The sequence below is a fragment of the Bufo bufo genome, chromosome 11 (genome assembly GCF_905171765.1).
Source record: "Bufo bufo chromosome 11, aBufBuf1.1, whole genome shotgun sequence".
Lineage (NCBI taxonomy): Eukaryota > Metazoa > Chordata > Amphibia > Anura > Bufonidae > Bufo > Bufo bufo.
The window spans coordinates 14,928,784-15,072,962 of NC_053399.1; the positions used below are offsets into that span (position 1 = coordinate 14,928,784).

General features: G+C 44.2%; 1 protein-coding gene across 1 annotated transcript; it reads left to right on the forward strand.

The window, feature by feature from the left end:
• The first annotated feature begins 67,941 nt into the window (after nt 1-67,941).
• Nucleotides 67,942-118,185, forward strand: EXOC3L4 (exocyst complex component 3 like 4). Its single transcript, XM_040412266.1, has 12 exons — nt 67,942-68,069; nt 80,032-80,587; nt 85,068-85,719; nt 90,790-90,907; nt 92,029-92,157; nt 97,564-97,664; nt 98,597-98,692; nt 108,626-108,740; nt 109,887-110,009; nt 115,859-116,011; nt 116,185-116,306; nt 117,742-118,185. The coding sequence occupies exons 2-12, from the start codon at nt 80,059-80,061 to the stop codon at nt 117,920-117,922; spliced, it is 2,319 nt and encodes a 772-aa protein (XP_040268200.1). The 5' UTR covers nt 67,942-68,069; nt 80,032-80,058; the 3' UTR covers nt 117,923-118,185.
• The last annotated feature ends 25,994 nt before the right edge of the window (nt 118,186-144,179 follow it).

Consider the following 144,179-nt stretch of genomic DNA (forward strand, 5'->3'; position numbering starts at 1 on the left):
GCGTATAAAGAAATCCAAAAGTCAAATCTGAAAGGCACAGAGCTGAAACAGCAGGGGCTCACAGCAGCACAGAGTATTTCAGAAGATGAAGGCGCTAGATCTGATTTTGCTGGAGGGGTCAGTTTTATTATGTGAGGAGGAGACACAGATGAGGCTCAGTATAAGCAGTAGGGGGTCCAAGCAGTGCAGAGTATTTCAGGAGATCTTTCTAGAGATATATGGAAACAAGTGTAAGGGGTCAGCGATGTAACTAAGTAAGATGGGCCTTAGTGCAAGGTGCAGGAGCCCACAGCAGCACAGAGTATTTCTGGAGGTCACAGATGAGACTTAGGGCTCATGCATACGACCGTTGTTTTTGTTCGCATCCGATCCACAATGGGGCCGCAAAAGATGGGGACAGCACACTGCGTGTCGTCCACATCCGTATGTCTGTTTTGCGGCCCCGCAAAAAATAGAACATGTCGTGTTCCTGTCCGTGTGACGGACAAGGATAATACAGTTCTACAGGGGCCAGGACGTTCCGTTACGCAAAATGCGGAATACACAAGGCCGGTATCCGTGTTTTACGGATCCGCAGTTTGTGGACCACAAGAATGGCTACGCCATGTGCATGAACCCTTAGTGGGTGGTGTACTGGCTCTCAGCAGCACAGAGTATTTCAGGAGCTCTGTGTGTTTCATGATGTGAGGAGGGGAATGGAGTGTTGGAACAAGCAAGTCCCAGCTAGAGCTGCAGGTGCCTGGGAAGGATGTCACTTGGGGGCCCGCGGTTCACGTGACTCTCCCCTGTCTTCTTCTCGGGCTCATCTGGAACACATTACAGTCACATCACATTATTTTTAGTCCATTTGCTCAATCCTCAGCGGAGGCCAGCTCAGCACCTTGTCAATCTTCTGGAAGGAGAGCGGCACGCACCAGACCAAACCTCTGTCCTGGTCCCTGTCATGGATGACTGTGGGGCAGAGTCCTTGTTTCAGGGCACTGATGAAGAATTTGCTTCGGCTGTCAGTAAATAGTAATGCAATGTAAGGCCCTCCAGCAGTGACACATAGACCAGTGCTCCCCAACCAGTGACATACTGCCCCCTAGCTGCTGGTAGCTGCCCTTACTACTGCGCACCAGTGGCACTAGGCATAGCATCAGTCAGACATATGACAGGCAATAGCAGCCCTTCCACTACCTGCATACAGACATACAAGGGGCCTCTATAGGAGAGTGAGCCACGGTGCCCCCATAATAATGACAGCCACAGTGCCCTCATAACAGTAACAACCTCATTGACCCCATTATAATAACAGCCTCAGTGTCTCCATAACAAACAAAGCCTCAGTGCCCCCATTATAGTAACAGCCTCAGTGTCCCCATAGTAATGATAGCCACAGTGCCCCATAACAATGATAGCCACAGTGCCCTTATAACAGTAACAACCTCATTGACCCCATTATAGTAACAGCCTCAGTGTCTCCATAACAAACAAAGCCTCAGTGCCATATTATAGTAACAGCCTCAGTGCCCTTATAACAGTAACAACCTCATTGACCCAATTATAGTAACAGCCTCAGTCCCCCCATCATAGTGACAGCCACAGTGTCTCCATAACAAACAAAGCCTCAGTGCCCCCATAGTAATGATAGCCACAGTGCCCCATCATAGTGACAGCCACAGTGCCCTCATAACAGTAACAACCTCATTGACCCCATTATAGTAACAGCCTCAGTGCCCCATAATAATGACAGCCACAGTGCCCTTATAACAGTAACAACCTCATTGACCCCATTATAGTAACAGCCTCAGGGCCCCCATCATAGTGACAGCCACAGTGTCTCCATAACAAACAAAGCCTTAGTGCCCCCATAGTAATGATAGCCACAGTGCCCCATAATAATGACAGCCACAGTGCCCCATAATAATGACAGCCACAGTGCCCCCATAACAGTAACAACCTCATTGACCCCATTATAGTAACAGCCTCAGTGTCCCTATAGTAATGACAGCCATAGTGCCCCCATAACAATAATAGCCTCAGTGCCCCCATAATAGTAACAGCCTGTGTCCCCATAATAATGATACCCATAGAGCCCCCATATCATTAACAGCCTCAGTGTCCTCATTACATTAACTACCTCAGTGCCCCCAAAATAGTGACAGCCTCAGTGCTCCCATCATAGTGTTAGCCACAGTGTTTCCATAACAAAAACAGCCTCAGTGCCTCCACAATTGTGACAGCCACAGTGCCCCCATAACAATAATAGCCATAGTGCCCCCATAACAATAATAGCCTCAGTGCCCCCATAATAATGATACCTATAATGCTCCCATAACAATAACAGCCTCAGTGTCCCCATAATAGGGATAGCCACACTACTAAACTGACAATGACAAGATCTACAACTTTCTAATGGTTCGTGTTTTAATTTTTCGCCATTTTCAAGATCCCTGCTTGCTGTCAGTGAACGGGAACATTCTTTATTATATTCACCCTGCAGCCTGTTACAGTTAAAGGCGATCCTATATGATCTAAACACCATCAGCACAAACGTCTCTTCTAGACCCCAGACTGTTCGCTTTTCCCTATGACGATACACTGTAACAAACTACTGCTGTGCGAGCAGGATCAAATTTTCAGCCCCTGGTTAAAACCCGCCACTATGTTTCCGTTAAAAAGCAACGCTGACTACACCGCGGATCGCCATGTCTCACATGTTTTGTCACAGTTTGTATGTTCTCCCGATGTTTGCGTGGGTTTCCTCCGGGTTCTCTGCCTCCCTCCCACACGGTACAGACAGACTAATGGCGAGCTTAGATTGTGAGCCCCACAGGAGACAGCGAGCGATGATAATGCCTGTACAGCGCTGTGCAATATGTCACCGCTATAGAAGGGAGAAAAATAAATCAAGTAGATAAAAAAATAAATCAATAAATTCTACCCCCTGAATGTAAGGACTGTCACCTCCCAGTATAGTATACTGGTGGGCTTTCGTGTTTCCAGCTTGCGTCTTCCTTCGTTCTGGATGTCACTTTGTGTTACCTTTCTAATTGCGCTATAATTACAGTTTTAATTTATGCTATTATTAGGTTGGACGCCGCAATCGGCGCTCTGCTCCTTGACGAGATGATTAAAGATTTGCTATTTGAAGACTTTGCTGCATTTCTCAGCATTGTATACATTGTGTCCCTGCCGACTGCTAATTTATTTATTCCTCTGATACAGGAACCTATACGCCGCAGTGATATGTGTTCACCGCCCTCCAGATGCCCCTTATTATTGCCTAGCTGTCTGAAGTGGTGTGTTTTAGTCTTTATACATAATGCAATATTAGACAAAAGGGATGGAATAGTCCAAAACGTTCATACGTCACCTTTTGCTAAAGTAACTGTCCCTTTAAATTTGAAGGGGGACTCCAGTTTTCTGTAAATACACTTTAAAACATCACTGAGCTTTCAACAAACTTTGCACAAATCAGTTTTAGACCACATGCACACAACCGTATATGTGTTTTGAGGTCCGCAAAAAAAACAGATGACGTTCCGTATGGCATCCTTTTTCTTGCGGATCCGTTTTTTTTTGCGGATCCATTGCAATAAGGCTCCATTCGCACGTCCGCAAATGGGTCCGCATCCGTTCCGCATTCATTCTCTATGGGGACGGAATGGATGCGGACAGCACACAGTGTGCTGTCCGCATTTGCGGAGCGTGGCCCCCGATCTTCGGGTCCGCAGCTCCGCAAAAGATAGAACATGTCCTATTCTTGTCCGCAGCTTGCGGACAAGAATAGGCATTTATATAGGGGTGCCGGGCGGGTGTGTTTTGCAGATCCGCAATTTGCGGGTCCGCATCACACCACGGATGTGTGAATGGAGCCTAATGCCTGTCCTTGTCCGCAAACTAGAAAAAAATAGGACATGCACTATTTTTTTGGCGGGTCAACGGAACGGACATACTGATGCGGACAGCACACGGTGTGCTGTCTGCGTTTTTTTGCGGACCCATTGAAATGAATGGGTCCGCATCTTATCCGCAAAAAAAACGGAACGGACACGGAAACAAAAATACGTTTGTGTGCATGTAGCCTTACAGTGTGAATAACACAATTTCTGTCACGGAACCATGAACCAGACGTACAACAAGAGATAAGTGAAAATAGGAAGGCTTTATTGAAAATAAAGCTGTAAAGCAAAAGTCCAAACGGATGGTGAAACCGAGCAGAGTCTTTGCGAAGCCAGAGGTCAGGAACCAGAAGGGTAGTCAGACGAAGCCAGGATCAGGAACCAGCAGGGTAGTCAGACGAAGCCAGGATCAGGAACCAGCAGGGTAGTCAGACGAAGCCAGGATCAGGAACCAGAAGCAGCAGCAGTCTTAGAAGCATGTGAACACAAGAGGACCAAGCAAGGAACTGAAGCCACAGACCTCCTATATATATGAGCTAGGCATCCAGCTCCTCCCAGGGGAAGGAGGAGCCGCAGGGTGGAAGGCTACAAGAAACCCAGAAACCAAGATGGCCGCCAGCACATGTCAAACGAAGGAGAGCAGCAAGCAGGTAAGACCATGACAGTACCTCCCCCTCAAGGGCCCCTCCTCAGCGGAGCACAAAACGGTTTCTGAGGGAAGCGTGCGTGGAAGGCTCGGAGCAAGGCAGGAGCATGGACATCTGCGGAGGGAACCCAGGAACGCTCCTCTGGACCATAACCACGCCAATGGACCAAAAACTGCAACCGACCGCGGACCAGGCGTGAGTCCAGGATATTGCTCACCTCATATTCCTCACGATTGCCCACTTGGACCGGACGAGGCCGAGGAACCGAGGAAGTGAAACGATTACACACCAGTGGCTTCAACAGGGAGACATGAAACACGTTGGAGATCCGCATGCCAGGAGGAAGCGCAAGGGCATAGGCTACCGGGTTTACCCTGCGAAGCACTCGGAAGGGACCAACAAAGCGAGGCGCCAGCTTGGGAGTGGGCACTCGAAGGTTGAGGTTGCGGGTGTACAACCATACACGGTCTCCGACCTGGTAGGAAGGAGCAGGCGCTCGTCTGCGATCAGCCTGGAGTCTCTGGCGCTGCGCAGAGACCTCAAGGGACTTCTGGATCTGTACCCAAGAAGCACGTAGGACGGAAAGGTGATCCTCCACAGCCGGAATATCCTGGGGAGAGAATACCTCCGGTAACACGGCAGGTTGGAACCCATAATTGGCCATGAAGGGAGACGTCCCAGAGGAAGAGTTCACCGCCGTGTTCCTGGCAAACTCAGCCCAAGGCAGGAGGTCAACCCAATTGTCTTGGTGATCGGAGACATAGCAACGAAGGAATTGCTCCAAGGCCTGATTGGATCGTTCTGTGGCCCCATTGGACTGAGGGTGGTAGGCCGAGGAGAAGGAGAGATGAATCCCCAACTGGGAGCAAAAGGCGCGCCAGAACCTGGACACAAACTGACTCCCCCGATCCGACACAATCTCCTTAGGCAAACCGTGCAACCGGAAGACCTCCCTGGCAAAAATCGTGGCCAACTCTTGTGCAGAGGGTAACTTCTTGAGGGGAACACAGTGGCACATTTTGGAAAACCGATCCACAATCATGAGAATGACCGTATGGCCTCGGGATGCAGGGAGGTCCACAATGAAATCCATCCCCAGGTGTGACCATGGGCGCTCCCCGGTGGCTATGGGTTGCAGAAGGCCCAACGGAAGGTGCCGAGGGGACTTACTCTGGGCACAAACGGAGCATGCCGCTACATATGCGGCGATGTCGGAACGTAGGGAAGGCCACCAGAACAGACGTGAAACAGCCCAGGACAGCTGATTCTTTCCAGGATGCCCCGCGGTCTTGGAGTTATGGTAGGTTCGCAACAACAGAGTGCGCAACTCCTCAGGCACAAAACATCTGCCGTTGGGTCTCCCAGAGGGAGCACCAGATTGAGCCGCCAAAATCTGCTCACCCAGGGGAGAGGTCAGGCTGGTGCGAATGGCGGCCAAGATCTGATTTGGAGGTATGACCGAAGTCGGAATCGACTCCTCCCTGGACAGCTCGGAGTACTGCCGTGATAAGGCATCCGCCCTGATGTTCTTGGAACCGGGTAGGTAGGAGACCACGTAATTAAAACGAGACAAGAACAGAGCCCATCTGGCCTGACATGGTGTCAATCTCTTGGCCTCAGAAAGGTAGGTCAGATTCTTGTGGTCCGTCAGGATGAGAACCGGAACCACCGAACCCTCGAGCAAGTGCCTCCATTCTTTAAGGGCCTGCACGATGGCCAATAACTCCCTGTCACCAATCTGATAGTTGCACTCCGCGGAAGACAGTTTCCGGGAGTAAAACCCACAAGGAAGCAGAGGACCCTCTGGTGTTCTACGCTGAGACAGAAGGGCGCCTACTCCCGTCTCAGACGCGTCCACCTCGAGGACAAAGGGCAACCCAGGGTTGGGATGCGACAGAATCGGAGCCGACACAAAGGCGGACTTTAGGGCCTCAAAAGCTCGGATGGCCTCGAGCGGCCAGACCTGGGAATTACTGCCCTTCCTGGTCAGATCCGTGAGAGGCTTGGCCAGCATGGAAAAGTCCCTGATGAACTTCCGATAATAATTGGCGAAGCCCAAAAAGCGCTGCAGGGAACGAAGACCACTGGGCTGGGGCCACTGTAAGACAGCCGAAACCTTCTCAGGATCCATGGAGAACCCCTCAGCGGAAATGATGTAACCTAAGAAGGTTACCTGGGATCGGTGAAATTCGCATTTCCAAGCTTACCGAACAGCTTGTTCTCTCGTAACCGTTGCAACACTCGTCTGACATCCAGAATGTGGGCCTCCATGGATTCAGAATATACCAAGATGTCATCCAAATAGACTACCACACACTGCTGCAACAGGTCACGGAAAACATCGTTGATGAATTCCTGAAAGACTGCGGGCGCATTGCACAACCCAAAGGGCATAACCAAGGATTCGTAATGACCGGTCCTGGTGTTAAACGCGGTCTTCCACTCATCGCCCGCCTTGATCCTTACCAGGTTATATGCCGCCCTCAGGTCGAGTTTGGTAAAGACCGTGGCCCCTTTAAGGCGATCGAACAGCTCAGAAATCAAGGGTATCGGGTAAGCGTTCTTGATCGTGATGCGATTGAGACCCCTGTAATCGATGCAAGGCCTCAACTCACCGCCCTTCTTTTTCACAAAGAAAAATCCAGCCCCTGCCGGGGACGAAGATTTGCGAATGTGTCCGCGTGAAAGCGCCTCCCTCACGTACTCCTCCATGGCCTCATTCTCCGCTACCGACAGTGGATAGACTTTGCCACGAGGAGGAACGGCACCAGATTGTAACTCTATGGCACAATCGTATGGGCGGTGCGGAGGTAGGGCAACCGCGCGCACCTTATCGAATACATCCCGGTACTCCTCGTATTCAGGAGGCAACAGAGAGTCCGAGGAAGTACACAGCAACTTGACAGACCCATGGATGCAACTAGCCCCACACTGCGGTGACCACGAGAGGATCTCGACCGATCTCCAATCGAAAGTCGGATTATGCTTCTGGAGCCAGGGGTAACCCAAGACCACCGAGTAGTGTGGAGACGAAATAACCTGGAGGCAGACCGACTCTCTGTGAACGGCACCAATGGCTATCCCCACTGGAAGGGTCTCATGAGTCACGTGTGGCGGCAGAAGGGGTCTGCCGTCTATCGCCTCAAGAGCCAGTGGGGAACCTCGAGCCTGCAGAGGAATGGAATTGGCGGCAGCGAACACACTATCAATGAACAAACCACCAGCACCAGAGTCCACCAACGCCTGGGTCGTCACCGAGCCCCCGACCCAGGAGAGGACAACAGTGATCAGTGGTTTGTCAACACGGGAAACCGGGGACGAGGAGACTCCACCCAAGATCTGCCCCCGACAGGATCTCAGGGTACGAGCGTTTCCCGGACGGTTCGGACATGCCAACCGAAAATGCCCACCGAGACCACAGTACATGCATCGGCCCTCACGTCTCCGGAGTGCCCTCTCCCCCTCGGACAGGCGAGCAAACCCCAGCTGCATGGGTTCACCCCCAGACAAGTCATCCCCAGGAGGCGTGGGAGGAGAGGGAGGCACGGGTGGGACAGCAAACGTAGGCACCAATCTGTTAGAAGACCTCCGCAGGTTCTCCTTAAAGGAAGGTCTCTCCCTGAGTCTGGTGTCAATCAAAATCAGGAAAGAAATAAGAGACTCGAGCTCAACTGGTAGGTCCTTAGCTGCAACCTCATCCTTCAAGGCATCCGAGAGACCATAAGAGAAAGCAGCGACCAGAGCCTCATTATTCCAGCCCACCTCTGCTGCCAGGGTACGAAACTCAATGGCGTATTCAGCTACGGATCGTGAACCCTGTCTGATGGACATAAGGAGCTTCGCAGCAGAGGCAGCACGAGCCGGCACATCGAATACCTTCCGAAGAGAAGCAACAAAACCGGAAAACTCGGCAACCACCGGATTGTTGTTCTCCCATAAAGGGCTGGCCCAGGCCAAGGCCTTGTCCGAGAGCAGCGAGATCAAGAAGCCCACCTTTGATCTCTCAGTAGGAAAGGCATGTGGCAGCAACTCGAAATAAATGCCCACCTGGTTAAGGAAACCTCGGCACTGAGTTGGCTCTCCCCCAAAGCGCTGTGGAAGAGGGGCAGAAACGGTCATACCCCGAAACACCGCAGGCGCAACAACAGGTGTCGGGGTAGACTCTGGCGCAACAACCGGAGCGGCAGTAGGAGCAAGCCCAGGAGCGACAACCGACCCATCGGCAACGGGAGCGAAATGAGCCGTGCGTTCAAGCAGGGTTTGCAACGCCACAGCGAACCGACCCAACAGGTGATCCTGCTGATCAAGTCTGGCAACCAGCGTGGGTAGCGAGGATGGCCCTGTACCGTCAGAATTCATGGCTTGGTCCTAATGTCACGGAACCATGAACCAGACGTACAACAAGAGATAAGTGAAAATAAGAAGGCTTTATTGAAAATAAAGCTGTAAAGCAAAAGTCCAAACGGATGGTGAAACCGAGCAGAGTCTTTGCGAAGCCAGAGGTCAGGAACCAGAAGGGTAGTCAGACGAAGCCAGGATCAGGAACCAGCAGGGTAGTCAGACGAAGCCAGGATCAGGAACCAGCAGGGTAGTCAGACGAAGCCAGGATCAGGAACCAGAAGCAGCAGCAGTCTTAGAAGCATGTGAACACAAGAGGACCAAGCAAGGAACTGAAGCCACAGACCTCCTATATATATGAGCTAGGCATCCAGCTCCTCCCAGGGGAAGGAGGAGCCGCAGGGTGGAAGGCTACAAGAAACCCAGAAACCAAGATGGCCGCCAGCACATGTCAAACGAAGGAGAGCAGCAAGCAGGTAAGACCATGACAATTTCACGTCATTATATCACTTGTATGCACCATTTTTTCGCAGTTTTCCTCTGTGCTTGCTGAATCTCTAGTTTGCGGTACTCTCAGACATGGTGTAAGGAGGCTAGCTTCCTCCCACTGCAAACACACAGAAAGTAGAGGAGAATCTCCTTCCTAACGGTCTTACAGTCACTCAGAAGCAGCCCCAGGATAACGGAGGACATTACAGAGAAGTACCGACCTGTATGCTTGTGAATAAAGCACTTGTGGTGAGCTATAACCTTCCTATATAGCTGTGCAGTCTGCTTGTCTGTGTATGTCTCCTGCTCACTCCTCCCCCTCCCCTCTCCATAGACTTGCATTGACATGTGCTTTGACGTATTACAGAGTTTCTTGTGGTCGCTTCTACTTGGTCGCTTGTACTCGCACAGTTGTGTGAAACGTTAGTGACCATTTAAAGTAGAGAGCAACGGATACTGGAGCAGTGTCGGATTGGAAGTTGCAGGATGGGGGGTAATATGGATTGGTGAGGGTGAGTATGCCATCTTTTTTTATTTTAGCCCCCGGTGAGCCATATGGAAAAAAAATTAACACCGCTCGACAACCCTTTTATTCTCCGTACAAGGAAAAGTTCTTCAGCTAGCTAATATTTTTCATGTACATTTTCAAGATCTCTGCTTGCTGTGAGTAAATTAAAAAAAATACGTAAACTACAAATCCCAGCATGCTCCATTCTCTTCTATGGGAGTTCTGAGAACAACCAAGCAAGTGCGCATGCTGGGAGGAGTCATAGTTTCACTACAGCTGGAGCGCCGATGGTCGCTGATCCCTGGTCTAGGCAATCCTCTGTGGGCTCCAGACTGATACATTTTAGCTGCACTGATACATTGTAGCAAACTATCAGGACAAGAGAGAGGTTTGTGCTGCTTATGTTTAGTTTATAAAAGACTCTCTAGATTAGATACAACTGTAACAAACCCTCCGCTGCGAGAAGTATAAGGGAGGAAATGTTCACAAAGCTGAATTTTGGCGCAGATTGTAGCGCGTATTCTGCACCAAAATCCATGTGAAATCCACATCCCAGGCACGTGAATGGCGTTTCTGCATCACTGTTCACATGCATAGGAAAATTTCCTGGCGTGGAAATAAGTGCCACTTATTTTGGGTGGGAAATGCAAGAATTCGGATACAATCACACAAACATGAAAAATGGTCATGGGAAGGACTTTTTGTAACAGCAGTAACACAGACATTTTAAGAACCAATTGAAGTCTATGGGGCTATTCACATGTCCGTTTTTTAAGGGCTATGTGAATAGTGGCCACCGCGTGTAAGTGAATGTCGGCACTAGTGGGGATGGGGGGAAGGCGGGGCATTATATATAGGGCCAGAACTGGAGGCCATGATAACTAGTGGGGGAACCAGGGGCGTTGCTATGTTAAAACATTCGGGGCCTGGGCCCCTGATGTTTTGTCCCAGCCCCCGAATGTCCTGCCTGCCAGATTGATCCAACTGTATTTCCATCCTCAGGACGGCAATACAATTGAATCTAATGCCTTGCAAGAGCTGAAGGACCTGTGATGACATCACAGTCCATGTGATCAGTTCTAAATGCAGTAGCTACAAAAGGACCTGCGATGATGTCACCATCATGTGACCAGTGCAGCAGAGGACGGCTCAGCAGTGAAGAGAAGTCCTGGGAAAAAACTGTGGTGAGGTCTGCTACATGAGGAAAGGTAAGTGAAGGGGTAGATTACTCAGTGTGAGAGGCAGGGCAATGTTGGGAATTGTAGTTATTTAACTGGGACTGTATGTTAGGGCTGAAGTTATTTACGTGGAACAGTGGGGTGGAGTGATGTTATTTACATGGGACTGAATATTGACGGGTGGTGTTATTTACATGGGACTGTATGTTGAAGGTGTCTGGGGAGAGGGTGATGTTATTTACGTCGGACTGTATTTTGGAGGGGGCTGTAGATAGAGAAGGATGTTATTTACATAGGACTGTATATTGGAGGGGACTGGAGAGATGGTGTGATGGTATTTACATGGGAGTCTATGGCAGAGAAGAGAAATAATATTATTTACATGGGACTGTATGGTGGAGGGGCTGAGGAATTATAATTTCTGAGGACAGTAAACGGAGGAATATAACTACAGGGGGCACTGCAGGGGGCATTATAAATACTGGGGGCGCTTCAAGGCTAGCATTATAACAGTAGGGGGCGATATAAATACTGGGGGCACTTCAGGGTGAGCATTATAACAGTAGGGGGCGATATAAATACTGGGGGCACTTCAGGGTGAGCATTATAACAGTAGGGGGTATTATAAATACTGGGGGCACTGTGGGGACATTTTAAATCCAGGGGACATTAAGCATTCTTATTACTACTGGAGGCTCTATAAGAGGGACTTATAGATCTGCATTATTTCTATTAAGAGCATTATGGGGGCTTTATTACTACTGAGGGGTCTGTAGAGAGCTTTATTACCACTGGGGGAACAATAGGGGGCCTTATTTCTACTAGGAGCTCTGTAAGGACATTATTAATACTGGATGGCTTTTCTACTAACGGGGGCACTGTTGGGGAGCGTTATCACGGTTGGGGGCACTGTTACTAATGAGGGCATTCTAGAAGGGAATTACTATTGGTGGGACTATGAGGAATACTATTACTATGGGGGGCCCTCATTTTTCTTCAGGATAGTATTTTGGGGTAGAGAAAAGTGAGGAAGCTAAGATGTCTGTGTTTCACACTCTGCAGAGACGAGGCGCGGCTATGAGAAGTTGTCCAGACTGAATGGAGAAGATGATGACAGAAGATCTACATCAGAGGAGACGTCACCTGGAGGTGCTGGATGTGAGAGGTACGTGCTGCTGTATAGCAAGTAATGCAAAATGTCTTCAGTGCTAGTGTTTGCAGGGGGAGAGGTTGGGGGGGCTTATTGGTTGACTTAGAGAATTGGGCAATATTCATTGGGGCTTGGGCCCCGGATCTTTTCAGACCCTAGCAACGCCCCTGGGGGGACCAAATGGGTGCAAATATATACTGAGGGCACTGCAGGGTTTGCGGTTTTCACTTAAAAACCCAATGAAATTAATCCGTATTTGATGCCGTTTTTAATGGAAGTTGAAAGTGGGTGCAAAACGGATGCAAAATGGCTGTTAAAAATGGACAGACAGAAAATTGGTTGAGAAAAATTGGCCATGAAAAACTGACAGTGTGTCAGTTTTTAACGCCCATTTTTTTCCCCACTGTTATGTGCATGTAGCATGAGTCCCAATAAAGGGGATGTTCAACCCTGAGGACCTTTTCAGCAGATCTCCAGCGTGGCTGGACTTGCGGTGGGAATCATACTTACCTGATCCCTGCTGCTGCTGCTGCTGGATTTGGGCTCCATCGCTTCCCCTCAGACATTGCAGGTCTTGGGTTTCCCCATATCAACATCTGGATTGATGTGGGTCCGGTGGCCTCTGCAGCCAATGGCTGTCCGCGGCAGTGACATGTGACCCATGCATCACGTGACCCAGTGACATGACACATGGGTGACACATCACTGCTGCGGACAGTCACGTGAACCCCGCCAAACCAGATGTTAACGTGGTGAGACCCAAAACCTATGGTACCCGAGCCGGATCCCAGCACGGGGATTGGGTAAGTACCATTCCCACCTCAGGTCTACAGAAAAAGGTCCCCATGGGTGAACAACCCCTTTTTAAGGCCAATCGTCCTGCGAATCCGCGGCAGTGCAAACCGCCGCACATCTGCACAGAAATCCCAGGGTCAGCCTTGGATCAACATCGTCAACATACCGTCACTTTCTGGATGTAAACAAGAGGTTACTATTCACTGACAGCAAGCAGAGATCTTGAACCAAATATCTTGAAGTTGCTGGAATCCCCCTTTAAAGACAACTATAATGACTGTTGGATTCCATAGATGAACAAGACGCATTTCAGGTGCGCGACCTCTTTGTGTTCTGTGTGCGCAGGCCGCTTTGATTCCATTCACAGACAGACATCTTGTATTATTTTTTCATGACGCTTCTTCCTTACTGATCCGTGCTGTGTAATGATCATCGCCGAGCAGCAGCCGTTCTGTATGACTCATGTGACTGCGAGGCGCCGGGGATGCATAGGTTCTCCACCTGCCGCGCTATAAAGTCAATTTGTCATCTTCTTTGCTACAATCAGACTATAAATCCAGCAATTAGTGGGTGGAATTATATTTCGGGCTCCTCTGGCTGGGGGCGCACGCTGGGCCCCAAAACTGCACGAATCTGGTTACAAACCAGCGGGGTTTTGCAGCTATAAGGCTACATTCACATGCTGCAGATTATGCAGGTTTTTTTCTGCGCTGATTCTCACGCAGGAAGACCGCAGTCAGAACCGACACGGTGTATGAGTTTCATGTGCGATTCGCTTTTTTTTTCGTTCTGTGGGAAATTGAACAGCCGCAAGGATTTTGAAATCCTCAGCATGTCATTCTCTGTGCGGCTTCCACCCTTTGCAATGCAAGGGGTGAGATCTGCGACAAAACGACAGCGAAAAACCGCAAGTAACACATGTGGCCTTTGGTGCGAATTTGGTGCGGAAACGCAAAGAAGTCCACATGGACTCGGCAGGACGCTATCACACGTGATGAGCTTGGATACATGGACTCAGCAGGACGCTATGACACACGATGAGCTTGGATACATGGACTCAGCAGGACGCTATCACACGTTATGAGCTTGGATACATGGACTCAGCAGGACGCTATGACACACGATGAGCTTGGATACATGGAGTCAGCAGGACGCTATCACACGTTATGAGCTTGGATACATGGACTCAGCAGGACGCTATCACACGTTATGAGCTTGGATACATGGACTCAGCAGGACGATATCACACGTTATGAGCTTGGATACATGGACTCAGCAGGACGCTATCACACGTTATGAGCTTGGATACATGGACTCAGCAGGACGCTATGACACACGATGAGCTTGGATACATGGACTCAGCAGGACGATATCACACGTTATGAGCTTGGATACATGGACTCAGCAGGACGCTATGACACATGATGAGCTTGGATACATGGAGTCAGCAGGACGCTATCACACGTTATGAGCTTGGATACATGGACTCAGCAGGACGCTATCACACGTTATGAGCTTGGATACATGGAGTCAGCAGGATGTTATTACACATGATAAGCTTGGATACATGGAGTCAGCAGGACGCTATCACACGTTATGAGCTTGGATACATGGACTCAGCAGGACGCTATCACACGTTATGAGCTTGGATACATGGAGTCAGCAGGACGCTATCACACGTTATGAGCTTGGATACATGGACTCAGCAGGACGCTATCACACGTTATGAGCTTGGATACATGGAGTCAGCAGGATGTTATTACACATGATAAGCTTGGATACATGGAGTCAGCAGGACGCTATCACACGTTATGAGCTTGGATACATGGACTCAGCAGGACGCTATCACACGTTATGAGCTTGGATACATGGAGTCAGCAGGACGCTATCACATGTTATGAGCTTGGATACATGGAGTCAGCTGGACGCTATCGCGCATGAATGATGAGCTTGGATACATGGAGTCAGCAGGACGCTATCACACATGGCAGGATTAGGTAACTGGCTGAGCAGACAATCTCACATGATAAGCTTAGATACACTGGCTAATTTGATAGTATCACGCATGACAAGTTAAGAAACAGTAGTTCAGCAGACAGTACCACATGATAGGCTTAGGTACAGCAGCTTAACAGACAGTATCACACATGATAGGCTTAGATACACAACTCAGAAGACAATATCTCACATGACAGTCTTAGATACACCACTTGAAAGGCAGTATCGCACATGAGAGGCTTAGATAGCAGCTCAGAAGACAGTGTTGCAAATGATTGTCACTGGCTAAGTTGACAGTATCACACATGACAAGATTAGATACAGCAGCTCAGCAGACAGTACCACACATGATAGGCTTAGATCAGGGATAGGCAAACTGCGGCTCTCCAGCTGTTGTAAAACCACAACTCCCAGTATGCCCAGTCTGCCTACAGCTATAAGCCTACAGCAGGGCATGATGGGATTTGTAGTTTTACAACAGCTGGAGAGCCGCAGTTTGCCCATCACTGGCTTAGATACATAGTTCAGTCCACAGTATCACAGATGACAGGCATAGATACAGCGGCTCAACAGACAGTAATGCATAATAGGCTGAGATACATTAACTCTGTCCCTCGACATGATCTACATTGTGACTTACGTCAGTCATCGATCTCCGTAAACCTAAGGACGGATCAGAACCAATGGGAGAATTCTGCATTTTCTGGAGTTATTATAATCTCTGTTATTAATCTACGGGTAAATGGATTCGCTGCTCGTATTAAGCATGAAGGCTCCATGCCCTGCTTCTCCCCAATGAAGAGGGTGGAAAATGAGGTGACCCCCTCCAGCAAAGAAGGGCTCCATCCTTCCAGTCAGGCCCAGCTGCTATGGGTTGACCCTGCTGCTGTGGTGGCTCCATCTGGGTGCACTGTTGGACTGTTACCTGACTGATCATAGTCCTGTAAGTGCTTGCTATTTACATCTTGCATTATATGTCCTTGCACTTACATGTGCCATGTACCTGCATTAAAAGGGTCGTGCCACTAATAACATATTCCCTATCCACAGGATAGGGCCTAAGTGTTTGATCACTAGGGGGCCAACCACTGGGCCCCCAGCAATCATAAGAATGGAGGTCCACAAGTGCCTCTGAACTGCCCCATGAGCACAGAGTGGTGGTGCATGCGCGTCCCATAGAAGTTAAAGGAGGGGTGGTCATGTATGAGCCCCAATGTGGCTGGAACCCCAGTATTCAAACACTTAGGCCTATTGCACATGACCCTATGGCTTTTTCAGTATTTTGCGGATTACGTCCGTGTGCATTCCGTTTTTTGCAGAACGGAACAGCTGGCCCTTGATAGAACAGTCCTATCCTTGTCTGTTATGCGGACAATAATAGGACATGTTCTATCTTTGAACGGAAAAACGGAAATACGGAAACGGAAGGCATACGGAGTACCTTCTGTTTTTTTTGCGGATCCATTGAAATGAATGGTTCCGTATACGGAACGCAAAAAACGGAAGATAAACGGAAAAAGAAAACGTTCACGTGCATGAGGCCTTAGAGGGTCATTTATTAAGACCACCATTTTAGATGCCGATCTAAATAAAGCCCCATCACTGGCAGTAGATCGCCGAAGTTATGAAGAGGCGCCGACCTGAATGTGAGATAGCTTCCTCGCTGTCTCACATTTAGACCTTTTTTCTAGGCCTAAAATAGGCATAGAAATGATGAATGAGACAAGTTTGCCTGCCCGTCCCCTTCTCCCCCCACGCCGCGCGGGAAAAATTTGCAGATTGCTGCGCAACTGACCTTTGCGCCACAATCTGCGCTTGAAATACACCAAATATAGGAATATTTCAGGTTGATAACTGACCCCCTTATTCTCTACTTTGTAGATTGGAGATAAATATAGTTAGCGGCACAACCCCTTTAATGTATGATACGCCATGTTTTATCTGTAATGGGAAGTTCTGCATATGTGCTGTGTGGGTCTAGCTGGGAAACTCCAAATAGGGTCAAATGTCTAGAGATGGTGCAGACCGTCTGTGATGGCATGTTGCCAATCTGGGGGAGTCATATACCTTGCACAGGGGACAGGGGGTAACGCCCTGTGGACATACTGCACTGTGATATGAAGCACTAGGATATACTGCACCGTGATATGAAGCACTAGAATATACTGCACCGTGATATGAAGCACTAGGATATACTGCACTGTGATATGAAGCACTAGGATATACTGCACCGTGATATGAAGCACTAGAATATACTGCACCGTGATATGAAGCACTAGAATATACTGCACCGTGATATGAAGCACTAGGATATACTGCACTGTGATATGAAGCACTAGAATATACTGCACCGTGATATGAAGCACTAGGACATACTGCACTGTGATATGAAGCACTAGGATATACTGCACCGTGATATGAAGCACTAGAATATACTGCACCGTGATATGAAGCACTAGGATATACTGCACTGTGATATGAAGCACTAGGATATACTGCACTGTGATATGAAGCACTAGGATATACTGCACTGTGATATGAAGCAGTAGGATATACTGCACTGTGATATACTGCACTGTGATATGAAGCACTAGGATATACTGCACTGTGATATGAAGCAGTAGGATATACTGCACTGTGATATACTGCACTGTGATATGAAGCACTAGGATATACTGCACTGTGATATGAAGCACTAGGATATACTGCACTGTGATATGAAGCACTAGGATATACTGCACTGTGATATGAAGCACTAGGATATACTGCACTGTGATATGAAGCACTAGGATATACTGCACTGTGATATGAAGCACTAGGATATACTGCACTGTGATATGAAGCACTAGGATATCCTGCACTGTGATATGAAGCACTAGAATATACTGCACTGTGATATGAAGCACTAGGATATACTGCACTGTGATATGAAGCACTAGGATATACTGCACTGTGATATGAAGCACTAGGACATACTGCACTGTGATATGAAGCACTAGGATATACTGCACTGTGATATGAAGCACTAGGATATACTGCACTGTGATATGAAGCACTAGGATATACTGCACTGTGATATGAAGCACTAGGATATGCTGCACTGTGATATGAAGCACTAGGATATACTGCACTGTGATATACTGCACTGTGATATGAAGCACTAGGATATACTGCACTGTGATATGAAGCACTAGGATATACTTCACTGTGATATGAAGCACTAGGATATACTGCACTGTGATATGAAGCACTAGGATATACTGCACTGTGATATGAAGCACTAGGATATACTGCACTGTGATATACTGCACTGTGATATGAAGCACTAGGATATACTGCACTGTGATATGAAGCACTAGGATATACTGCACTGTGATATGAAGCACTAGGATATACTTCACTGTGATATGAAGCACTAGGACATACTGCACTGTGATATGAAGCACTAGGATATACTGCACTGTGATATGAAGCACTAGGATATACTGCACTGTGATATGAAGCACTAGGATATACTGCACTGTGATATGAAGCACTAGGATATACTGCACTGTGATATGAAGCACTAGGATATACTGCACTGTGATATGAAGCACTAGGATATACAGCACTGTGATATGAAGCACTAGGATATACTGCACTGTGATATGAAGCACTAGGATATACTGCACTGTGATATGAAGCACTAGGACATACTGCACTGTGATATGAAGCACTAGGACATACTGCACTGTGATATGAAGCACTAGGATATACTGCACTGTGATATGAAGCACTAGGATATACTGCACTGTGATATGAAGCACTAGGATATACTGCACTGTGATATGAAGCACTAGGATATACTGCACTGTGATATGAAGCACTAGGATATACTGCACTGTGATATAAAGCACTAGGATATACTGCACTGTGATATGAAGCACTAGGATATACTGCACTGTGATATGAAGCACTAGGATATACTGCACTGTGATATGAAGCACTAGGATATACTTCACTGTGATATGAAGCACTAGGATATACAGCACTGTGATATGAAGCACTAGGATATACTGCACTGTGATATAAAGCACTAGGACATACTGCACTGTGATATGAAGCACTAGGATATACTGCACTGTGATATGAGGCACTAGGATATACTGCACTGTGATATGAAGCACTAGGATATACTGCACTGTGATATGAAGCACTAGGATATACTGCACTGTGATATGAAGCACTAGGATATACTGCACTGTGATATGAAGCACTAGGACATACTGCACTGTGATATGAAGCACTAGGATATACAGCACTGTGATATGAAGCACTAGGACATACTGCACTGTGATATGAAGCACTAGGACATACTGCACTGTGATATAAAGCACTAGGACATACTGCACTGTGATATGAAGCACTAGGATATACTGCACTGTGATATGAGGCACTAGGATATACTGCACTGTGATATGAAGCACTAGGATATACTGCACTGTGATATGAAGCACTAGGATATACTGCACTGTGATATGAAGCACTAGGATATACTGCACTGTGATATGAAGCACTAGGATATACTGCACTGTGATATGAAGCACTAGGACATACTGCACTGTGATATGAAGCACTAGGATATACAGCACTGTGATATGAAGCACTAGGACATACTGCACTGTGATATGAAGCACTAGGATATACAGCACTGTGATATGAAGCACTAGGATATACTGCACTGTGATATTAAGCACTAGGATATACTGCACTGTGATATGAAGCACTAGGATATACAGCACTGTGATATGAAGCACTAGGATATACAGCACTGTGATATGAAGCACTAGGACATACTGCACTGTGATATGAAGCACTAGGACATACTGCACTGTGATATGAAGCACTAGGATATACTGCACTGTGATATGAAGCACTAGGATATACTGCACTGTGATATGAAGCACTAGGACATACTGCACTGTGATATGAAGCACTAGGATATACTGCACTGTGATATGAAGCACTAGGATATACTGCACTGTGATATGAAGCACTAGGACATACTGCACTGTGATATGAAGCACTAGGATATACTGCACTGTGATATGAAGCACTAGGATATACTGCACTGTGATATGAAGCACTAGGATATATTGCACTGTGATATGAAGCACTAGGATATACTGCACTGTGATATGAAGCACTAGGATATACTGCACTGTGATATGAAGCACTAGGATATACTGCACTGTGATATGAAGCACTAGGATATACTGCACTGTGATATGAAGCACTAGGATATACTGCACTGTGATATGAAGCACTAGGATATACTGCACTGTGATATGAAGCACTAGGATATACTTCACTGTGATATGAAGCACTAGGATATACAGCACTGTGATATGAAGCACTAGGATATACTGCACTGTGATATAAAGCACTAGGACATACTGCACTGTGATATGAAGCACTAGGATATACAGCACTGTGATATGAAGCACTAGGATATACAGCACTGTGATATGAAGCACTAGGATATACTGCACTGTGATATGAGGCACTAGGATATACTGCACTGTGATATGAAGCACTAGGATATACTGCACTGTGATATGAAGCACTAGGATATACTGCACTGTGATATGAAGCACTAGGATATACTGCACTGTGATATGAAGCACTAGGACATACTGCACTGTGATATGAAGCACTAGGATATACAGCACTGTGATATGAAGCACTAGGACATACTGCACTGTGATATGAAGCACTAGGATATACAGCACTGTGATATGAAGCACTAGGATATACTGCACTGTGATATTAAGCACTAGGATATACTGCACTGTGATATGAAGCACTAGGATATACAGCACTGTGATATGAAGCACTAGGATATACAGCACTGTGATATGAAGCACTAGGACATACTGCACTGTGATATGAAGCACTAGGACATACTGCACTGTGATATGAAGCACTAGGATATACTGCACTGTGATATGAAGCACTAGGATATACTGCACTGTGATATGAAGCACTAGGACATACTGCACTGTGATATGAAGCACTAGGATATACTGCACTGTGATATGAAGCACTAGGATATACTGCACTGTGATATGAAGCACTAGGACATACTGCACTGTGATATACTGCACTGTGATATGAAGCACTAGGATATACTGCACTGTGATATGAAGCACTAGGATATACTGCACTGTGATATGAAGCACTAGGATATATTGCACTGTGATATGAAGCACTAGGATATACTGCACTGTGATATGAAGCACTAGGATATACTGCACTGTGATATGAAGCACTAGGATATACTGCACTGTGATATGAAGCACTAGGATATACTGCACTGTGATATGAAGCACTAGGATATACTGCACTGTGATATGAAGCACTAGGATATACTGCACTGTGATATGAAGCACTAGGATATACTTCACTGTGATATGAAGCACTAGGATATACTGCACTGTGATATGAAGCACTAGGATATGCTGCACTGTGATATGAAGCACTAGGATATACTGCACTGTGATATGAAGCACTAGGATATACTGCACTGTGATATGAAGCACTAGGACATACAGCACTGTGATATGAAGCACTAGGATATACTGCACTGTGATATGAAGCACTAGGATATACTGCACTGTGATATGAAGCACTAGGACATGCTGCACTGTGATATGAAGCACTAGGATATACTGCACTGTGATATGAAGCACTAGGATATACTGCACTGTGATATGAAGCACTAGGATATACTGCACTGTGATATGAAGCACTAGGATATACTGCACGGTGATATGAAGCACTAGGATATACTGCACTGTGATATGAAGCACTAGGATATACTGCACTGTGATATGAAGCACTAGGATATACTGCACTGTGATATGAAGCACTAGGATATACTGCACTGTGATATGAAGCACTAGGATATACTGCACTGTGATATGAAGCACTAGGACATGCTGCACTGTGATATGAAGCACTAGGATATACTGCACTGTGATATGAAGCACTAGGATATACTGCACTGTGATATGAAGCACTAGGATATACTGCACTGTGATATGAAGCACTAGGACATGCTGCACTGTGATATGAAGCACTAGGATATGCTGCACTGTGATATGAAGCACTAGGATATACTGCGCTGTGATATGAAGCACTAGGACATACTGCACTGTGATATGAAGCACTAGGATATACTGCACTGTGATATGAAGCACTAGGATATACTGCACTGTGATATGAAGCACTAGGACATACTGCACTGTGATATGAAGCACTAGGATATACTGCACTGTGATATGAAGCACTAGGATATACTGCACTGTGATATGAAGCACTAGGATATACTGCGCTGGTATATAACTCAAAAAAGAAAGAAAGTAGCAGCACTTACGAATCTATAGCAAAAAGTCTCTTTGGTGGTGGTGCCCGCAGTGTTGGATACCAGTCTGCAGTATCCCCAAATCATCCAGAATAAATAAAAAATTAGCAAATTTTCAATATATCGCAATTTTTGGTGAATAAACCAGCATGAATTGAAGACCGGCGAGTGCTGCAGTTCGCACTGGTATATAATATATTGCACTGCATGGTATGCGGCATTGTAAAAGTGTGTTCTGGAAGAATCACTACGGGTATACTGCCACCTACTAATCAAATGCATCATCACTGTTCGATATTGTGTGGTTGCAAAAGGACCTTTGGGACGCGTAAGGGCAGGCTACTTTCACACTTGCGGCAGAGTGATCCGGCAAAACGTATGCCAACTGATGGCATTAGTAAGACTGATCAGGATCCTGATCCGTCATACAAATGCATTGAAATGCCGGATCCGTCTTTCCGGTGTCATCCCTTTAACTATGCGGACCAAACAGTGCGGTCTCATTAGATTAACAAGAGCCAGCTGCAGCAATGACCGCGACAGAACCGCGACGTGTGGTCGCACCCGTCCTGTTATCCTGCAGTCACTGTCAGCTGAACATTAGAAAGTTTTTTTGGGGATATAGGTAGAAACCTAAAGGACGAGTATAACACAAAAACTAGACGTTGCCTTGCTCACTCTTGACCCTATGACCCTTGGCTTATCAGACATCAGTGTATATTCCCATTGCTTTTTTTTTACAAAATGAACAGAAATTAAATCAAAGAGGCATGAAAAGCACTAAAACGCGTTCCTACAGTATTCAGTTAGTTATTCCAATCATCTAAGCAAAGATTGGATTTGTCTGTGTTGGAGAGCCCTTGATTCACATTTGAATTGCAGGAGAATGAATGAGGACAGCTATGTCCACACTCTCGACGTGCCCAGTGATGAATGCAGAGGAGATGGCGGGTGATAGGTGCTCTTGTTCTTTTTTAATTGGAGTCAACACGTGGCGCAAACAATAATTCTTTGCCAAATAGTCTCATACCCTGCTCCATTGTTCACAGTTTGCTGTTCCTGTGAAGCAAGTTAGTATCTGGAGGTCATGAAGAAAGATTTCAGAGTTGGCAGTCACTTTGGGATATGGCTCTCGGTAGGTGGACGGAACAACTGGGGTAAATACCGATGTTCTCCTCCCCTCAGACTTGTAATACTCCAATGAAGGTTACAGCAAGTTTTTTAGGATTGTGCCACCTAGTGGGCAACTAAAAAATTTTGGGAAGTAAAGTTCTGGGGCAAAAGGAAATGGAGCAGGATCAAACATCAATGCTTGGGACCAAGTCACCTTGATTGGTAGCACAAGCATAGAGGGTGGTCTGGACAGGGGGTACCAAGTAAAGCCACCCAAATGGACGAGCAGCTCCTAGATTTGAGGAGGCCCTGGAGGTTGGACTGATCAGTGCTAAAGTCCTAGAAGAACTCCAGAGGTTGATTGCAGTCTAGTTATTAAATATCTAATGCTGCTAAGGGTGGAGTAGATAGAGGTTCTACTGTGACTCTTTCGCGCCAAAGGTTCCCATATATTTGGGTCTGCTTTGGGTGTCCCAGGGGTCAGAAACTCATCATTTAGCATTCCAGATATATGCAATAAGAAACTATGGTTAAAAAAAGACCTTAAGACGTTGCTCACATCATGCTTCGTTAGGGTTGAAATGCCAGGCTCCCTGATGGACCTTATTATACTCAGTGATGGCCAGTTCGCAGTGTTCGCCAACGAACACATGCGGGCTGCCATCTTAACTCACAAGCCCTTACCTGTGCCTGTTCCGCCAGCCGGTCTGAAATCAAATGCGGTCACCGGGAGCAGGCAGTTCCGAGAACAGCCGCCGGGGGCCTTCATCGGGCTGTTCTCGGAACTGCCTGCTCCCGGTGACCGCATTTGTTTTAGACTGGCTCCCGGCACAGGCACAGGTAAGGGCTTACCTGTGCATTGCCGGACTTGTGAGTCAAGATGGCAGCCCGCATGTGTTCATTGGCGAACACTGCGAACTGGCCATCACTGATACTTAATGGGGAACAATGAGCATTGTTGGTCTCCATCATATACATTTTTCGTTTCCTAACGCAGAATAGAAAAATTAAAAGAATGACTCCACTGTGAATGTACAGGATATTAAAAAAATGCAATGTTTGGTATTGTATTGTATCCCAACTCTACTCAACTGCATTAGACAGAGCATTTCCAGAAACAGACGAAAGTGACACTATTTCTTGAGAAAAAGCCCATAAATCCCTTTAAAGAGCACCTCTGACGAGGACCCACCCTATTAAACTTGGCATACTGCATAGTAGGGTCGATCCTTCTGATTAAAATGATACCTGTCTTGTGAAAATCGGTTGTGGCGTTCCCGAGAAAAAATACATTTATTCCTTATGCACATGAGGGCTCCAGTGCCCTGAGGGGCGGGGCCAGCACTAGAAAGCTGAGGAGCACTGAGGGGATAGGCCCCGCCCCTATGTGCGCTAAATCTGTCATTTGCATAAAAAGTATAAGTCTTTTTTTCTTGGGGATGCCTCATTCGATTTTCACAAGACAGGTATCATTTTAATCAGCAGGATCAACTCTATCGGGCAGTATGTATTGTTGAATAGGGTTATCCTGACGAAGGTGTCCTTTAAGCCTCGTTTAATGCACAAAACAGCTTTTAGACCCTATAAATACATGTGATAGCCTTAACCCTCTGCTCCTTCTTTGTATACATTCCATTGCATAGGCTGAAAGGAGACAAATTAACCCCTCGTTCGTTACATCTGTGATGATGCCTTGTTATCCAGCCGCCAACTTTTGCTTGAAACGTCAGTTCCCCTTTCAATGAATGATCTTTTTAGCACAAAGCGCGACATTCATCTCACACAATACAACCGAGGGAGCTCTCTCTTCTTTTTATTTTTTCCCTCCGCATCATTCAAAACCACGAACACGTCAAAATCCTTTTTACAGCTAATGTGGGAAATGGATGATATTATAGCAAGTGGGAAAGCTAAAAGACGAACCAAGCCGAGGGGGAGGGGGCGATTGGCTCGTTCAGATTCATTAGTCATGCAAATAAAAATGAATAGAAAAGATAATGAGACAGAGGTGGGTAACCTTGGATTTCCATCGCTCTCAAGGCTGATCACGATGGGGCTTGTCGTTTCCTAGCAGGTAGTCCTGCATGGCCGTACTTCACCTTTGTCTATATGCTAGGCTATGGCAGAACATGCTGGGACGTGTAGTGCTATAATGGCATGGCTACCAGTGAGCAGTGCCAACCCCTACTTAAACATCCAAGTACTCCTATGATCCTAGAGACATAGCATGTACAGCCTAGACCTTATACCCGGGATCAGCAACCTCTAGCACTCCAGCTGAAACTACAACTCCCAGAATCCTCCTTTCACTTCTATGGGAGTTACGAGAACAGCCAAGAAAGTGTGCATGCTGGGAGTTGTAGTTTGACAGCAGCTGGTGTACTGAGGGTTTCTGATCCTTGCTCTATACCCTATAGCTGCCACATAACATATGTATACGTATCCTTAGACAACACTTTAAGGCTACATGCACACGTTTTTTGTTTTTTTTTGCGGATCCATTGTAAAAATGCCTAAAACGGACAAGAATAGGAGATGTTATATTTTTTTTGCAGGGCTACGGAACGGACATACGGATGCGGATAGCACACGGTGTGCTGTCTGCATTTTTTGCGGACCCATTGAAATTATTATTAATTATATTATATTATATATTATTATTATTATTTATTATTAAAGCGCCATTCATTCCATAGCGCTGTACACATGATTAAAATGAATAGGCCTGCATCCTATTCGCAAAAAAAAAAAAACGGAACGGACACGAAAACGGATACTAACAGAAAAATAACCAAAATGGGACATTTACTAAGCATGTTGCATCAGAATTATGGCGTAAAATGCGCCAAAAAGAATGGAGTTTTGATTTGCACCAAATATATCAAATGTTTTCTCCAGAAATTAGTTATAAATATCAAAGTGGGCGGGGCTATCAAATGGATGCATATTACGCCTCATTTATCGTCCTCTTATCGGCAGAAATGGCTCCAATTGTTGCGGACAATTAAGCCCGCTTGTGTGGTGGTGTTCTGTGTAAAAAGTCGCATTAGGCCTCATGCACACGACCGTTGTTGTGTTCCGTTCCGCAAAACGGGGTTCCGTTGTTCCGTGATCCATTTCCGTTTCCGTGTGTCTTCTCTTATTTTTGGAGGATCACCAGACATGAAGGAAAGTAAAAAACAATCTAAGACAAGTTTGCCATGCAAATGATAGGAAAAAAACGGACGCGGACGCGGATGACAATCTTGTGTGCCTCCGTGTTTTTTAGCTGTCCCATTGACTTGAATGGGTCCGCAAACCGTTTTCCGCGAAAATAATAGGACAGGTTATATTTATTGGACGGACTGGAACCACGGATCACGGACGCGGATGACAAATGGTGCACTAGCCGAGTTTTCAACGGACCCATTGAAAGTCAATGGGTCTGCAGAAAATCACGAAAAACGGCACAACGGACACGGAACAAAACAACGGTCGTGTGCATGAGGCCTTAATTGCATAAAGATGCGACTTTTTTGTCAAAAAGTCGCATTTATTAAAAGAAAAAAAAAAAACTCGTTGTGGGAACAAGTGATAGGTAAGTAATAAAACCGGATGGATTTTGTCAGTAAATTGACATTCAACAAAAACGTATCGAGTCTGAGACAAAAGTCGCAATTTACCACTGTAAATGTAGAAAATAGGCTTTAAAAAGTTGCAAATACGTTTTAAAAGTCGCAAGTGTGGTCTGGCAGGGGGGTTGGTTAAAATGATGCAGTCCGGTTTGAAAAAGTTGCATTTTAGCGCTATTGGCGTTAAAATGTCGCAAATTGAGAGAAATAGGCGGACAATTAAGCTTATATAAAAAAAAAGTCACATTTTAAAAGTGTTGTGCGCCTTTTGATATATGAGGTGAAGCAAATCACCACTTTTGATTTGCATCGTTAGTATTTTTTTGGCGCATATTACACCATTATTGATAAATGTCGCCCGCGGTGTGTGCCCTTCCCCTTCCAGAACTGGAGCATAAAACAGGAAGTCTGTAAAGAGGGGGTGGAGCTTATACCGCTTATCCTATCGGGCTGGGAGGTAGTTCGCGGCAGCAGCAATCTCCTCTCATTGCTTTGCTTGCTCTCAAAGGCATAGTTAGGGGTTCAGCATGGGGGTGGTGAAACACATCTGAGGAGCGAGAGGGGCCCCAAAGCAGGTACGGCTACTTTCACACTAGCGTTTTTTGCGGATCTGTCATGGATCTGCAAAAACGCTTCCGTTACAATCATACAACCGCATGCATCCGTCATGAACGGATCCGGCTGTATTACGTCTTCTATAGCCATGACGGATCCGTCATGAACACCATTGAAAGTCAATGGGGGTCCTCATTGACGTACATTGTGTGTCAGGACGGACAAATCTTGCTCCGCACCACATCGCGGACAGAAAACTGCTGCTTGCAGCATTTTTCTGTCCGTGATGGGGACGCAACCAAACGGAATGGAATGCATTCTGGTGCGTTCCGTTTCGTTCAGTTCAGTTTTGTCCCCATTGACAATGACTGGGGACAAAACTGAAGCGTTTTCTTCCGCTATTGAGATCCTATGACGGATTTCTATAGCGGAATTGAAAACTCTAGTGTGAAAGTAGCCTAACACATGTTTACAACTGTGCTAATAAGCTCCATAGTGTAATATGCAGAGACCCCCTAATTAGGCGATGTGGGGAAAGTTCCTCTTTAGTCTGGCTGTGGGGTTAGTAAGGGCAGGGGACAATAATGGGGTGGGAACCTAGAAGCAGCGCCAGTAATACCCCTGGACTGACTACGTCGCTGACCATCATCATGGGTGGTGGTTCCAGTGACCCTAAAACCTCCAGCTATTTCTCCGGTATATAGTGTATGGTAATGTGGCCCTTGAGGCTGCTATGGAGCCCATGAGAAGTGGATTTGTCTTAGCCTTGACCTGTTGTCACTTTCTCTTGAATATTATAAACGGTTCATTCCACCATAATGAAAGGAATATGGGGGATACTGGGATAGTGGGCAACGTGGGCATAAAGACATAATGCCAACAGTTCCAATGGGCAACTGTCAGCAGCATGGAGAACTTATGACACCATCTGAAGTGTGATGTGAACATCGAACACCTCGGGAAGAGCCTGGAACGTGAAAGGAGGGGCAGGAAGATGCAATATATATAGAATTCATCATATGTGTATGTGTTCGCTTTTACCAGGCACACGACCGGCAGCCTATTACCCCTGAAATTCATTTTTAATGTCAATGTAGCCAAGAAGATGCTGAAATTATAAGCTCCTCTGTCACAGCGGATGAAGCTCCACTGCAACGGATTTGATTTGGGGCTACACCTGGGAGGGGGGTCTAAGGGATTCTCTGTGTTCACCCTTTAACCCATGCACAGAGATCTGGACCTCTCTCCAGGGAGGTCACAACCTCCATTATTAACAGCTGATATGATGCCATCTTTTGATGCCAGGACACAGAATAATCTGTAGGCAGAAGTCAAGACAAGCAAGCAGACTTGAAACAAGTAAGCAGGCATAAGGTCAGAACAGGTAGCAGGCACTAGGAAACCAGGGATACAATATAGCAGGATATCTTAGTAGGATACAGAAACCAAAATGAGCCTATTGGTCAGGTAAAAGATGATGGGAGGGCTCTTAAGAGGTCTAGGACAGCTGGCCATTGGCTGACTAATTTGACCTTGGCTTGTGCTAGCCCAGTAGGCAGACATCGTAGTCAAGCAAGCAGAGTTGGTGAAACAAGGTAAGCAGACATAAGGTCAGAACAGGTAGCAGGCACCAAACAAACTGGATCAGAAACCAGGAGTACAATATAGCGGGATACCTTAGTAGGATAAAAAATTCGCCATTAGTAGGCTGAAATAAATTCGCCATTAAAAGTGTCCTGTCTGACCCAGGAAGAAGTACAACAGCGACTTAAAAAAATCAAAATAGACAAATCGCCAGGACCGGATGGCATACACCCTCTGATATTTGCGGACTCTGTACTGACAGGGAATGTCCCACAGGATTGGCGCATGGCAAATGTGGTGCCAATATTCAAAAAGGGTCCAAAAACAGAGCCTGGAAACTATAGGCCGGTAAGTTTAACATCTGTTGTGGGTAAACTGTTTGAAGGTTTTCTGAGAGATGCTATGTTAGAGCATCTTATGGGAAATAAGCAAATAACGCCATATCAGCATGGCTTCGTGAAGGATCGGTCATGTCAAACTAATTTAATCAGTTTCTATGAGGAGGTAAGTTCTAGACTTGACAGCGGCGAATCAATGGATGTCGTATATCTGGACTTCTCCAAAGCATTTGACACTGTACCTCATAAAAGGTTAGTATATAAAATGAGAATGCTCGGACTCGGAGAAAACGTCTGTAAGTGGGTAAGTAACTGGCTGAGTGATAGAAAACAGAGGGTGATTATTAACGGTACATAATCAGATTGGGTCACTGTCACTAGTGGAGTACCTCAGGGGTCAGTATTGGGCCCTATTCTCTTCAATATATTTATTAATGATCTTGTAGAAGGCTTGCACAGTAAAATATCAATTTTCGCAGATGACACTAAACTGTGTAAAGTAATTAACACTGAAGAGGATAGTATACTGTATATATACTACAGAGGACAGTATACTGTATATATACTACAGAGGACAGTATACTGTATATATACTACAGAGGACAGTATACTGTATATATACTACAGAGGACAGTATACTGTATATATATATTTTACAGAGGACAGTATACTACTACAGATGGATCTGGATAGATTGGAGGCTTGGGCAGATAAGTGGCAGATGAGGTTTAACACTGAGAAATGTAAAGTTATGCACATGGGAAGGAATAATGCAAGTCACCCGTACATACTAAATGGTAAAACACTCGGTAACACTGACATGGAAAAGGATCTAGGAATTTTAATAAACAGCAAACTAAGCTGCAAAAAACAGTGTCAGGCAGCGGCTGCCAAGGCCAATAAGATAATGGGTTGCATCAAAAGGGACATAGATGCCCGTGATGAGAACATATTCCTACTACTTTACAAATCACTGGTCAGACCACACATGGAGGACTGTGTACAGTTCTGGGCTCCTGTGAACAAGGCAGACATAGCAGAGCTGGAGAGGGTTCAGAGGAGGGCAACTAAAGTAATAACTGGAATGGGGCAACTACAGTACCCTGAAAGATTATCAAAATTAGGGTTATTCACGTTAGAAAAAAGACGACTGAGGGGAGATCTAATTACTATGTATAAATATATCAGGGGTCAGTACAGAGATCTCTCCCATCATCTATTTATCCCCAGGACTGTGACTGTGACGAGGGGACATCCTCTGCGTTTGGAGGAAAGAAGGTTTGTACACAAACATAGAAGAGGATTCTTTACGGTAAGAGCAGTGAGACTATGGAGCTCTCTGCCTGAGGAGGTGGTGATGGTGAGTACAATAAAGGAATTCAAGAGGGGCCTGGATGTATTTCTGGAGTGTAATAATATTACAGGCTATAGCTACTAGAGAGGGGTCGTTGATCCAGGGAGTTATTCTGATGCCTGATTGGAGTCGGGAAGGAATTTTTTATTCCCCTAAAGTGAGGAAAATTGGCTTCTACCTCACAGGGTTTTTTTTGCCTTCCTCTGGATCAACTTGTAGGATGACAGGCCGAACTGGATGGACAAATGTCTTTTTTCGGCCTTATGTACTATGTTACTATGTTACTATGATACAGGAACCAAAATGAGCCTATGGTGACTGAACCTGGCATGCAAAGCCACAAGTGGAGGATGACAGAGGAGAGCGGGGCGGCGATGCCAGGAGCAGCACATGGAGGCAGTGGGATTGGATCGAGACGGAGAGCTGGGCATGATATCATCAGCATCTCATGAAAAAATGGTGTAGTGGAGAACACACAAGAGGGACAACAAGGTAACTATATGATCTTGGGGATCTTTGGACCTTGGATCAAGGTCGTATGCACTGGCACCAGGTCGCTTGATTTCTGCTGCCTTTTTTCCTATTGTGTTTCTATATTGTAGCTATAGATTTTAAAATCATGTAGAACAGGGATGAAGTTAGGGGGTTCTGGGTGAGATCTTGGGTGCAGGGCCGGAGCTACCATAAGGCAGACCAAGCGGCTGCCTTAGAGCGCACCCTGAGGGAGGGCGGAGAAATGTGACATGGAGGGGGAGAAATGTGACATGGAGGGCTGATGTGACATAGGGGGGTGATTTGACATGGAGGGGGAGAAATGTGACATGGGGGGCTGATGGCTGACATGGGGGCATGATGGCTTACGTGGGAGCATGATGGATGGGGGCTGATGTCTGACATGGGGGTCTGATCTGAGGTCTGATTAACATTGGGGGTCTGATTGCTGGTCTGACCTGAGGTGTAATGGAAAATATTTTTTTCTTATTATCCTCCTCTAAAACCTAGGTGCGTCTTACAGGGCGAAAAATACGGTCCTCAAACCAGCGATTGTCTGAAGCAGAGAGAAGATACCAGGACCACTCAGAGGAGAAGCCAGCTTCTGCAGACGGGACCAGGGCCAGGTGAGCTGCGAGGAGGAAGGGGGGGGGGGCGCCAAAATGTAGCTTCGTTTGTGTTGGCAAAAATCCTTGCACCGGCCCTGCTTGGGTGACAGTGGGCGACCAAGTGGAGCTTTGGGCCAACCAATGACTAGGAAAGCCTCGGTGGAAACACAATTTAATATGGGTATACTGAAATGGTATAAAAAGCAGATGGCGCTTTGATGGGTTGTTTCTTTAGACTTTTTCTGGATCAACAAAAACAATTGTTATATGAGGTTCCCCCTTAACTGTACATCAATCAGTCCTATACGTGACTACATGAAGCTTTGTAATGTATCTTATTAGATCAAAGTGCCTCACCTTCCAGCAATCCGTAACTCCCAATTCCCTGTCAGCAAGAAGCCATTCTCACTCCCCCCAAAAACCCTGTAGATAGAGTAATACAGTAAATAGATGACAGAAGAGGGGGATGCAACTGCAGTTTCTTTCCTTCAGTCTTACTGAGATTGCATGCTGTGAGAGGGGAGGAGGAGCAGAAGTAAAGGAAGATCTGATTGGCCCAGTCTGCCCTTACATCATGCCAGGAAAAGCCCACCCGCTCAGCAAGCGCAGGGAGATGAAATATCAATTTACTGGGGAGACAAAAAAAAAAAAAAAAGTGACTGTTTTATTCCGCCGCCGTACCGGTGTCACCATGCAAATATCTGCACGCCATTTTCCTTTAAGAAAAACACAGCTTCAAGGCATCTATTTCGCCCGCACTCATTTTCTGTCACTGAATCTAAAAGCAATTTGTTTCTATAAGTCATGAAAGCTTCTTTTCCAGCAGTGCAAATAGATCTCCAGCTTACAAGATGAGAGCGATTGCCTTGCCGCTGCCGCCCAACAGCGCGGTACTTCGGGGTCATCGATAAAGTGGTCGGGGGAGGGTGAATGCACAGAGCGTGCATTGCAAAAATGTGAGTAATTAATAAATAGAGGGAGAGAGCGGCATATGGCTGGAACTCAAATAGGTTATTTTTTATTTTTTTACTGCACGCAGTGGTATTATGTGACACTCGTCAAGTGTATCCCTGCCAGGTAATTGCTTTGATTAGCAGGTGCGCCAAGATTTTACATATTAAGGAAATAGAACATGAAGCAGCAAATTGGTTCTATATGTCCTAGTTCTACCGGTGCTCATGGAGGGGGAAGGGTGGTGACGCTATATGCCCCATAGGAGGAATCTAGAGGGCGACTTATTACTAGGATGCTTAAAGGAAAGTAGAGCAGCCGATCGAAGTGTAAGCTCTTGGGTCCAAAGGCAAAATCTACAACAGAATCCCACACACCTACCGTGCATCATTTATAATACTGGTGTCCTATGGGACCACTCAGGCACCAGGGCCTGCATTAGGGTTGCCACCCATACGGGAATGACACGGACAGTCCGGGTTTGTAATCCTGTGCCCGGGTACGAGCCTTTCTCAGACCCGGGCACAGGATTCAAACTGCAGACTTGCACACCTGACAGCTGTCGGTGAGCGGCGTCGTCGGGTGTCAGTCAGCGGCCGATGAGGTGTCAGCAGCGGGGACGATCAGGTGTCACTGCGGGCGTTCAGCTGCGATGCTAGCGCAGGACGGCGCTGTCTTCAGACACTACCTCCTTTAAATGTTTTCTTTTACTATTGTTCCTCCCTGCGTTTCCTTTTACCCTACTGTCCTCTCTGATATCCTGTCTGCTTGGCCCGTTCCTCAGTTACAGCTTGCGCTCCACAGCTGGACCCACTTCCGGTCCTGATGCGTTCTACCCGTGTTCGGGTTTGGCTTGAAGAAAAGGTGGCAACCCTAGCCTGGATGCCATGATCCCTTTGCACCCTTTACAGCTACACCTGGGTGGTGACCGGATCGTTCACATGGTCACATAATAATATCCTCGCCGTTTTCAAAATATCTGCCTGCTGGAACCTTTTTTTGTTTGCATCCAAAACCACATGCCTATCTATCTATCTATCTATCTATCTATCTATCTATCTATCTATCTATCTATCTATCTATCTAATCTATGGTATAGGATTACTAGGCCAACATGTGTAGCAGCTGTGGTCATCTTCCTTAGAAAAATTGTAGGGATTTGCTGGTGTGACTAACATCGGTGACAACACTGCCCTATACAGAATCATGGAGATCCAGAGTAGTCACCTGAGTGCTCTGGTATCTGTTACTGGGTAACAGCCTAAAATTACGTGAATGCTGCCTTAGATACCAAGTTCCCTGCCGATAACAGACAATCCCAGGGCAATCCAGTGGTGTATCTTGGTTTTGTGCTGCCCTAGGCGAGACTAAACTCGGGCACCCCCTAATATAAATTTGACCCACCCCTTCCTGTCAAGGCTAAACCCCTTTCTCTCTAAACCCCACCTCTTCCTGTCAAGGCCAAACCCCTTTCTCTCTAAACCCCACCCCTTCCTATGTGCCATCCACAGATCCCCCTCCCCTAAACAGTGCCATCCACGGATCCCCCTCCCCTAAATAGTGCCATCCACAGATCCCCCTCCTTAAACAGTGCTATCCACAGATCTCCCCCCTAAACAGTGCCATCCACAGATCCCCCTTCCCTAAATAGTGCCATCCACAGATCCCCCTCCCCTAAATAGTGCCATCCACAGATCCCCCTCCCCTAAATAGTACCATCCACAGATCCACCTCCCCTAAATAGTGCCATCCACAGATCCCCCTCCCCTAAATAGTGCCATCCACAGATCCCCCTCCCCTAAATAGTGCCATCCACAGATCCACCTCCCCTAAATAGTGCCATCCACAGATCCCCCTCCCCTAAATAGTGCCATCCACAGATCCCCCTCCCCTAAATAGTGCCATCCACAGATCCACCTCCCCTAAATAGTGCCATCAACAGATCCCCCTCCCCGACGCTCACAGGAGAACACTGACGTCACGCGCCTGCTCCTCCCACTAGGCGCTCACTGACGTCACGCGCCTGCTCCTCCCACTAGGCGGCGCAGGCGCGTGACGTCAGTGAGTGAGCGCCGCCAAACGCACTGCCTGCTGTTACCAGAGCTAAGAGTCAAGACAGAGTAAGATATCCGGTAAAGAGATCAGCAATGATTAAAGTTAAAGTTAATGATTCGTTTATAAATGTTCTCCTGTGAGCGGTGTGGCCCTGTATATTCTAACCCCCAGGCAAGCATCCCGGTCACCATGGGAACGCCTGGGGGTTAGAATATACCATCGGATCTTCTGAGTATACCGGCGGCAACATATAAAACGGATGGGACAGGGGCAAACAAGGCATTTTGCCGCCCCATTGACAAGTGCCGCCCTAGGCAAACGCCTTGTTTGCCTCGTGATAGATACGCCACTGGGGCAATCCCAACCATCATCCCATCATCAGGACCTCATGACTTCCAAAATAGACAGTCCCTTTAATTTGACACAAACCTGCAAACTCTATTCAGTACCTTCAGACAGTGAGGGACATTTAATAAAACTGGTGTACCCATACGCCAGACTTGATCTCCCTGCACTGGCGTAAGATGCACATCTCTGCCCTGCCGTGTGCCAGATACTGAAGCCTATACCAGCTGGCGTGGACCTCAGCTATACCTCACGCTGGCGGGTGGCATGAAGCCACGCCCCTCCCGCTAAGTTGCACCCCTTTTCTCAGCACTTAGGAAAAGTGCAGAGAATCGTAAAAAGTTGCACATGGTGTGCATCATAAGTTGCAACTTTTTATGCCACGATAGTGGTGTAATGCTCTTAGTAAATGTCCCTTAGGGTCCATTCACACGTCCGTAGTGCACTGCGGATCCGCAAATTGCAGATTTGCAATACACCCGGCTGGCACCCCAATTGCGGACAAGAATAGGACATGCTGTATTTTTTTACGGAGCCGCGGACTGAAAGATCGGCGGTGCGCCCTGGAAATGCGGATGCATAGAGAATGACTGGGTCCGCACCCGTTCCGCACAATTGCGGAACGGATGCAGACCACAATTGCGGAGGTGTGAATGGAGCCTTGTCACTTTTACGCTCTTACGTTGCATATATTTTCACTCCCCCTCCTGGAAACCTCCTCTTCCAGCTCTTCATCGTATTACTACTTGCTTATTGATTCTCAGCGGGAGTTTTCTTTTTGTGTGTTTTTCTACAAGTACAAAAGATGACATTCAGGAATCTTTTGTCTCGTGGCGCGCATTATTAATTATTTTTTGAAAGGCCGATACATGGTGAACCAATTACGGCGGAGCGTATCCATTTCGGCGCGCTCCACTCTGCGCACTCCCCCTCAGTCACTTCACCTTGCAGAGCAGAATATTCCATCGCTGCAGAAACACTCCACGCTGGAAGAATCGAGCTGGAGAATGTGCTTGTTCTTTGTTTGCCCGCGCCTCCCCCAGAGATTGGAAAGAGTGTGCGCTGAGCGAGGCTGGGGGTCTTTGTGTTGGAACAACCTGCATCTGAACGTGGCTTATTACACATGATGGGAGCGAAAATCTTCCGTTTTCCATGTGACAAAAGGCTTTAAGATCACACTGCTTGTGGCTTACAATAGTCCCATGGTGCCCCTTACGTGCCGTGAATGTTGGACATTTTTATATTCCAATGAGATAACAACGGATTACTCAGAACCAATATTACATGGGGCCAGCCAGTACCAGTTACATCAGCCTCTGTGCCCAGTGGGGTCCCCACTTGAATCCCTTTTGAAGCTCCTGGATCCTATAGCAAAATCTAGAAGAACCACGCCTAAGATGTGATATTGTGTGTCTTAATATTTTGCAGATGGGCTACTGGGCTCCCAACTGGTACCAGTAGGATGTTGCAGGGACTGGCCGGTATAGATATTTTCCATAGTGGCACAAAACATTACATTATATTAAACTGACCGATGGTTGGCTAGTGTAATATAACAAGCGTTCACAGGAAAGAGATGATCTGGCGGTGTAATACTGCCATGATTCCCCGATGAATGAGCATCGGGCAATCAAGATTTTGAAGCATGCTTAATAATCATTGTTTGCCGGCGTCATATCGTGCTGTGTAATCACACTCGTCTGCTGGCAAACAATGGTTCAGTATAGGGATGAGCGATGGCATTAGCGGTCACTCCTCCCATACAATGGAGGAGATCACTGCATGTAATAGCAGCGGTCTCCTCCGCTAACGAGCAAGCGAATGCTTCCTTCCTGACTATCGCCTGCAAAATCTTTTAATGTAATACAAGCCTTACTCAACCTGTCTGCAGACAATGTAGCTTATATCTTGTTTAATTTACCTGACAACAGAGCTGAAACCTCCAGCATTCCCTGCTGGTTCAGTGTCTGCACAGAGCTTGCTCTGATGTTGTCTGAAAAGTCACCTGATTCAGGAAACAAGTCAAAAACATGCAGTACGCAGTACAGGGGATATCTGCAAATACAGTCAGGTCCATAATTATTGGGACATCGACACAATTGTAACATTTTTGGCTCTATACACCACCACAATAGATTTAAAATGAAACGAACAAGATGTGCTTTACCTGCAGACTGTCAGCTTTAATTTGAGGGTATTTACATCCAAATCAGGTGAACGGTGCAGGAATTACAGCAGTTTGCATATGTGCCTCCCACTTGTTAAGGAACCAAAAGTAATGGGACAATTGGCTTCTCAGCTGCTCCATGGCCAGGTGTGTGTTATTCCCTCATTATCCCAATTACAATGAGCAGATAAAAGGTCCAGAGTTCATTTCAAGTCTGCTATTTGCATTTGGAATCTGTTGCTGTCAACTCTCAAGATGAGATCCAAAGAGCTGTCACTATCAGTGAAGGAAGCCATCATTAGGCTGAAAAAACACAACAAACCCATCAGAGAGATAGCAAAAACATTAGGCGCGGCCAAAACAACTGTTTGGAACATTCTTAAAAAGAAGGAACGCACCGGTGAGCTCAGCAACACCAAAAGACCCGGAAGACCGCGGAAAACAACTGTGGTGGATGACCAAAGAATTCTTTCCCTGGTGAAGAAAACACTCTTCACAACAGTTGGCCAGATCAAGAACACTCTCCAGGAGGTAGGTGTATTTGTGTCAAAGTCAACAATCAAGAGAAGACTTCACCAGAGTGAATACAGAGGGTTCACCACAATATGTAAACCATTGGTGAGCCTCAAAAACAGGAAGGCCAGATTAGAGTTTGCCAAACGACATCTAAAAAAGCCTTCACAGATCTGAAACAAAATCCTCTGGACAGATGAGACCAAGATCAACTTGTACCAGAGTGATGGTAAGAGAAGAGTTGTCACGGATGAAGTTGCAGATAGCTGGAACTTATAAATAAACGTCCGACTGGCTTGATCCCAAACTAAGGAGCATATAGGTGAACCCTATAAAACCCTAAGAGCTCTCCCTGACTGCTATGCACATGCAAGAGTCTCAATGGTAGACGATTGCATGCCCACGTACCTAAGACTGTGTGACACCTGAAAACCCTATAATAGTGAGGGGACACGACCACCGGCTCCCTGCACTTAATACGGACGGAGTCAGGGTCACCTAGAATCAAGCCAGCAAGGAAACACAATAAAAGAAAAGACTTATCTGAGCAAACAGCAGCAGCAGCCTCCAGCAGTGAACACTTCATCCAGGAAGTAGTATAAACCGCAAAGTGAGGCAGTATGGGAGGGAATATAAAGGAAGACGATTAGTCTAAATAAGTGACACCTGGCAGAAGGAAAGGAGATGACAAAGTGAAACCAAAACAAAGAACGTCATACAAGAGGTAGAGAAGAACGTCTGCCAGACCTTCTCACAGAACTGGAGGTGACAAGAGTATGGAGAAGGAAAGGAACTGCTAATGACCCTAGGCATACCACCTCATCAGTGAAGCATCGTGGTGGTAATGTCATGGCGTGGGCATGTATGGCTGCCAATGGAACTGGTTCTCTTGTATTTATTGATGATGTGACTGCTGACAAAAGCAGTAGGATGAATTCTGAAGTGTTTCGGGCAATATTATCTGCTCATATTCAGCCAAATGCTTCAGAACTCATTGGACGGCGCTTCACAGTGCAGATGGACAATGACCCAAAGCATCCTGCAAAAGCAACCAAAGAGTTTTTTAAGGGAAAGAAGTGGAATGTTATGCAATGGCCGAGTCAATGACCTGACCTGAATCCGATTGAGCATGCATTTCACTTGCTGAAGACAAAACTGAAGGGGAAATGCCCCAAGAACAAGCAGGAACTGAAGACAGTTGCAGTAGAGGCCTGGCAGAGCAACACCAGGGATGAAACCCAGCGTCTGGTGATGTCTATGCGTTCCAGACTTCAGGCTGTAATTGACTGCAAAGGATTTGCAACCAAGTATTAAAAAGTGAAAGTTTGATTTATGATTATTATTCTGTCCCATTACTTTTGGTTCCTTAACAAGTGGGAGGCACATATGCAAACTGTTGTAATTCCTGCACCGTTCACCTGATTTGGATGAAAATACCCTCAAATTACAGCTGACAGTCTGCAGTTAAAGCACATCTTGTTTGTTTCATTTCAAATCCATTGTGGTGGTGTATAGAGCCAAAAATGTTAGAATTGTGTCGATGTCCCAATATTTATGGGCCTGACTGTAGTTTGTAAGGTTATGGTTATGTAACGTAATGGTTTTTAATGTTATGTACACTCGGCCTGGTCTGGTGTGGTTGGCAGGGACAGGGTTAATGGACTCCGTTCCACCCCTCTCAGGAGAGGCAGGAATTGGCTGGTCGTTCTTCCTGACTAGAGGGACAGTCTCTAGACTAGTGTCTGAGGAAGAGGTTGTAGGGAGAGACCAAGACCATGTCTTCTCCCTAGGCCCCAGCTTCAAGCTTCAGAAACTCACAGCTTTCTGCATGCTCCTTAGCAAGAAGGAGAAAGAGCATAGAGTCAAGAAGATTAAGACACTGCATGGTCAGTCAGAAAGGTAACCTGCTACTACAGCTATTCAGACTATGCTGCCATGGAGGCGTTACAGTTCAGACAATTTGGTCAATCTCAGCCATTTGAACCCGCACACTGCAGTGCGAATTGCAGGCATAATTGTGAGTGGACAGTCACCAACTAGAGATTCTTGCGAAAGAGACTTTAGCAAGCTAGCATATACAGAGTGCCATGTCTCACAACTTTGCCTGCCTCTATACCTCACTATCTGAGGAAAGAATTTGCACTGTGTCTAGATTATGGTTGAGTGTACTACCACCCCTATTTTGCAAAAAATACATTTATTTTTCAAGCTCTGGCCTGGTTTTCTAGCTACATTAACACTATATGCTGACCACTGCATTGAGCCACTATCACTCATATACTCTGCTTTGGCTCCGCAAAGGCTTGCTGCACAAGCTTGCTGAATGCTTCCAACAATCTGCAGAATACTGAATGCATCTCTGGACTATAATACAGACTGTAACGCAGGATCAGTAAAGAATAAGCAATGTAATATAGGTACACAGTGACTCCACCAGAAGAATAGTGAGTGCAGCTCTGGAGTATAATACAGGATGTAACTCAGGATCAGTACAGGATAAGTAATGTATGTACACAGTGACTGCACCAGCAGAATAGTGATTGCAGCTCTGGAGTATAATACAGGATGTCACTCAGGATCAGTACAGGATAAGTAATGTAATGTATGTACACAGTGTCTGCACCAGCAGAATAGTGATTGCAGCTCTTGAGTATAATACAGGATGTCACTCAGGATCAGTACAGGATAAGTAATGTATGTACACAGTGACTGCACCAGCAAAATAGTGAGTGCAGCTCTGGAGTATAATACAGGATGTAACTCAGGATCAGTACAGGATAAGTAATGTATGTATGTGCACAGTGACTGCACCAGCAGAATAGTGATTGCAGCTCTTGAGTATAATACAGGAAGTAACTCAGGATCAGTACAGGATAAGTAATGTATGTACACAGTGACTGCACCAGCAGAATAGTGAGTGCTGCTCTGGAGTATAATACAGGATGTAACTCAGGCGCAGTACAGGATAAGTAATGTATGTACACAGTGACTCCACCAGCAGACTAGTGAGTGCAGCTCTGGAGTATAATACAGGATGTAACTCAGGCGCAGTACAGGATAAGTAATGTATGTACACAGTGACTCCACCAGCAGACTAGTGAGTGCAGCTCTGGAGTATAATACAGGATGTAACTCAGGCGCAGTACAGGATAAGTAATGTAGTATATTTACTACAGTGTTCACTATAGTGTATGTAATTACATTGCCTTACTGTATAACTCCAGAACTTGAAACCATAAGAGACTGGTATCAACATCTACTTTTATAATGATGCTGTGCGTTTAAAAGCTATATACATAACGTTTTATGCCTCTTTAAAAACTCTTAGCTTCAGTTCAAGTCAATAATTACCGTCAAGCATGATAAGATTTCAACCACTTGAACTGCAGCTGATTGACACTGTCAACCAGTTTATCGTCCAATTACGCCCAGAAATCCTTGTCCAGCAGTGAAACCTCTCAATGCACTTTACTTCATGATTCATTACTGTATTCTTCAGAAAGACTTTGCTTTGGAAAGAGGCATCTCCCAAAGGGAACCATTAGGCTAGTGCCACCTACTGGAAGCGTCTGGAACACGATAAGAGAAACTAGCCAAATATCTTAGAAGGATTCTGGGTGGATGGCTGAGACGCCCTGCATGGGATAATATGATTATATAGTGTACAATTAGATACATGTATTATGATGCTGGATTGGTTTCTAGAGGTATATTTATACCTGTGTAGGATTCAAGCTGCATTCCTGTGGGCATTGAGGGAAAGCCCAAAACAGTTCTCCAATTGTATGATTTAATGACCTGTCACCAGGAAGACATTTCCCAAACCAATACCCAGAAAATATTTGACAGCTCAAAATCTTCCTAGAGGCGATGATGCTAAGTCTGCTGGTCTGATGATGGAGTAATATGACCTGACTGGTCACAGCCAAAAACAATATAAACTGAGGAGAGCAGCCGTGAAGACGGTAGTAGTTATATTCTTCCACAAAGGGGGCAGTATTATAGTAGTTATATTCTTCCACAAAGGGGGCAGTATTATAGTAGTTATATTCTTGTATATAGGAGGCAGTATTATAGTAGTTATATTCCTGTACATAGGAGCAGTATTATAGTAGTTATATTCCTGTACATAGGAGCAGTATTATAGTAGTTATATTCTTGTATATAGGAGCAGTATTATAGTAGTTATATTCTTGTACATAGGAGGCAGTATTATAGTAGTTATATTCTTGTACATAGGAGCAGTATTATAGTAGTTATATTCTTGTACATAGAAGCAGTATTATAGTAGTTATAGTCTTGTACATAGGAGGCAGTATTATAGTAGTTATATTCTTGTACATAGGAGCAGTATTATAGTAGTTATATTCTTGTACATAGGAGCAGTATTATAGTAGTTATATTCTTGTACATAGGAGGCAGTATTATAGTAGTTATATTCCTGTACATAGGAGCAGTATTATAGTAGTTATATTCTTGTACATAGGAGCAGTATTATAGTAGTTATATTCTTATACGTAGGAGCAGTATTATAGTAGTTATATTCTTGTACATAGGAGCAGTATTATAGTAGTTATATTCTTGTACATAGGAGCAGTATTATAGTAGTTATATTCTTGTACATAGGAGCAGTATTATAGTAGTTATATTCTTGTACATAGGAGCAGTGTAATATGAGTTATATTCTTGTACATAGGAGCAGTATTATAGCAGTTATATTCTTGTACATAGGAGCAGTATTATAGTAGTTATATTCTTGTACATAGGAGCAGTATTATAGTAGTTATATTCTTCCACAAAGGGGGCAGTATTATAGTAGTTATATTATTGTACATAGGAGCAGTATTATAGTAGTTATATTCTTCCACAAAGGGGGCAGTATTATAGTATTTATATTCTTGTACATAGGAGGCAGTATTATAGTAGTTATATTCTTGTACATAGGAGCAGTATTATAGTAGTTATATTCTTGTACATAGCAGCAGTATTATAGTAGTTATATTCTTGTACATAGGAGCAGTATTATAGTAGTTATATTCTTGTACATAGGAGCAGTATTATAGTAGTTATATTATTGTACATAGGAGCAGTATTATAGTAGTTATATTCTTGTACATAGGAGGCAGTATTATAGTAGTTATATTCTTGTACATAGGAGCAGTATTATAGTAGTTATATTCTTCCACAAAGGGGGCAGTATTATAGTAGTTATATTCTTGTACATAGGAGCAGTATTATAGTAGTTATATTATTGTACATAGGAGCAGTATTATAGTAGTTATATTCTTGTACATAGGAGCAGTATTATAGTAGTTATATTCTTGCACATAGGAGCAGTATTATAGTAGTTATATTCTAGTACATAGGAGGCAGTATTATAGTATTTATATTCTTGTACATAGGAGCAGTATTATAGTAGTTATATTATTGTACTTAGGAGGCAGTATTATAGTAGTTATATTCTTGTACATATTAGCGGTATTATAGTAGTTATATTCTTGTACATAGGAGGCAGTATTATAGTAGTTATATTCTTGTACATAGGAGCAGTATTATAGTAGTTATATTCTTGTATATAGGAGCAGTATTATAGTAGTTATATTCTTGTACATAGGAGGCAGTATTATAGTAGTTATATTCTTGTACATAGGAGCAGTAGTATAGTAGTTATATTCTTGTACATAGGAGCAGTATTATAGCAGTTATATTCTTGTACATAGGAGCAGTAGTATAGTAGTTATATTCTTGTACATAGGAGCAGTATTATAGCAGTTATATTCTTGTACATAGGAGCAGTATTATAGTAGTAATATTCTTGTACATAGGAGGCAGTATTATAGTAGTTATATTCTTGTACATAGGGGGCAGTATTATAGTAGTTATATTTTTGTACATAAGAGGCAGTATTATAGTAGTTATATTCTTGTACATAGGAGCAGTCCTATGGTAGTTATATTCTTGTACATAGGAGGCAGTATTATAGTAGTTATATTCTTGTACATAGGAGGCAGTATTATAGTAGTTATATTCTTGTACATAGGAGCAGTATTATAGTAGTTATATTCTTGTACATAGGAGACAGTATTATAGTAGTTATATTCTTGTACACAGGAGCAGTATTATAGTAGTTGTATTCTTGTATATAGGAGATAGTATTATAGTAGTCATTTTCTTGTACATAAGAGCGGTACTATAATAGATATAGTCTTCTTCATAAGAGGCAGCATTATAGTAGTTGTTATAGTATCCAGGCTAGAGGCTCATGTTGTATCCAGGTTAGAAGACGTATCTCATCTTGTATCCAGGCTGGAGGCCGTATCTCATCTTGTATCCAGGCTAGAGGCCGTAACTCATCTTGTATCCAGGCTAGAGGCCGTATCTACTCTTGTATCCAGAACAGAGGCCGTATCTCCTCTTGCATCCAGGACAGAGGCTGTAACTCATCTTGTATCCTTGCTAGAGGCCGTATCTCATCTTGTATCCAGGCTGGAGGCTGTATCTCATCTTGTATCCAGGCTAGAGGCCGTAACTCATCTTGTATCCAGACTAGAGGCTGTATCTCATCTTGTATCCAGGCTAGAGGCCGTATCTACTCTTGTATCCAGGACAGAGGCCGTATCTCCTCTTGCATCCAGGACAGAGGCTGTAACTCCTCTTGTATCTTTGCTAGAGGCCGTATCTCATCTTGTATCCAGGCTGGAGGCTGTATCTCATCTTGTATCCAGGCTAGAGGCCGTAACTCACCTTGTATCCAGACTAGAGGCTGTATCTCATCTTGTATCCAGGCTAGAGGCCGTAACTCATCTTGTATCCAGACTAGAGGCCGTATCTACTCTTGTATCCAGAACAGAGGCCGTATCTCCTCTTGCATCCAGGACAGAGGCTGTAACTCATCTTGTATCCTTGCTAGAGGCCGTATCTCATCTTGTATCCATGCTGGAGGCTGTATCTCATCTTGTATCCAGGCTGGAGGCTGTATCTCATCTTGTATCCAGGCTAGAGGCCGTAACTCATCTTGTATCCAGACTAGAGGCTGTATCTCATCTTGTATCCAGGCTAGAGGCCGTAACTCATCTTGTATCCAGGCTGGAGGCTGTATCTCATCTTGTATCCAGGCTAGAGGCCGTAACTCATCTTGTATCCAGACTAGAGGCTGTATCTCATCTTGTATCCAGGCTAGAGGCCGTAACTCATCTTGTATCCAGGCTGGAGGCTGTATCTCATCTTGCATCCAAACTAGAGGCTGTATCTCATCTTGTATCCAGGCTAGAGGTGGCCCAGCAGGGTCCTAGAGCCTCCTGTCCATTGCACAGTTTTCCCCGATAATCTTCTCCTTTCTCTTTAATATTGTACTCACATATACCGTTACTTTCACACATAGGAATTTTCATTCTGACATCTCCTGGCAGTCTGGGTGGTGACAGTCATTCAGAGTGCGGTATAGATCAGTGATTCATCCCTCGGCCATTGTGTGCTCCCAGCCTTGAGTCCATGATTCGACACCATTTCATTGGCAGCGAGTTCTCCGGATGTCACGACAATGTCCAGAAAGCCCAGGAGGCGGCTGCACAGCGTCAGCAGCTTCGCACCTCGTATCGGAGACGTGACAGATGCGCTCCATCTGATGTATTCCTGTCTGACATTCTGCTTTCTCCTCTATAAATAGGCGGCAGGTTTGTCATCATATGGAGGGTGACAGATCCATCAGCGCCGTGTTTACATTAAGAGGCAGGGAAAGGAAGAGGTAAACCCCATGCCGCCATCGTTTACGTGACAAATTCAGCCAAAAATGTACCCTTTCCATGCAGACAGTGGAGGAGAGTCCTGATTGTCAGGAGAAGGCAACCCCCCTACACTGGAAGCCGGAGATATCACCGAGGTACGAGGCATTCGTGGCATGTGCCTCAGTGACATTCCACCGGCATTGATAGATGGCATACTGGACATTGTATAAAGATGGTAGGATTAGATACATCAACTCAGTAGACCTTATCGCACATCATAGGCCTAAGACAGTATCGCACATCATAGGCTTAGATACACACCTAAGCAGACAGTATTACACGTCATAGGCTCCAAAGACTTCAAAGACAGACTGATAGGGACCTTAGATTGTGAGCCCCATTGGGGACAGTTGGATGCTAATGTCTGTAAAGCGCTGCGGAATATAGTAGCGCTATATAAGTGCATTAAATAAATAATAATAATAGCCTTAGGCCTCTTTCACACTTGCGTTGTCCGGATCCGTCGTGTACTCCACTTGCCGGAATTACACGCCGGATCCGGAAAAACGCAAGTGTACTGAAAGCCTTTGAAGACGGAACCGTCTTCAAAATGCGTTCAGTGTTACTATGGCACCCAGGACGCTATTAAAGTCCTGGTTGCCATAGTAGGAGCGGGGATCGGGGGAGCGGTATACTTACAGTCCGTGCGGCTCCCGGGGCGCTCCAGAATGACGTCAGAGCGCCCCATGCGCATGGATGACGTGATCCATGCGATCACATGATCCATGCGCTTGGGGCGCCCTGACGTCACTCTGGAGCGCCCGGGGAGCCGCACGGAAGGTAAGTACACTGCTCCCCCGCTCCCCACTACACTTTACCATGGCTGCCAGGACTTTAGCGTCCCGGCAGCCATGGTAACCATTCAGAAAAAGCTAAATGTCGGATCCGGTAATGCGGCGAAACGACGTTTAGCTTAAGGCCGGATCCGGATCAATGCCTTTCAATGGGCATTAATTCCGGATCCGGCCTTGCGGCAAGTGTTCCGGATTTTTGGCCGGAGCAAAAAGCGCAGCATGCTGCGGTATTTTCTCCGGGCCAAAAAACGTTCCGTTCCGGAACTGAAGACATCCTGATGCATCCTGAACGGATTTCTCTCCATTCAGAATGCATTGGGATAATCCTGATCAGGATTCTTCCGGCATAGAGCCCCGACGACGGAACTCTATGCCGGAAGACAAGAACGCAGGTGTGAAAGAGCCCTTAGATACCTTTCCTCAGCAGACAGTACCACCCGTCATAGGCTTAGATATACACCTCAGCAGACCGCATCACACATCATAGGCTTAAGACAGTATCAAACATCATAGGCTTAGATACACACCTAAGCAGACAGTACCACCCGTCATAGGCTTAGATACACACTTCAGCAGACAGTATCACACATGATAGGCTTAGATACGTACCTAAGCAGACAGTACCACACATCACAGGCTTAGATGCACACCTCAGCAGACAGTATAATTTAATACATTGTAGGCTTAGATACACAACTCAGCAGACAGTATCCCAAATGAGAGGTGTGGGAAACACTGGTGCAGCAGGCAGTATCACACATATTAGGCTTAGATACATTGCCTCAGCAGACTGTATCACACATAATAGGCTCAAATACACACCTAAGCAGACAGTATCACACATCATAGGTTTAGATACAAACCTAAGCAGACAGTATCACACATCATAGGTTTAGATACAAACCTAAGCATACAGTATCACGCAAGAGGCATGGAAACACTGGTGTAGCAGACAGTATAACACAAAATAAGCTTAGATACCTTGCCTCTCCACTCTGTATCACACATAATAGGCTTAGATACCTTGCCTCAGCAGACAGTATCACACACGAGAGGCATGGAAACAATGGTGCAGCAGGCAGTATCACACAAAATAAGCTTAGATACCTTGCCCCAGCAGACTGTATCCCACATGATAGGCTTAAATATCTTGCCTCAGCAGAAAGTATCACACATGATAAGTTTAGGCAGTGACATGGTGGGATACGGCACATGACCACTGCAGCCAGTCAGTGTCCTCAGTGGTCTACTACTGGTACATCCCGGCTGCAGTTTGTAAACAGGTAGCGGCAGGAGGAGCGGTCCACCGGCACAGAGAACGGCGCTGGAGAAAGAGGTGAGTAGAGTATATCAGTTTTTATTTTATTTTAAGCATTAGTAGGGCTTGTCCAAGATTTTTTAATGATCTCTGACAACCCCTTGAACCCCTTCAGCCCTCAGATTGAGCTGCACTGACCTGAGCCCACGAGACTGACGGCCATCTTGTCTGAAGGTTTAGCTCCCGTGGCAGCCTCTCCTCTGCTAGCAGCAAACAGCGGAGCTTTTGACCCGTTGCATATCTTGAGTTAAAGCGCATTGCATTCAGGCCAAAGGATGTTCTTCAGCACCCGTTGTCCTTCTTTTGGGGGAACATACTTTTTGCACAGACAGGAGGTACATTTGGGGATCATTATCTTGATGTCATATGACACTATAATCAGTAAAACGGATGCTGGAAGGGATGGCATGGCTCCCCAGGATGGTAGCACTTCTAGTCCATAATTCCTTCAATTCTTAGTAAATGACCAACCGCACCCCCTCCGAAATGTCCTCAGACCATCATGGAGCCTCCTCCAAGGAGCGTGCACTTGTGTGTCGTACGTAGGGGTGCACCTAGTCTTTCCGCTGTTTGAGGCAAGAAGAGAACCTTCTTCGACCACTGGTGGTCCTGCTCCTGAGCGTTTTTTGCCCACAATAGCCTCTTTTTTAAAAAAAATAATGGGCCTAAGCCACTTGACAGTCGCCATTTCTTTCCTTGTTTCCATGACAGCAGCACGGGCGAGCTGTTTTGACTCTGTCCTGTTTGGAGAGCATCCGATAAATCTGTCCTCCTCTGTGGTCACTCTTGTTTGTCCAGGTCCATCACATACACTCTTGTTTTCGGCGTACGTCTTCGGGGCACACTGCAAGCCACCTCCAGACAGAGTGTCTCAAAGTGACTTTTAAATTGACAACACCATCCCGGGAGCCATTTGTGAGGCCACGTTACACGATTTCACAGGTTTACATGTATAACACGAGACGAACACGAGAGCGGTGGTTTAGAAACCTGTCTGAAAGAGAAACTGGCTCTGTTACCCATAGCAACCAATCACAGGACATCTTTCATTTTATATTCTGCTCTGGAAAAATGAAAGCTGCGCTGTGATTGGTTGCTATGGGCAACAAGGCCTGTTTCTATTTTACACAGGATTCATAGGCCCAGTTTCTTCAAAAACTACAATTTTTAAGGATATTTGTATAAATGGTGTACAAATCAGAATTTTGAAGCAGGCAGACGAGTGTAGAGCGACTAAGTTCTGTGCAAAACACACGTATCGCGTTCATCCTTTATAGAGAAATAAACAAATCTGTCCGTGTATTGAGATTAATGCAGTAGTGTATACAATATATATTTTCTACCTTATCTGTAGCTCAATATATGTCGTATTATAAGTTTTATCTACCTATTTATTCAGTATGGGGGAGATTTATCAAACTGGTGTAAAGTAGAACTGGCTTAGTTGCCCATAGCAACCAATCAGATTCATCCTTTAATTTTCCAAAGGAGCTGTAGAAAATGAAAGGTGGAATCTAATTGGTTGCTATGGGCAACTAAGCCAGTTCTACATTACACCAGTTTGATAAAGCTCCCCCTATGTGTCTATCATACTTAGGCTTTATTCACACATGAGAGATTCACGGACGGCACACGTACCCATTCATTTTAACGTGTGTATTCACATATCCGTGTTTTAGCATGCCATACTTACCAATGTTTAAGTTGGTAAAGTCGGGGCACCCAAAACCCCGCCCCTGGGAACATCCAAACTCAGTTAACCCCGCCCATTTTTGTCCTGGGACAGCCCGAATTTGCCAGGACTGTCTCTGGAAATCAGGGACAGTCACTGTAAATATGGGACAGCTGGCAACTATGGCATGGTGTGTGTGGGTCCGTGGTTTTAGCGTGGAAGCGTGCCCTATTTTTGTCCGTTACGGATCCATCACGCCCATGTTAGTCTATGGGTTCATGAAAACCACGTCCATCCGTGTTTCATCCGTGTTTCATGGACCATTTATAGGAGACACTTTGAAAATCAATTTTCAGCTGTGCAGTGTCCGCGGATGACACACGAAGAGCAAAAAACGGAGACACGGACCGAACATGGGTTCTTCACAGAAATTTTCATGGATGAATCACTGACCATCTGATCATGGATTTTATCACGGACATGTGAATAAGGCTTTAGAGGGGTTGTCCGACTCCTTGCAACTCATCTGCCATCTTCTCTATATAGGGCCCAGAAATTTCAGATGGCAATTCTACATATCTCAGCAGGCAGTATCCCACATTATAGGCTTGGATACACATCTTAGGAGACAGTATCGCACATCATAGGCTTAGATACATCTGCTCAGTGGACCGACCACACATGAAAGCCTTAGATACGCTTGTTCAGCAGAACATATTACATAATAGGTCTAGATATAGGAGCTCAGCAGACAGTATCTTATAGTATAGGCTTAGATACACAGGATCTACTATTGTGGTACCTCAATCAGGGGTATACGCAAACTACCAGCACATTTATATGTAACTCAAGTTGCCATCTTACCTGTTTTATGAAAGTAATGGGTTAAAGCGCACCTGTCAGCAGGATCAGCCCCATTAAACACACATATACAGGATGAGCAAAAGTCTCAGAACACCCTTTTATTTCAGACATTTGTCGCGAGACTCGACAGATAGGGCACAACTACACTGCAACATTTGTAGCGCAACATTTTGTTGCACCAATGTCGCGCGACAATTTTTATAATGGCAGTCTATGGTGTCGCACTGCAACATGCAACATGCTGCCACTGCGACGCAACAGTCGCAGAAAATCCATTTGAGATGGATTTTTCTGCGACTGTTGCGTCGCAGTCGCAGCATGTTGCATGTTGCAGTGCGACACCATAGACTATCATTATAAAAATTGTCGCGCGACATTGGTGAAACAAAGTGTTGCGCTACAAATGTTGCAGTGTAGTTGTGCCCTATCTGTCGAGTCTCGCGACAAATGTCGTCGTGTAGACGTAGCCTTCCACGGTAGGCTTAGATACACAAGCTCAGAGCACAGTCTCCTATCCCCACTACATTAGTATCAAGGTTTGAATGAAGCAGCAGGTAAGGGGTTAAAAACAGGGCCATGAACTAATCAGACCACAAGAGCTGACAATCCACTGGGAAAATTCCGTACGTGATGCGCAATACACGGCATCAGGATCGCTCTCAGGATCGCGCCTTCAGACCAGCCCAGCGTATTAACATGGCACACGGTGCTTAACTCAAGCGCATAAGAGAATTCACAGGCTGAAAACGGCAATTTTCGAAAAACTGCGACCTGCTCCCCGCCGGGGCAAATTGCAGGACGCAGTGCGGTTCAGCCATTAGAGTGCCAGCGTATGGAGGAGAGGCTTGTGTTTTATAACTGACGCTTAATGCAGCGGCACATATTGAAAACAGGTTTATAAAGAATATTATGGCAATGAATCCGTCACAGGACACAAAATGTCTAAACCTCGCGCCACCTCTCCCACCCTCTAAACGAGGCGCGCTGCAAGGCTGGCAATGGAAGCAAAGCCTGGTGGCATGCACAGGTGTCTCTTTGTCAGCCCAGGCATTGCTCATGGGGGTTACCTTAGGTCACCTTGATTTAAAGTAGGGGAGACAATATGAAAAAGGCTCCCCGTGGAGGAAACACGTACAAAAACCTTGTGTAAATGTAAGGCCTCCTGCACACGAACGTATTTTTTTGCGGTCCGCAAAAACGGGTCCCGTTTTTCCGTGATCCGTGACCGTTTTTTCGTCCGTGGGTCTTCCTTGATTTTTGGAGGATCCACGGACATGAAAAAAAAGTCGTTTTGGTGTCCGCCTGGCCGTGCGGAGCCAAACGGATCTGTCCTGAATTACAATGCAAGTCAATGGGGACGGATCCGTTTGACGTTGACACAATATGGTGCCATTTCAAACGGATCCGTCCCCATTGACTTTCAATGTAAAGTCTGGAGTCCCTTTTATACCATCGGATCGGAGTTTTCTCCAATCCGATGGTATATTTTAACTTGAAGCGTCCCCATCACCATGGGAACGCCTCTATGTTAGAATATACTGTCGGATATGAGTTATATCGTGAAACCTCATTTCCGACAGTATATTCTAACACAGAGGCGTTCCCATGGTGATGGGGACGCTTCTAGTTAGAATATACTACAAACTGTGTACATGACTGCCCCCTACTGCCTAGCAGCATCCGATCTCTTACAGGGGGCCGTGATCAGCACAATTAACCCCTCAGGTGCCGCACCTGAAGGGGTTAATTGTACTATCATATCCCCCTGTAAGAGATCAGGGCTGCCAGGCAGCAGGGGGCAGACCCCCCCCCCCTCCCCAGTTTGAATATCATTGGTGGCCAGTGCGGCCCCCCCCCCTTCTCCCTCTATTGTAATAATTCGTTGGTGGCACAGTGTGCGCCCCCCCCTTCCTCCCTCTATTGTAATAATTCGTTGGTGGCACAGTGTGCGCCCCCCCCCCCTTCCTCCCTCTATTGTAATAATTCGTTGGTGGCACAGTGTGCGCCCCCCCCCTTCCTCCCTCTATTGTAATAAATCGTTGGTGGCACAGTGTGCGCCCCCCCCTTCCTCCCTCTATTGTAATAAATCGTTGGTGGCACAGTGTGCGCCCCCCATCGGCCCCCCCTCCCTCTATAGCATTAACAACATTGGTGTGAAGTATTCAAGTATGAATCTTCTACTATTGTACTATTGCTAAGTAACCATGGCAACCAGGACTGTAGTAGCGTCCTGGTTGCCATGGTTACCGATCGGAGCCCCAGCGATTAAACTGGGACTCCGATCGGAACTCCGCTGCCACCAATGATGGGGGGGGGGGGGAGATGGGAGGCCGCACACTGGCCACCAATGTTGTTAATGCTATAGAGGGAGGGGGGGCCGATGGGGGGCGCACACTGTGCCACCAACGAATTATTACAATAGAGGGAGGGAGGGGGGGGGGGGGCGCACACTGTGCCACCAACGAATTATTACAATAGAGGGAGGGGGGGGCTGCACTGGCCACCAACCTATTATTACAATAGAGGGGGGGGGGGCCGCACTGGCCACCAATGATATTCAAACTGGGGAGGGGGGGGAGGGTCTGCCCCCTGCTGCCTGGCAGCCCTGATCTCTTACAGGGGGCCGTGATCAGCACAATTAACCCCTTCAGGTGCCGCACCTGAAGGGGTTAATTGTGCTGATCACGGCCCCCTGTAAGAGATCGGGTGCTGCCAGGCAGCAGGGGGCAGTCTTGTACACAGTTTGTAGTGTATTCTAACTAGAAGCGTCCCCATCACCATGGGAACGCTTCTGTGTTAGAATATACTGTCGGTTCTGAGTTTTCACGAAGTATAAAAACTAACCTACGGCCACGGATCACGGACACGGATGCCAATCTTGTGTGCATCCGTGTTCTTTCACGGACCCATTGACTTGAATGGGTCCGTGAACCGTTGGCCGTGAAAAAAATAGGACAGGTCATATTTTTTTCACGGCCAGGAAACACGGATCACGGATGCGGCTGCAAAACGGTACATTTTCAGATTTTTCCACGGACCCATTGAAAGTCAATGGGTCCGCGAAAAAAAACGGAAAACGGCACAACGGCCACGGGTGCACACAACGGTCGTGTGCATGAGGCCTTACTAAAAGCAACTGTTTAAGGCCTCATGCACACGACCGTTGTTTTATTCCGTGTCCGTTGTTGCGTTTTTCGTGATTTTCTGCGGACCCATTGACTTTCAATGGGTCCGTTGAAAACTCGGCTAATGCACCGTTTGTCATCCGCGTCCGTGATCCGTGGTTCCAGTCCGTCAAAAAAATCTAACCTGTCCTATTTTTTTCACGGAAAACGGTTTGCGGACCCATTCAAGTCAATGGGACCGTGAAAAAATGCGGAGGCACACAAGATTGTCATCCGCGTCCGCGTCCGTTTTTTTCCTATCATTTGCACGGCAAACTTGACTTAGACTTTTTTTTATTTTCCTTTATGTCTGGTGATCCTACAAAATTAAGGAAGACACACGGAAACAAAAACGGAAACGGATCACGGAACAACGGAACCCCATTTTGCGGAACGGAACACAACAACGGTCGTGTGCATGAGGCCTTGCTTTTATCTTTGACCGCAATTAAACCCTGCCACCTGCTGGCCACTGGCAGAATTGCAGTTAGATGTAATTCCTGATATGATCTGTCACTTTTAGGTTACAAAGAGGTTGTACACAGGAAAAACATGGCTTGTTCTAAAAACAGTGCCACTGCTATCCAGAGGTTGTGTGCGGTACTGCAGCTCAGCTTTATTCATTTCAGTGTAGCACAGCTGCAATACCAGACAGAAGCCATGATCAGCGGTGGTGGCTGGAAGAAGAAAGCCATGTTTTTCTAATACTGGACAGTCCCTTTAAATCTGGTTTAGGGTCCATTCACATGTTCTTATGTGTTTTGCGGATCTGCAAGACACGGACAACGGCAATGTGCGTTCCGCATTTTGCGGACCACACATCGCCGGCACTCTGATAGTAAAAATGCCTTTTCTTGTCCACAATTGCGGACAAGAATAGGCCATGTTCTATTTTTTTGTGGAACGGAAGTGCGGATGCGGACAGCACATTGCGGCCCCATTTAAAATGAATGGGTCAGCACCTGTTCCGCAATATTGCGGAACGGATGCGGACCCATTTTGCAGACATGTGACCTGTTTCAAGACACAGTTCACATATTGTGGGTCACATCTCTGGAAATATATGGAGGAAATTCTGCATTCCTATTATGGCCACAAATCCATGTGTCTGATCACCTGAATTAACCGCATTGTAGGTTCTTTAGGGGACGGCCACACACGGCATAAATGGTGCACATTTTGCCTGAAAATCTGCAGCATTTCCAGCCCCAGCATACTGTTCTGGAGGAGAGCTCAAGAAACGCAAGGTAATCTGCCCTGTTCTGTAGGTTTTTGATCTGCGGCATGTCGATTTACCATGTGGTTTTTACCTGCAGCTTTTAAACTTCTCATGCAAAGGTTGAAAGCCACAGACGACCAACTGCCAACTTGGCAGCCTCGTCTCGGGTGGTTTTTGTAGATCTGCGGCGGCACCACCACTGCGTAAACCTGGTCTTAAAGGGGTTGTCATCTCAAGCATTGGTGGCATATTGCTAGGCTATGCCACCTATTTCTGAATAGTGTGGGTCCCACCACTGGGACCCGCACCCATCTCAAGAACGGAGCCCACAAAGTTGAGAACAGCAGAACGCACATGCGCGGCCGCCCTACGTTCGTTTCTATAGGGCTGCTGAAAAAAGCTGAGCGTTCGACTATTTTCGTCAGCTGGATAGAAGTGAATGGAGCGGTGGCCGCACTCGGGTGGTGCGCTTCCCATTATTTCTATGGGACTTTGAAAATAGCTGAGCGCGACGCTTGCCTATTTTCGGCACTCCCATAAAAATGAAAGAAGCGCGGCCGCGCGCGTATGGTCCGCTCTTCACTTTGCGGGATCCGTTTTAGAGATAGGTGGGACTTGCACCTTTCCAGACATTGATGGCATACCCTAGTGATATGCCACCAATGCTTGAGATTACACAACCCCTTTAAAGGCCCATCTGGCACAATGATGACATATTGCTAAGATACACCATCAATGGCAGGTAGATGAGGGTCCCACCTCTGGAACCCCCTCCTATCTCCAGAACGAACCCCCTTGAAGTCAAGGGGAGCACACCGCGCAGGCTCTCCATTCTTCTTGTGCGCACTTGGCTGTCTTGGGAAGTCCCCTAGTTGTGAATGGACTGTCCAAGTGCAACCACTGCTCCATTCACCGCTATGGGGCTGCCGGAAACAGCCGAGTCAGAACACCCATATGGGGCCCCTCGTTCTGGAGATAGGAGCTGGTCCCAGACGTGGGTCCTGCACCTATCAGAGATTGATGGCATATCCTAGCAATGTGTCCCCCATTAAAGGTCAAACCATGAAATTTGCAGGTTCCTTATCAAGGGGCTGATAGTGGAGCAGAAAATAATGCTCCACCATCAACTTCAAATGGGTCTTTCTACATCTTATGGGACTGTGGTGGAGAGTGGAACAAAGATGGTGGTGGAACACCTGCACAGGTACATAGATAGGGACCAGCCAGGGTTAGGCCGTCCTCTCTCCATCAGCAGCACATTCTGCCTCTATGGTAATGACAAGACATCACTTCCATAGAAGCCAATCTTTGACTCTGGAGGTTCCCAAAAGTCCTTGAAGATCAAAGACTTGGGGTAAGCAGAACATATCTTCCCCTTTCCACCCTTTCATTGCACTTACCTTCCCTGGTCTTCTGGCAGAGGTAGCTGTGGCAACCGGGCTCTGAACTTGAGGGGGCCTAAGAGGTTTTTATCAATGGCACATGGTAGGGGGCCCTGTTCGAGTCAAGGAGCTTTAAAGAGGACCTGCCCCCTCTCCTGACATGCCTGTTTTAATAGCTTCATGCATTCCCCATGTAATAACAATTCTGGGGCATCTATTCTTATGGCTCTATGTTGTGCTATTCCTTTATTATTTCTACTAGAAGTTATGAATAAATTACTATCAGTCTGCAATAAGGGTACAAAGGGGTGGTAACCAGATGGGGTGTGTCCCTGCACATGCAACACGCCAGACCTGCAGGGTATAGCGACAGTGAGGTCACGGTATGGGCAATCGAGGGTTACTCACTTTTCTGAGGAGAACCCTGGGCAGGCATGCAACAGTGAAGGAGAGGCAGACACTAGTTCCTCTGGGGCACACTCTGTAGATAGGGACCAGACCTGATGGTGTGTGAGGTGCCCTGGGTGTTGTAGGTGTTTTGAGTGCCTTAGGTAAGGTCCCTTTAAGATTTGTGACGCCAGTGCCTGTAACGGTGGCACACCGATTTGTAGAAGGATTAAATGAGTACACAGTTGGTGAACCAAACGTTGCTTTACTTTGGAAAAACAGTCCAACTTTGTACATGTAGTTACAGTAGATAGTAATGCAGTCCCTTGAACAATATTCCACAAGCAGGTTGACTTTCAATAGTGGCAGGTATTAATCATGCAAGATACTTGGAGGGTAAACAGTTAATGCTTTGCAGTGCAACGCTGCTCTATCCCCTTCAGCTATTCTAGCTGGCTGGATCCCAAGGCCCGGATGCCTAATTGCTGGCTTTAATCCTTGGTATATAAATCCTTCCTCCAGTATTGACCCTTGCACTTTACTTTATAGTACTTCTGCCCATCAGGGTACTTATCTGACTTGTAATATCCTTGCTTGGTAGGGAAGCTGCAGGTTTCTCCCAGGAGGTCCTGTCCTACTACTGGGGTAATCTTCGGAGCTAACTGAGGCTCACTTTATCTACAGGCAGGCTAGAGTTCCTCACTAGCCTCCTGGTTGTGGCTAGCAGCCAGGGCTATCAAGCTGCATGTCAGGAGGAGGCCCTCAGCATATCTCTGGCTGGTGCCTTCTCACTTCTGTCTCTACAGACTCCTGACTATGATCTCCCTCCTCCCTGTCTGGACCTGGACATTTATACTAGGGGCTCCCTATCTCCCTCTAGTGTCTAGGATGCCTAACTACACCCTAATAGGCCTGCAATGCATAATACAGGGGTAACATTGTATGTAAAAACACATAGAAAAATACATTAAATGCATAGTTAAATATAATATTTCTGTCCCTTGTGAGCAGGAGTAACACGTCACCCAATTGACCCTTGTGTAGTGCCCACGCCTTCCTAGTGGGACACTACATACCCCCACGCTATGACGTTGCCCGTCCTCGGTGCAACATGAAGGGGCCCTGCCCAGCTGGATACTGCACCTGAAAGACAAAAACAATGCAAAGCAGGAAAATACATCTACATTTGCAGAATACATTATATGTATACATCAGGCAGTTCCACTGGCTTAGAAGCAAGTACGGTGAAAAGGGGCGTTGTTCTCTTCTCTCAGGATAATGTAAGGGAACAGGGGCGCTGACCTGGTGCAGCGTATCAGTGATACCAGGATAGTCCATATAATACTTTAAGTGCAAATTGTCCATAATAGAACAGTAGAAAAATGCAAAACAATTAAAAGTTCTTTGAGGCTCAAAGAACAAACATGAGTCCGTACCCAGGTTCCTTTCTTATTCACAGCAAGTTTCAAAGACAGCAAGGGCGAAGGTATAGGATCACAGAGGCTCGCATACAGGGGAGTCCATCTCTGGGCACATTTATTTAAAGTAGCAAAATCTCAGAGGCTCATGTGCATTTGAGTCTATCACTGGGCGCATTTCCTTAGACTTAGGTTGCACAATAAAATGACAGCACATAAAAAAAATAGCCGACATTATTCCAATGGCATATGTAAAAATAAGTGCTGCAATACCCTTAATCAACCTGAAAAGGGGGTTAAAAAAGGTTAAAGGTCCAAACAAAAATAGGCACAACTGGGTTTTCAGCTCTGAGCAAAAGCAGGCAGGAGATCCTGTAAACAATATGGCCTCGTTGCATTTGGTATTTCAGCGGGCGACACTACCACTGAGCCGTGGGTAACTGGCGGCAGCAACAAAGGACCAAAACAAAGGACTCCTGTCCTGGAAGGGTTAAATCCTCAGCAATAAGGTCCCTTTTGGCAAAAGAAATCAAATCAATGGCCTAGCAGGCCAATTCACAGGGGCATGTCATATCCACTTTGCATCACAGTGGTGCTCCCTGGCTCCATTTGTAGATTGGGCCTGTAGTGAGAGTCAACAGGCGGATGTGCCCACAACACAGTATTGGGGGGCAGCTGCAGCATAAAGGGACCCCTAATAGGTATTGGCCCCATAGGCCTAGGGGTGATCACGGTTGCTGACCGCATCGGTGCAGGCATGACAATTGTGGGCTGCTGCGCTGGCCTGGGTACCGCTGCCGCAAGCGGTCCGGTGGGTTCCGGGACAACTGGCTCTGCGCGTCGGTGCACAGCATAGGAGGGCCTCACCGCAGGTGCTGATACTAAAGGTGGCCGGCTGGCAGGGACAGGTACTCTCACCTCAGACCCGGAGACGTCTGAGTCCTTAAGTCCACTTTCCTTCTGGTTAGGTGGAGTCTGGATCCTCGCGGAGGCAATCTGGCGCTGCTCACGTAACTGCTTCTCCAGCCGCATGATCTGGTCGTCCAGGCTTTCGGATTCGGGATCGCTGTCCTCCGATGTCGCCGCCGGCACTTGTGAAGTATAGGGCGCATCCTGCGCAGCCGCTGCAGGTTCAGATGAGGCGTCCGCTCTCTTTCCTTTTCGGATGTTGTCCAGGGCAGCATGGAATCTTTCCACATCTTCTAATTCTCGGATGGTCTTTTCTCTGCGAGGCAGCTCAGGTGAGGGCCACGGACTCGCCCATTTTTCCAACACGCTCGATCCTTCTCTGGAGAGCGACAGGGCGGCACCAATGATTGTAGACAGATCCTCCCATTGCTCTGGGAGGCCGCCCCCCAGGCACTCCAGTATGGGGGAGGCGGAGTCCATTTCTGCAGACACGCAAATGTCCAGACAGGGCGGTGGCGCGGACATGTAGCCTTTCCCGCACTTTTCAGCAGAAGGCGCCAATTTTTACCGCCAATTTAGTATGAAGATGACGCAGCAATAAATCCAAGCAAGCTAAGCGGCCATCTTGAGCAAAACACGGTCTATTCACTGACAGCAAGCGGTGGCTTTACAACAGCAAAACAGTCCATAAAAAGCACAATTTCACACCGCAAATTATGACAGTTCTTTGGCCCAGCAATTTTTCAATAAAGCAATTAGGGCTTGGTCACTTTAAGGCAAATAACAGCACACAGTTTTTGTATCCGCAATGGCGCAGGAATGTTCGTATCCTGTTTGTGACGCCAATTTATGCAACACGCCAGACCTGCAGGGTATAGCGACAGTGAGGTCACGGTATGGGCAATCGAGGGTTACTCACTTTTCTGAGGAGAACCCTGGGCAGGCATGCAACAGTGAAGGAGAGGCAGACACTAGTTCCTCTGGGGCACACTCTGTAGATAGGGACCAGACCTGATGGTGTGTGAGGTGCCCTGGGTGTTGTAGGTGTTTTGAGTGCCTTAGGTAAGGTCCCTTTAAGATTCGTGACGCCAGTGCCTGTAACGGTGGCACACCGATTTGTAGAAGGATTAAATGAGTACACAGTTGGTGAACCAAACGTTGCTTTACTTTGGAAAAACAGTCCAACTTTGTACAGACAGTTACAGTTGATAATGATGATGCAGTCCCTTGAACAATATTCCACAAGCAGGTTGACTTTCAATAGTGGCAGGTATTAATCATGCAAGATACTTGGAGGGTAAACAGTTAATGCTTTGCAGTGCAACGCTGCTCTATCCCCTTCAGCTATTCTAGCTGGCTGGATCCCAAGGCCTGGATGCCTAATTGCTGGCTTTAATCCTTGGTATATAAATCCTTCCTCCAGTATTGACCCTTGCACTTTACTTTATAGATCCTCTGCCCATCAGGGTACTTATCTGACTGGTAATGTCCTTGCTTGGTAGGGAAGCTGCAGGTTTCTCCCAGGAGGTCCTGTCCTACTACTGGGGTATCTTCTGAGCTAACTGAGGCTCACTTGATCTGCAGGTAGGCTAGGGTTCTTCACTAGCCTCCTGGTCATAGCTAGCAGCCAGGGCTATCAAGCTGCATGTCAGGAGGAGGCCCTCAGCATATCTCTGGCTGGTGCCTTCTCACTTCTGTCTCCACAGACTCCTGACTATGATCTCCCTCCTCCCTGTCTGGACCTGGACATTTATACTAGGGGCTCCCTATCTCCCTCTAGTGTCTAGGATGCCTAACTACACCCTAATAGGCCTGCTATGCATGAAACAAGGGAAACATTGCATGGAAAAACACATAGAAAAATACATTAAAGTGCACAGTTAAATATAATATTTCTGTCCCTTGTGAGCAGGAGTAACACGTCACCCAATTGACCCTTGTGTAGTGCCCACGCCTACCTAGTGGGACACTACACACAGACTCACTCTATCCAATCAGTGCTGCCATTTTCAGACTGTGCAGGGACCCCCGCCATCTGGTTACCACCCCTTTGTACCCTCACTGCAGACTGCTAGCAAATCATTCATAACTTCTAGTAGAAATAATAAAGGAACGGCACAACATAGAGTCATAAGAATAGATGCCCCAGAATTGTTATTACATGGGAAATGCATGAAGCTATTCAAACAGGCCGGTCAGGAGCGGTGAAAGGCCCTCTGGTTGAATGACAGCACCATACTCACCCTCCTCCATACTAAGGAAATGTACAATTGGATAATCTAGTGTCTGCAGGAGTCCCCCTTTATTGTAAAATCCATGACTTCTTACAGATCCAAATATTCTGGATTTCCCAAATACTTTGGAGTTATTTATTAAAGTGCAAAGCGAACTCGTTTCCGTTACTAATCAGCCGCTCAGAACTTCGTCGACATGAACATTTAGTCAAAGATTACAGAGCAGCGGGATGGATTATAAAGGAAAAGTTATAAAGATTAGAAAAAATTGCTGGTGAAATACAGATTTCCGCGCTGGAACCTCCTAAAATGAACAGGAAAAAGTTTTCCCGTTACCCGAAGATTAATGTGTATTCACTATTACATGTTTTTTTTTTTTTTCTAATAAATCAGAAGTGTAAATGATTTGGGACATTTGTTTCATAGGCTTCTGGTGTCTTCGAGACCTTTTTCTTCACACGCATACTGGTAAAAATCTCAGATACCTGTTTCCACCACTAGGGGGCACATCTGTGCAACTCCCATACACAGTCATATGCAGATCACCCTTTAGTGGTGTCTTATAGAGAGCACTGACAGTACCTACCTTTCATCAATATATTAACAAGGGGTGTTCAACTTGTAGTCCTCCAGCTGTTATGAAACTACAACTTCCATCATGCCCGAACAGCCTACAGCTATCGGGGCATGCTGAGAGTTGCAGTTTTGCAACAGCTGGAGGGCTGCGAGTTTGACACCCTTGTATTAGCACATACAGATAGGGCATGATGTCGACAGCAGGGATATAGTGGAGAATCGTAAGTTCATACCCGTATTTGATATTTTTGGATTGTCCCCATCACAGTGCGAGGGATGATATTATATAATTGTTGATAATCCAGTTTCCTATTAGTTTATGTGACTACGAACAGGGGCGGACTGGGAGTGGCCCTGGAAAAAATCCTAAAAGTGTCCCCATGTTCTAGGCAGGTCGAAGCTGACAGGAAGCCGGGCAAAATAAGAAGGCAGGGTCACCAGATGTAGGCAGAGCGGGCAATACTGTACAGCAGAACAATATACCGCCCCAGCAGAACCAGATACCACAGTGCAGCACAATATACTGCCCCAGCAGAGCCAAATATCAAAGTGCAGCACAAAATACTGCCCCAGCAGAACCAAATACCACAGTGCAGCACAAAATACTGCCCCATCAGAACCAAATATCACAGTGCAGCACAATATACCGCCCCAGCAGAACCAAATATCACAGTGCAGCACAATATACTGCCCCAGCACAGCCAAATACCACTGTGCAGCACAATATACTGCCCCAGCAGAACCAAATATCACAGTGCAGCACAAAATACTGCCCCAGCAGAACCAAATATCACAGTGCAGCACAATATACTGCCCCAGCAGAACCAAATACCACAGTGCAGCACAATATACTGCCCCAGCAGAACCAAATACCACAGTGCAGCACAATATACTGCCCCAGCAGAGCCAAATACCATAGTGCAGCACAATATACCGCCCCAGCAGAGCCAAATACCATAGTGCAGCACAATATACTGCCCCAGCAGAGCCAAATACCACAGTGCAGCACAATATACTGCCCCAGCAGAGCCAAATACCACAGTGCAGCACAAAATACTGCCCCAGCAGAGCCAAATATCACAGTGCAGCACAAAATACTGCCCCAGCAGAACCAAATATCACAGTGCAGCACAATATACTGCCCCAGCAGAACCAAATACCACAGTGCAGCACAATATACTGCCCCAGCAGAACCAAATACCACAGTGCAGCACAATATACCGCCCCAGCAGAACCAAATACCACAGTGCAGCACAATATACTGCCCCAGCAGAGCCAAATACCATAGTGCAGCACAATATACCGCCCCAGCAGAGCCAAATACCATAGTGCAGCACAATATACTGCCCCAGCAGAGCCAAATACCACAGTGCAGCACAAAATACTGCCCCAGCAGAGCCAAATACCACAGTACAGCACAAAATACTGCCCCAGCAGAACCAAATACCACAGTGCAGCACAATATACTGCCCCAGCAGAGCCAAATACCACAGTGCAGCACAATATACTGCCCCAGCAGAGCCAAATACCACAGTGCAGCACAATATACTGCCCCAGCAGAACCAGATACCATAGTGCAGCACAAAATACTGCCCCAGCAGAACCAAATACCACAGTGCAGCACAATATACTGCCCCAGCAGAACCAAATACCACAGTGCAGCACAATATACTGCCCCAGCAGAGCCAAATACCATAGTGCAGCACAAAATACTGCCCCAGCAGAACCAAATACCACAGTGCAGCACAATATACTGCCCCAGCAGAACCAGATACCATAGTGCAGCACAAAATACTGCCCCAGCAGAACCAAATACCACAGTGCAGCACAATATACTTCCCCAGCAGAACCAAATACCACAGTGCAGCACAATATACTGCCCCAGCAGAGCCAAATACCATAGTGCAGCACAAAATACTGCCCCAGCAGAGCCAAATACCACAGTGCAGCACAATATACTGCCCCAGCAGAACCAGATACCATAGTGCAGCACAAAATACTGCCCCAGCAGAACCAAATACCACAGTGCAGCACAATATACTGCCCCAGCAGAACCAAATACCACAGTGCAGCACAATATACTGCCCCAGCAGAACCAAATATCAGAGTGCAGCACAAAATACTGCCTCTGCAAAACCAAATACCATAGTGCAGCACAAAATACTGCCCCAGCAGAACCAAATACCACAGTGAAGCACAAAATACTGCCCCAGCAGAACCAAATATCAGAGTGCAGCACAAAATACTGCCCCAGCAGAACCAAATACCACAGTGCAGCACAATATACTGCCCCAGCAGAACCAAATACCATAGTGCAGTACAATATACTGCCCCAGCAGAACCAAATATCAGAGTGCAGCACAAAATACTGCCCCAGCAGAACCAAATACCACAGTGCAGCACAATATACTGCCCCAGCAGAACCAAATACCATAGTGCAGTACAATATACTGCCCCAGCAGAACCAAATATCAGAGTGCAGCACAAAATACTGCCCCAGCAGAACCAAATATCACAGTGCAGCGCAAAATACCGCCCCAGCAGAACCAAATACCATAGTGTAGCACAATATACTGCCCCAGCAGAACCAAATATCACAGTGCAGCACAAAATACTGCCCCAGCAGAACCAAATATCACAGTGCAGCACAAAATACTGCCCCAGCAGAACCAAATACCATAGTGCAGCACAAAATACTGCCCCAGCAGAACCAAATACCACAGTGCAGCACAATATACTGCCCCAGCAGAACCAAATACCACAGTGCAGCACAATATACTGCCCCAGCAGAACCAAATATCAGAGTGCAGCACAAAATACTGCCCCAGCAGAACCAAATACCACAGTGCAGCACAAAATACTGCCCCAGCAGAACCAAATATCAGAGTGCAGCACAAAATACTGCCCCAGCAGAACCAAATACCATAGTGCAGTACAATATACTGCCCCAGCAGAACCAAATATCAGAGTGCAGCACAAAATACTGCCCCAGCAGAACCAAATACCACAGTGCAGCACAATATACTGCCCCAGCAGAACCAAATACCATAGTGCAGTACAATATACTGCCCCAGCAGAACCAAATATCAGAGTGCAGCACAAAATACTGCCCCAGCAGAACCAAATATCACAGTGCAGCGCAAAATACCGCCCCAGCAGAACCAAATACCATAGTGTAGCACAATATACTGCCCCAGCAGAACCAAATATCACAGTGCAGCACAAAATACTGCCCCAGCAGAACCAAATATCACAGTGCAGCACAAAATACTGCCCCAGCAGAACCAAATACCATAGTGCAGCACAAAATACTGCCCCAGCAGAACCAAATACCACAGTGCAGCACAATATACTGCCCCAGCAGAACCAAATACCACAGTGCAGCACAATATACTGCCCCAGCAGAACCAAATATCAGAGTGCAGCACAAAATACTGCCCCAGCAGAACCAAATACCACAGTGCAGCACAAAATACTGCCCCAGCAGAACCAAATATCAGAGTGCAGCACAAAATACTGCCCCAGCAGAACCAAATACCATAGTGCAGTACAATATACTGCCCCAGCAGAACCAAATATCAGAGTGCAGCACAAAATACTGCCCCAGCAGAACCAAATATCACAGTGCAGCGCAAAATACCGCCCCAGCAGAACCAAATACCATAGTGTAGCACAATATACTGCCCCAGCAGAACCAAATATCACAGTGCAGCACAAAATACTGCCCCAGCAGAACCAAATATCACAGTGCAGCACAAAATACTGCCCCAGCAGAACCAAATACCATAGTGCAGCACAAAATACTGCCCCAGCAGAACCAAATACCACAGTGCAACACAATATACTGCCCCAGCAGAACCAAATACCACAGTGCAGCACAAAATACTGCCCCAGCAGAACCAAATATCACAGTGCAGCGCAAAATACCGCCCCCGCAGAACCAAATACCATAGTGCAGTGCAATATACCGCCCCAGCAGAACCAAATATCACAGTGCAGCACAAAATACTGCCCCAGCAGAACCAAATATCACAGTGCAGCACAAAATACTGCCCCAGCAGAACCAAATACCATAGTGCAGCACAAAATACTGCCCCAGCAGAACCAAATACCACAGTACAGCACAAAATACTGCCCCAGCAGAACCAAATATCACAGTGCAGCACAATATACTGCCCCAGCAGAACCAAATACCATAGTGCAGCACAATATACTGCCCCAGCAGAACCAAATATCAGAGTGCAGCACAAAATACTGCCCCAGCAGAACCAAATACCACAGTGCAGCACAATATACTGCCCCAGCAGAACCAAATACCACAGTGCAGCACAAAATACTGCCCCAGCAGAACCAAATACCACAGTGCAGTACAATATACAGCCCCAGCAGAACCAAATACCATAGTGCAGCACAATATACCGCCCCAGCAGAACCAAATATCACAGTGCAGCACAAAATACTGCCCCAGCAGAACCAAATATCACAGTGCAGCACAAAATACTGCCCCAGCAGAACCAAATATCATAGTGCAGCACAAAATACTGCCCCAGCAGAACCAAATATCACAGTGCAGCGCAAAATACCGCCCCAGCAGAACCAAATACCATAGTGCAGTGCAATATACCGCCCCAGCAGAACCAAATATCACAGTGCAGCACAAAATACTGCCCCAGCAGAACCAAATATCACAGTGCAGCACAAAATACTGCCCCAGCAGAACCAAATACCATAGTGCAGCACAATATACCGCCCCAGCAGAACCAAATACCATAGTGCAGCACAAAATACTGCCCCAGCAGAACCAAATACCACAGTACAGCACAAAATACTGCCCCAGCAGAACCAAATACCATAGTGCAGCACAATATACTGCCCCAGCAGAACCAAATATCAGAGTGCAGCACAAAATACTGCCCCAGCAGAACCAAATACCATAGTGCAGCACAAAATACTGCCCCAGCAGAACCAAATACCACAGTGCAGCACAATATACTGCCCCAGCAGAACCAAATACCACAGTGCAGCACAAAATACTGCCCCAGCAGAACCAAATACCACAGTGCAGTACAATATACAGCCCCAGCAGAACCAAATACCATAGTGCAGCACAATATACCGCCCCAGCAGAACCAAATATCACAGTGCAGCACAAAATACTGCCCCAGCAGAAATAAATATCACAGTGCAGCACAAAATACTGCCCCAGCAGAACCAAATACCATAGTGCAGCACAATATTCTGCCCCAGCAGAACCAAATACCATAGTGCAGCACAAAATACTGCCCCAGCAGAACCAAATACCACAGTGCAGCACAATATACTTCCCCGCAGAACCAAATTTCACAGTGCAGAACAAACTGCTGCCCCAGCACAACCAAATACCATTGTGCAGCACAATATACTGCCCCAGCAGAACCAAATATCACAGTGCAGCACAATATACTGCCCCAGCAGAACCAGATACCACAGTGCAGCACAATATACCGCCCCAGCAGAACCAGATACCACAGTGCAGCACAAAATACCGCAGCCCGCACCGCAGTATGAAACTATCCTGAGGATGGCAATACAATTGAATTTAGGAGGGCACCTGCGGCCACTGATTAGTGCCTGATGCTCCTACATTAATTAGTGCTGAGAGCATCAGATCATTATATATCTTGCTGGTGGCCATAAGGAGGCCTTAGGCGGCCCCCTGGGCATTGGCCCACTGAGAAATTTCCCTGTAGGGTCTATGGCCAGTCCGCCCCTGACTACAAAACTGGAAGAACACTGTAAATGAGCGGTCGAGAGCCGGGCATTCCATAAGAAACAACTCTTGGGTTCCCAAAGGACCAGGAGCCTATGCAAGGGGAATCTGATGACATCATCAGCGGGGAATTTATGGTCTAGGTGCCACCACTTGTCTCGCTTGAAAATCTTATTTTACAACAAATAACCAAAATTCTTGAGCTTTATAATCAATCAGGAGCCGCTGATATCAATCACATACAGTATATGGAGCCTCAGAGCTAAGGTCAGCCTTACAGATCTAGAAATGGCTGATAACAGGCACTGAAATCTGCAGCACATGCATTAAAAAAATTGCCTTGATCTCTAGTTAATGGTTAAAAGGTACTTCCCTGCGACAGGTGGAAACATGATGCCAGCCTCACTCCTAAAACTGAAAGTGCAACTGTCATGTTGGAAGAACTCGCGCTGTAACCTTCTGTGTGCTAGGACAAGATATCCTACAAAGTCGACAAAATCCTCCGCTTCCACCCAATGGTGAGTAAAAGTGACAACCCTTGGAATATTCCATTGTTAGGACACTTTCGTGCAGCTGGGAAGAGGTTAATCCCTGTGCTTGCTGTTCCTAAGCGTGTGTTTGCATTAAAATGTAATACGGTTTAAGAAATTTCATTTTTGGTCTTTACCCCAGTGTTGGGGTATGATGTATATCTTCAGAGCACAAAATGAATTCATTTTTCAACATCTGTGCTTGCTGTCAGAGAATGGCAGCAGTCTTAGTTACCAGTACACAGTGGCGTACATACAGGGGTCGCAGTTGCGACCGGGCCCGGCCGCCTGTGGACCACCCTGGCCCCTGCAGTAGGTGTTCCCTTAAGTCTAAGTGGCGCGGGTGGGCGGCCGCACAGCCATATCGCGCCGCTCAAGCTGCTTGCAAAATGTCCGTCATGCGCCTCCTGCCCCGTCTGTCTGCTCCTTCCACTTTATGAATGAAGCAGGCAGACAGATATCCCCCATAAGTGTCATCCACAGATATCCCCCATAAGTGTCATCCACAGATATCCCCCATAAGTGTCATCCACAGATATCCCCCATAAGTGTCATCCACAGATATCCCCCATAAGTGCCCTCCACAGATATTCCCCATAACAGTGCGTCATCCACAGATATCCCCCATAACAGTGCGTCATCCACAGATACCCCCCATAACAATGCGTCATCCACAGATACCCCCCATAACAGTGCGTCATCCACAGATACCCCCCATAACAGTGCGTCATCCACAGATACTCACCATAACAGTGCGTCATCCACAGATACTCCCCATAACAGTGCGTCATCCACAGATCCCCCCCATAACAGTGCGTCATCCACAGATCCCCCCATAACAGTGCGTCATCCACAGATCGCAGTACAGAAGGATTGCCATCCAAAATCAGCCTGTCCCGCACAAAGCGGTACTGTTGGGAGGCATGTTGGGTGAATGGTAGGGGAGGTAGTAGGGGGGGGTGGGGATGGAGGCAGGTTGTGGGGGGGGCAGCGGCGGGTTGGGGGATGGAGGGGGCCCCATGGATTAGTTTTGCACCGGGGCCCCATGGAATGTGTGTACGCCACTGCCAGTAGTGGTTTGCTACAGTTGTATTCGGTCTAGATTGTCCTCTGTGACCCAAACAGTCTGGATTCCAGAAGGATACATTATATCTGTACTGATACATTGTATCAAACTATTCAGACAGGAACATTGTTTGGGGTGCTGAGGGGATTAGCTAACAGAGTACACTTGTAGAAAACTATAGGTGCTAAGGTTGATGGGTTGTCAGCCTCTGGATAAGAAAGGAGTGTGTTCCCATTTACTGACAGCAAGCACAGATCTTCACAGAATACAATTCTATGATAAATGATAAGACTTAGGTGGAAAAGATTAATGTTCTTTACTGGAATAGGCATTAAACAATGAACCTTCAAATTATTTTCTACACAAAGCAAAGGTCTGGACCAGTGAGAAAGGGGATGTCCCTCAGTGTTAGAACCATATATGCAGTGATGTCACAGTACAGGATAATGAACACAGTGATGTCACAGTACAGGATAATAAAAACAGTGATGTCACAGTACAGAGATAATAAACATAGTGATGTCACAGTACAGGATAATAAACATAGTGATGTCACAGTAAAGGATAATAAAAACAGTGATGTCACAGTACAGGATAATACACACAGTGATGTCACAGTACAGGGATAATAAACACAGTGATGTCACAGTACAGGGATAATAAACACAGTGATGTCACAGTACAGGGATAATAAACACAGTGATGTCACAGTACAGGATAATACACACAGTGATGTCACAGTACAGAGATAATAAACACAGTGATGTCACAGTACAGGGATAATAAACACAGTGATGTCACAGTACAGAGATAATAAACACAGTGATGTCACAGTACAGGGATAATACACACAGTGATGTCACAGTACAGGATAATAAACATAGTGATGTCACAGTAAAGGATAATAAAAACAGTGATGTCACAGTACAGGATAATACACACAGTGATGTCACAGTACAGGGATAATAAACACAGTGATGTCACAGTACAGGGATAATAAACACAGTGATGTCACAGTACAGGGATAATAAACACAGTGATGTCACAGTACAGGATAATACACACAGTGATGTCACAGTACAGAGATAATAAACACAGTGATGTCACAGTACAGGGATAATAAACACAGTGATGTCACAGTACAGAGATAATAAACACAGTGATGTCACAGTACAGGGATAATACACACAGTGATGTCACAGTACAGGGATAATAAACACAGTGATGTCACAGTACAGGGATAATAAACACAGTGATGTCACAGTACAGGGATAATAAACACAGTGATGTCACAGTACAGAGATAATAAACACAGTGATATCACAGTATAGGCATAATAAACACAGTGATGTCACAGTACAGGGATAATAAACACAGTGATGTCACAGTACAGGGATAATACACACAGTGATGTCACAGTACAGGGATAATAATAACAGTGATGTCACAGTGCAGGGATAATAAACACAGTGATGTCACAGTACAGGGATAATAAACACAGTGATGTCACAGTACAGGGATAATACACACAGTGATGTCACAGTACAGGGATAATACACACAGTGATGTCACAGTACAGGGATAATAATAACAGTGATGTCACAGTACAGGATAATAACAGTGATGTCACAGTACAGGGATAATAATAACAGTGATGTCACAGTACAGGGATAATAAACACAGTGATGTCACAGTACAGGGATAATAAACACAGTGATGTCACGGTAGAGGGATAATAAACACAGTGATGTCACAGTACAGGGATAATACACACAGTGATGTCACAGTACAGGGATAATAATAACAGTGATGTCACAGTACAGAGATAATAAACACAGTGATGTCACAGTACAGAGATAATAATAACAGTGATGTCACAGTGCAGGGATAATAAACACAGTGATGTCACAGTACAGGGATAATACACACAGTGATGACACAGTACAGGGATAATAATAACAGTGATGTCACAGTGCAGGGATAATAAACACAGTGATGTCACAGTACAGGGATAATAAACACAGTGATGTCACAGTACAGGGATAATACACACAGTGATGTCACAGTACAGGGATAATAATAACAGTGATGTCACAGTACAGGGATAATAAACACAGTGATGTCACAGTACAGGATAATAACAGTGATGTCACAGTACAGGGATAATAATAACAGTGATGTCACAGTACAGGGATAATAAACACAGTGATGTCACAGTACAGGGATAATAAACACAGTGATGTCACGGTACAGGGATAATAAACACAGTGATGTCACAGTACAGGGATAATACACACAGTGATGTCACAGTACAGGGATAATAATAACAGTGATGTCACAGTACAGAGATAATAAACACAGTGATGTCACAGTACAGGGATAATAAACACAGTGATGTCACAGTACAGAGATAATAATAACAGTGATGTCACAGTGCAGGGATAATAAACACAGTGATGTCACAGTGCAGGGATAATACACACAGTGATGTCACAGTGCAGGGATAATAAACACAGTGATGTCACAGTGCACGGATAATAAACACAGTGATGTCACAGTACAGGGATAATAATAACAGTGATATCACAGTACAGGGATAATACACACAGTGATGTCACAGTACAGGGATAATAATAACAGTGATGTCACAGTACAGGGATAATAAACACAGTGATGTCACAGTACAGGATAATACACACAGTGATGTCACAGTACAGGGATAATAAACATAGTGATGTCACAGTACAGGGATAATAAACACAGTGATGTCACAGCACAGAGATAATAAACACAGTGATGTCACAGTACAGGGATAATAAACACAGTGATGTCACAGTACAAGGATAATACACACAGTGATGTCACAGTACAGGATAATAAACACAGTGATGTCACAGTACAGGATAATACACACAGTGATGTCACAGTACAGGGATAATAAACACAGTGATGTCACAGTACAGGGATAATAAACACAGTGATGTCACAGTACAAGGATAATACACACAGTGATGTCACAGTACAGGGATAATAAACACAGTGATGTCACAGTACAGAGATAATAAACACAGTGATATCACAGTATAGGCATAATAAACACAGTGATGTCACAGTACAGGGATAATAAACACAGTGATGTCACAGTACAGGGATAATACACACAGTGATGACACAGTACAGGGATAATAATAACAGTGATGTCACAGTGCAGGGATAATAAACACAGTGATGTCACAGTACAGGGATAATAAACACAGTGATGTCACAGTACAGGGATAATACACACAGTGATGTCACAGTACAGGGATAATACACACAGTGATGTCACAGTACAGGGATAATAATAACAGTGATGTCACAGTACAGGATAATAACAGTGTTGTCACAGTACAGGGATAATAAACATAGTGATGTCACAGTACAGGGATAATACACACAGTGATGTCACAGTACAGGATAATACACACAGTGATGTCACAGTACAGGGATAATACACAAAGTGATGTCACAGTACAGGGATAATACACACAGTGATGTCACAGTACAGGATAATAAACACAGTGATGTCACAGTACAGGATAATACACACAGTGATGTCACAGTACAGGGATAATACACAAAGTGATGTCACAGCACAGGGATAATAAACACAGTGATGTCACAGTACAGGGATAATAAACACAGTGATGTCACAGTACAGGGATAATACACACAGTGATGTCACTGTACAGGGATAATAAACACAGTGATGTCACAGTACAGAGATAATACACACAGTGATGTCACAGTACAGGGATAATACACACAGTGATGTCACAGTACTGAGATAATACACACAGTGATGTCACAGTACAGGGATAATAAACACAGTGATGTCACAGTACAGGGATAATAAACACAGTGATGTCACAGTACAGGGATAATAAACACAGTGATGTCACAGTACAGGGATAATACACACAGTGATGTCACAGTACAGGATAATACACACAGTGATGTCACAGTACAGGGATAATACACAAAGTGATGTCACAGTACAGGGATAATACACACAGTGATGTCACAGTACAGGATAATAAACACAGTGATGTCACAGTACAGAGATAATACACACAGTGATGTCACAGTACAGGGATAATAAACACAGTGATGTCACACTACAGAGATAATAAACACAGTGATGTCACAGTAAAGGATAATAAACACAGTGATGTCACAGTACAGGGATAATAAACACAGTGATGTCACAGTACAGGATAATAAACACAGTGATGTCACAGTACAGGATAATACACACAGTGATGTCACAGTACAGGGATAATACACACAGTGATGTCACAGTACAGGATAATACACACAGTGATGTCACAGTACAGGATAATACACACAGTGATGTCATAGTACAGGATGATAAACGCAGTGATGAAAAGTTGCAGGTAAGACAGGATCTGTGGGGCGTTGGTCATACAAATGATGGGCATACTTTATTAAAAGAAAATACATAAAATAAGTGGACGAGGGCGACACATTTAGGAGGAGATCCGCCTCCTTTCTCAGGGCATTAATAGAATAGCATTCTCATGCTGGTAAGGAAGCGGCAACCCGGGACCAGACCTGGTGCTCAGTTCAAGATAATTATGGTGAGTACTATTCTGATAAACATGGAAAGAATGAAAACAATATATACAATTTAGAATGAAATTGTAAGTCGCAGGAATGGAAACTGAATATAGTGAGGAACTATTTGTCAAACTCAGAACAGAATTTGTGAATGAACCTCCCAATTAGAGTTGCTGAGTAACGGGCTTTATTCAAATAAGGAAATATTAACAGGGAATTTCCATTGCAGTGGGTGAATAAGCAACTGTAAATTGGACAGGGAAACACACGCCATCTAGGGTTACTGGTGATGAGCATAAAAAACTGAGGACAGAAAAAATAGTGAGAAATGTGCCTGAGATAGCAAAATGAAATCTGATGAGCATATTTCTACCTGTGTGTGTATTATCTCTGTACTGTGACATCACTGTGTGTATTATCCCTGTACTGTGACATCACTGTGTTTATTATCTCTGTACTGTGACATCACTGTGTTTATTATCCTGTACTGTGACATCACTGTGTGTATTATCCCTGCACTGTGACATCACTGTGTTTATTATCCCTGTACTGTGACATCACTGTGTTTATTATCCCTGCACTGTGACATCACTGTGTGTATTATCCCTTTACTGTGACATCACTATGTTTATTATCCCTGTAATGTGACATCACTGTGTTTATTATCCCTGTACTCTGACATCACTGTGTTTATTATCTATGTACTGTGACATCACTGTGTTCATTATCCCTGTACTGTGACATCACTGTGTTTATTATCTGTGTACTGTGACATCCCTGTGTGTATTATCCTGTACTGTGACATCACTGTGTTTATTATCTCTGTACTGTGACATCACTGTGTTTATTATCCCTGTACTGTGACATCACTGTGTTTATTATCCCTGCACTGTGACATCACTGTGTGTATTATCCCTGTACTGTGACATCACTGTGTGTATTATTTCTGTACTGTGACATCACTGTGTTTATTATCCCTGTACTGTGACATCACTATGTTTATTATCCCTGTACTGTGACATCACTGTGTTTATTATCTCTGTACTGTGACATCACTGTGTTTATTATCCCTTTACTGTGACATCACTGTGTTTATTATCCCTGTACTGTGACATCACTGTGTTTATTATCCGTGTACTGTGACATCACTGTGTTTATTATCCCTGTACTGTGACATCACTGTGTTTATTATCTCTGTACTGTGACATCACTGTGTTTATTATTCCTGTACTGTGACATCACTGTGTTTATTATCCGTGTACTGTGACATCACTGTTATTATTATCCCTGTACTGTGACATCACTGTGTTTATTATCCCTGTACTGTGACATCACTGTGTTTATTATCCCTGTACTGTGACATCACTGTGTTTATTATCCCTGTACTGTGACATCACTGTGTTTATTATCCCTGTACTGTGACACCACTGTGTTTATTATCCCTTTACTGTGACATCACTGTGTTTATTATCCCTGTACTGTGACATCACTGTGTTTATTATCCGTGTACTGTGACATCACTGTGTTTATTATCCCTGTACTGTGACATCACTGTGTTTATTATCTCTGTACTGTGACATCACTGTGTTTATTATCCCTGTACTGTGACATCACTGTGTTTATTATCCCTGTACTGTGACATCACTGTGTTTATTATCCCTGTACTGTGACATCACTGTGTTTATTGTCTCTGTACTGTGACATCACTGTGTTTATTATCCTGTACTGTGACATCACTGTGTTTATTATCCTGTACTGTGACATCACTGTGTTTATTATCCCTGTACTGTGACATCACTGTGTGTATTATCCCTGCACTGTGACATCACTGTGTTTATTATCCCTGTACTGTGACATCACTGTGTTTATTATCCCTTTACTGTGACATCACTATGTTTATTATCCCTGTACTGTGACATCACTGTGTTTATTATCCCTGTACTCTGACATCACTGTGTTTATTATCTATGTACTGTGACATCACTGTGTTTATTATCTGTGTACTGTGACATCACTGTGTTTATTATCCCTGTACTGTGACATCACTGTGTTTATTATCTCTGTACTGTGACATCACTGTGTTTATTATCCCTTTACTGTGACATCACTGTGTTTATTATCCCTGTACTGTGACATCACTGTGTTTATTATCCGTGTACTGTGACATCACTGTGTTTATTATCCCTGTACTGTGACATCACTGTGTTTATTATCTCTGTACTGTGACATCACTGTGTTTATTATCCCTGTACTGTGACATCACTGTGTTTATTATCCCTGTACTGTGACATCACTGTGTTTATTATCTCTGTACTGTGACATCACTGCGTTTATTATCCCTGTACTGTGACATCACTGTTTATTATCCTGTACTGTGACATCACTGTGTTTATTATCTCTGAACTGTGACATCACTGTGTTGATTATCCCTGTACTGTGACATCACTGTGTTGATTATCCCTGTACTGTGACATCACTGTGTTTATTTTCCCTGTACTGTGACATCAATGCGTTTATTATCCCTGCACTGTGACATCACTGTGTGTATTATCCCTGTACTGTGACATCACTGCGTTTATTATACCTGTACTGTGACATCACTGTATTTATTATCCCTGCACTGTGACATCACTGTGTTTATTATCCCTGTACTGTGACATCACTGTGTTTATTATCCCTGTACTGTGACATTACTGCGTTTATTATACCTGTACTGTGACATCACTGTATTTATTATCCCTGCACTGTGACATCACTGTGTTTATTATCCCTGTACTGTGACATCACTGTGTTTATTATCCCTGTACTGTGACATCACTGCGTTTATTATACCTGTACTGTGACATCACTGTATTTATTATCCCTGCACTGTGACATCACTGTGTTTATTATCCCTGTACTGTGACATCACTGTGTTTATTATCCCTGTTCTGTGACATCACTGTGTTTATTATCTATGTACTGTGACATCACTGTGTTTATTATCCGTGTACTGTGACATCACTGTGTTTATTATCCCTGTAATGGGACATCACTGTGTTTATTATCCCTGTACTGTGACATCACTGTGTTTATTATCCCTTTACTGTGACATCACTGTGTTTATTATCCCTGTACTGTGACATCACTGTGTTTATTATCCCTGCACTGTGACATCACTGTGTTTATTATCCCTGTACTGTGACATCACTGTGTTTATTATCCTGTACTGTGACATCACTGTGTTTATTATCTCTGTACTGTGACATCACTGTGTTCATTATCCTGTACTGTGACATCACTGTGTTTATTATCCCTGTACTGTGACATCACTGTGTGTATTATCCCTGCACTGTGACATCACTGTGTGTATTATTCCTGTACTGTGACATCACTGTGTGTATTATCCCTGTACTGTGACATCACTGTATTTATTATCCCTGCACTGTGACATCACTGTGTTTATTATCCCTGTACTGTGACATCACTGTGTTTATTATCCCTGTACTGTGACATCACTGTGTTTATTATCTATGTACTGTGACATCACTGTGTTCTTTATCCCTGTACTGTGACATCACTGTGTTTATTATCCGTGTACTGTGACATCACTGTGTTTATTATCCCTGTAATGGGACATCACTGTGTTTATTATCCCTGTACTGTGACATCACTGTGTTTATTATCCCTTTACTGTGACATCACTGTGTTTATTATCCCTGTACTGTGACATCACTGTGTTTATTATCCCTGCACTGTGACATCACTGTGTTTATTATCCCTGTACTGTGACATCACTGTGTTTATTATCCTGCACTGTGACATCACTGTGTTTATTATCTCTGTACTGTGACATCACTGTGTTCATTATCCCTGTACTGTGACATCACTGTGTTTATTATCCTGTACTGTGACATCACTGTGTTTATTATCCCTGTACTGTGACATCACTGTGTGTATTATCCCTGCACTGTGACATCACTGTGTGTATTATTCCTGTACTGTGACATCACTGTGTGTATTATCCCTGTACTGTGACATCACTGTGTTTATTATCCCTGTACTGTGACATCACTGTGTTTATTATCCCTGTACTGTGACATCACTGTGTTTATTATCCCTGTACTGTGACATCACTGTGTTTATTATCCCTGTACTGTGACATCACTGTGTTTATTATCCTGTACTGTGACATCACTGTGTTTATTATCCCTGTACTGTGACATCACTGTGTTTATTATCCCTGTACTGTGACATCACTGTGTTTATTATCCCTGTACTGTGACATCACTGTGTTTATTATCCCTGTTCTGTGACATCACTGTGTTTATTATCTATGTACTGTGACATCACTGTGTTTATTATCCGTGTACTGTGACATCACTGTGTTTATTATCCCTGTAATGGGACATCACTGTGTTTATTATCCCTGTACTGTGACATCACTGTGTTTATTATCCCTTTACTGTGACATCACTGTGTTTATTATCCCTGTACTGTGACATCACTGTGTTTATTATCCCTGCACTGTGACATCACTGTGTTTATTATCCCTGTACTGTGACATCACTGTGTTTATTATCCTGTACTGTGACATCACTGTGTTTATTATCTCTGTACTGTGACATCACTGTGTTCATTATCCTGTACTGTGACATCACTGTGTTTATTATCCCTGTACTGTGACATCACTGTGTGTATTATCCCTGCACTGTGACATCACTGTGTGTATTATTCCTGTACTGTGACATCACTGTGTGTATTATCCCTGTACTGTGACATCACTGTATTTATTATCCCTGCACTGTGACATCACTGTGTTTATTATCCCTGTACTGTGACATCACTGTGTTTATTATCCCTGTACTGTGACATCACTGTGTTTATTATCTATGTACTGTGACATCACTGTGTTCTTTATCCCTGTACTGTGACATCACTGTGTTTATTATCCGTGTACTGTGACATCACTGTGTTTATTATCCCTGTAATGGGACATCACTGTGTTTATTATCCCTGTACTGTGACATCACTGTGTTTATTATCCCTTTACTGTGACATCACTGTGTTTATTATCCCTGTACTGTGACATCACTGTGTTTATTATCCCTGCACTGTGACATCACTGTGTTTATTATCCCTGTACTGTGACATCACTGTGTTTATTATCCTGCACTGTGACATCACTGTGTTTATTATCTCTGTACTGTGACATCACTGTGTTCATTATCCCTGTACTGTGACATCACTGTGTTTATTATCCTGTACTGTGACATCACTGTGTTTATTATCCCTGTACTGTGACATCACTGTGTGTATTATCCCTGCACTGTGACATCACTGTGTGTATTATTCCTGTACTGTGACATCACTGTGTGTATTATCCCTGTACTGTGACATCACTGTGTTTATTATCCCTGTACTGTGACATCACTGTGTTTATTATCCCTGTACTGTGACATCACTGTGTTTATTATCCCTGTACTGTGACATCACTGTGTTTATTATCCCTGTACTGTGACATCACTGTGTTTATTATCCTGTACTGTGACATCACTGTGTTTATTATCCCTGTACTGTGACATCACTGTGTTTATTATCCCTGTACTGTGACATCACTGTGTTTATTATCCCTGTACTGTGACATCACTGTGTGTATTATTCCTTTACTGTGACATCACAGTTTTTTTTATTATCCTGGCATTAAATGCTAGTCTTTGATAAAGCTCCCCTTAAGGTTTCACCATCTGTACTGTGACATCACTGTGTTTATTATCCCTGTACTGTGACATCACTGTGTTCATTATCCTGTACTGTGACATCACTGTCCTCTGAAGTGTCACCATCTGCACTGTGACATCTCAGTGTAAGAAAAACCATGTAATGGTGTCGCATTATGATATCATAATCACAAGAATAATGTAGGGGCTAATGCTGCGGAGAAGGGATGATGCACACAGCAGAGATAGCCACACAACTCCAGAGTAAAACATGGGGCACATTTAATTTTCCACCCCCTGACCACCATCCAAATATACTGTAGTTATCATAACTGTACCTCATTTCTAAGTGGAAAATGGATCTCTAAAGTTGCTGCCCCCCTGGTAAGTTACACCCTGGAATCCCTGGTAAGTTACACCCATGATGGTAGGTATGCCCAGTGTCCTGTAGTTTACAAGCCGATGCAGCTTCTCACTGGAAAACACCTAACAATCTATCCAGAAAAATAGAAATTCCCTCAATTATCATGATGGCAGCAAACAATCTATGTTTTTGTATCATCAGGTATAGAGCAAGGGTTTTTGGACAACCATGGAGACCTCTGCTAACAGATCCCACCCAAAATCTACAGAAGACGAGCTACTGGTCAGCATAGATAATGGAAATCTCCCGAAGTCCCCTGAGAAAAATCTAAGTTTTCTGAAAAAAATTGAAAGTCTTAGAATGAGTAAGAAAAATCATAAGAAGCCGAATGAAGCAGGAGAAATAAGTTCTCCAGAGAAAGAAGAGTCGCCTTTCGCAAAAGATTCGAATGTGAGATCCAGTAAAGTATTCTTAAAAAAGCAGCACCACACAGAGGAACCTGAATTGTCAGACAAACCGGAAACTTTTGGGTCTTTGGTGTTTAGACTAAGTAAGAGGAGCCCAAACAAAGTGGAAAAAAAGGAAGATTGCATCTCTCTGGAAAGTAAAGGTCCACCTGAAGGAGCCGGTTCTCTGGTGGAGAAATGGAGGAGAAGCATGAGGGGAAAGAAGAAGATAGAATATAATGAAGATGAGAAGATGTCTACACCAGAGGAACCCAAGAGTGAAGACTTGGAGGAACCTCAGATGTTGTCAGGTAAGACAGACCAGTGTATAGCGTAATGGTTTACTGATGAGGTGCAGTGATATCAGTATAGGGTTACAGCTGGGTAGGGTGGGAACTGATCACAGCGATCAGCTGTAATCAGTGGGTGAAGTTTGCAACAGGTGTTCACTTACCCTGCAGCGCCACCGCAGGTGAAATTAAGAATTACACAATTCTCATTGAGATCAATGGATTGTCTTTGTTTAGGCTACTTTCACACAAGCGTTTTTTGCGGATCCGTCATGGATCTGCAAAAACGCTTCCGTTACAATAATACAACTGCATGCATCCGGTTGTATTATGTCTTCTATAGCCATACCCGATCCGTCTTGAACACCATTGAAAGTTAATGGGGACGGATCAGTTTTCTATCGTGCCAGATTGTGTCAGAGAAAACGGATCAGTCCCCATTGACTTACATTGTGTGCCAGGACGAATCCGTTTTGCACCGCTTTGTCAGGCGGACAGAAAAACGCTGCAGGAATGGAGACGGATCGGAGGCAAACTGATGCATCCTGAGCGGATCCTTTTCCATTCAGAATACATTAGGGCAAAACTGATCCATTTTGGACCGCTGAGCCCTGAACGGATCTCACAAACAGAAAGCCAAAACGCTAGTGTGGAAGTAGACTAATGCATTGATGTGTCGGGTCCTCCAGAGTGAACGATAACTCTTCATAGCTACAGTTTGCTCTGACTAATACATGAAGGTCATGAATGGGAGACCTTTACCCTTAATTAACTCACAATTCCCTATATGGGTACTTCTTTTTAAAGCAGACTATCCCTTTAAGGTCAAACTTGCAGGGGGGGCCAAGAACCACATCTGGTTCCTGAGATCCTTGATTCCAGCTCTTGATGTCATGGTCCACGGTAATGGAGGGGTAGATGACCTTTGCATCTCAAGGTCTCAAAACCTGAGACACTGAAGACTTAGACTAGGCACCAGAATTTATGGATGATCATGGATTAGACACACATATACCTACTTCATTCTAAAAACAGCGCCACGTCAGCCCTTAGGTTGTTAGCGGTATTGCAAAGCAGATCTTGAGCAGATCTGAGCTTCAACATCAGACACAACCCATGGACCGGGGTGGCACTTGTTTTTCTAATGATGTCTATGTAATATTCCTGGGAGTAAAGACTAAGTGAATCTTGCGCAGGAATAAGAAGCTGATTCCAATCTCTTGAGAGAAGCTTTAGTCTATTATTATCCGGCATTGATGTAGACACAATTTAGCTGAAATTGCCGCTCTCACTTGTGTGGAGTTGTGAGCTGTAATCTTGAAGACAGTTGTATTTTTCTCATTTGCTTTGGGATTGGCACACTCATGCCTCTTATACAGAAATACATTCATGGACAGTTTGGCAGAGGATGCATATATATATATATCAGGGGTATTACACCATAGCAGAAGTACAGATGGAGCCCACCTAGACCCATTGGTCCTGGCTTCCATACTCTTGATTTCTTGGTCTGGTTCCACTGCCTTTGGTTGCTAACATCGAAAATGTGAAGGAAGACAGGGGCTAAACCTTATAACATTGCTCAGATAAGGCTACATAACTATCTATAAGGTTTGTTATATTGGTTCACAATGAACTCAAACTCATGCCTGGTACCCCTGAAATCTTGCACTGAGCTCTTGGTTTTTATGACTTGTTTGGACCTGGCTGAGACCTTGGACAAGGCTGAGACCTTGCTAAAGGCTGTTTAATGGAATAATTTATGCATACTTTGCATTCCACCTAGTTATACGGGTCTATAAAATACAATGAACTGACTTAATTTAAAAGCAGTTCCTCAACGTTTTCTACAAAAGCGGTCGAAAGAACTGACCTTTGCGCAGGAATTTTACTGATATTGCAGCAAATAGTGAATCTGTCATCAGAAAACAGTCCTGCTGTGTCTTCTGCTTGAAGATTGTGCAGAAACCTATAGGTTCTACAGAATCCAACTAATATGCAAAATATCCCCATTAGCCATTGTACATGACCTAAAAATGATATTTATCATTATCAATTACTTTAATAATAACCCCTGTGTAAGGGAATATATCTACTATAATACTGCCTCATGTGTACAGTAATATAGCTACTATAATACTGCTCCTATGTACAAGAATATAACTACTATAATACTGCTCCTATGTACAAGAATATAACTACTATAATACTGCTCCTATGTACAAGAATATAACTACTATAATACTGCTCCTATGTACAAGAATATAACTACTATAATACTGCTCCTCTGTACAAGAATATAACTACTATAATACTGCTCCTATGTACAAGAATATAACTACTATAATACTGCTCCTATGTACAAGAATATAACTACTATAATACTGCTCCTATGTACAAGACTATAACTACTATAATACTGCTCCTATGTACAAGAATATAACTACTATAATACTGCTCCTATGTACAAGAATATAACTACTATAATACTGCTCCTATGTACAAGAATATAACTACTATAATACTGCTCCTATGTACAGGAATATAACTACTATAATACTGATCCTATGTGCAATAATATAACCACTATAATACTGCTCCTATGTACAAGAATATAACTACTATAATACTGCCTCCTATGTAGAAGAATATAACTACTATAATACTGCCTCCTATGTACAGGAATATAACTACTATAATACTGCTCCTATGTACAAGAATATAACTACTATAATACTGCTCCTATGTACAGGAATATAACTACTATAATACTGCTCCTATGTACAGGAATATAACTACTATAATACTGCCTCCTATGTACAAGAATATAACTCCTATAATATTGCTCCTATGTACAAGAATATAACTGCTATAATACTGCCTCCTATGTACAAGAATATAACTACTATAATACTGCTCCTATGTACAAGAATATAACTACTATAATACTGCTCCTATGAACAAGACTATAACTACTATAATACTGCTTCTATGTACAAGAATATAACTACTATAATACTGCTCCTATGTACAAGAATATAACTACTATAATACTGCCCCCTATGTACAAGAATATAACTACTATAATACTGCTCCTATGTACAAGAATATAACTACTATAATACTGCTCCTATGTACAAGAATATAACTACTATAATACTGCCTCCTATGTACAAGAATATAACTACTATAATACTGCTCCTATGTACAAGAATATAACTACTATAATACTGCTCCTATGAACAAAACTATAACTACTATAATACTGCTTCTATGTACAAGAATATAACTACTATAATACTGCTCCTATGTACAAGAATATAACTACTATAATACTGCCTCCTATGTACAAGAATATAACTACTATAATACTTCTCCCTATGTACAAGAATATAACTACTATAATACTACCTCCTATGTACAAGAATATAACTACTATAATACTGCTCCTATGTACAAGAATATAACTACTATAATACTGCTCCTATGTACAAGAATATAACTACTATAATACTGCTCCTATGTACAAGAATATAACTACTATAATACTGCTCCCTATGTACAAGAATATAACTACTATAATACTACCTCCTATGTACAAGAATATAACTACTATAATACTGCTCCTATGTACAAGAATATAACTACTATAATACTGCTCCCTATGTACAAGAATATAACTACTATAATACTGCTCCTATGTACAAGAATATAACTACTATAATACTGCTCCCTATGTACAAGAATATAACTACTATAATACTGCTCCTATGTGCAAGAATATAACTACTATAATACTGCCTCCTATGTACAAGAATATAACTACTATAATACTGCCTCCTATGTACAAGAATATAACTACTATAATACTGCCTCCTATGTACAAGAATATAACTACTATAATACTGCTCCCTATGTACAAGAATATAACTACTATAATACTGCTCCTATGTACAAGAATATAACTACTATAATACTGCTCCTATGTGCAAGAATATAACTACTATAATACTGCCTCCTATGTACAAGAATATAACTACTATAATACTGCTCCCTATGTACAAGAATATAACTACTATAATGCTGCCTCCTATGTACAAGAATATAACTACTATAAAACTGCCTCCTATGTACAGGGATATAACTACTATAATACTGCTCCTATGTACAAGAATATAACTACTATAATACTGCCTCCTATGTACAAGAATATAACTACTATAATACTGCTCCTATGTACAAGAATATAACTATTATAATACTGCCTCCTATGTACAAGAATATAACTACTATAATACTGCCTTCTATGTACAAGAATATAACTACTATAATACTGCTCCTATGTACAAGAATATAACTACTATAATACTGCTCCTATGTTCAAGAATATAACTACTATAATGCTGCCCCACACATTACATGTCATAGATATACTGTACCCTGCAATGGTTTATAAGTATCATTTACCAAATATAAATTAATGTTCATGTTTTTTCTCTAGTGATGGAAATAAATGGTCTTATCCAAAGAAGAGAAATTAAGAGGGCATTTATAAACATAGAATTAATGGAGGACAAACTCCTCAAGGATTATAGCACCAATGACTTTCATGAGAATGTTACAGAGTACACCATACGTGGAAAAGATGTGGACTTGTTATATGGATCCTTGTTCAACATGATAAGGTCCATTGTGAAGGACTCTCTTGGCCAAGACCCTGTGGATAAATCATTGATCTCCTCTGTGGTCTATGTTATAAATAAAGAAGCAGAAACCCATAAAAATCCAGTAGTGACCCCAACAAATTCCAAAGTTCCCATTTGTGGCCAGCCTAGACAATGGAAAAAATTATGGAAAGAGGCTGTAAAAGACAGTGTTGGCAAACGAATAGAGTCAGTGCCCATAAAAGAAGGAGAAAATGGTTGGCTTGCTGAACACTTGGAGAGTCTCAAGTCAGTTAGTGTGGAAGACTTGAAAAAAGTGAAGAATTCCCTGAAGTCCCTCTACCCCGAGGACTATGATGTGTGTGGAACCTACTTGAGAAGCTATAACAATGCTCTGGTCTCACACCTACAGAAGAATATCATACCTTTGGCACTGGAGTTCAGTCAACTGTACTGTCTACTAGACTGGACAATGAACCAATACAGCAGGTAGGACAAAATAATGTAAAATAGTTCCCTGGGTTAGTAGCCATCTAACGATATATTGTTCCAAACAGACAAGGAGTTGACACAGGGCCTGGGAATGAAAACAACAAGAACAAAAAAATAGATAATGTCTTATGCTGTAGACCTTGACCCCTGTCCAGAGCCCTACTGATACTGAGTATATAATAATTCTCCAGATGAGATGAAGGAAAACTTTTAAGGAAAGAAGGAGTAGGGACATAGCTATAGGGAGTTATACAGTATATTATGGCAAGAGTTTCACCCGGGCAGTGGTGACTAAGGGGGTCCTCTGCCACATGACAAGACACCAATATTAAAAATGACTCATAGAAGGTGGGGCCCTGTTACAGATTTTGCTTTGGAGTCCAGGATCCTCGCCTCTGATGTCCTGAGTTGTTTTTATTATAACCATTGTCAGAAGGTCTGGAGATCATGAAACTGTATGAAACCTAGTAATATATCTTATTTTAGGGAAGCCGGAAGGGCCAGAATAACACAGCTCTGTCCATCGTGTAGTGGATGGAGCTGTTTACTGCAGTGCTGCTACCATTCCCTTTACAAAGGATGGAGCGGTGTAGCTCCGGCGCCTACTGGAGCTCCCCTGGAACAGCTGATAGGTGGAGATGTGGGGAGTCGACCACCAATCTGATACTGATGGCTTGTCCTGAAAATAGGCCAGCAATATAAAAACCTTGGACAATCCCTTCAAGGTTAGTAGGTTAGATTTAGGGCTAGTAGCTTACAGTTGGGTTAGTAGGTTAGGTTAGGTTTAGGGTTAGTAATAGTAGGTTAGGTTTAAGGATAGCAGTGTCACGACCCTTGGCTAGGTCGTGACTCTGTGTCTGCACGTGCGGTTGCCTTTGGCAACGTGGTTTGCATGTGAGGCACTTTTCCTTGGATGAGGTGTTTCCCCATTTTGGTATGCACGGGGTTAAGGTGTGTCTGCTAGGTGTGGTGGGTGTGACCTCAGGCCTCCTTATATGTTGGTGTGGTGGAGCGTGAGGTCAGTTTGTTTTGTTGTCAGTCTGTGTAGGAGCTCTGCTCCCTGGCTAAATGTCTTGGTCTGTGTGAGCCACCCTTATTTGTTATATTGTTTCCCTTGCTTTGTCTGTGTGTCCCCTCCGGTGTGTTTCTGTTTCCCCTCCCCCACCTGGTGTATGTTGTTATGGTGTGGGCCTTGTTTGGAGGTTTGTGTTGTGGTGTGTTTGCTCCGGAAGGGGCTTGCTTTCCCGGAGGGGTTTAAGCAATATGCAAGACTGTGCGCTTCCTAGCCTGGTGCTTCCCTGCATCTGGTAGCCGCAGGGAGGTCCGGGTTGTCGTCTGTGCTGTCCTTCCATCTCGGCTGCGGAAGGTAAGTGTTTATAGCATTTGTTGTGTTGCTGTGCTATTTACCTGCCGTACTGTTTTCTCCTAAAGTCTTGCACCCTGCCAGCTACTGGGCCTCTGGAGACACCATTCATCCGTGGTGTTGGATGAATGGGTGGTCTCTTCCCTGTCTTCAGTCTTAGGGCATAGCAGGGATACCTAGGGTCCTAGGTTGGTGAGCATGAGCCCCCTTTCCTTCTGAGGCGGCTCATGCACTAGGAGTCTAGGGAGATTTCAGGGTTGCATTAGGTGGTGACCTGCTCCCTGTTCCCTGCTATCTGACGTAACTGCCACTGACATTGTACGGTGGGGGGTTTCCCCTACTCCCCGCCGTGACAAGCAGGTTCGTTTAGATTTAGGGTTAGCAGGTTAGGTTTGTATTTGGATCAAGTGAAAATCCTGTCCCCCTGGATTATTATTTTTTATTTTTTTCACTACATTTTTGTGGGAAAACAATTTTTTGATATACATAGTTTATGGTTTGCTTTATTTTTCATTCAGAAATTTACTGAAATCAATTAAAATAATCCAGGAGGACATGATCTTCACTTAATCCTAGTAGATCAGGAATAGTTTTTTATAGGTTAGGTTTAGGCTTAGTATTTTAGGTCTCTTAGGGTCAGAATATTACGTTTAGTAGGTTAGGTTTATGGTTAGTAGGTTAGGTTACTAGTTTAGGGTTAGGCTTAGGCTTAATATTTTAGGACTAGTAGATTAGGGTCAGAATGTTAGGGTTAGTTGGGTGGGGCTGCTATGTTAGTTTTTGGGTTAGTAGGTTAAGACTAGTAGGTTAAAGTCAAAGGGTTACTATTAGTAGGTGGGGTGAGTGTTACACAGCTCCAAATCCTCTGCTTTACTTCGCATAACCATACACAAAATGTTAGCTATTTGTAGTCACCACAACATTGACAACATTGTGGCCTCCACTAGGGGGAGCTACTTACATCTTCACTGCTAGTATTGAACTCCTCTACACAGTGGGCTCCCCCTTGTGGTGACTGCAGGCAGTACTTTTTTTTATATGGTTGTGTGAAGTAAAGCAGTGGAGCTGGAGCTCTGTAACAGCTGGAGATTCTGGAGCAATGTGCTCTCCTACACGGCCTTGGGTCTCCAGTAAAATGTATACCTGAGCAGAGGTAACTTTAGGGCCCCCTAGGCTCCAGGGCCCAGATGTGCCAGCTATCTCTGCAACCCCTGTCCCTCATCAGCTCCAGTTGGGATTATAGCAGATTTACAAATGATATTGCTTACTTCCTTCCCTTGTGCAATATCAAGGGGCTTGCGGGGCATCCAGTGTGCAGGCGGGGGGCTCCTTTATGCTTCTGCCATTATCCTCATCTTAATATCACATCATTTTGTGGCTGCATTAATTTCCTGTTTTCCCGTCGCAGCAACAAATAACACAAATGTTGGGTAACGCTGCTAATCCTACGCACTCTGACTAATTGTTCAGTAGCGGTACCTCGTGTTCTGCAAATAAAGCAATTTTCCTGAACACTTAACTTGTTTTTCACACGGTTAGTGGTTTGTGCTTCATGTCAGCGCTGTGATGTCACCCACCATTGTGGGAGGCCGAGTGTAGATTAATGTATGCATTATCTATATGTACGCCGTACATACATGTAGACAATAGGGAAGAGCCCCACAGCAAGGATCAAACCCCCCCCCCCCCCCCACAGGACAGAAGGGTTCCTGCCTAAACCCTTTTCAATGACCCTTGGGCCATTTTCCCACAGCTTCATTTGCTAAAAGTTGTTCCTTTAGAGGGTAGAGTCCTGACCAAGTAGAAGAGGAGATGATCCCAACTGGGCCCCCTCTTACCCTGGGCCCCATAGCAGTTGCATGGTCTGCCGTTATGGTAGTTACGCCCCTGATTTCAGGGTATGAGGAAAGATGGGTGACATTCCCTATGCCAAGGGTTCAACAGTCTCGGGCACACAAGCTGTTGTGAATCTACAGCGCCCAGCATGCTCCATTCATTTCTATAGAAGTTGCATGAACAGCTGAAGAAGTGTGCACGCTGGGAGTTGTAGTTTCATCACTGCTGGAGGCTGAGACCAAGAGAACATGGGGAATATGAGTGGACTAAGTCAACTGTGTGACATTGTTGGGAGGCCTGTGGAGGACACTTTCTCAGAGATATCGGTGGAACAAATTAGTTTTTGAGCTCTGGTGTCCTATTGAGTGATGTCATCAGTTATGTCACTCACTCTGGCTGAGGCCCCTCAGGCTGCTCTGGTCTCCTGTGTCCATGTTATTAACTCTGATCCAAGAAAAAGGATCTTCAGAACTTCTGGGCACCATATATGCAGACGACGACACATTCTGCTCCTCATGTACTAAAGCCAAAACTTAGACCTGACAGGAGCTGGTTATTTGCACCACAAGGGCTGGATTTGGTGGTGTAACGTACTGTTTGAGCCCCTATTCACTCTGATCCAAGAAAAAGGATCTTCAGAACTTCTGGGCACCATATCTGCAGACGACGACACATTCTGCTCCTCGAGCACTAAAGCCAAAACTTAGACCTGACAGCAGCTGGTTATTTGCGCCACAAGGGCTGGATTTGGTGGTGTAACGTACTGTTCGAGCCCCATATGTATATCATATGTATACATTTGCGACCCATTTCCTATCGCTGCAGAGGATCTCAGATAAGGCAACTTTGTAACTAGTTCATTAAAAATCTCCATCCGTTTTGCGTATACAGCTCCTAGGCAGATGTGGGTGTCAACATGGTTACAGACTACACATAAACCCTGAAGACCCCACTCCCTCTGCCCCTTCCTTCTTCGCAGACAGTAGAGAAGAGAAGCCCGAGGGTCAGACTGCAGGATCAGACTACACATGCTTTGTTTGTGGTCTGTTACCATAGCGACGCATACACCTGCATTAGGGCTCCATACGCAAAGTTCTAGATTTTTTAATCAAGACTGTATACAAAGTTTCTTTTATTTCTTGATTTTAGATACATTGGAGTAGAACAGCCCCCCCCCCCTCCTTAGGTTAAGTTCTGTGGGTTGGATGTGATTACATTGGAAGTCATACTCATTACCGCTCTATACGGCAGCGCGCGGTAACGACACCCGGCCTCACGTGCTGCATTAAGTGCCTTTTCCTAACACCTGTAATCAGAGCCGTGGGGCATTCAACATTTCCGACCTACCACCGGGTGGAAAGTACATTTATCAGCGTGGCGCCGTATCGGGGGTACGTGAAGGAGCCTTGAGAACGCGCTTCTCCCATACTGGTTAAGTGTCCTTCCGAGAGAACCCCCGAACGGTCGCCATGGCAACAGATCTGCCTCCATCTCGGATAATCTGATATCTCATGAGGATGTGTGAAAATCAATTTGCTGACATGAGGCTGAAGAACCTTGAGAAACTTTCCTGGAGAGTTAAGGAGCCATTCGCCTTTAAAAAAAAATCCCAAGTAAATATAAACTGTTGAGGTTGAATTTTTATTTTTGTTATATCTGGTCCCGGGAAAGCTGGGTGACAACCAATATAGCTGCTGTTGTGATCCTCGAGCAGTGGTTTCCAATCCGTGGCTCTCCAGCTGTTACAGAACAACAACTCCCAGCAATTCCCCCAACAGCTGGGGTGTGACTACTACATCTGCGCCCCTGCTATTGGTCATCAGCTGGAGAACCCCGCCGACTTATTTGTGTCTATTTAACTCTTGCAGTGATGATTTTATGGGCAACCCTGAACTTCATGCGGAGATTAACCCTTTAAGTCTTCCTCGGCTGTTAGAAGGAGAATGCCTTGAAAAACTCAAACAAGCTTATGTCGAGGCCTTGCAGGTAATGAGTTATAATAATGATCTCCTGACTGTAATGGAAACTTAAAGGGGATGTCCAGGATTAGATAAAACATGGCTGATTTCTTCCCGAAATAGTGCCACACTTGTCCACGGGTGTTGCAGGTCAGCTTCATTCACTTCACTGCCATTGAGCTGCAATACCAGACACGACCCATGCACAAGGGTGTTTGGTATAGTGTTGTGTCCACTGTTTACCGCTGGCCGAGTGACGTTACGACTTGTATCAACTGGCCTGGGCGGGGCTAAGCTCTGTTTAAGGGAACGGGAACGGAGCTTAGCCGCACCTAGGCCAGTGATACTAGTCGTGACGTCACTGGGCCTGCGGTAAACAGTGAGAAGGCCACGGCGCCGCTGGAGCGCCGCTGCCTTCTCAAACAGCTGATCGGCGGGGGTCCCGGGTGTCGGACCCCCGCCGATCAGAAGCTGATGATCTATCCAGAGGATAGATCATCAGTTTAAACAAAGTGAAGAACCCCTTTAAGTGTATTTGATGACTCATGTGTAGCTCTTATATCTGATCTCCTGACAACTCATAAACACTCATTATAGCTAAACTGATAGGAATGTAGCTTAAATCAGTGTTTATGAGCCGTCAGGAGCAGAGATAAGAGCTACACATGAGCCATCAGGGCTTCTATCTACTCACTGTGAACACAAAGCCTACTAGTCTGCAAATAGACAGACATCTATACAGAAAAAAGGGATGAGAAGTTTTAATAAAGACCAATTAAAAATGGACTTGTAGCCCTAAATAAGTAGAATGCAATCATTAAAAAAATGTGTTTGAAGATGTTCATAGCCTGTAAATCTTTAGCTTGCCTTCACACCACTAGAGGGAGCTCACTGCATATGAATTTGTATATCTAGTATTGGAATCAATGTAAAAATCTGTAAGCAATTAGCCCCCATAGTGTTGGTTGTAGAGAAATGCAGTGACTGTTCAATGTGGTTCAAAGCTGGGTCTCCTCTCATCATGAGCCATCCATAGCAGCTCCACCAGTGGGTCCGGTTATGGTTCATCAGCACGATTGTCTAGTTTTGACACAATAGGGCTTTCATATATGGTGATTCGTCATTCTTATCCTCAAATTCTTCTTTTAGAGAACAATCAGAACCTATTTGAACAACATACTAGAAATTGAGAAGAGGAACTGGCACAATGGCGAAGAGGCAGAAGAACTGGTATTGGCAGACAGCTGCCACTTACCCATTTACACAGACGTTGAGGAGGTAAGTGTGCTTGGCTGTAGCTGTCACTGTATGACAAGGCACAACCCGGTCTCTAGTGACATAATATTCTTTGACCAAGCATTTTTGTTTTGTCAAGGGTAGAGTGGGCAAAGGTACCGTTAGATCCTCTTATATCACTTATCTTGGGAAACCAAAAGACTTGGACAGGTTGGGAGCCAATAAATTAGATCCAAGTTTCCCTTGACAGGCTGTGTTGGAGGAACCTTCAGTCAGTTCTCACAGACTGTTGGTGTGCCATGTTAAAATATTCAGGAATGTATTGTCTTTGGGCTCCTCATATTTGCCCTGCCTCATCTAGGCCTCTAGCAGTACAGGTAGTGTTCTCATTAAATCCCCTATCTCCTACTGATAAAGAGATGACTGCTGACTATATCCTCCTCTAATGATAATTAGATTAATCTGCTGACTATGTCCTCCTGTAATTATAATGACATGAACCTTCTATGTCCTCCTATATGATGAGATGACTCTGCTGACTATGCCCTCCTCTAATGATAATGACATGACTGTTGACTATGCCCTCCTCTAATAATAATGAGATGACTCTGCTGACTATGCCCTCCTCTAATGATAATGGGATGACTCTGCTGACTATGCCCTCCTCTAATGATAATGAGATGACTCTGCTGACTATGCCCTCCTCTAATGATGAGATGACTTTGCTGACTATGCCCTCCTCTAATGATAATGAGATGAATCTGCTGACTATGCCCTCCTCTAATGATAATGACATGACTGTTGACTATGCCCTCCTCTAATAATAATGAGATGACTCTGCTGACTATGCCCTCCTCTAATAATAATGAGATGACTCTGCTGACTATGCCCTCCTCTAATAATAATGAGATTACTCTGCTATGTCCTCCTCTAATGATAATGAGATGACTCTGCTGACTAGGCCCTCCTCTAATGATAATGAGATGACTCTGCTGACTAGGCCCTCCTCTAATGATAATGAGATGACTCTGCTGACTATGCCCTCCTCTAATGATAATGAGATGACTCTGCTGACTATGCCATCCTCTAATGATAATGAGATGACTCCGCTATGTCCTCCTCTAATGATAATGAGATGACTCTGCTGACCAGGCCCTCCTCTAATGATAATGGGATGACTCTGCTGACTATGCCCTCCTGTAATGATAATGAGATGACTCTGCTGACTGTGCCATCCTCTAATGATAATGAGATGACTCCGCTATGTCCTCCTCTAATGATAATGAGATGACTCTGCTGACTATGCCCTCCTCTAATGATAATGGGATGACTCTGCTGACTATGCTCTCCTCTAATGATAATGAGATGACTCTGCTGATTATGCCCTCCTCTACTGATAATGAGATGACTCTGCTGACTATGCCCTCCTCTAATGATAATGTGATGACTGCTGACGATGCCCTCCTCTAATGATAAAGAGATGACTGCTTACAATGCCCACTTCTACTGATAAGTATATGACTGATGACTATACCCACCTCTAATGAAAATGAGATGACCTTGCTATGTCTTCCTCTAATCATAATGAGATGACTCTGTAGACTATGCCCTCTTCTACTGATAATGACAAAATCTGCTGACTACACCCTCCTCTAATGAGATGACTCTGCCAACTGTGCCCTCCTCCAATAAAAAAGAGGTGATTTTAATGATAACGAGATGACTCTACTGACACTGTCCCAGTCTACATGGCAAAGCTGGCAGGTGAATTGCAGAAAACAGGAAATGTCATCATATTGAGTGTGCTCTAGTGGCCAATGTGACATCTGGATTATTTCAATATTTTTGTAATTGATCAATAGTGAAATAAAATATGAAAACGTGGGTGATTGAGTCAGCACAACCCTGTATGCAGGTGCACATCGCTATGGCGAAATACATATACAAACGCAAAATACAAATGCAATAGCACTCTGCAACCAGCATTCTGCCCTGCCTCCATGCTGGATGAGGCATTGGTGTACATTTTGGCCAAAGCGTAATAAGCCACTCACCACGTCAAGGTCGCCTCTATGAGTGGTCCCTAACACTAGTTCCTACCTGTTTATGGGCCATGACAGCCACACAAAATCCAGGGAATGCAGGTGCAGCATGTACGCCAAGCATGAAAAACGTGTCACATTCTGATCATGAAAACGTGTCACATTCTGAGCATACTTCCCTTAAAGTGATAGTCTGGTTTCTAGCTGTTGTAGCTGATCCCATGCTTAGTAGTACAGGTGAAACTCGAAAAATTAGAATATTGTGCAAAGTTGATTTATTTCAGTAATGCAACTTAAAAGGTGAAACTAATCTAATGAGAGACTCATTACATGCAAAGCGAGATATTTCAAGCCTTTATTATAATTTGGATGATTATGGCTTACAGCTTATGAAACCCCAAAGTCTCAATTTTGAGGTCCCCTTTGCTCAGGGGGTATGGATTAATTAGCTGACTAGAGTGCGACACTTTGAGCCGAGAATATTGAACCTTTTCACAAAATTCTAATTTTAAGCTGCATTAATGCAATTCCTTTTAAGTTGCATTACTGAAATAAATGGACTTTTGCACGATATTCTAATTTTTTCGAGTTTCACCTGTAGGTTTTCTCTGGTACAAATATTTTGTCGTTCCACCTTGTAGAATAAAGCACAACACGCGGCTATTGTTTTACCGCAACACTGTGACTCATGTGGACGAGGGGAGCATTTGCAGCTGCTTCCTGGCAGAATGTGATAGAGGGGGGATTTTGAAACTGCATTTCACATCTATTTGCATTTCAATGGCTGGTACATTGGCATCACAATAGTGGATAAGCAAGCAAAGTATTTTAATTGTCGGCGTCGAGAAATTTAAATATCTGACGCCAGATCTATGCTTAACCCTTTCAATGCAGTGCTGAATTTAAAGGGGTCCCGCACTAAAAAGGAAAATGCTTTCTTACAGGTTGTGTATATTTTTGGCAGCTTATTTTTCTTATTTTCCAGTTTGTTAAAATAAAAAAATTAAGTAAAAGGTCTTGATTAAAAATCTACCGTTCTGTGTATACAGCTCCTACGTAGACCGGTGACTCTAAATGGTTTGATTCTATTTACATAACCATTCCACTCCCATTCTGCCTCCTTTTCCACTGTCTATAGGTTGTGAAGCAGAGTAAGACAAGACTTTAAGATCAGACTACGTAGGTTTGTTTGTAGTCTGTAACCATAGAGACACATAGGTCTATGTAGTAGCTGTATACACAAAACAGTAGGAGATTTTAAATGAAGACTTGCTTTACTTTGTATGGAGTAATAAAAAATAATATACTTGCAAAAACCTACATATCCTATCACATGTGCAGTATTAATTTGTAAATTGAGGTAAAATAATTCCTATTTGGATGACATATGACTCTGTAATAGGAAACTACCTGAAGGGGCACGCTTTTATTCTGATTGGTTGGAACATTTACAGTAACCATTTTCTTCACTACCCTAGACCACCAGGGACTTTACCATTTACCCCTTTACTGTCTAAGACAATCAAGGACTTTACTAGCGTTGAGCGAATCAAAGCGTCTGAAGGCGAAATTTGATCCAAAATTTAGGAAAAGTTTGATTCGCCACAAAGCCAAATTTCCTCGTGCTTCGTGGTAACTAATCATTTTTCGTAAAATGTCGGCTAGAGTTGTCTTAGAAAGAACAGAAAAAAAAATACTCACCTAGTGCAGAGGCAGTCCGCTCCTCTCTTGGGTGGAAAAGACCTGCTCTGAGAGTGATGACGTCACTATGCGTTCCCAGCGTGATCATGTGATGATGTCATCATGCTCTGCACAGGTTCTTCAGGAGGTCTTTTCCACTGTAGAGGAGTGGACCACCTCTGCATGAGCAAGTGGATGAGGTGGGTGAATTTTTTTTAAACCCAAAAGGCAATATTGCACTAGCATATTACCGTTAGACAAAACGGGTGAACTTACGTCTAACCGGCCGCTAAAAATGGTCCCATTGATTGATAGGCATTGATTGTCATTCATGACAAATCAAATTTCTTATTATACTTTGACGAAGCTGGCGAATAAAAATTTTCAAAACTTTGCTCATCTCTAGACTTTACTATTAACTTCTTGACCTTATCGTTAGCCCCTTCACTTCCCAAGACCCCCAGGAACTTTACTATTTACCCCTTCATAGCTCAAGAAAACCATGGAATTTACTATTAATGCTTTTACTGTCCAAAGCTACCATGGACTTTACCATCAACTCTTTTATTGACGAAGATCACCGGGAATTTACCATCAACCCCTTTGCAACCAAGATTACCTGGGATTTTACCATTAACCTATTCGCTGGTCTTCAGTTGTGAAGGAGTAAATAGTAAAGTCCTTAGTTAATGGTTAAGTCCCTGGTGTTCTTCCGCAGTAATGACATAAATGGTAATGTCACGGATGCGGTGTGAGTGGAAAACTCCACACCGAACACAGAAGGGAAGGGGAAAGAAACAAGGCCTGGAAAATAGGGTAAAGAAGAAAGTCACCTCCTAGAAAAACCCTAATCCAAGTCCTAACTAACTATCAGTATGACCTGACTTTGATGGTAGGAAAGTTCATACACAGGAACCTAGAGCCCTAACACACCCTGTAGGGCCCTGGTGTAGTGACAGGACTTGAGACAACCTATTCCTCCACCAGAAGGATGAACAGGATTCTTCCTCGGCCTGGATATAACAGACAGGGGAATATAACAAACAAAATACAAATAGAAAAGACGACACTTAACTTCACGTGGAGCAAAGGAAGCGCCAGGAGCTTAACTGAGAACCAACAACCAGCTAGCCCAGAGTCCAGATACTGAAGCTAAAAACCGAACCCCCAGAAGGAGTAAGCAGTAATAAATAGGGGAAGTTAAATGACCAAACCAACAACACCTGCCAGAGGTGTGGTCATTACCAAAACAACACAGACACAAATGATCCACATGGAACCATTCAGATTAACCCACGTGTTGCCAGTTTCTCTGATCTCCTGGCCCCTGTCACGGGGGTGTCCATGACAGGTAAGGTCTCTGCTGGTCTTGGGCAGTAATTACATTAATGGTAAGGTGCCTGGTGGTCTTGGGCAGTAATGAGATTAATGGTAAGGTCCCTGGTGGTCTTGAGCTGTGAAGGGGTAAATAGTAAAGTCCACAGGGACCTTACCATTAACCATTTCACTGGATCAACACCTTCATATTATTTAAACATTGTATGGTGGTATAATTTATGCACTGAATAGAAATATTGGTAGTATTGTGTGGGCAATGTGTGGCACTGGCATGTACCGCCATCTATAGTGAGTGAGGGTGTTACTTTACTGCCTGGGCTCTGCTTATCCATCTAGGAACTGACTTTCAAATTCTGTGGCACCAACACTGTCCACCTTTTTTTTGTAGATTATAGGAACTCATGTCAGAAACTCAGCCAAGCTCTCTGATGACCTAGAGACTTCCTCATCTAACGTCTGTGTAGAGGAACTGGGGACGTTCACCACAAGGTTAGTAATTAAACCTAAGTAATACAATCTGCTCGTTCTCTTAGTCTACATTAGTAATTCACCTCTTGAGCAACAGCTTAGACCTCAGAGCTACTCATCCTAGGAAGTATCAACCATAGTCAGCCATTCAAGGGTCCATATATTTGGTCATCCAGTCACCCAACCAACACAAGAATACATAGAATTCCTTGGTCTATCTCCCCTTATACATACCTGTCACCCTCATAGTCATGCCTTATTCCTTTGTCTCTACTTGGATTAATGTACAAAGGGCAGGTGCTTCTACATGAAGGTCTGGGTGGCCACCAGCAAAACAAAGCATTTCATTTCAGTCATCTCTAGGGAGAGTTCTCTGCATGTGGATTTATACAGCACTTATTGATTGCAATAATCTGTCTTCATTAAGTTCCTAGGCTCCCCCTGGTGGTGGCTGGGACAGGCAGAATTTTCTCACATAGCCCTGTGGTTGTGTGAAGGAAAGTTGTGAACTTGGAACTAAAACCTAAATTTCACAGTATGTTCCCTGATGATGTCACCATTTGTAATTAGCAGCAAGATCTGGTGAACTACTAGAGAAACAAAAATAGATGACTCCTCTTCCCTACCTGTGTTGGTCACCATAGCCTAAGATAGAGGGAATTAGGATGGTGCTTGATTGCTACCTTTTTAAGAAGGGCAGAGAGAGCTGGTTCTCTTGCACCATTCTTAATTTTGAAGTGGTGACAAGTCCTACCTGGGTCTGCACTACCCAAGAGGAAGATAAATGAGACCAATCGGAGCTGGAGCTCCCTCTCCCTGCAGAGCCCATAGGAAGTATAGGGGCTGCCCTACTAATGTGAAGCAGTGGGTCCTCCTTCACATTGCATGCATAGTCCTGTAACTATCCAGGCGCGGTTCTAGGTGTCCTTATAACCTCTATGTCTTCTCCTTAGGCTGCAAGTCGCCTTTCATGAATGTGTCAGCACCACTTTCACCTCCTTGTTTGCTCAGTACACAGTTGTCTATGTGAATAGTTTCGCCAAACTCAGGTGAGCGCTGGATCCATAGGGATTAGAATGAAAATATACCATAGAATATCTATCTACAGTATCTATCTATCTATCTATCTATCTATCTATCTATCTATCTATCTATCTATCTATCTATCGTGGCGGAAATAATTATTTGACCCCTCACTGATTTTGTAAGTTTGTCCAATGACAAAGAAATGAAAAGTCTCAGAACAGTATCATTTCAATGGTTGATTATTGTAACAGTGGCAGATAGCACATCAAAAGGAAAATCGAAAAAATAACTTTAAATAAAAGATAGCAACTGATTTGCATTTCATTGAGTGAAATAAGTATTTGAACCCCTACCAACCATTAAGAGTTCTGGCTCCCACAGAGTGGTTAGACACTTCTACTCAATTAGTCACCCTCATTAAGGACACCTGTCTTAACTAGTCACCTGTATAAAAGACACCTGTCCACAGAATCAATCAATCAAGCAGACTCCAAACTCTCCAACATGGGAAAGACCAAAGAGCTGTCCAAGGATGTCAGAGACAAAATTGTAGACCTGCACAAGGCTGGAATGGGCTACAAAACCATTAGCAAGAAGCTGGGAGAGAAGGTGACAACTGTTGGTGCGATTGTTCGAAAATGGAAGGAGCACAAAATGACCATCAATCGACCTCGCTCTGGGGCTCCACGCAAGATCTCACCTCGTGGGGTGTCAATGGTTCTGAGAAAGGTGAAAAAGCATCCTAGAACTACACGGGAGGAGTTAGTTAATGACCTCAAATTAGCAGGGACCACAGTCACCAAGAAAACCATTGGAAACACATTACACCGCAATGGATTAAAATCCTGCAGGGCTCGCAAGGTCCCCCTGCTCAGGAAGGCACATGTGCAGGCCCGTCTGAAGTTTGCCAATGAACACCTGAATGATTCAGAGAGTGACTGGGAGAAGGTGCTGTGGTCTGATGAGGCCAAAATAGAGCTCTTTGGCATTAACTCAACTCGCTGTGTTTGGAGGAAGAAAAATGCTGCCTATGACCCCCAAAACACCGTCCCCACCGTCAAGCATGGGGGTGGAAACATTTTGCTTTGGGGGTGTTTTTCTGCTAAGGGCACAGGACAACTTATTCGCATAAACGGGAAAATGGACGGAGCCATGTATCGTGAAATCCTGAGCGACAACCTCCTTCCCTCTGCCAGGAAACTGAAAATGGGTCGTGGATGGGTGTTCCAGCACGACAATGACCCAAAACATACAGCAAAGGCAACAAAGGAGTGGCTCAAGAAGAAGCACATTAAGGTCATGGAGTGGCCTAGTCAGTCTCCGGACCTTAATCCAATCGAAAACCTATGGAGGGAGCTCAAGCTCAGAGTTGCACAGAGACAGCCTCGAAACCTTAGGGATTTAGAGATGATCTGCAAAGAGGAGTGGACCAACATTCCTCCTAAAATGTGCGCAAACTTGGTCATCAATTACAAGAAACGTTTGACCTCTGTGCTTGCAAACAAGGGTTTTTCCACCAAGTATTAAGTCTTTTTTTGTTAGAGGGTTCAAATACTTATTTCACTCAATGAAATGCAAATCAGTTGCTATCTTTTATTTAAAGTTATTTTTTCGATTTTCCTTTTGATGTGCTATCTGCCACTGTTACAATAAACCTACCATTGAAATGATACTGTTCTGAGACTTTTCATTTCTTTGTCATTGGACAAACTTACAAAATCAGTGAGGGGTCAAATAATTATTTCCGCCACTTGTATCTATCTATCTATCTATCTATCTATCTATCTATCTATCTATCTATCTATCTATCTATCCATCCATCCATCCATCCAGAGCTCCAATGCAGAATCTGTAACATGCACAGATCTACCATGTGCCATCTGTAATTCTGGGTGATAGAGGGAACTTTGGGCCAAATCGATGGTCTAAGTACAAAGATCCCACTGTGTCTAATAATAACATTCCATATAGAATATACAATATGTGTACAGTGAGATTACAACATATAGCAAGATATTTTACGGTACAATTAAAACTTCTAGCTGTGTTTTGCCCACATCACGCTGACCTTTTTACGTGAATAAAGCCGCAAAGAGTATTTTTTGGTGAGTGACGCATTTGTTTTCCCTTTTTCTCCTTTGTTGCAAGTGTTGTGTACAGTGTTTGGTATAGTGTTGTGTACAGTGTTGTGTACAGTGTTGTGTACAGTGTTTGGTATAGTGTTGTGTACAGTGTTGGGTACAGTGTTGTGTACAGTGTTGTGTACAGTGTTGTGTACAGTGTTTGGTATAGTGTTGTGTACAGTGTTGTGTACAGTGTTTGGTATAGTGTTGTGTACAGTGTTGGGTACAGTGTTGGGTACAGTGTTGGGTACAGTGTTGTGTACAGTGTTTGGTATAGTGTTGTGTACAGTGTTGTGTACAGTGTTTGGTATAGTGTTGTGTACAGTGTTGTGTACAGTGTTGTGTACAGTGTTTGGTATAGTGTTGTGTACAGTGTTGTGTACAGTGTTTGGTATAGTGTTGTGTACAGTGTTGTGTACAGTGTTGGGTACAGTGTTGTGTACAGTGTTGTGTACAGTGTTGTGTACAGTGTTTGGTATAGTGTTGTGTACAGTGTTGTGTACAGTGTTTGGTATAGTGTTGTGTACAGTGTTGTGTACAGTGTTGTGTACAGTGTTGTGTACAGTGTTGTGTACAGTGTTGTGTACAGTGTTTGGTATAGTGTTGTGTACAGTGTTGTGTACAGTGTTGGGTACAGTGTTGTGTACAGTGTTGGGTATAGTGTTGTGTACAGTGTTGTGTACAGTGTTGTGTACAGTGTTGTGTACAGTGTTTGGTATAGTGTTGTGTACAGTGTTGTGTACAGTGTTTGGTATAGTGTTGTGTACAGTGTTTGGTACAGTGTTGTGTACAGTGTTGTGTACAGTGTTGTGTATAGTGTTGTGTACAGTGTTGTGTACAGTGTTGTGTACAGTGTTGTGTACAGTGTTGTGTACAGTGTTGTGTACAGTGTTGTGTACAGTGTTTGGTATAGTGTTGTGTACAGTGTTGTGTGCAGTGTTGTGTACAGTGTTGTGTACAGTGTTGTGTACAGTGTTTGGTATAGTGTTGTGTACAGTGTTGTGTACAGTGTTGTGTACAGTGTTGTGTACAGTGTTGTGTACAGTGTTGTGTACAGTGTTTGGTATAGTGTTGTGTACAGTGTTGTGTGCAGTGTTGTGTACAGTGTTGTGTACAGTGTTGTGTACAGTGTTTGGTATAGTGTTGTGTACAGTGTTGTGTACAGTGTTGTGTACAGTGTTGTGTACAGTGTTGTGTACAGTGTTGTGTACAGTGTTTGGTATATGGTTTGGTGTAGTGTTATGAAAGGAGAACAGTACAAATGGGACACATTTGAACAGTTGAATGCTGATGCAGGCGTTATTAGAAGGACTGTAGCAGCAGCCGAGCACAATCTAATAATTTATCTAACTAGTGATAGAATAAAAAATAAAAAACTTTTCTATGTGGAGTGTAGCGAAAAAGAGCAAAATGGTAAAACAAGTTACAAAATTAAAACAGAAAATACAATTTGCCTAAATGATTTAATTAGTTGCGTTGTTCCAGCTTGTCCCTGGTTTGTCAGCGAGGACTTTCACTTCTATTTGATCTCCTGGAGCTCTGTGTCTTCTATCTCAGTGAAGGTGCTTTCAAACATGCAATCATGAGAACTGCCACCAGGTGGCGCCAACAAACAGTGGTTAATCATATGTGCCAATACACTAAATATACAGCGTGTATGTAAATACAAAACATGTACACTTCCTTTATTGTAAAATACCGCAATATATGACACAAAGTATAACACAGTATACAACACAAAGTATAACACAGTATACAACATAAAGTATAACAGTATACAACACAAAGTATAACACAATATAAGGCACAAAGTATCCATTGTATAGCACAATATATAACACAATATACAACACAACGTATAATACAGAAGACAACACATTAAAGTATAATACAATATATTATACAAAGTATAACATTGTATAGCACAATATACACTCACCTAAAGAATTATTAGGAACACCTGTTCTATTTCTCATTAATGCAATTATCTAGTCAACCAATCACATGGCAGTTGCTTCAATGCATTTAGGGGGGTGCTCCTGGTCAAGACAATCTCCTGAACTCCAAACTGAATGTCAGAATGAGAAAGAAAGGTGATTTAAGCAATTTTGAGCGTGGCATGGTTGTGGGTGCCAGACGGGCCAGTACGAGTATTTCACAATCTGCTCAGTTACTGGGATTTTCACGCACAACCATTTCTAGGGTTTACAAAGAATGGTGTGAAAAGGGAAAAACATCCAGTATGCGGCAGTCCTGTGGGCGAAAATGCCTTGTGGATGCTAGAGGTCAGAGGAGAATGGGCCGACTGATTCAAGCTGATAGAAGAGCAACGTTGACTGAAATAACCACTCGTTACAACCGAGGTCTGCAGCAAAGCATTTGTGAAGCCACAACACGCACAACCTTGAGGCGGATGGGCTACAACAGCAGAAGACCCCACCGGGTACCACTCATCTCCACTACAAATAGGGAAAAGAGGCTACAATTTGCACGAGCTCACCGAAATTGGACTGTTGAAGACTGGAAAAATGTTGCCTGGTCTGATGAGTCTCGATTTCTGTTGAGACATTCAAATGGTAGAGTCCGAATTTGGCGTAAACAGAATGAGAACATGTATCCATCCTCTGATGGCTACTTCCAGCAGGATAATGCACCATGTCACAAAGCTCCAATCATTTCACATTGGTTTCTTGAACATGACAATGAGTTCACTGGACTAAAATGGCCCCACAGTCACCAGATCTCAACCCAATAGAGCATCTTTGGGATGTGGTGGAACGGGAGCTTCGTGCCCGGGATGTGCATCCCTCAAATCTCCATCAACTGCAAGATGCTGTCCTATCAATATGGGCCAACATTTCTAAAGAATGCTATCAGCACCTTGTGGAATCAATGCCACGTAGAATTAAGGCAGTTCTGAAGGCAAAAGGGGGTCCAACACCGTATTAGTATGGGGGCACTAATAATTCTTTAGGTGAGTGTATAATACAATGTATAACACAAATTACATGTATAAAACAATATATAACAGTACATAACACAATATATAACACAACATATAAATTAAAAAACACAATAAATGAGAAGCATGATGACCACTAAATATTCTCAATTAAACTGACTCCTGATTGGACAGAATCCACTGCCAGTCGGACAGAGCCCCTCCCGCTCTCCCATCCCCCTTACTCCTGATTTATAGACTCTAATGTAACCTGATTTGATTTTGCTACTTTTTTAAACCATTTGAAGCAAGGAATGCTGGGATCTTTCATCTGATGATGACTATAACTGCTGCCTGGGATATAAACTGAGGAACCAATGTAGCAGTTTTATCATTAACCCCCAACATTTTCTAGAAGTGCGCTGAAAGACTTAAAGGGGTTATCCAAGACTAATACAGACCTCCCAGAGTGGCCGACTCGTAGTGGCGGTCATACTTGCCTGGTCCCCGATGCTGGGGACGGTCTCTATTTCTCCTGGGCCTGCTTTTTCTCTGTATTGGTCTTCGATAGCCTGTTTAATATAAAACCCTTTTAAACCAATTCTTTCTTTCCCTTCCGCTTTTCCCTGTCAGTGGATATAGGTCAGGAGACTCTAGAGAATTTAGACATTTTTTCAACAAATCTTGGTAAATATAGAGCAGGGCAGACAGATGTGAATTCTTACAATCATTTTTGAGATGTGTCTCCATTTTTCCGAATCTCTGCCTGCAATATAATAAACATGCCAAGGATCCTTCTGTTCCCAGTATGTGCAGTTTTCTTTTTATATTAGTCAATTGTGATCCTGACCTCTTCTTCCTTTTATATTTTGGACCATAAAGAAACCAGGCTAGAGCAGCCATTCGCAACAACCATGGAATTCTCATTCAGTCACCCAGACTTTATCAAAATGCACAGGCCCCGCTCTCTCTTATCTCGACCCCCTTTGTAGCTCCTGCTATTTTACTCTGAATTCTCTGCAGTACCTGACCTATGGTCGCTAGGGTAAATAGGAGTAGAGATCAGCGAATTTCTTGAAATTAGTTTCCATTCCAATTCTAATGTAAAATTTGATCGGGGTCCGAATTGATTCTACCTGAATCAAAAGTGCTCCGATTGGCCTGAAAATCTGCATATGACACTCTGAGGTTCCCCAGGACTCACATTTTTTCTCTTGACTTTCTCTCTTTTCTAATTTTTATTTTCTCTCTTCCTCTTTTTAAGCTCTTTAATGCAATGACAGCAGTAGCAAATAATGTCAGAGTAACACTGACATATATAGCTATGGGTAGAGGCATGGATGATGGTGTTATCAAGCAGCCTGCTTAAAAACACACTAGGCATCATATTTGTTATGCTTTTTAAAATGAAAAATGTTACAAGAATTGTTCCTTATTGGGGGCAGATGGTGTTTAAACACACATGTGGTTGGAAAAAACAGAGGCTTGCTCTGAACAGGCATCCAAAAATGATGCCTTAATGGGGACACAATGGCTTGTTCTGAACCAGTGTCCAAAAATTCTCATCCACACAGTACAGTGTGGATGATGAAGGTATAAGCAATGTAGGGGTAATAATTATAGTAGAGGAAGCAGTAGCAGCACAGCATAGAACAGACTAGGCAGTAGAAGTCCAGTTGTGTAGGGGTAATGGTAGTGGCAATAGGTGGAGTAGAAGACGCAGCGGACAGAAATAGCCGACATCAGCAATAGCAGATCTATTCATCAGCCTCAACATAAGGTGTTTGAAAGTCCTCACTGATCCATACCTCATTCATTTTGACAAATGTAATGTTTTGTACACTTGCGGAGGGCAACTTTGTCCATTTGGGTGTGACAACACCACCAGCCACATTGAAAACCCTCTCTAACTGGGCCAGTTCCGGACACTGTTCCATTCTGCCTGCTCAGAGGTCCATGTGGTCAGGGAACATAGTATGTGCTAGAAAAAGGCCAGATTCCAGGTAAGACTGAACCTGGTTGTTCATGTTGTACATCTCCATTTGTTGAATTTCAATCAGCCTTGTGCAGCACATGAAAAAACTGCTCCATTATGTTCATGAGACTGAATTGGCTGCTACTGTGCTGCTGCAGCTTCTGATACTTGTGATAGCAGAGACGACAGGAGATGGGTGACTTGGTGGGTGAGTAAAATGCAGCAAAATGCAATTGAATTAAACCGGTATATTGACGCAGTAAAATGTGCTGAATTGAACTGGTATTTTTACTCATTAAATGCGTTGAATTAAACTGGCGTATTGACACAGTAAAATGCATCCAAATTAAACTGGTATATTGACATTGTAATATCCACCGAACTACACAATTATAAATGGTAGCAAAATTGCAAGTCTTTTTTCTTTATCTAACATACAGAGGAGCATTTAAACATTCCTTTCTACTAACACACTGCACACTGGTATTGACAATTTACAAGGGGATATTTATGCAGTAAAATGAGCTGACTTAAATATATTGACGCAGTAAAATGCACTCAACTACGCAGTTTTCCACAGTAGCAAAATTGTTTTATAGAAAGAAAAAGGGCACAATTGCTCAGCATATCCAGTGAACAATATGCTGCTGGAGGTGCTGGGAATAAGCCTATAAAACACTTGAGAGATTGTGGGGTTTTTTTGGCCACCAGGGATCATGTGTGATTTTGTCTATTGGACCATTAGGGATCATGTTTTTTTCCAGGAGACTATCCTGAATCACATCTTTATTTTTTTTCCATTGCACCATCAGAAACCACACAATTTTCCTTCTACTAGACCACCAGGGATTAGACTGTATATTTTTCAACAACCAACTATCATATATGTAGTTTATTTTTTTTTATGAACCGTCATGGAAGATACTAAATCTAATATCACTTGCCACAAAATATGTCACAGAATCCATTACCGCGTATATATCCACAGGCTGGACATTGTATATAGGGCAGAGGGCTTAAAGAGCATCTTAAGCAGGAACAGCCCAATCAAACCAAACGACCTGGTAGGGTTGACCTTGCTGATTAAAATTATACCTGTCTTGTGAAAATCAGTTCTGGTGTTCCCAAGTAAAAAATCTTTATGCAAACAAGGGCTTCAGCGCACTGAGAGGTGGGGCCAGCACTGTAAAGGTGCTAGACCCCGCCCTGGATGCACTGAAGCCAGCATTTAAGTAAAAGTTTTTTCTTGGGAGCACTGCGACCGATTTTCACAAGACAGGTATCATTTTAATCAACAGGATCGACCCTGCCAGGTAATATGTCTGGTTTAATCTGGTTCATTCTACTAAACAGTGCTCTTTAATAAGGTGAGAATCTAAAATCTATCTTTTTGACTATCTAGATATCTCTGCAGAATATAAAAAGCACCTTTGTATTGCTCTCTGGATGCCTATAGGAAGCAATCTGATGGCTTTTTCTCAGATTTCCCGAATGATATTTGCATTGGCTTCCTTTTTCCTTCCTTCGGTGGATTCCTGGCAGACACCTTTGGGCAGCTTGTAATTGCTCAGAATTCTTTGATAAAACAAAGGCAAGTGTCTTAAATCATGACTCATCAGGGAGGAAAGACTCTATAATGAACCTTCGGCTGCCAGAACAAAGCTCAACTCCCGAGCAGAGATTTTAATAAGTGAAATGGGAAAACATGCTGAGCTGGAATTCCCTTGTCACGTAAATCGTCTTATCTGAAAGTTGTTGCTGGAACCGACCGCCAAATGTTACTGTCTACCTGTGGGAGGCTTTCCCGAATTTGTGAAAGCTGTATTAAAAATATAACATTTGCATAATCTTTCCACTGTTTTCAATTAGCATGTGTCTGGAGGACCACCTGTTGGCGTCCATTCACCAGCATTCGCAGTTGGCTCAGAGTCTAGCTGTCTAGACGTCACCTGGAGACATATCGGGAACAATACCAGCATGAGAATATTGATGCCAAGACTTGATAGAAAACATACAGTAGATATAGCACCAAGACACATCTACCTTAAGTTCTGATTTCTACCATCAGTTCTAGGTTTGGGGGTCCCACCAGCCTATTGGCACCTGTACAAGTCAGGTGCAGTAATGAATGGATGGTGTGATGTAGGGTGTGAGTGACTGGGACCTCCAATGACCACTAGAGTGGTGGGTCCCAGTCCTCCACCCGCCCAACCATACAGCTGCCATGAATGCTTTAGTGGTTGGCATGTTGGCTCCATTGAGTTGCAAAAACTGAACCTCACCACGGTCTTGCAGTTGGGCATCCACCCCTTGTAGAAATTGATGGGGGCAATATTGAAAAGGTTTCTTCCATGGCAAACCATATTAAATCTGCTCTCTGCCCACAGGCCTGTTTTAACATAGCTGGAGTGCGGGAGGTTATCCATCACAGGCCTATAGTGTAGCCCTTTTATACAATTCCTCTACGCATGCGCAGTCGTGTAGGTGTCTCATGCAGCTCGTCTTACAGCTGCTGATAGATTTGCGCATCCGGCTTCCCTGGCCTCTTCCATATTCTTTTTTATCACAATACGTCTTTTCCTGTCCTCCTGAACGGTGACAGAAATCATTGTGACTCCAAAGAATAAAAACGATGTTGCCGTCTGTTACGTTTCCTTTTGTGCCAGGTGGTTACACTTTCATATTGTGCTTTTTTGGTATTTTTATGTTATGCATCTCAGTATATGTCCATTGGCTTTCTATCATTGGAAGATTTCCCATTAAGGATTGTAGGAAAGGTGATTGACAGCCTTGTTGGAGATGACATGGTGGCCTTATTGGATGTTTTTTTTGCTGACATATATACTGTATACAACGTTTTGTACTGGTGATTTTTATTTTATTTCCTTCTTTTTCTATTAAATATTTTCTTTCCTAGACACAACACAACACAGTCAGATGCAGAGCAATACAGATGTGCGGAAACCAAGCTGACCAAAGCCATCAAAAGTCTAAAACAGCATTTCTTTGATGTTTTTATGGAGGACACAAAGGTGAGGACAAGTGAATGTTCATCATGTACTGATTAATTTCTTTGCATATTTTGTTGTATATTATGTTTGATACCTGGCCGCATTTCTACAGAATGAGGTAACTGTACATGTGTACTAGCCTTTAGGTGGTGGTAGGAGAGGCCAGGAGAGTAGAAAACACTTCGGGGGTCATTTATTAAGCCCTACACTGGCGGTGGCACCAGCCTCTACATAAGAATCCTTTGCTGATTCTAAATGTAAGACAGCTTCCTAGACCTGGCGTGAGCTGGGAGAAGTCGCAGATTGTGGCACAAAGGACCTTTGCGCAACAATCTGCGCCAGAAATACGACTAATTTAGGTGTATTTCTGTTAAATAAATTACCTCAGCTCCATTGAAGACATTATCAGGGTAAGATCTTGCCACCATCGCCTCTCTTTGTATCATATGGGTGTCGGCCGAGTGCCATGTTGGACACTGGTCGATGGAGCTGGCCCATTTGTTGATGACTCTCTGTGACTGTTACTTTACTTAATCTCTGTCTTTGTATATCTTTGTATATATCTTTTATCATAGTTTAGTAAACTCTTTTGCACCTAATTCATTTTGAGTCTACTTTTTCCCGAACTTCTGATCCCACCATAATACAGTTTGTAACACCTTCAGAAAGTAGAGCAGAACAATGGTAGTGGTAGTGGTTTGGAGGGGTGGCGGACAGGACAAAATAATGCTGACAGGTTCCCTTTAAGACCAGAAACTAGAGATAAAAGAAAAGCATGGTGTAATTGTCAAGGAAACAGTGAAGATAAGGCAAAAGATGCCCAATGTAGGTGGGTTTAGAAAGTAGGCAAAGGAGTAGGCCATTACAGGGCATAGCAAGTGAGAAGGACTGGAAGATGTGGACTATGGAGTCCAGTCATCCTACTCAGAATATCATTGACTGGACACCATAGAGGAAAATCTTTGCCCATGGCTTTCCAAAAAGATCCCTGTAAATAGTGGAGACTCATGAGGTGAGAAAAGCCCAGCACCTATGTTGGCCTTTGCCAAGAGCAGCATGACCAGATCATTGTCCAATATGGCGGCATCCATGGCTAAGTTAGCCATGTGCATTTTTTCAATCAGCAAATCCAAAAAGTTTACTTTTACTTTTTTTTGTCTTCCACAGCCACATTTTCAGAAGATAATCACCAAAAACTGGCTGAAGAAGAATACAGCGTTCAATGCCATCATGAAGTCATCGGGAATCCTGTGTCAGTGGCTGAAATATTTGCTTTCTCCATATGATAAGGTACATTGGGTTTCTCTTCCTCTGGATCAACAACTTTCCCCCAGACGTATGTAGAGAGTTAAATAATGACTCAAATAAGACCATCCTAGTGGGAGATCTTGGAGCTCGAAGCCCCACACATAGCATTAATATGGGGGCGATGTGCTATCTAGTGTATTTTGACTGAATTTGGAGACCAGTGCTATCTTTCTCAATGACATGTAAGAAGATAATAGAAGATATATATATATATATATATATATATATATAATTTTTTATTGTCCGTAAGGTCCAATAGCCTCACAGTCTCCATATGACTCTTGCAAATTTGCAAACCGAGCTCTGCCATTACTACACTGGAAAAACAGCATGGAAATCTTTGTAGCTGGCACTGTTATGGGTGGCAGAGTATCTGGCACTGCTATGGAGACACTGTGGCTAGCTCTTTTATGGGGGTTTTGTGCATGCTGCTTTTGTGGTGAGACTGTGGCTGGCACTGTTATGGCTAGATATTACTGGCACTGTTATGGGCGGCACAGTACCTGGCAATGTTATGGAGACCCCTTGGATGGCTATTATTAGTAGTGGCACTTTGGGGGGCACTTTTATAGGTGTCACTGTACACGGCACTCCTATGGGTAGCACTGTACCTTTCATTCCTATGACGACATTGTGGATGCTGCTTTTGTTGAGGGCACATTGACTGACACTATACAGGAAGGAATCATACATGACACTTTTATGGAAATACTGCAGATGATACTTTCCTAGAAGCACACTGGATGACACTGGTATGAGGACACTTTACATGGCACTGATATGGGTTGCACTCTACTTGGCACTGGACCTGGCATGCTATGGGTTGAGGTATACCTTTCAACTGGTATAGGGACACTGAGGATGCACGTTTGTGGAGACACTATACCTTGCACTGCTACTACCATTCCTGGCACTGTTATAGGGGCACTATGCCTTGTATTATTAAAGGCTAGGGCGCCTTTGGGCAATTTTTGTATGTTTTCATTTTACTCATATTGGGCTAAAAATCTTTATTTTTCAATTGTCTTAAATTAAAAATTTTCTGCAGTTTTTGTGATACATGTGGTTAAGAATCAGTCTATTTGCAGTTCTGTCATTTGAGGGCTCATGTGAAGACCTCATTTAAACCATATTTTGATAATAGTTTAGCTATGATGAGTGTTTATGAGGTCACAAGATCATAAATAAGGCTTCACGTGAGCTATCAGCTGATGGAACTCAGGAGCAAAAGTCTGCAAACAGACTGATTTTTGACCCCGTGTATCACAAAAACTGCTGAAAAGCTTTAATAAAGAGCAATGAAAATTATTTTTAGCCCAAAATGAGTAAAATTCAATCATAAAAAATTGCCCCAAAGGTGTCCATAGCCTTTAAGAGGTTCACCATGGAGACAACGTGACTAGTATTATTATGAGGACAGTCACGTTGTTGCACTATAGGTTACATTATTATTAGGGCGTTGCTGGTATTATCATTAGGTTACCATGAATGGAGGTATTTCATGCTTGTTTTAACAATCCCCAATGGAGGTGAAGAGAGATTGTTTTAATTCTATGCCTGACTAATCTTCTATAATAGTGCCCCCCCCCCCCCCCATCTGTTAGATTGGAGAATAGAATGACGATTTGCAGTTTTGCAGGTGTGTTGCATTCATTTCCTCTCCTTATATATAGAGTGCAATCTGGTTTTGGGTGTAGAGGATGCAGCTGCAGTGAAAGGCATTAAAACCTACACACTGTACTGTGTAAAGCAAGAAAAGCTTCTTAGTATCTTAATAAATGTGCAATTATGGCACCTGCAAAGCTTCTCACAGCTTTTTTATTTTTACTTTTATCAATATATTTTATTGAATATTTTTTATTAGTCTATAGGTATATTGAATAAAATGCCTCAGTGGCTCACCAGTTGATCAATATGAATTGAGGTGCTCGATCACCGGTACACCTAAAAACCGTATAAATATATGAGATTAAAAAGAAGAATTGTGATGGCACACTCACATTTGGTTTAAACTAGAAGGTATTTATTATTAATGATTAAAATATTTGTTGTTTATTGTAGAGTGGACAAAATAAATAAATAAAATGGTAGAGTAAAGTGACAATCTGTGATTGTTAATTGGGATGTGAATAGGTTGGTGTAAAATGTGAGATAAAATAAATGGTCAATGATCAATGGGATCAGTATGTCCTAAAGGATCCAGCAGTTGTTCAATTATTCAAAGTTTCATTCAAAAAGTTCAGTAAATTCAATAAAGTCAAAAAAGTCCTTCAGGATAGATATTGATGATAGTTCAGTCCTGTGAGACAGTGATATTCCAGAAGGATACTCGATATAAATAGCAAGTAAAAATGAATGAATAAATAGTAACAAGAAATCCGTGCAAAAAGGATAAAGTGAAAAATTGATCAATGGGTGAAAAGGATAAAGTATAAAAATGCTTAAAAATTATGTTCTTGTTTTTGAATAAAAATGAATATAGATATAAATAAACTGCAGTGCTGGAGGCGGAATACGTCTGGTCTTGTATCAGCAGAATTCCAGTTGTTCAGTCACCCGCCTGTTAAGGAGAAATCGTCTCTCATAACAGGGTTTCGATTCACTGGAAAGTAATTCGTGAGTTGGCTTTCCAGTTTATGTTGTTAGGTGCACGGCAGTTAATTTGTATTATAGTATGTATATTACGGATGGACAATAAAGAGTATAGGTACTTTACCACTCCTCGGTCTGTTGTGTTGTCCTCCGTCCTGCAAGGACCTGCGTGGCGTCCCACGTGATTACTTGCCTTACCATGTGATGTTCCACGTGATGGTGATTCAGCCTTACGTCACACGGTTTCGGGTTCCTGATTGGTCAGTCTTGTTGACTGTAGGAATTTTGAAGAGTACCGCTGTTAGTGATGTTCGCGCCGTGTATTCTTTGGCTGGAACAAAAAGTTTAATCCAATTCTCTGTATTCCTTATAATCCTCACTGCTTCCTCAGACCAGACGCGTTTCGGGACAATTTCTAGTCCCTTCCGCATTGTCCCGAAACGCGTCTGGTCTGAGGAAGCAGTGAGGATTATAAGGAATACAGAGAATTGGATTAAACTTTTTGTTCCAGCCAAAGAATACACGGCGCGAACATCACTAACAGCGGTACTCTTCAAAATTCCTACAGTCAACAAGACTGACCAATCAGGAACCCGAAACCGTGTGACGTAAGGCTGAATCACCATCACGTGGAACATCACATGGTAAGGCAAGTGATCACGTGGGACGCCACGCAGGTCCTTGCAGGACGGAGGACAACACAACAGACCGAGGAGTGGTAAAGTACCTATACTCTTTATTGTCCATCCGTAATATACATACTATAATACAAATTAACTGCCGTGCACCTAACAACATAAACTGGAAAGCCAACTCACGAATTACTTTCCAGTGAATCGAAACCCTGTTATGAGAGACGATTTCTCCTTAACAGGCGGGTGACTGAACAACTGGAATTCTGCTGATACAAGACCAGACGTATTCCGCCTCCAGCACTGCAGTTTATTTATATCTATATTCATTTTTATTCAAAAACAAGAACATTATTTTTAAGCATTTTTATCCTTTTATCCTTTTCACCCATGGATCAATTTTTCACTTTATCCTTTTTGCACGGATTTCTTGTTACTATTTATTCATTCATTTTTACTTGCTATTTATATCGAGTATCCTTCTGGAATATCACTGTCTCACAGGACTGAACTATCATCAATATCTATCCTGAAGGACTTTTTTGACTTTATTGAATTTACTGAACTTTTTGAATGAAACTTTGAATAGTTGAACAACTGCTGGATCCTTTAGGACATACTGATCCCATTGATCGTTGACCATTTATTTTATCTTACATTTTACACCAACCTATTCACATCCCAATTAACAATCACAGATTGTCACTTTACCCTACCATTTTATTTATTTATTTTGTCCACACTACAATAAACAACAAATATTTTAATCATTAATAATAAATACCTTCTAGTTTAAACCAAATGTGAGTGTGCCATCACAATTCTTCTTTTTAATCTCCTATAAGTATATTGATCACAAAACAAATCAAGCTGGATGCAAAAATTCCTCAAAAATTTCAGTAACGCTGCATCAATGGGACCTGATAAGAGACGGGTTATCAGATATATTGAAACATAGAAATGTTTATAAAACTCTAGGAATCTCCTTTCTTTAAAGGGGGCTCTCTCATACACCCTATCATATACTCTACTCAGAACCCCCTTTAATAACCAAATCTGAGTTCTGGTGGATCCAGCACATTCATAAATTACATGGCCTACTATTTATGAAATACCCCATTTTCCCTGTAGTGGCCGCTGTAGGGAAAATCTACAGTTGGCTGCAGCTTCCCTCAGCGATCACAACTGATCTTTGGGGGTTTCTGAATCTGAATTTGCGATGATCATCTGGCCACTAGGCTGGCTTCATGAGAAAGTCCATTCAAGGCAGAAGAAGCTTCGGGTGCCCAACATTTCTGACTGTAAGGGCTCATTCAGATAACCATAATAGCTTTTGTGTTATTTCTACCGGACCCTGACCCACCACTCCTTGAGGTTTACGTGAACCAAAAGATTGATGGTGATCTGAGTTGGGTTGACTTTAACCGTGGGAAGTCCTGGAATCTAAGAAACAGGTGACAGGACCTTTAGCTATAGGGACTGTCACAGTGTCTAGATCACCACTGATTAGAACTTTCAACTTCACCATATGAGTTATAATGGTGCACAAAAGAGACAGTGAGTAATTTAGATCTGACAATCTGATCTGGCCACACTCCATGCGCATTTAAATCCCCATTTCAGGGACATTTTGAAGCCCTGCCTAAATTAAGCACCCACTCTGGGATATATTTACACAAGCACCTCCCCTTGAGGTCCCTTTTGCAGGACAATCTTGAGAAAATGGCGCAGTTGGGACGCATTTACGCATCTCCTGTGGCAGGCACAAGGGCTTCTTCTATAATACGTCAGAGTAGGGTCTTCCACCTTTGTGGTTCATGGATGGGAACCTTCTATAGAGCCAGGACACACACTTGTGTCATACAATTTTGTAACATTGTGGCTTTGTGACATTCCGCTTTGAAGCTTCCTGTAACATGTACGCGTTTTTCTTGGAATGTAACTTGTGCTACCTTTACTTTCAGAATAAAATTGTTAATATGAGTCACTGCCCGATAAGTGGAACGTGAAATGGTTTGCTTGTCTGTGGCTTTTCTCTGTACTTTGTAAGGGTCATTGTATTTTGTAGCCTCAAAGTTTCTCTCATTGTTTTATTAACACATGTAAGGAAGTTATACAGTCAAAGATAAATATTATGTCCGCTCCCTGCTGCTCCCGTACAGTTTAATCTCTGGTTTTTGCAATGGTTTCAGTAATTCTGATAGTCTTATCCATTAGCCCTGGTGGTCCTGATACCGGTTTGTTATCCTTCTTATTGTTCTCTGTGATTCAGTGGTCTATTGCTATTCCTGGTGGGTCGGTGGATGCAATTATCTATCTATCTATCTATCTATCTATCTATCTATCTATCTATCTATCTATCTAGTACAGGGATCCTCAAACTGCGGCGCTCCAACTGTCGTGAAACTACAACTCCCACAATGCCCTGCTGTAGGATGATACCTGTAGGCTGTTCGAGCATGCTGGGAGTTGTAGTTTTGCAACAGCTGGAGGGCCGCAGTTTGAGGATGCCTGATCTAGTATCTATCTCATTATCTTTCTATACATCTATCTATCTATCTGACCATTTAATTATCTATCTCATACAACTATCGTATTTTTCACTAGGACTTTGCATGTGGGATTCACCAATACCTCGTAAAAGAATACATCTCGCAGATTATGAAGAGGAAAATGCGCCTGAATAAGTTAAGACGAAGAAAAGCAGCGCAGAAAATGAGAGAAGAAGGTGACCTGATAAATAAGGCTGCAGACGACATGGTATGTAGAAAAGTTTCTGCCATTGACCCAATGCAAAATCTGTAACAATGCCACTAGCTTGAAATGTGCCATTTATGATATGGATGTTTTTTTATGTGGCAGTGGGACCTGATGCCATTACTACCTGTGCACCCCCTATAACTACATAACCCGGATCACTGTGTTTTTTTAAGGGTTCTGATCTGGACAGTTTACATCATGCAATTCACTGCATTTCTGAAATTATCGGGGCCAAGAAAAAAGATGACATTGAGCCCAAACTGGATCAACTGTTTCACCTGCATCCAGATATCAGGTACTGTAAATGTGATATAGAGTTTAATTTCTGCAAGCCAGGTTGTCACCTGCCTTTTTTTCTTTTGTCCCATTATTTCCTATCATACAACAGGTTCCTTTGAATTTAGTAGAACTTTTAGGAATCGTTCCCATATTGCACACATTTCTAATGGCTTGCTTATTGATGTAGGATTTATAGAATGTCACATCCCTTGAGGTTCTCATACCATAATGTTGATATCTCTGGTGGAAAAGCGTCCTCAATGAACAATGCAAGCTACAGTTTGGTTGTGGTTTCCAGGTGGTACCGTAATGGGGTCTCCATGGATGCCATTGATAGTCACGTGGCAATCACAATGATATTCAAAATGGAATAGTTACAGTGCTATGTGACAGAAAATGGAGAGAAATACCACTGCCATTAAATCTGCAAGTCCGAGTTTGGTTATGATTTCCATGCAGGACCGCAGTGGACATTCAATAGATGCTATGGTTACATTGAAAGCAAAATGACACTCATGTTGGGATGTATACAATATATAAATACAATATATAATGTTCAGTAGAAAATGAAGAAAATACCACCACTTTTACAATTACAAGCCAGGGTTTGATCTTGATTTCTGTGTGGTACCATAATGGGGTTTCCATAAATGAAATTGATTGTCACATTGCAAAAATAATGACACTCATGTTGGGATGGATACAATGCTAATTGCTATAGAAAATTAGGAAAATTCCACCACCATTAAAATTGCAAGCCAGAGTTTGGTTGCGGTTTCCATGTCGTACTTCAGATAGGTTTCCATAGATGCAATTGATGATCATATTGCAAACACAATGAAACTCATGTTGAAACAGATTAAATGATATGTGAAAAAAAATAGGGAAACATACAACCACAATTAAAACAGAAAACCAGAGTATGGTTCTGGATTCCACATGGAACCGCAATGGGGTTCCCATTTATGCCAGTGATGGTAAAATGTGACAACTTATGATGTGACAAAAAAATTGACAGAAGGAAGACCATGTCTAGGAATATGTGGGCGCTACAGTGACAATGTGCCTTTAGTTTACACCAATCTTACATTGACGTGCATTGAGCATGTTTGCCTAGAATGTGATGGCGTCCACCCAGCACTGTACTGACTTCCAGTGCAACTGACCTTCAAAACACGGCAGTGGACAATACAAGCTGATGATTCTCAATTGCACTCTTCATATTTTCCAACCAATACGTATCTTGTTGAGGGATATGGGAATGAAAATTCTGAAAGGCCTGACTCTTGAGGACAGGTATGCCAGTCTTAGTACATTTTTTCCCTCAATTTTTTTTAACACCAAATTAGAAAGATGGGAACCTTTCCTATATATTGTAACTATGAGTCATATGACAATAACTATGAGTCAACAAGTCAAATTTCTAACCTTTTTCTTTTTTTTACTTACAGTGAGGATCACATTTTGTGCATTTTACATCTTCACGGCATTAGGAAAAGTACAAAACTTCTGAAACATTTCCAGAAATTGCAGGAAAGTCGTCAATCAAACCCTTCATCGCAGGACAGCCAGCAACCACCATTATTCTCAGCAATTGAATGTTCACCACAAGTGGCTTGTTTCACCCTTTGAGATGAAGCCCCTCTTCCAAAACTGCCAGAAACGCGACTTCAAGGAAAAGCTCTCCTCCACTTGCTGCCTGAGAAAATGGACCATGTGCTGTCACTTAGACTAGATTTTAATTAGGTTTTAATGATAGAGCTGCAACGTGGTACCTGAAATCTACTGTGAAAGACCCATGAATGTCCAATTTTCCCTTCTAGTTCCAAAAACTGGGCATATTTACTGTTGAAGAGCTTGAAGGGGTTTTCCAAGACTTTTCTACTGATGACCTATCCTCTAGATAGGTCATCAGTATCTGATTGGTGGGGATCCGACATCTGGGAACCTCCACCTATCAGCTGTTTGAAAAGGCAATGGCGTTCACAGTAGTGTTGCCGCCTTCTCTCCGCTTTGCCTAGGCCGTGTGATGTCACGTTCATCGGTCACATGCAGCTGAGCCCCATTGAAGTCAATGGGGCTGAGCTGCGAATCCAAGCACAGGACTGCCGGTGTGTTCTCAAATAGCTGACCGGCGGGGGTCCTGGGTGTCTGACCACTACCGATCGGATACCGATGACTTTTCCAGTGGTTAGGTCATCAGCAGAAAAGTCTCGGAAAACCTTTTTAAGAAAGATGGGTTAGAGCCCTTTTGATGAAAGCCATATTGGTACTCACCCAGTGTCCAACCAAAAGGGGTGGAACAAGCTCTTCTAGTGCCCAGGTGGAGTTTCAGAGCGCAGCCCCCTTCCCCAGCTTCTGCATTGGCACCTTAGGCAACAGCCTTCTCTGCTTAGATGTTGTTTTTAGACATTCCACTAAAAAACAGATTTAATTGAAGATTTTATAATTTTATCTTCCATGACTCAATCACTAGTCGATGCTCAGATGCTACAGGCAGTCTTATTTATAACTGTGAAATTATAAAGTATCTATTGCTGCTAAAATGCCTGATAGGAACCGAACCTCACTGCCAAAATGTTCGTAATTTGTTACAATCATAGATGTGTGATACAGATATAGTATAACATTCCAACCTAAAGCGACAATCGAGGAATAAGATAGATATTATTTTGGATATTATCATAAATTCATTGATAAATACACATGGTCACTGTGTTGCTATGGACGGAATATTGTAACTAATTCAATCTTTTTGTTTTAACATTTTCTATAGTTTCTCCTTTCTGCTGAAAATGTTTGCGCTTGGTTTTAGGAGCATTAGAGCCTTTGTTCCTCTACATAAGAGCTGTCGTAATAACGGCCGCTCCTGCCCCATCGCAAACATTACAGAGGCTGCCAGCAGACCGTCCATCCATGGTTAGGACCGTCTTACATGGACCGATATGCAATAAACAAGTCGATCAGAGCTCACATAAAGTGCCTTTTACACAGCCCAATGCAAAGTCAAAGGGGGATAAATGATTGATCTTATGATCATTCATCCCCTTTTCCCTTTGTATATTTTTGTTTACATGGTGTGGTTTTAGGTGGCAGCTGAGAAATGCAATCACCTGACAAGTGAACGTTTTCATCGTTTGTTAGATGATCGGTGGCACCTTTACACAGGCCAATTATCGTAATTGGGCGGTCGTATGAACGTTTGTTCTCAATAATTTGCCCAAACCTCAGCTTGTATAAAAAGGGGTTGTCCACTTTTTACTATTGATGACCTATCCTCGGCATAAGCGAAAAATAAGAATGGCACCGGCAGCATCTCACATCATCCAATCTTTTATTGCGACCTTAAGACAAATACAGCAGCAACGTTTTGGCTGAAGTTCAGCCTTTGTCAAGCCTGAACTTCAGCCGAAACGTTGCTGCTGTATTTGTCTTAAGGTCGCAATAAAAGATTGGATGATGTGAGATGCTGCCGGTGCAATTCTTATTTTTCGCTTATTATATGGCCTGTTGGATCAAGGGTCAACGGTGAGGCTGTTGCATCATATTTTTACATCGACCAAGGACCGCATAGTGCTGCTTCTATTTACATTTTACTACTATCCTCGGCATAAGTCATTAGTATCAGATCAGCGGGGTTCTACCAATCAGGGGCGTTGCAAGGGTCTCAAAAGATCCGGGGCCCAAGCCCCAATGAATATGGCCCAGTTCTCTAAGTGCCCCTCCTCCCCCCACACACCGCATTTTGCTGTGCTTGCTATACAGCAGCACGTACCTCTCACATCCAGGGCCTCCCAGGTGACGTCTCCTCTGATGTAGATCTTCTTTGTCATCATCTTCTCCATTTGGTCTGTACAACTTCTTTCAGCCGCCTCATCTCTGCAGAGTGTGACACACAGACATCTTAGCTTTCTCATATTTCTATCATCATCCCCCAACCTGTATACCCTGTGGGGTTTCGCTCTGGTAGTTAGGATTAGCGGGCGCAGTACAGAGGCAAAATACAAGTTCTTAACTAAAAACATCAGTGTTTATTCACACTTGAGGCAACTGCACAAAACAGCAGTAACTTTGCAGTCTTGGTGTTAATTCACACACAATAGAAAGTTCATATAACACAAGTCACCTTGCTGGCAGTTCTGCCTCCAGTAGTCCACAGCAGGCTTTAGGGGGCCTGTTTCCCCAGTGTGCGCCTCTCAGCCCTCCAGCACGGCCCAAAGCCTAAGATCCTAAAAACAGAGACATCTCTGCTGAGCCCAGCTGCCTATTTAAAACCTGTACAGGAGTTTAAGTGCCAGTCCAGGTTTTTGACCTCACCTGGCTGGAAATCAGTCAAGCCGCACATGCTGGGAGGAAAATACCTGCCTTGCCAGACACAACCCCTCACTGTGTCACAACCCCCAAATACTATCCTGAAGAAAAATGAGTGCCCCCATAGTAATAGTGCTCCTCATAGTCCCACCAATAGTAATTCCCTTCTAGACTGCCCTCATTAGTAATACTGCCCCCTACAGTGCCCCCAACCATGATAACGCTCCCCAAGAGTGCCCCCATTAGTAGAAGAGCCTATTCATAATACCCTCACAGAGCCCCCAGTAGAAATGAGGCATCCTATTGTTTCTCCAGTGGTAATAAAGCTCTATACAGACCCCTCAGTAGCAATAAGGCCCCCATAGTGCTCTTAGTAGAAATAAGGCAGATCTATAAGACCCTCCTATAGAGCCACCAGTTATAATAAGAACGCCTAATGTCCCCTGGATTTATAATTCCCCTAAAGTGCCCCCAGTATTTATCCTGCCCCCTACTGTTATAATGCTCACCCTGAAGTGCTCCCAGTATCTATAATGCCCCCTGTAGTTATATTCCTCCCTCCACCATATAGTCCCATGTAAAAAGCATCACACCTTCTCTCCAGCCCCCTCCAAAATACAGTCCCATGTAAATAGCATCACCTCCTCCCCAGCCGCCTCCAACATGCAATCCCATGTAAACATCACCTTCTCAACATTCAGTCCCATGTAAATAACATCATTCCCCCCCACCAGGCACCTTCAACATACAGTCCCATGTAAATAACATCCCTCCCTCCCTCAGATCCCTGTAACATTCATTCCCATGTAAACCCTAACATACAGTCCCAATTAAATAACCACAACTCCCAGCATTGCTCTGCCTCTCCCTTCACTTACCTCTCCTCATGTAGCAGACATCACCACAGCTTCTTCTCCTCTACTCTGCCCTTTCACTCCTGCACTGATCACATGATGGTGACATCATCGCAGGTCCTTCTCAACCACTGCCTGTTTTGCTGGTCATTTGACCTATGATGTCACCAAAGGTCCTTCAGCTCTTCCAGTTCATTAGATTCAATTGTATTGCTGTCCTGAGGATGGCAATACAGTTGTATCTAGCAGGCAGGCAGGCAGTACATTCGGGGCCTGGGACATAACATCAGGGCCCCAGGCCCCGAATGTTTTAACCTAGCAAACACCCCCTGCCACCAAGCAACTGTTTGAGGGGAAGGCAACACTCCTAGGAGCGCTGCCTTCGCTGCCCTCTTTACCTGCAGCAATTGCAGTGGTGGGCAGGTGTAATTACAAGTATGGCGTCCCCATTCACTTTTATAGAACAGCTCCGTCTCTTCATGTGAATACTACAGAGCCATCCCATAGAAATGAATGGGGACGCCATACTTGTAATTACACTGCTCTCCATTGCAATTGCTGTGGCAGAGAAGGCAGTGCTTGTATGACCGCTGCTTTCTCTTCAAACAGCTGATCGGCGGGGGTGCTGAGAGTTGTACCCCCGCTGATCTGATATTGATGACCTATTTTGAGGATAGGTCATCAATAGTGGACAACCCCTTTAAGATGTATACTTCCTAACCTTTCCTCTTGGATCAAGATATCCCGAGATAAATGGGTTTGAAAAAGGAAATAAATCTCTTTGCTCATTCGTCTCGGGTTATTTCGATCCAAGAGGAAAGGTAAGGAAGGGAACATGCTCCAGATTATGATAAGCTGAAATATCTGCCCTTCTTGACACAAGAATGCGAATTCTGTAAAAACTAGGATAAAGAAATTGCCAGGCAAGTGGTTGAAAAGGGGTGGTTGGCCTCTGGTTCTGCAAGGACTATTAGGCACTGTGCCACTAGCTCATCGGGGATGTGAAAAAGATCTAGGATAACTCCAGAGAGTCCACCTTCAACACCATGGAGTGAGCATAGAGACAACCCATGCATCTGCTATAGGGCCTATGGATAGAGGCCAAGCTGAGGTGTTCCCTGCCTGGCTTCCTGATTGGCGGTATAAACAATAACATATATACAACATTAGGAAACAAAGGAGGGCATTGGAATGGGGCATCAACAAATGCTGAAGGGTGAAGTGTGGTGGTGGCATGACGGAAGGGCCTCTAGATGCACCATAGAGAGGGCAGGTGGTTGACCACCAGGCTACCAGGGACTAGTCACAAAACATATCATAATGCCACCAGGGTACTGGGAAAACCACTAGGTCAACAGGAATATCACTGGACATAGGACTAGTCCAGTTCAGCCCATAGATACTGGCCACTAATGCCTGCCTGGTAAAAGGGGTAAAGCATTGGCTGGTGGTATGCATCAGATAATCAGCCGTACGGCGGTCACTTTAACATGAACTTAGCAAACAACTATTGGGAAAATGCATTTCAGAATTTTTAGAAATGGTTGTTGCGACATAATTCTGAGTATTATGTGGTTCCTACAGCTGATTTAGAGGAAGAGTTTCCACTGTCAGGACGTAACCTTGGAGCTCTGGTAGAGAACATCGCTACCCTATATCTTCCTAATCTTCATAATGCAATTGTAGGCTACACATTCCAGGATATATAGGATGGATCGTGGATGACCATAGCCCTTGCCTTAAGGGGTCTTATCATCATCAAAAGTTATAATGCTTATTAGTCATTTTAACTGGTTGTCTATGACTAGTTCGACATCTTCCCAAGATTAGGGTTTGAAAATTATGATATAATGCTGAGATCTCCCTGTCTTTGTTCAGCTGGAGGTGGCTGACATTTTGTTCCCGTTTCTCCACTACAATCTCGCACATGCTCAGTTGTAATAGGGAGTCTGTAGACTGTACTGGCATGATGATGGATTTCTCCATGGTGCCTGTCTCAAACTATTGGTTCCAATCCCAGCTTATTACCAGCTCACCTGGACTAGGGCTGATGCACATAGTCATATTATGGCTAGGTACAACCTCTGTGCTGTAATATGGCGCTTATGCCATATGCATGGGGTAAAGGGAAGCATTTTGTCTAGGGTAGAATGCATATCCATACATGTGGTGCCCAACGGACCCTATATGGCAGCAAATGTAGCTTCTGGGAACTACTGTATAGGCTCTGTCCACCCGATACGGCCATGTGCATGACTGTAAGGAAGAATACAGTACGTAATCACAAGACCAGCAATGTGCATAGACTTTGTAATTGCAGAAAATACATTTCAGTTGCAGTAAGCTGGATGCCTCTTGGCTCAATAGCTTTAGCATCCTCCTCCTGGCATTTTTCTGCTGTCAGCTGACTGGTTGCCTGATAGACATTAGTGATCAGCTGCTGGATGCCTCTGGGAGTTTTGTAGTAGGGTTATGACTGGCATCCGGCAGCCTCCCGGAGCTTAATTTTATCTTTGTTGGCATTTGTCAGCAAGCAGTCAAGGCTTTCTTGATGAGGAACGTGTGGAGTGCAGACAACAAACTGAAAGAGCAAGTTCTCAATTGCCAGCCAAGTTGGCTGCAATAGAATGAAATGCAAAAAGTTAACTTGTAGACCCTGGGTACTAATGCAAAATCTGTACTAAGGCTCCCTGTTTACGTTGCAGAGGTGCCCCTTAAGGATCCTACAACATCGTGATGAAATGTCACCTGAACAAAATTGGCCAGGTTCTATTCAGGGGCAAACTGGGCCACCAGAGTATCAAAGGGTCCTCCTGACCTCTAACCGCCACAGGACTGTGGGGGGACGGAGAGGTGGGAATAACAAGAAATCCCTTTCCCATATCATGTGCTGTGAGGAACTGTATAAATAAGGAAATGTGGATATCTGTCGCTATATCATGTGCTGAAAACCAAGAAGTGGAGGAAGTCAACAAGCATACAACATATAGATGATCATTTCTCAATTATCATGAGTTATGTCGGCAATGGAAATACATATGAAATGGCAGACACAATGAAGGGTTTATACATACGTCAAGTGTTAGTGTGGTAGATTGAGGGGCACCTGGGACAATAGGCATGTTTATTTGCTATAGAACTGTACGGGTGCTTACTGGGATCCCCCTTTAAGTATAGTCATCAAACATATCAGATGAAAGAAGTCTTTATTTTCTTCACAAGAAGGTACGAAAGCTTGATTATTGCGAACGCTAAGAGTGGCACAATAAGCTTAATGGTTGCAGAACATACTTGTTGGTATGAAACACTTGAATGCTGCAGAATTGAACTTTTACTGGGGCCATGCGACGCTCCACTGGTTCACTGAGAGTTGCGGTACACCTGAAGTGGCTGCCGGTTTTTGTCTACCTTGAGTGCAGCTGTGGGTCTCGAGAGGTTTCCAGCCTGTCCGGCCTAGATGATTCTCCACCTATTCCATATTGGCTTGCACTGTATCTCTGTGGGTGGCTCTAACTACTTCATATTAACCTCCACTGCAAGTCTGTGGGTCCTCATGACCACTTTGTCAATTCCTTTCACAAAATTGCTTCAGACCATCCTTGGTGGTCCGAGCCCAGGGGCGTTGCTAGGGTCTCAAAAGATCCGAGGCCCAATCCCCAATGAATATGGCCCAGTTCTCTAAATCGACCCTACCCCCGCACACCGCATTTTGCATTACTTGCTATACAGCAGCACATACCTGTCACATCCAGGGCCAACCAGGTGACGTCTCCTTCGATGTAGATCTTCTCCATCATCATCTTCTCCATTCGGTCCGGACAACTTCTCTCAGCCGAACCTCGTCTCTGCAGAGTGTGAGACACGGACATCTTAGCTTCCTCACTTTTCTATCATCATCCCCCAACCTGGAGTCCCCACAGTGTTATCCTGCTGCTCATTGTGCTCCCGAATACCCCCAAATACTATCCTGAAGAAATAATAGTGCCCCCATAGTAATAGTGCTCCTCATAGTCCCACCAATAGTAATTCCCTTCTAGACTGCCCTCATTAGTAATACTGCCCCCCACAGTGCTGCCGACAGTGATAACGCTCCCCAAGAATGCCCCCATTAGTAATACTTCCCCCTACAGTGCCGCCGACAGTGATAACGCTCCCCAAGAATGCCCCCATTAGTAATACTGCCCCCTACAGTGCCGCCGACAGTAATATGCTCCCCAAGAATTCCCCCATTAGTAATACTGCCCCCTACAGTACCCCCAACCGTGATAACGCTCCCCAAGAGTGCCTCCATTAGTAGAAGAACCCTCCAGTATTAATAATACCCTCACAGAGCCCCAGTAGAAAAAAGACCCCCCTATTGTTCCCCCAGTGGTAATAAAGCTCTCTACAGACCCCTCAGTAGTAATATGGCCCCCATAGTGCTCTTAGTAGAAATAATAGTACTGGTGAGGCGCTGGACCATAGAAATCAAGCGAACATGTGGACAACACAGGGCGCAAGACCTCAACCAGGTGTCGAATAAATTCAGATTTATTCAGAGACAACGCGTTTCGAGGTACATGACCCCTTTATCAAGTCTTGAAGTTGACAGCTGAATCAAAAGCACGACCGCTGCTTGCCGACACGTGGAACGTTCGCTGTGTGCTCACCGTGTGCTCACTTAGTAGAAATAAGGCAGATCTATAAGGCCCTCCTATAGAGCCCCCCGTAATAAGAACGCCTAATGTCCCCTGGATTTATAATATTCCTACAGTGCCCCCTATAGTTATATTCCTCCCTCCACCATACTGTCCCATATAAATAACATCAAACTATCTCTCCTGTCCCCTATAGAATATAGTCCCATGTAAATAACACTATTTCCCTCCCTCCACCATAGAGTCCCATGTAAATAGCATCACACCATCTCTCCAGCCCCCTCCAATATACAGTTCCATGTAAATAACATCACCTCCTCCCCAGCTGCCTTCAAAATACAGTCCCATGTAAGCATCACCCCCTCCCCAGCCACCTCCAACATGCAATCCCATATAAACATCACCCCCTCAACATTCAGTCCCATGTAAATAACATCACTCCCTCCCCCAGCCTCCTTCAATATACAGTCCCATGTAAATAACATCACTCTCTCCCTCAGCCGCCATCAACATATAGTCCCATGTAAATAACATCTCTGCCTCTCCCAGCCCCCTCTAACCTACAGTCCCATGTAAATAACATCACTCCCTCCCACAGTTGCCTCCAACATACAGTCCCATGTAAATAACATCTCCCTGCCCCAGACCCCTCCAACATTCAGTCCCATGTAAATAACATCACTCCCTCCCACAGCTATTTAACTTACAATTAACTTACAATTCTTGACGCTACTCCAAATATATACTTCCAAACCCAAGCAGGTCGATACCCCCATGATTCCTCAGTCGACAAGCTCAGGCCTAATACCTCCTCTCACGCCTCATGCGGCTCCATCGCACACTCCCTGTCTGCCGACAAGCACTGCTCTCAAATAAGAGCGGTGTTTGGCAGTATTGCACTGCCATATTTGCCATAAGCTCACATCCATGTCAGTGTCAGGCTCTTCCTGGGTGTACACTGACTCTGGCGCCTCCTCCTGCCGCCCAGGTGTACCGCCAGCCCCCTATAGCTCAGCCCACAAGGTGATCACATGGTGCAGGGGCACAATATAACGTCATATGTATGTATTTTATTTTACTGTAATATTGAGTTTTATCGGTTTCTCTGATACAACCAGCCTATTGGACATGTAGAAAATGATTGGCTTGTGATATATAGCCTTTCACAGAGCGCTGCATGTATTCATATCCCAAAATATCCGCACTGCAGGCCTGTCTAATGACATTGTGGAGAAACCGAAACTGAAAGAAAGTCTTTACAGGAAATCAGATGCTGCGTGCTATTCCCAAGAGACTGCTCTTGATGTCTAAAAATAGAGAGCGCATGGGCTGCGGGATACAAAATCCAATATTATTCCTCTGTTATGGCTCTCTCTAGCTGTTATGGAACTACAACTCCAAACTTGCCATCAAGTAAGTAAATGTTGGAGGCCGCTGTCTTATTGAAATGTTATATTATTATTATTTATTTTATATAACATCCAGAAGGAGGACCCTAACCCTAATAAACAAGAAACTATTAACAGACTGGTACAGAGGGGTAGAGGACCCGGCTCACAAGAGCTTACAATCTACAAGGGAAGGGGAGAACACAGTATGTGAGGGTATAGGCTGCTCACGTGGCTGTGTGGTGGCAGCATGCTCATTGCAGGTGGTAGGCTTTCCTGAAGAGGTGGTTTTCATGTTACTCTTGAAGGTTTGGAATTTGGGGGAGAGTCTGATGTGTTTGGGTAGTCAGTTCCAGAGTATGGAGGATGCGGGTGAGAAATCTTGTAGTCGATTGTGGGGAGAACAGATGAGAGGAGAACAGAGGAGGACGTCCTGTGAGGACCTGAGATTACGTGTGGAGATGTATCGGGGGAGCAGGTCAGAGATGTAGGGAGGGGACAGGTTGTGGATGGCCTTATATGTATTTGTAAGTATTTTAAACTGAATTCGCTGGGCAATGGGGAGGAAGTGAATAGATTGGCAGAGGGGGAAGCAGAGGAGAAACGAGGGGAGAGGTGGATTAACCGGGCAGCGGAGTTGAGAATAGATTGGAGGGGAGCGAGAGTTCTGGATGGGAAGTCACACAGGAGGATGTTGCAGTAGTCCAGGTGGGAGATGACGAGGGCATGCACTAGCATTTTAGTTGACTCGGGGTGAGGAAGGTGCGAATACGGGAGATGTTCTTAAGTTGAAAATGACAGATGAAGGTGAGGGTTTGGATGTGTGGCTTAAAGGACAGGGCAGAATCCAATGTTATTCCCAGGCAGCGGGCCTGCGAGGCTGGAGAAAGTGCTGCGCTATTAACTGTGATGGAGCGGTCAGGTAGGGGGGCTGAGTGACATGGGGGAAAGACAATTAATTCAGATTTCTCCATGTTTAGTTTTAGGAAGCAGGAGGAGACGAATGAAGATATGGCCGATAGACACGCTGGGATTCTGGATAGCAGGGAAGTGACATCTGGGCCAGAGAGGTAGATTTGAGTATCATCAGTATAGAGGTGGTATTGGAAGCCTTGGGACTCTATGACCTATCGCAGGCCAAATGTATAAATGGAGAAAAGTAGAGGACCCAGGACAGAACCTTAAGGGACACCAACAGAGAGTTGGCATGATGAGGACGGAGTGTATGAATGGGAAATGCTGAATGTTCTGTTGGTGAGGTACGAGGAGATCCAGGAGAGGGCCAGGTCTCTGATGCCAAGGGAAAAGAGGGTTTGTAACAGGAGAGAGTACAGAGTAATCTAGAAGACAGAGGACAGGTTAAGAAGGGGGAGCACAGAGTAATTTAGAAGACAGAGTAGAGGTCAAGAAAGAGGAGCACAGAATAATCTAGAAGAAAGAGGAGAGGTCAAGAAGGAGGAGCACAGAGTAATCTAGAAGACAGCGGACAGGTCAAGAAGGAGGAGCACAGAGTAATCAAGAAGACAGAGGACAGGTCAAGAAGAAGGAGCACAGAGTAATCAAGAAGACAGAGGAGAGGTGAAGAATGAGGAGCACAGAGTAATCTAGAAGACAGCGGACAGGTCAAGAAGGAGGAGCACAGAGTAATCAAGAAGACAGAGGAGAGGTCAAGAATGAGGAGCACAGAGTAATCTAGAAGACAGCGGACAGGTCAAGGAGGAGGAGCACAGAGTAATCAAGTAGACAGAGGACAGGTCAAGAAGTAGGAGAACAGAGTAATCTAGAAGACAGAGGATAGGTCAAGAAGGAGGATCACAGAGTAGTGATGTTTAGCTTTGGCAGCTAGCTGATCGCTGGCGACTTTGGTTAGGGCAGTTTCGGTGGAATGATTGGGTCTAAAGCCGGATTGCAGTTGATCAAAAAGTGAGTGGGATGAAAGGTGAGAGGAAAGTTTGAGATGGACATGTTGTTCTAGAAGTTTGGATGCAAATGGGAGCAGTGAGATGGGACGATAGCTGGATAAAGAGGATGGGTCCAGAGAGGGCTTCTTGAGTATGGGTGTGACGATTGCGTGTTTAAAAGAGGAAGGGAAGACGCCAGTGGTTAGATATAGGAAAATAAAAACAAGTTAGAAGAAAAAGGAGATGTATCGCTATCTGACTTTAACTGGCAGAACAAATGTTGAGGACACATTCCCTTTAAATGGGCACTCTAACAATGGACACTTGTAGAATAAGCCACCTCTGGGTCCTCCACCAAAGAGAAGGGTGATCTTACACTGTGCCTTGGCAGAACCCAGCTGCAAGAGAAAGACGATGATGGTTCACCGTTATTATAATGCAATTTGATATCTCAGCCCAATTGCCTTATGGTGCTAGTACCTGATAAGGGGTCCAGGCCACTCTTGGTCTGCCTCAAAAAGCTGAAGGTTCCTACAAAGATCACCCCTGGACCATCTCAGCTGTAAGCCCCTTATAGTATATGTGCATAGTGAATAAATTGAGCTCAGTGCATGCATTGTCTTCATATACGTTGCTCTGGTGGTGAGTGGAGGTGAAGTACGTGAACACTGTATGTGCCTGCAGTCAGGTGGATTGTCTACACGTGATTTCTTCTTGGCAAACCTGAGCCAGTGTTTTATATGTACAGTATGACATGTCTATTGCAAGAGGATAAGAAGTGTCAGGTCCCTGAAAATAGGAGAGTCGTGAATGAAAACCCCAAGAAATGTCGCCTCAACGTTTAGCCCCACAACATCTGAAGATGCTGGACTGTCATGTTACTGGCACGCCACATACACAGTGCGCCAATCTGCATGTCCAGACATTGTCGTGCTACAGACCCACTAACTTACCAGGGTAAAAGTTACATCACATGAACACGGTAGCTTATGTCCTGAGTTGCACAATGCATTTACTGTCACAAAAAACAGTAGCTTGGACTAACATTATGTCCTCGCCTTATAATACTGCTCTGTAGCTTATATATAATTTACATAACCCATTACAGAGCTGCACTCTCTATTCTGCTGGTGCAGTCACTGTGTACATACATTACTTATCCTGTACTGATCCTGAGTTACATCCTGTATTATACTCCAGAGCTACACTCACTATTCTGCTGGTGGAGTCACTGTGTACATACATTACTTATCCTGTACTGATCCTGAGTTACATCCTGTATTATACTCCAGAGCTACACTCACTATTCTGCTGGTGGAGTCACTGTGTACATACATTACTTATCCTGCACTGACCCTGAGTTACATCCTGTATTATACTCCAGAGCTGTACTCACTATTCTGCTGGTGCAGTCACTGTGTACATACATTACTTATCCTGTACTGATCCTGGGTTACATCCTGTGTTATACTCCAGAGCTGCATTCACTATTCTGCTGGTGCAGTCACTGTGTACATACATTACATTACTTATCCTGTACTGATCCTGAGTTACATCCTGTATTATACTCCAGAGCTGCACTCACTATTCTGCTGGTGCAGTCACTGTGTACATACATTACTTATCCTGTACTGATCCTGAGTTACATCCTGTATTATACTCCAGAGCTGCACTCACTATTCTGTTGGTGGAGATACTGTGTACATACATTACTTATCCTGTACTGATCCTGAGTTACATCCTGTATTATACTCCAGAGCTGCACTCACTATTCTGTTGGTGGAGATACTGTGTACATACATTACATTACTTATCCTGTACTGACCCTGAGTTACATCCTGTATTATACTTCAGAGCTGTACTCACTATTCTGCTGGTGGAGTCTCTGTGCACATACATTACATTACTTATCCTGTACTGATCCTGAGTTATTGAGTTACAGAAGAGTTTGTTGCTATGTGGCTGTCCTTATATTTCCCTGCCGCTATCAGTTGACTGTTAGGAGGTTTTCTGTGGAGGAGGGTTGGACATTAAACTGAGCAACAAATAAATTATCCAGCGTTGTGAAAGTACATTTGGAAGGCAGCCATATTTTCATACTGAGCTGTTAAAACAACTAACTGCAGAGTGAGCAACTCAGTTCTGAGAATAAGACCATGAAATGATTGTAAGAAAGTCACGTCTTCTACAGTAAGACACAGGACACTGACTGATAACTATGGTGCTGGCTGATGGATTTCATAATATTTCCTTATATTGATCTGCTGAAGTTATAGAATTAAAAGATACAATTTCCTCTACCTGCACCCACCACTAGAGGGAGCCTATGAGCTTACTGTATACTGTTTTCTTATGATATCCAGTGTATAAACTGTATGCAGTATGCTCCTCAGTGCCCCCTAGTGGCAATGAAAACAGGTAAAAATTGATACATGAAAAAAAGGATTAAGGCTACTTTCACACTTGCGGTAGCAGGGTCCGGCAGGCTGTTTTGGCAGGCTGTTCCTCTGCCAGATCCGTCCTGACGCTAGCCCACGGTGCCGCTGGAAGTCCTCTCGGCATGCTTGCCGTGCTGCGGCCGGACCTCCGGCACTTCTGGCGACACGGTGGGGTAGCGTTAGCATGAATCCGGCAGGCTGTTCCCCCGCCAGTGTGAAAGTTGCCTAACTAACATGGTATTCACTGGTGGACGTTCACTTTATAGTTGCAAAAACCACTGTTTCAGCCATGGACCTCTGCTTGATGAAACGTATATAAGCCCCTCCATATAAATAGGACCCTTTCACATAAAATCAGCAATTAGCATAGCAAAAAAAGGCGTAGATTTTTGCTGAATTTGATTATTGGTGCACGGCTAGGAATCTCCTGTATCTTTGGGGCTCGGGCCCCGCGCTGCTCTTCACTTTTTTGTTTGCTATGTTAAAGGGGTTATCTGAAGATTAATGCAAAAAATAAGGATCATCCATACTCGAGCACATGGCAGCCTCTTTCTAACAAAGCCTGAACCAGCCCTGTGCCTCACATGGATCCTGAAATCTCCCCATTCATGGCTCCAATTGTTCTTCTAGATTTATTTCAAGCTGGAAGCTCAGGGGGCATGTCCTTTCTCAGGGAGCGTGTCCTTTCTGCTGCAGCTGGAGGCTGGAACTGAGCATGTGCGTCCATCTCAGCGAATAGGACAGCAGGTGGCGCTATACAGATAGATTTCAGTGAATAATTCAGTAGCTATAATAGATTTTTGATCACATGCAGTTACAAAAGTATTCCGAACCAGGTGCTGGTTTGAAAAAAGCTAGAATATTATTTGCGGGTCGACCCCTTTAATTGATAGACCTATGCCAGGGGTCAGCTGCTGTATTTCTGGAGTGTAATAATATTACAGGTTATAATTACTAGAGAGGGGTCGTTGATCCAGGGAATTATTCTGATTGGAGTCGGGAAGGAATTTTTTTCCCCTAAAGTGAGGAAATTTGGCTTCTACCTCACAGGGGTCTTTTTTCCTTCCTCTGTATCAGCTTGCAGGATAACAGGCTGAACTGGATGGACAAATGTCTTTTTTCAGCCTCATAAACTGTTACTATGTTACAATCCCCAGCATGCACACTTACTTGGCTGTAACTCCTCTAGAAGTGAAAGGAGGATTCTGGGAGTTGTAGTCTCAGAACAGATGGGGTTGGCGGTGGTGGCTGACCCCTCGCCTAGCATCAGGACTCAATAAGTCCAGTAACAGACCCTCCGTCCTTTCCATTGCTGTCTGCACTAGTTACATTTAGCAGGAGGATGGGCACCCGGTATATTTTCTAGTGGTAGGTCCAAAATGTCCTTTTGTGGTTCCTGACATCGTTCATGCCCCAGACTATTAGGACTGTTGGGTATTGGGATGGCAGGCTGAAGGAAGATGGCAAAGTCAGGGGTGGACATTAGGATTTTGCAATGAGCCCCCCTTCTTAATGCCCTTGGCTCAGACATATGACAGACGGTAACCAGAGCCTCTGACCTTGAGGGAAGCCAAAATAGCGCGGAGGACCTGCGAGCACAGTCCGAAGACGCTCCTGCAGTTAGTTCTGCTGCTTATCTTGTGCCCGGGTTTCGGAGATTTCTCCGACTGGAAATGACTTACCGGCTGCTGGATGTGATATGGAGGAGGTAAGGGACATGCTCTCATGTAGACTGTAAGCCGTCGCGGGCAGGGCCCTCTCTCCTTCTGTACCAGTTTGTAACTCGTCTTGTTCATGCTTATTACTATTGTCTGTATTATGTATGTGCACCGCTTATCATATGTACAGCGCTATGGAAAGAATGGTGCAATAGTGATAAATAATAAATAAATAAATAATAGTAAATAATAATAATAAATAAATAATAGTAAATAATAATAATAAAAAATAAATAATAGTAAATAATAAATAAATAAATAAATAATAATAGTAATAATAATGTGCATGGACTCCACCGCGTATCAGGATGACACATTTTGTTGATTACGCTGCAAATCAGAGACATTTGCATTGATTTCTGGAGACATTTTTACGGCAGCCCACATTTTCCTTGTAAGGCCTCATGCGCACAACCGTATTTTGGATCCCTGTCCAATCTGCATTGCTTGCAGATCACACACATGGACCCATTCATTTTTATGGATCTGCAAAAAGACAGCATCCCTGTGCTGTCCGCATCCGTACGTCTGTCCCGCACATTATAGCACATGTCCTCTTCTCGTCCATTTTGCAGACAAGAATAGCCATTTCTAATAATGGAAGTGATATACCTTTGGAAGATGTCCATTTGCGGCTCCGTGGTTTGTGGACCGCCGAAACTGATACGATCGTGTGCATGAGGACTGACCCAAAGAAAAAAGAGTGGAAAGTACTCCATAGGCTGCATGTGGGTGAATGACCGGTTGATGGTATGGCGTGGTGTACGTTTTGGTTTTGTACCGCAAGTCACCTTTCCTGACTTTTCTGTTTTAGCAAACACTTGTATTTTTCATGAAATAACCATTTAAAATCTGTTCCTCTGTTATTCCTCCGAGAAAGATTGGAATAAACTGACCACTGGGTGTTACCAGTGTCTGTGTGGGGGCACTAAATGGGTATAACTACTGTGTGGGTGCACTAAGAAGGCATAGCTACTGTGTGCGGGCACTAAGTGGGTATAACTACTGTGTGGGAGCACTAAGGGGTTATAAGTACTGTGTGGGGGCACTAAATGGGTATAACTACTGTGTGGGGGCACTAAGTGGGTATAACTACTGTGTGGGGGCACTAATGGGGTATAACTACTGTGTGGGGGCACTAATGGGCTATAACTACTGTGTGGGGGGAACTAAGTGGGTATAACTACTGTGTGGGGGCACTAATGGGGTATAACTACTGTGTGGGGGCACTAATGGGCTATAACTACTGTGTGGGGGGAACTAAGTGGGTATAACTACTGTGTGGGGCACTAATGGGGTATAACTACTGTGTGGGGGCACTAAGGGGGTATAACTACTGTGTGGGGGCACTAAGGGGGTATAACTACTGTGTGGGGGCACTAAGGGGGTATAACTACTGTGTGGGGGCACGAAGGGGGTATAACTACTGTGTGCGGGCACTAAGAGGGCATAACTACTGTGTGGGGGCACTAAGTGGGTATAACTACTGTGTGTGGGCACTAAGTTGGTATAACTATTGTGTGGGAGCACTAAGTGGGTATAACTACTGGGTGGGGGCACTAAGTGGGTATGACTACTGTGTGGGGGCACTAAGGGGGTATAACTACTGTGTGGGAGCACTAAGTGGGTATAACTACTGTGTGGGGGCACTAAGGGGGTAAAACTACTGTGTGGGGGTAATAAGGGGGTATAACTACTGTGTGGGAGCACTAAGGGGGTATAACTACTGTGTGGGGGCACTAAATGGGTATAACTACTGTGTGGGGGCACTAAATGGGTATAACTACTGTGTGGGGGCACTAAGGGGGTATAACTACTGTGTGTGGGCACTAAGGGGTATAACTACTGTGTGGGGGCACTAAGGGGGTATAACTACTGTGTGGGAGCACTAAGGGGGTATAACTACTGTGTGGGGGCACTAAGGGGGTATAACTACTGTGTGTGGGCACTAAGGGGTATAACTACTGTGTGGGGGCACTAAGGAGGTATAACTACTGTGTGGGGGCACTAAGTGGGTATGACTACTGTGTGGGGGCACTAATGGGGTATAACTAATGTGTGGGAGCACTAAGTTGGTATAACTACTGTGTGGGGGCACTAAGGGGGTAAAACTACTGTGTGGGGGCACTATGGGGGTATAACTACAGTGTGGGGGCACTAAGGGGGTATAACTACTGTGTGCGGGCACTAAGTGGGTATAACTACTGTGTGGGGGCACTAAATGGGTATAACTACTGTGTGGGGGCACTAAGTGGGTATAACTACTGTGTGGGGGCACTAAGTGGGTATGACTACTGTGTGGGGGCACTAAGGGGGTATAACTACTGTGTGGGGGCACTAAGGGGGTATAACTACTGTGTGGGGGCACTAAGGAGGTATAATGACTGTAAAGCGGGCACTAAGGGGGGCAAAAAGGGACATTGTAATATGCGCGGGCACTTTGATTACGGAGGTACTGTGGCTGGCACTATTATAGGGAAATATGATGTACACTGGTATGTGGACACTGTGACTGTTACTATTATGGGGCCACTGTGGCTCTCATTATGGAGATCTTATGGTTTGCCCTATTATGGGACAATGTGGCTTGTGCTGCTATGTGGACACTGTGGCTGTCACTGTTATGGGGCCCCTGTGACTGTAACTATGGAGTTACCGGGGCTGACACTATTATGAGGGAATGTGGCGTGCACTGCTATGTGGACACTGTGACTGTTACTATTATGGGGCCACTGTGGCCCTCACTATGGAAGTACTGTGGCTGGCTCTATTAGGAAGCATTGCGGCTTGTGCTAGTATGTGGGACCACTGTCGTCATTCCGGATATGGGGGGTTCTCTAGGTATCACTTGTATTTGGACCCTGGGGATGTTATGGGGACACTGCAGCGGGGCCACTATAGCTATTATTATGGAGGTACTCTGACTGTCTGAGGTCATAGCCCAACTGAGACCCCAGACACATCGCAATTGTCCAAAAACAAGGGTTTGAGGCTTGATAGATACAGTAAGTCCATGTCCTTCCATAACCAGCTCGGTGGTCCGCAGTGTCAGCTTGGGTTCAAATCCAACCAAGGGGAACGTCTGATGGGGTTTGCATGTTCTTTTTGAGGGTTTCTGACCGTCTTCAGTTTTTCAAATTGGCTCCAGTGTGAGAAATGGGAAAGTTATGACCCGGAGCCTGATATGAGTGGTAGCAATGACTGCGTACAGCGCCGTGGAATATGTCGGCGCTATAAGCAATGGAAATAAATAGTTCCTAACTTCACTATAGGTGAAGCATAAACTAATGACACTCAGCATAAAGTAACATGACATGAACAGGTGGGAAATCCTTGTAACCCTATAGACCTGTGTGGTTCCTGCTATGTGGCAAGACGGTGCCCGCTGCCAATCCTGAGAGGAGGACGAGTCGCCCAGAGCCCGGGTGACTCACCAGGAAAACATAAAGAGTAAAAGGGAAATTTATGGAAATTCCTGACTGTGTCCATACATGAAGAACGGCAGAGAAGAAGCACTGACGGATGAGATGAAAGGTGGGGGAGGGGGCTGCACGACCCCTGGGGAAATCCCAGACACTTTCTCCACCTCTTTAAGACTTAATGGTCATTATGCAAATATTTATAATACCGGTTGTTTTTTTTTCCCCCAACCTTTTATAAGGGGTTTGCAAAGAATTAGGAAAACATGGCCCCTTTCTTGCAGAAACCTCGCCAGTCTTGCCCATGGTGGCGTCTGGCATCGCAGCCCAGCCTCAGGGCACTGCTCTGATCATTGACTCTTGCAGTTGAATTGCATTGTCCTGTTGGAGTCTGTTGGCGATCTGAAAATCAACTCAATCAAAAGCAGCACCGCCCAGGGTTGTATCCGGTATTGCAGCTCAGCACCATTGAGGGGAATGGAGCTGAGCTGCAATACCAGACACAGCCATGGACCAGAGGGGCGCTGTTATGAGATGAAAGCCGCTGCAGATTTTTTTCACCCCATCTTTCTAGGCTTGGTAGCACTGGAAAATAATCCAGAAGCCATGCAAATAATAAACCGCCATCTCACTTTATTAATGCACTTTCACTGGGGTGGGAGGCACCATATCAGTTCAGAGGAAGTGACTATGTAAGCAGGGGCGGGACAAGGTTTCCAAGAGCTCCTCCCTCCCCCCGGTCTCTGGAGCTCATGACGCCGTCAGCCCTTTCTTACCAAGTAACATACATGTTGGATTTTACCCATAACTTGCGCCCCCTCACAATGGTGGCCCTAGGACACTGCCTACAGCACAGAGACATCAGCACCAGCGCCATATAATGCATGTATGTGTAATATCCCAACTGTAACTGAATTGACGGAATACAGGCTGCTGCATTAGGCCCAGGAGAAGGGTGCTGTCAGCTGGGAATTGGGCGTCCTTCTTCAGGTGTGTCATTATGGAGCCTGTTGTCTTTGTATACTATATATAATTACTCCAGAACGGAGCGGTTTGGTTGGGTTGTAGTAAAACATTAATTATTGTAATCACGTCTGTGCTCGTTAGTCATCGCCCGTTATGACCTTCGGACCACCCGGTTATTAAAAATCCTGTATATACTGTATCCACCAAAAAATAGTTCAACCATATTTCTCACTATAAACCAATTCTTCTCTTCCAGCAGCCGATCTGAGCAAGCAGGGCTGCAGTGTAAAGCATGGGGAATGACAAATTGGCAGCCTGAGACAGGTGGCGGATTTCAGACTACCTTAGACTTGAATAGACAGTGCAGCGAAACTAGAGATGCTGATTATAGGTGTCTTCGAAAATGTCCTTGAAAATGGGCGGTCCAGTGTAAATATTTAGGGTAGGAATTTTACAGCAAACTAAGCTGTAGAAACCAGTGTCAGGCAGCTGCCGCCAAGGCCAATAGGATAATGGGTTGCATCAAAAGGGGCATAGATGGCGGTGATGAGAACATAGTCCTACCACTTTACAGATCATTAGTCAGACCACACATGGAGGACTGTGTACAGTTCTGGGCTCCTGTGAACAAGGCAGACATAGAGCTGGAGAAGGTCCAGAGGAGGACAACTAAAGTAATAACTGGAATGGGGCAACTACAGTACCCTGAAAGATTATCAAAATTAGGGTTATTCACTTTAGAAAAAAAGACGACTGAGGGGAGATCTAATTACTATGTATAAATATATCAGGGGTCAGTACAGAGATCTCTCCCATCATCTATTTATCCCCAGGACTGTGACTGTGACGAGGGGACATCCTCTGCGTCTGGAGGAAAGAAGATTTGTACACAAACATAGAGGAGGATTCTTTACGGTAAGAGCAGTGAGACTATGGAACTCTCTGCCTGAGGAGGTGGTCATGGTGAGTACAATAAAGGAATTCAAGAGGGGCCTGGATGTATTTCTGGAGCGTAATAATATTACAGGCTATAGCTACTAGAGAGGGGTCGTGGATCCAGGGAGTTATTCTGATGCCTGATTGGAGTCGGGAACGAATTTTTTTCCCCTTAAGTGAGAAATTGGCTTCTACCTCCGCTTTTTTTTTTACCTTCCTCTGGATTAACGCGCAGGATAACAGGCCGAACTGGATGGACAGATGTCTTTTTTCGGCCTTATGTACTATGTTACTATGTATTGAAGAGATCCAGTGTTTGTACAGAGACAGGCAATGCTCCATGGGGAAAATATGCAAATTATCTAATTATCTAATGTGAGCCAGAGACTCCTCCAGACAGGGCCATCTGTAGACAGATCTTCCTTTTTGGAAGTGTCTCTGCTCTGACTGACGGGAGCTAATTTGCATTCTTTTTCAGTGGCCGTGTGACCACCGCTCCATTCAAACTCCTCCTTACGGTGGTCGTGCACAAAGAAAGAGCTGCTTCTATTGAAGTGATTTGTGGAGGTCCCTGTGATGACACACTTACCTCCTGTCCTGTAGATACAATAGGTGTTATAGTGTATTCGAATAGCCTTCAGAACTTTTCACTTTTCCCCCTACTATTTTTGTTATGTTGCTAAAATGAAAAAATAAATAAAAATCTGCACTCAATTTCCCATAATAAGAAAGTAAAAACAGAATGTTTACAAATGTATTAAAAAGGAAAAACTAACATTTCCCGCGGACATAAGAATTTAGACCCTTTGCTATGACGCATGACATTTCGATCTGGGGGGCTCCCATTTCTCTTGATCATCTTTGAGATGTTTCTACACCTTGATTGGAGTCACCTGTGGCAAATTCAGGTGATTGGACATGATTTGGAAAGACACAGCCCTGTCTATATAAGGCTTTACAGCTGACAATGCATATCAGAGCAGAAACCAAGCCACGAGGAGGAAAGAACTGCCTGTAGAGCCCAGAGACAGGATTGTGTGGAGGCTCAGATCTGGAGAAGGGGACAAAAAATTTCTGGTGCACTGAAAGTTCCCAAGAGCACAGTGATTTTGGAACAACCAAGAATCTTCCTAGAGCTGGCCACCCTAGCAAACTAAGTAATCAGGGGAGAACAGCCTTGCTAAGAGAAGTGACAAAGAACCCAATGGTTACTCTGGCTGAGCTCCTAAGATCCTATGAGCAAATGGAAGAAACCTATGTGCAGATGGAAGAAACCTCTAAGAATCTTCCTAGAGCTGGCCACCCTAGCAAACTAAGTAATCAGAGGAGAACAGCCTTGCTAAGAGAAGTGACCAAGAACCCAATGGTTACTCTGGCTGGGCTCCTAAGATCTTATGTGCAGATGGAAGAAACCTATGTGCAGATGGAAGAAACCTATGTGCAGATGGAAGAAACCTCTAAGAATCTTCCTAGAGCTGGCCACCCTAGCAAACTAAGTAATCAGGGGAGAACAGCCTTGCTAAGATAAGTGACCAAGAACCCAATGGTTACTCTGGCTGAGGTCCTAAGATCCTATGTGAAGATGGAAGAAACCTCCAGAAGGTCAACCATCACTGCAGCTTCCACCAATCTGGGCTTTATGGCAGAGTGGCCAGAAGCCTCTCCTCAGGAAAAGATACATGAAAGGACATAAAGGACTATCAGACTGTGAGAATCAAGATTCTTTGGTCTGATGAAACCAAGATTGAACTTTTTGGCCTCACTTCTAAGCTTCATGTCTGAAACCAGGCAATGCCCATCACCTGACCAATACCATCCCTACTGTGAAGCATGGAGACAGGGAGAGTGGTCAAAGTTGAGGGAAAGCTGAATAGTGCAAAGTAAAGAGATATTTTTAATGAAAACCAGATCCAGAGTGCTCTGATTTGGCCAAAAATTCACCTTCCGATGACCCTAAGCACATAGTCAAGACAACACAGGAGCACCATAGGGTCAACTCTGTGAATGTCCTTGAGTGGCTCAGCCAGAGCCCTGAACCCAATGGAACATCTCTGGAGAGACCTAAAAATGACTGTCCACCGATGGTCCTCATCCAACCTGACAGAGCTTAAGAGGATCTGCAGACAACAATGTCAGAAAATCCCCATATTGGGTGTGCAAACCTTGTGGTGTCATCCCAGAGAAGACTGGAGGCTGGAATCACTGCCAACGGGGCTTCGACTAACTCCTGGGAAATGGGTCATAGCAGGGGTGTAGCTATAGGAGGCTCATGGGCCCTGGCGCAAGAGTTCAGCTTGGGCTCCCCTTCCCTTAGTGCTTTGTGGTCAGGGGCAGGTAAGCACATAGCCTTCGTGCTGCCTGAGGCAAAAAATTGAAACGCCCCCCCCCCCTCCCCCATGCCAAATTCTCACTCTAACCCATTCCCTCCAGGCAGAGGTGTAACTTGACCAGCATGCACACAATGGTCTTTGGGCCCCCTCAGGCTCCTGGGCCCGGTAGCGACTGCTACCTCTGCACCCCCTATAGGTACACCCCTTATCTGAGTACTTATGTCAATGCAAGATTTTAGTTTTTCCTTTTCAATAAATTAGCAAAGATTTCTAACGTTCTGTTCTCACTTTCTCATTATGGAGGACTGAGAGCAGATTCATGCGGAAAAAAATAGATTTTTAAAAATTTTTTAGCTCAAGGTCGCAACATAACAAAATGTGAATAAAGTGAAAGGGACTTAAGACTTTCTGTCCTTTGTGTCACTACCCCTTTAAGGACAAGTGTCTGGGCTGTGCAGGACATTTCATCATCATTCATATACTTATTTCTCCAAGATTTATATATCACTACAGTTACTCAACTTCTTCTTTTTTTTTGTGGTTACACGTGTTGTGAAAATTTAAAATAATAATGGAAAGTCCCCATCGAGGAATTCCACTGCGTAAGGGGCGGTCCGGGGCCACAAAAATATAAACTGTATATGTGATAAGTTTACTTCAGCCATCCTCCTAGAAAGGTCCTGTCCAAATGACCCCTTCCGCTAATCCAGTATGTTCTAATAGACCACTGAGAGCATTAGGATGATGAGAGTGAGAATGTTCTTCAGTCTCATCATTAGGCCTCTTGCACACAAACGTTTTTTTCCCGTTTCCATTCCGTTTTTTTGCGTTCCGTATACGGAACCATTCATTTCAATGGATCGACAAAAAAAACGGAAGGTACTCCGTATGCCTTCCGTTTCCATATTTCTGTTCTTCCGCTCCATTCAAAGATAGAACATGTCCTATTATTGTCCGCATAACGGATAAGGATAGTACTGTTCTATCAGGGGCCAGCTGTTCAGTTCCGCAAAAAACGGAATGCACACGGACGTCATCCGTATTTTTTGCGGATCCGTTTTTGCGGACTGCAAAATACTGAAAAAGCCATACGGTTGTGTGCAAGAGGCCTTAGGCCTCATGCACACGACCGTTCCGTTTTTTGCGGTCCGCAAACCGCGGATCCACAAGACACAGAAGCCGCCCGTGTGCCTTCCGCAATTTGCCTTCCGCCCGTGTGCCTTCCGCAAAACGGACAAGAATAGGACATGCTATATTTTTTTGCGGGGCCACGGAACGGAGCAACGGATGCGGACAGCACACGATCTTTTGCGGCCCCATTGAAGGGAATGGGTCCGCACCCGAGCCGGAAAAAATGCGGCTCTGATGCGGACCACAACAACGGTCGTGTGCATGAGGCCTTAGGAGGATGACTCTTATCAGCCTTATCTATTTCAGGGTGTGAACGTCCTGAAGTAAGCCAGGGTCATTCTCACTCCTTACCCCAGACTGAGAATGTCCTTCAGGTCATTCACCATATTACTTTCTACCAGTTCATGACTACAATACAAAAAGACAATATGTAAGTAGAAAGCGTCACAAGATGTTACTGACTGCATTCAGTGACCTTACAGTGACCTGTAAAATGAGTTTGCCAGGTTTTCATCCTGTGGGTCAGCTTGAAAGTTTGTGGCATGAGAAGCCTCTGCACAGGATGGCCAGCTGCCAATTATACATGGCATACACAGCTCTTAAGACCTCTGCACAGGCAGTGGCATCGCCAAGCCTGGGCTCAGGGGCCCGCTACCTAGGTCTTTTGTCTGGGCCAGCAAGTCACTGCCTAAGAGCTGCGTGCAACACATAGGGTCAAGATTAAGAAAGAGAAGGACATTGTGACTGCCGAACATGAAGAGGATTGTGGATGCCAGGTAGGCACTTTGACTGGCATGGGTGGCATTCATGGTATTATGACTGGTATGGAGAGCATAATAGCCGTCATGGAGTCATTGTAGCTGACATAGGGAGCATTGAAGGCATTGTGTCTGTCATGGGGGGGGGGAGCAACTGTAGATGTCATGGAGGCATTGTGTCTGTCATGGGGGGGGGAGCAACTGTAGATGTCATGGAGGCATTGTGGCTGGCATAGGGGGCATTTTGACTCCCATGGAGGGCTGGCATTGGAAGTATTGAGGTAATGGTGGCTTTAATGGAGGATTTGTGGCCAATATGGGGGTATTGTGACTGTTTTGGGGACATTGTGACGTGTACAATGGGCATAAAAAACACTCTTTTGGCACCCAGAAGGCCCCTAAGAATAGACCCATGAATGGTTGGCACTGTAGTGTGGGCATTGTGGCCGTTATAGAGGCAGTATGACTGTTACGGGGGGTATTGTGGCTGTTATGGGGGCATTGTCACTGTTATAGAGGTAGTATGACTGTTACGGGGGTATTGTGCCTATTATGGGGGTATTGTGGCTGTTATGGGGGTATTGTGGCTGTTACGGGGGTATTGTGGCTGTTATGGGGGTATTGTGGCTGTTATGGGGGAATTGTGGCTGTTATGGGGTATTGTGGCTGTTATGGGGGAATTGTGGCTGTTATGGGGGTATTGTGGCAGTTATGGGGGTATTGTGCCTTTTATGGGGGCATTGTGGCTGTTACGGGGGTTTTGTGGCTGTTATGCGATATTGTAGCTGTTATGGGGGTATTGTGGCAGTTATGAGGGCATTGTGACTGTTATGCAGTATTGTAGCTGTTACGGGGGTATTGTGCCTTTTATGGGGGCATTGTGGCTGTTACGGGGGTTTTGTGGCTGTTACGGGGGTTTTGGGGCTTTTATGCGGTATTGTGGTTGTTACGGGGTCTCTAGGGGTTGTTGTTCATGTGTATAGGCCTGTACAGATAATGCCATGTACTGTATGTATATGCACAGCTCAGCGTTCTCCTCTTTACCCCAAGGCTGCTCTGTACAGGAATCGCTTTATGCAGCGAATATTTAACCCCTTCCTGC

Coding starts and splice junctions, on each gene's coding strand:
- EXOC3L4 (XM_040412266.1), top strand. CDS start 80,059: ATGGAGACCTCTGCTAACAGATCCCACCCAAAATCTACAGAAGACGAG. Junction 110,010..115,858: donor TGCTTTCTCCATATGATAAG/GTACATTGGGTT, acceptor ATTTTTCACTAG/GACTTTGCATGTGGGATTCA. Junction 116,012..116,184: donor ATAAGGCTGCAGACGACATG/GTATGTAGAAAA, acceptor TGTTTTTTTAAG/GGTTCTGATCTGGACAGTTT.